This window comes from Scyliorhinus canicula, chromosome 18 (assembly GCF_902713615.1).
Source record: "Scyliorhinus canicula chromosome 18, sScyCan1.1, whole genome shotgun sequence".
NCBI classification, from domain to species: Eukaryota; Metazoa; Chordata; class Chondrichthyes; order Carcharhiniformes; family Scyliorhinidae; genus Scyliorhinus; species Scyliorhinus canicula.
Genome location: NC_052163.1, coordinates 64,947,387 through 65,091,565, shown reverse-complemented (window position 1 = coordinate 65,091,565; position 144,179 = coordinate 64,947,387).

Here is a 144,179-nt window from a genome sequence, read left to right as displayed (position 1 = left end):
GCTGATTTTGTCTGATTACACAACTGATTTCCAAATGCTGTGCTATTAAATCCTTGATAATGGACTTCTATACTGAGGTAGGGCTCACTGATCTATAGTTTTCTGTTTTCTCTCTACCTTCCTTTTTGAATAGCGGGGTTACATTCACCACTCTCCAATCTGTCGGAACCATTCCAGGGTCCAAAGAATTTTGGAAAATGACCACCAATGGATCTGCTATTTCTAGGGTCATTTTCTTCAGTATGAAGATTATCATCCCTCTAGTATGAAGATTATCATCCCTCTAGTATGAAGATTATCATCCCTCTAGTATGAAGATTATCATCCCTCTAGTATGAAGATTATCATCCCTCTAGTATGAAGATTATCATCCCTCTAGTATGAAGATTATCATCCCTCTAGTATGAAGATTATCATCCCTCTAGTATGAAGATTATCATCCCTCTAGTATGAAGATTATCATCCCTCTAGTATGAAGATTATCATGCCCTGGATATTTTTCCACCTTCAATCCCATTAATTTCCCCCAAACCGTTTCTATACGAATACTAATTTCCTTCAGCTCCTCACTAAAACTTGTGTTTCTCAGAACTTCCAATACATTATTCATGTCTGTCTTCCTTTGTGAAGACAGAAGCAAAGTATGAATTTAGTTCCTCGGCCATTTCTTTGTTCCCTGTTATGAATTCTCCCGTTTCTGACTGTAAGGGGCCTACATTAATTGTTTAATTTTTTTTCTCATTACATACATATGGAAACTTTTACAGTCAGTTTTTCTGTTCCCTGCTAGTTTCCTTTCAAATTTTATTTTCCCCTTTTTAATCAATCCCTTGATCTGCCTTTGCTGAATTTTAAACTGTTCCCAATCTATTGCTTTTCTTACTAATTTGTATGCCTCTTCTTTGAATCTAATACTATTTCTGTTGTGACCTGAAGCATCATTTGTTTGCTCCAGGCCCTTCTGTCCACTTTAAATATCATTGTTTCACTAATAATAATCTTTAGTAGTCCCACAAATAGGTTTACATTAACACTGCAATTAAGTTACTGTGAAAGCCCCGAGTCGCCACACTACGGCACCTGTTCTGGTACACCGAGGGAGAATTCAGAATGTCCAATTCACCTGACAAGCACGTCTTTCGGGACTTGTGGGAGGAAACTGGAGTATCCAGAGGAAACCCACGCTGACACGGGGAGAATGTGCAGACTCAGTACAGACCGTGACCCAGCCGGGAATCGAACCTGGGACCCTGCAGCCGTGAAGCAACAGTGCTAACCACTATGCTGCTGTGCCGCCCACTAGTTAATGCTGATCCAGAGCCAGTCTGCACATATGAGGTGAAGCACCATCCAGCTCGAGAAATGTGCTTAAGCATGTCTTCCTGTGGAAAGCAGGCACAGGGAGCCATCCCTAAATCCAAGGACAAAGACCTCCTCTCATACACGCACACCCACCCCCTCTGTCACGCACGCAATCACCAACCCTCACACACACTCACCCTCACTTGTCCTCACCCCCTCACTTGTCCTCACCCACCCTCACACTTTGCAGCCGCGCCACAGCACAGTAGTGACAGGACAGCATGGTGAACGTGAGCTCCAGAGTGACTCCATCTTCAAATAATCGCAGTAGCCGGTCTTCGCTACTCCTCCAATCACAGCCACTTTCTTTCCCATGTTTAATGCTAATAGGCTCACGACTGAAAAGCAGAGCTGCTGTGATGGGAGGAGCAGGCCACTGAAGAAAACTCACCCAGCCATCTTACCGACATTTTCAACAACCCTTCCGGGGGAGGGCCACCTTAAGGGACTTGCGGGTTGGTGTTTAAGCAATCTCTGGCAATTTAACAGTGGAAGCCATCGCAGTTGGAAGGCAACTCTACAACCTCAAGAGCTTCACGTCAGACAATGCAACCCTTCGACTTCAAAACATATCAGGCCTGTACCAAATGGGGATAAACCTTGACTTACATTGATAAGTATTATATCTTAATTTTATCTTCATATATAACTAATCTTTGTGCATATATATGTTTTTAATAACTTATTTCCAGAGCAACAGAGAAAAAGAAACTAACCTTTTTTTCAGAAAAAGGGTTCTGTTGGTGAGTTATTTTAAATTGAATTTCTCATCCGCAGATACACGAATGGGCAGGGAGCAGAGAGATACAGATCCTTAGAAAATAGATTTAGAGAGAGGATCTGGACCGGCGCAGGCTTGGAGGGCTGAAGGCCCAGTTCCTGTGCTGTAATTTTTCTTTGTTCTCTTTGTTCTTCATAAGGTAATGCACATACACATATCAATAGATTGCTTGCGGAAGTCATTGGAGAAACACCTGTAAAACCGTGGCAGTCAAGAATCATCCATTCGATGAAGATTAGTGCATTGGCTGGCCAAAGGTGGGGGTTTGTGAGTGACCTATTTGGAAAAAGATCTTGTGATAAAACCTCTAAGAGTACGTCTGACCACAGTTGGTAACCCAACTCAGATGGGATCATCATCATTCCCATGTGTGGGCCTGAGATGAAGCCTCCATATAGAGGGCTCCATATAGAGGCTGCAGCTTATAGTCTGCATCTATGTCACTCAGCACCTATTTATGTCCTTCATTTGACGCGGTCGCTAATCTAAACCCAGAAGGAGAAATCATTGTTCTCTATTAGTGCTATTGTCTGGCACACTGGTGGGTTTGATTGTGGATGATTTTTTGATCGTTAAGTCCCCAAAGCAAGAGTCAGGCCACAGGTTACCATGCACAATGTGAAGTCAAACACAACAACCAGGTACTTGCATCGATCAGACTCCTGGGGGGAAATGTTTGAAGAACAGACTCCATGTGGAGCAGCAACAGCACCAATCCAGACGCATCGTACATCCTGCTGACTATAATAGAGATACACAAATCATCCTGACTGATATGCACACAGGCACAGACAAACAAACTGTCAAATACGGAGGGAAATGATCACATCATTCAATAAGAACTTGAACTAGCTTAGTGCTCTTGACACCATGGAGATTAACACTGTCGTGCTGAATCATAGTAATCTATCCACTTGTATGTCTATCTTTCTATCTATTAACAATTTCAGCAACGACATGTGCTTCTATAGCTCTCTTAACATAGTAAAATATCTTAATCCATTTTGCCGGAGCATTACAAAACAAAGTGACATTAAGCCACAAAGATGTATTGGGGCGGATGGCCAAAAGCGTGGTCAAAGAGGTACGTTTTAAGGAGCATCTTAAAGGAGGAAACCAGAGGAAGAGGCGGAGAGTTATAAGGAAGAATTTCAAGATCATAGGGCCCAGGTAACTGACAGTGTGGACCACCAATGGTGCAGTAATTAAAACTGGGGATGCCTGTTAGTTTGACATTAGTAATCTGAAAAATGTTAGAATCTATTATAAAGGTTGTGGAAAATAATGATATGATTGGGCATGGATTTATGAAAGGGAAGTAATGCTTGACTGTCTGAAGCATAGATAAAGGAGAACCAGTGGATGTGGTGTATTTAAATTTTCAGAAGGCTTTTGATAATGCTCAACACAGGGGAGGTTAGGAAACAAAAATTAGAGAACTTGGGATTGGGGTACTGCACTGGTATGGATTGAAAACTGGTTAACATACAGAAAACGAGAAAGTAGAAATAAAAGGGTCATTCTCAGATGTTATGAGTGGGGTACAAAGAACAAAGAACAATACAGCACAGGAGCATCCCTTCGGCCCTCCAAGCCAGCTTATAATCTTCTATCAGGTCGCCCCTCAGCCTTCGTCTCTCTAGGGAGAAAAATCCCAGTTCATCCAACCTCGCCTCATAGCTAATACCCTCCATACCAGGCAACATTCTGGTAAACCTTTTCTGTACTCTCTCCAAAGCCTCCACGTCCTCCTGGTAGTGTGGTGACCAGAATTGGACACAGTATTTCAAATGTAGCCTAACCAACGTTCTATATGATTGAAACATAATGTTCGAGCTATTTATACATCACAAGGGTCAGGCAGGAGCCACAGTTGTTCACATTCTATACAAATGATTTGGATGCGGAGATTGAATTTAATATTTCCAATTTGCTGACGAGACAGAACTAGGTGGGAATGTAAGTTGTGGAGAGAATGCAAGGAGGCTTTAAGGGGACATGGACAGGCTAAGTGAATGGACAACAATGTGGCAGATGGACGAATGAAGTTATCCACTTGGTAGAAAGGAGTGGAAAGGCAGAGTGTTCCTTGAATGGTGAGATGCTGGGAAGTCGTGCTGCCAAAAAGGACCTGCGTGCCCTTGTTCATAGTCAGGAAAAGCTAGCATGCAGTGCAGCAAGTGGCCTGATAGCACAGTGGTCAGCACGGTTGCCTCAGAGCACCAGGGACCTGGGTTCGATTCCTGGCTTGGATTACTTTCTGTGCTGAGTGTGAATGTTCTCCCCATGTCTGCGTGGGTTTCCTCGGGTGCTCCGGTTTCCTGCCACAAGTCCTGAAAGACGTGCGTGTTAGGTGAATTGGACATTCTGAATTCTCCCTTAGTGTACCCAAACAGGCACTGGAATGTGGTGTCTGGGGGATTTTCACAGTAACTTCATTGCAGTATTAATGTAAGCCTGCTCGTGACACTAATAATGGATATTATTAAAAAAAAGCAATTTGTAAGGCAACTGGAATGTTGACATCATCACAAGAGGATTTGAGTACAGGAGTAAAGATTAAAAAAATTTAAAGTACCTGATGCACGATCAATAACTCTCGAAGCGAGATTGGAGTACAATTGAAGGCTTTATTGGACTAGGTGTTTCCCCAAGCAGTGCAGGTACAGAATGCAGCAGCTGGGGGACACAGACTCTTATACTCCACCTTACTGGGCGGAACCAGCAGGCAGGCTTCGCCAATGGTCTTACAGTATCAGGTACCTCCAACACCAATGGTCTTACAGCATCGGGTACCTCCAACCTAGGTACCGTAATACCCTTAATACCGACTACCACAGTACCCAATGATTTTTTTTCCAATTAAGGGACATTTTAGCGTGGCCAATACATCTAACCAGCACTTCTTTGGGTTGTGTGGTGAAACCCACGCAGACACGGGGAGAATGTGCAAACTCCACACGGACAGTGACCCAGGACCGGGATCGAACCTGGGTCCTCAGTGCCATGGGGCTGCAGTGCTAACCACTGCGTCACCATGCTGCTCATACAGGAGTAAAGATATCTTCTGGGGGCTCAGTGAGACTGGAAGTGGAATACTGTGCACAGTTTTGCGGCGTGATTCAACGGTCTTGTCGTGTCTGACGTGGTGACGGGATGAGGCCGTAGAATCTTGAGAGAAGTCTCCCACGAGATTTGCGATGCCTGAGGCACCTCTCGAGATTTAATGAAATCTCACGAGACGTCGCCATCAGTGAGGGTGAGATCCAGATCTGCATATTTAAATGATCCATTAGTCTCTGTTCCTGGGAGATCACGGTACTGTTTAGTACTTGATCCACAAATGTGGCCCAGTCATAATGGCACCTGGGGGGGGGGGGGGGGGGGTCTCCCAGGCCATTAGAGACTCCCGGGTGATCGGGGGCAGGGACCCTGACACTTGTCACCTGGGCACCTTGGTACTGCCAGCGGGGCACCTGGGCAGTGCCTTCCTGGCATTTCCAGGGTGGCACTGTAAGCCTGGCAGGAGCTCTGCCGGGTGGCAGTTCCTGGGTGCCGAGGTGCCAGTTTGGCACTGCCAGGGATCGGCCCGTAGGGGCCTTACCATACCAGGTGGAGGAGGGAGTGAGGGAGTGTTCCTGGGGGCCTCCCTGAGGTTCAGGAGAGAGAAGGGGGGGGGGTTGAAAATGGTGTGACGGTGTGATAGGGGCAGCCTTTCAAAATTCTGCCCCATCTGCGAGGAGCCTTTCCTGCTGGACTCACCTCTAGGAAATGACACAAGTGCAGCCTCCCAAAAAAAGGCAAAGTGCCGTTGAATAGCGGGGCATTTCCCAGCGCTGCAGCTGCCGAGAAACACCTCGCTAAAATGTGCCCAAAACCGGACATAGGTTTTTTCCCATTTGATCACGCCCTTGGTGTTTTATCTAAGGAAGGATATACTGCCCTAGGAGGGAGTGTAATGGAGGTTCACCTGACTAATCCCTGGTTGGCAGGATTGTCTTATGAGGAAAGATTGAGGAAACTGGGTCTGTATTCCCAGGAGTTTGAAGAATCAGAGGTGATCTCATTGAAACTTACAAAATTTTTATGCGGCCATGACAGGATAAATATCGGGCCTCAAGTGGCAGGTATTCACCCCTTCCCAGGAGGCTAGTATGGCGCCAGAGTGGTGTCCGCAGTTCCGGCGCCCGAAAGCCGGCGCGCCATGGCCGGCACGTGTCCACGCATGCACATGGGTTCCCATCTCCGCGCCGGCCCCCGGGGCAATATGGCGGAACCTACCTGGGGCCCGGCTTGGAGGAGGATAGGCCCCCCACAGGACTAGCCCGGCTGCCGATCAGTAGGCCCCGACCGCGGGCCAGGCCACCGTGGAGGCCTCCCCCCCACCCCCGGGGTAGGATCCCCCCCTGCTTCCCCACCAGGATGGCCCCCGCAGCCAGAACTCTGAGGTCCCGACGGGTGGGGCCATACATAACCCACACCTGCGGGACTCGGCCTAACTCGGCAGGCACTCGAGGCCTGGAGAATCGTCGGGGGGGCGCTTTCATTGGCCCCCGACCGGCGCTGCGGCGATCAAATGGGCGCCTGAGAATCCGACCTGCCACGAGGTCGGAGAATCCCTGCTTCCTTTGGCTGGTGAGTCTAGAACCAATGGGCACAATCTCAGAATAGGGCGGGGCAATTAAGACTGAATTGAGGAAGAACTTCCACACTCAAGAGGTGAAACTTTGGCATTCGCTATCGCAGAAGGCTATGGAAACTTCTTTGACCATTCTCAAGCCAAATCGATTGATTACTGGACACTGATGTCAACAAATCATGTTGGAATAATGCAGGAAAGTGACACTGAGGTATATGACCAGCCATCAGGGGAGGCAGTGATGCAGTGATATTGTCACTGGACCAGTAATCCTGTGATCCAGGGTAATTTTCTCGTTACCTGGTTCCAATCCCACCATGGCATTCAATAAAAATCTGGAATTAAAAGTCTGGAACCATTGCCGATTGTTGTAAAAACCATCTAGTTCATTAATGCCCTTCAGGGAACGAAATCTGTCGTCATTATATGGTCTGGGATACATGTGACTCCAGACCCACGGCAATGTGGTTGACTGAACTGCCCTTTGAAATGGCCTTACTCAGTTCCAGGGCACTCAGGGATGGGCAATAAATGCTGGCGCAGCCAGTGACACCCACATCCCGTGACTGAATAGAGAATGGCCAAGCAGGCTTGTCAGGCTGAATGGCCTACTCCTGCTCCTAACAACTTGGCTCATGATACATAAAGTTCTGGGGCGCACAACTTCAACTATTGCCGAATGTTGCCAGGACCCATAGTGTTAGCAGTGTCAAGTGCCTTTAGCTGTTTCTTGATATAATGGGGTGTGAATCCTATTGGCTGAAGACAGGCACTTGTAATTCTGGGGACCTCGGGAGGAGGCCAAGATAAATCATCCCCTTGGCAATTTTGGCTGAAGGTAGTTGCTAATGCTTCAGCCTAGCCTTTTGTGCTAATGTGCTGGGCACTTGAAGGATGGGGTATTCGTGGAACTTTCTCTTCCAGTCAGTTGTTTGATTGTCCACCGATCGTTTATGACTAGATGTGGGAGGACTGTAGAGTTTAGATCTGACCCATTGGTTATGGGATCACTTAAGTCTATAGCATGCTGGTCCTGTTGTTTGCCATGCAAGTAGTCCTGTGTTGCAGCTTCACCAGGTTGACACCTCTTTATTTTTAAAGTATGCCTAGTGCAGAACCTGGCATGTCCTTGTGCACTCTTCATTGATTCCTGGCTTGATGGTAATTGTTGATGGTGGCATAAGCCAGGCATGAAGTTGCAGATTGTGATTAAATACAATTCTGCAATTGTAGGATGATCTACAATGCCACATCAGTGCTCAGTTTGAGTTACAAAATCTGTTCAAAATTTATCCCATTTAGCTTGGTGGTCTTGCCACACAACACAATGCAGGGTATCCTCAGTGTGAAGACAGGGCTTTGTCTCCACAAGGATTGTGTGGTAGTCACTACTGCCATTAATGACATGGGCAGATGCATCTGCAATAGGCACATTGGTGAGAAAGAGATCAAATAGGGTTTCCCTCTTGCTCGTATCACTCAATACTTGCTGCTGACCCAGTCGAGCAGCTATGTCTTTTAGGACATAGAACATAGAACATAGAACAGTACAGCACAGAACAGGCCCTTCGGCCCTCGATGTTGTGCCGAGCAATGATCACCCTACTTAAACCCACGTAATCCGTATACCCGTAACCCAACAATCCCCCCATTAACCGTACACTACGGGCAATTTAGCATGGCCAATCCACCTAACCCGCACATCTTTGGACTGTGGGAGGAAACCGGAGCACCCGGAGGAAACCCACGCACACACGGGGAGGACGTGCAGACTCCACACAGACAGTGACCCAGCCGGGAATCAAACCTGGGACCCTGGAACTGTGAAGCATTGATGCTAACCACCATGCTACCGTGAGGCCCCCATGACATGACCAGCTTAGTTTTTAAAAATAAATTTAGAGTACCCAATTCATTTTTTTTTCAATTAAAGAGCAATTTAGCGTGGCCAATCCACCTAACCTGTGGGGGCGAAACCCACGCAAACACGGGGAGAATGTGCAAACTCCACACGGACAGTGACCCAGGGCCGGGATCAAACCTTGGACCTCGGTGCCGTGAGGCAGCAGGGCTAACCCACTGTGCCACCGTGCTGCCCTATGACCAGCTTAGTTAATAGTGGTGCTACTGAGTACTCTTAGTAATGGATATTGAAGTTCTCCATCCAGAATGCATTTTTTCCCCTTTTCACCCTTGGTGATACTTCCAAACACTGTTCAACATGGAACAATGTGTCAAATGGCCACTTTCTGTTCTGTGTGATTGTATAAAACCCTGAGTATGGCTTTCATCAAATGTCTTCCAAGTGTACAGCTAGCAGTCTGCAATCTTCATCATAGCACCTACTCTAACATTGATGATTAGTGCAATGTTTCAGCCAACCCTGTCTTTTGCAAACACTATTCTGTTTATCACACTGAGTCTCTGTGCAGGCTCTTTATAAACTGGTAATTGAAGGTAATATCCCAATTATTTGTGAATGTAAAGGATAAAGCGTTGCATTAGCTCTCATTCACCCACTCATAGGATTGGCCATTATAGCAGGAACGCAGTCATGACCTAACTGAAAATCTTCTCACTCCTCAGGAATAAAATGCAGATGATAATTTGGTCATTCTGTGCAAAACCTGCTGTCAAATCAGCTAGTCAGGGTGTTTGGAATCATCTTCCTATATGGAATTGCCATGGAATATTCCTTGTTTTTACCATCAAGTAATGAATGTGTAAGGAGTCATTTTGGATAACGTCGCTCACAGTTGTATTTTGTTCGAGTTACCCCAAGGTGTCATCTGGTTGGATACTGTCACAACTATTTCAAAAACCAAGAATGTTGTGTTGTTCACAACTCTCTGCAAACCTAAAGGTGGAGGGGGGTGGTTTTTTTTGCATGGCATGAGTCATCACCTGTCTTCAGAATGAACGGAGATATGATTGGATTGAAGAATCCTGCGTTCCTCACCTTGCAAGATGATCAGATTGAAGAATCCCGGGTGGAATTCTCCGCCCCCCTCAGGGGGTCGGAGAGTCGCCTTGGGCCGGCGTCAATCCCGCCCCCGCCGTGCCCCGAATTCTCCGCCCTCCTGAGATTTGGCAAGGGCGGGAACTGCACCGCGGCGGTCGGCGGGCCCCCCTCACCCGTCGGCGGCCCCCCCGCGGCGATTCTCCGGCCCGCAATGGGCTGAAGTCCCGCCGCTAACAGACCTCTCCCGCCGGCGTGGTTTAAACCACCTACCTGACTGGTGGGATTGGCAGTGTGGGCGGGCTCCGGTGTCCTGGGGGAAGTGCTGAAGGTTTTTGGCAAAGGTTGGTATCATGACAGGAAAGGCTTGGAGGGCCGAAGGGCCTGTACCTGTGCTATATTGTTCTTTAAACTTTATTTTTTGTTGATTGAGATATATAAAATTATGAGGGGCATAGATAGAGTAGACAGGAAGAAACTTTTCCTCTTGCTGGATGGATCAATAATCCCAGGGAATCCCGCTGTTAGTCCGACATTTTGAGCGGGTGGCCCTGTGGGCGGCCAACCACCCCCCCACCGTAACCCTGAACCACCCCAAACCGCAAATCGGCTCCGGCCCCTCACCGCAAATCATCCCCGACCCCCACCACCTCATGTAACAATATGTACATTGTAAGGAATACAAAGGGTTGACAATTTGATATTAATACTTCTCACCACCAGATGGGAGATAAGGAGCAGTCATATAAATATTATGTGACTCCTGGGATTCTGGGAGAAGGTGTTTAGGTGTATGATAGATTAGTTGCATAATGTAGAGTTCAGTAGTTAGAGATATCGTATAGTTTAATTTAATAATTTATACCTTGTGACTTGTTTGAATCATATTTAAGCAGTGTAAATAAATCAGCTTTGTTCATTTACTTAGCTTAACGTTCTTTGTTCAACACTGTGTTCTCAAGACATTCTGATAGACTCAACAGAAAGCATCGCACCCCGCACTGCAAATCCACCACAACCCCCAACCCGCACCGCAACGCCGACCCACCCCGCACCACAAATCGGCCTTGTCCCCCTTCTCCGCACAGCAAATTGGCCATGAACCCCACCCACCACAAATCGTCCCCAGCCCCGACACCCCCCCCCCCACTGAACCTGGATTTCCTGGGTGCCCCCCCATCACCACCTTTCCTCCCCAGGGACAGTCTCCCTATCATAGGTGCCCCTGTGGGTGGTCTTCCTATCACAGGGGTCCCTATGGAGAGTCTTCCAGTCATTACAACGCATTTGCATTGTTTCATGCTACTGCTAGCTTTCGAAGTTCACGCCACCAGTCCGGGGGGTGGGGGAGGGGGGGGGGGGGGGGGTGGGGGTCAGAGCATGGCGTTCAGGTTAGTGCCTGGTGCGATCCCGATTTTACCCAACGCCTGATTTGCCGACCCATTGGGGAACGCATTCCAGGAGACCCGGGACGGAGAATCCAGCCCTCTCCTAGACCCCTCATGGTTTTGAACAACTCTGCTTTCAACGTTCTCTTCTCCAATCGACCCATGTAACTGAAGCCCCCCATCCCTAGAACCATTCATCTAAATCTTTATTGCATCTCTCTAAATCATTCATATCTTTTCTAAAGTGCGGAATCCGGGTTGGACACAATACTCCAATTGAGGGTGAACCAGAATTTTATGAAAGTTCATCATAACCTCCTTGCTTTTAAACCTTATGCCTCTATCTGTGACGTCCAGGATTGTGAATGCTTTATTAACTGCTTTCGCAACCTGCCCAGGCACTCCATAGATTACATAGATAGAACATAGAACAGTACAGCACAGAACAGGCCCTTCGGCCCTCAATGTTGTGCCGAGCCATGATCACCCTACTCAAACCCACGTATCCACCCTATACCCGTAACCCAACAACCCCCTCTTAACCTTACTTTAATTAGGACACTACGGGCAATTTAGCATGGCCAATCCACCTAACCCGCACATCTTTGGACTGTGGGAGGAAACCGGAGCACCCGGAGGAAACCCACGCACACAGGGGGAGGACGTGCAGGCTCCACACAGACAGTGACCCAGCCGGGAATCGAACCTGGGACCCTGGAGCTGTGAAGCATTTATGCTAACCACCATGCTACCCTGCTACCCAATCTGGTAGCATCTGGTGATGTTAGTGTTCAAATCTTTGTTGATTTGATTCCTTTTTTAAAAAATTTCAAGTAGCCAATTCTTTTTTTTTCCAATGAAGGGGCAATTTAGTGTGGCCAATCAATCTACCCTGCATATCCTTGGGTTGTAGGGGTGGGGGTGAGATCCATGCAGACACGGGGAGAATGTGCAAACTCCACATGGACAGTGACCTGGGGCCGGGATTGAACCCAGGTCAGCAGCTGTGCTCACCATTGTGCCACCGTACCGCCACGTTGATTTGATTCCAGAACAGAGGGGATCTACCACCAATGCTTGTAGGATCTCAGTGATGTGCGTGCTTCCTGTCTGCCTAAATTACAAAACCCATCTGCTTGCTCGCAGAGGGAAAATAGTCTTGCATTTATATGTGTTTTTCATGAGCATCAGAAATCCCAAAGCACTTCACAGCCAATTAAGTACTTTTTGAAGTGTAGTTACTATTGTAATGTAGAAAATGCAGCAAATAATCTGTGCACTGCAACCTTCCACAAACAGCAATGTGATAATGACCAGATAATCTGCTTGGGCGACTTTTACATCGGGTCCAACGTGGGCCAGGGGTAACTTTCCTGTCCTTCTCCAAAATAGTACTGTGGAATCTTTTACACCTACTTGAGAAGACAGACAGAGCTTTGGTTTATAATCAATAATATTTATTATTGCCACAAGTAGGCTTACATTAACATTGCAATGAAGTTACTGTGAAAATCCCCTAGTCGCCACATTCCGCCGCCTGTTCGGGTACACTGAGGGAGAATTCAGAATGTCCAATTCACCTAACAAGCACATCTTTCAGGACTTGTGGGAGGAAACTGGAGCACCCGGAGGAAACCCACGCAGGCACGGGGAGAAGGTGCAGACTCCGGACAGACAGTGACCCAAGCGGGAATCAAACCTGGGATCAAGGCACTATGAAACTATGAAGGAGCAGCAGGGTAGCATGGTGGTTAGCATCAATGCTTCACAGCTCCAGGGTCCCAGGTTCGATTCCCGGCTGGGTCACTGTCTGTGTGGAGTCTGCACGTCCTCCCCCTGTGTGCGTGGGTTTCCTCCGGGTGCTCCGGTTTCCTCCCATAGTCCAAAGATGTGTGGGTTAGGTGGATTGGCCATGCTAAATTGCCCGTAGTGTCCTAATAAAAAGTAAGGTTAAGGGGGGAGTTGTTGGGTTACGGGTATAGGGTGGATACGTGGGTTTGAGTAGGGTGAACATGGCTCGGCACAACATTGAGGGCCAAAGGGCCTGTTCTGTGCTGTAAAAAAAAAGAAACAACAGTGCTAATCACTGTGCTACTGTGCCGCCCATTTAATATTGCAATCAAGGCAGCGGGGTGAATTCTCTGCCAGTGGGATTCTCCATTCCTCGCCCACGGGTTTCCCAGTGGCGTGGGGTGGCCACAATTGGAAAACCCATTGGGTGGCAGCGGGAAAGGAGAATCTCGCTGCCGGCGGCAGCACTCTGCCGAGGAACATGTGGCAGGGGAGATGGGGAATTCACCCCGGCATCTTCACCTGTATAGCATACTCTCAGTACTACATTGGCGCATCAGCATCAACATTTGTGTTCAAAGTGGAGCCGAACCTACAATCTTGTACCTCAGAGTTGAGATCCACCCACTGAGCAATGGGTGTGCCACACATCCCGGAACATGGGAAGATTTGTGCAGAAGAAAAGATTCTGAAGTTCCTTGGGCCAGTTCTAATAACAAACTGCTGTTCAATCACCAACTCCCTCAAATATCTGGACAATCTTCCCTGACATTTCCCCCTCTATCTGGTTCCCTTGACAGTTCTCTCACTGTGTGAACCACCCTCTATTTTGTGAAGTTGGGATTGATTTCCTCCAGATTACCCACTATCATTTTGTTTATACTGCTTCTGACGTTTTGGCCTCAGGGAATTAAGGGATATGGGGCACAGCGTAAGTTGAAGGTGCACCTGCATCAGTGACCCAAGGAGTTCGACGGAAGTCAAGCATCCAGCAGGGGGCAGCAGAGCAGAGCTTCTGATTGGCTGTTCCGGGGAGATTTGCATACGTGCAGTGCGGTCAGCGTAAGTTGAAGGTGCACCTGCATCAGTGACCCAAGGAGTTTGACGGAAGTCAAGCATCCAGCAGGGGGCAGCAGAGCAGAGTTTCTGATTGGCTGTTCCGGGGAGATGAGTTTGACGGAAGTCAAGCATCCAGCAGGGGGCAGCAGAGCAGAGCTTCTGATTGGCTGTTCCGGGGAGATTTGCATACGTGCAGTGCGGTCAGCGTAAGTTGAAGGTGCACCTGCATCAGTGACCCAAGGAGTTTGACGGAAGTCAAGCATCCAGCATGGGGCAGCAGAGCAGAGCTTCTGATTGGCTGTTCCGGGGAGATTTGCATACGTGCAGTGCGGTCAGCGTAAGTTGAAGGTGCATCTGCATCAGTGACCCAAGGAGTTTGACGGAACCCGCCTCCTCCTCTAACCTAATAATAAGACCCATTGGGGTGAGTAGGTGAGTGCCTTATTACATTATTATTTTTCTTTTTCTTATTTGTTAACCAGAACTAGGTTGAAAAAGACTATAGCAGAGGTATCCATGTTTGTTTTTTTTTTAAACTGAAATTTATACAAAGTAATAAATTAATTAACTAATCAGAGATGGCTGGGCAGGTGATGTGCTGTAGCTGTATGATGTGGGAGCTGGCTGTTCCCCTTGTGAATGGCAATGACCACATCTGCAGCAAGTGTTGGTTGCTGGAAGAACTCCGGCTCAGAGTTGATGATCTGGAATCTGAGCTTCAAACACTGCGGCACATCCGGGAGGGGGAGAGTTACCTGGACACTTTGTTTCAGGAGGCAGTCACACCTGGGAGATTAAGTAATTCACATTCAGTAAGTGATCAGGGATTTCAGAGTGTGACTGTTAGTGAGGCAGGCAGGGGGAACCTGAGTTCAGGAGTGCAAGAGCCTCAGCCCTTGACCTTGTCCAACAGGTATGAGACTCTTGCTCCCTGTATGGATGAGGAAAAGGGCTCTGGACAGGATGAACCAGCTGACCACGGTACCATGGTGCAGAAGGCCATTCAAGAGGGGGGAGTAAAAAGACAAGTAGTTGTTATAGGGGATTCTATAATTAGGGGGACAGACAGTATCCTATGCAAGCCGGATCGGGAGTCTCGCATGGTGTGTTGCCTGCCCGGTGCCAGGGTGCGGGACATCTCTGACCGGCTTGAAAGGATATTGGAGCGGGAGGGGGAGGATCCAGTTGTTGTGGTCCACGTTGGGACTAACAACATAGGTAAAGCTAGGGTGGAGGACCTGTTCGGGGACTATCAAGCACTAGGAAGAAAATTGAAATACAGGTCCTCAAGGGTCATAATCTCCGGATTACTGCCCGAGCCACGTGCCAATTGGCATAGGGACAAGAAAATTAGGGAAGTAAACACGTGGCTAAGGGATTGGTGTGGGAAAGAGGGATTCCACTTCATGGGACATTGGCATCAGTTTTGGAACTGGGGGGATCTGTACCGTTGGGACGGTCTCCACCTGAACCGATCTGGAACCAGTGTTCTAGCAAAGAGGATAAATAGGGTGGTCAGTAGGACTTTAAACTTCTGAGTTGGGGGAAGGGAAAGTGAAAGCGACAGGGAGCATGGAGTTAAATGGCAAGATACGCAGGAGGATAACATGTAGGCAGGTGGATTTAAGCTTGATGCAGACTAGGAATTCAACAAAAAGGAAGGATAACTTTGGATATCATAGGACTTCCAATATCTGCAATGATAAGAAAGTTAGCATTAAGGTACTTTACCTGAATGCTCGTAGCATTTGTAACAAAGGAGACGAACTAATGGCACAGATCATCGTGAATGATTATGATGTGGTAGGCATCACAGAGACATGGCTGCAGGGGGTTCAGGACTGGCAGTTAAACATCCAAGGATATACAACCTATCGAAAAGACAGGGAGGTGGGCCGAGGGGGTGGGGTTGCCTTGTTAGTTAAGAACAAAATTAAATCTATGGCACTAAACGACATAGGGTCGGATGATGTGGAGTCTGTGTGGGTAGAATTGAGGAACCACAAAGGCAAAAAAAACCATAATGGGAGTTATGTACAGACCTCCTAACAGTGGTCAGGACCAGGGGCGCAACATGTACCGGGAAATAGAAAAGGCATGTCAGAAAGGCAAGGTCACGGTGATCATGGGGGACTTCAATATGCAGGTGGATTGGGTAAATAACGTAGCCAGTGGATCCAAAGAAAAGGAATTCATGGAATGCTTACAAGATGGCTTTTTGGAACAGCTTGTCATGGAGCCCACAAGGGAGCAGGCTATTCTGGACCTAGTGCTATGTAATGAACCAGACTTTATAAAAGATCTTAAAGTAAGGGAACACTTAGGAAGCAGCGATCATAATATGGTTGAGTTCAGTCTGCAATTTGAAAGAGAGAAGGCAAAATCGGATGTAATGGTGTTACAGTTAAATAAAGGTAATTACGAGGGCATGAGAGAGGAACTGGCGAAAATCGACTGGAAGCAGATCCTAGTGGGGAAGACAGCAGAGCAAAAATGGCAGGAGTTTGTATGCATAATTGAGGACACTGTACAGAGGTTCATCCCCAAGAAAAGAAAGATTATCCGGGGAGGGATTAGACAGCCATGGCTGACAAAGGAGGTCAGGAAATGTATCAAAGAAAAAGAGAGATCCTATAAAGTGGCCAAAAGCACTGGGAAATCAGAAGATTGGGAAGGCTACAAAAACAAACAGAGGTTAACAAAAAGACAAATAAGGAAGGAGAGGATCAAATATGAAGGCACGCTAGTCAGTAATATAAGAAATGATAGTAAAAGTTTCTTTCAATACATAAGAAACAAACGACAGGCCAAAGTAGACATTGGGCCAATTCAAACTGATTCCGGAAGGCTAGTGATGGGAGACGAGGAAATGGCTGGAGAACTTAATAAGTACTTTGCGTCTGTCTTCACAGTGGAAGACATGAGTTATATCCCAAAAATTATAGAGGGTCAGGGGGCTGAGTTGAGTATGGTTGCCATTACAAAAGAGATGGTGCTAAAAAAGCTAAAAGGTCTTAAAATTGACAAATCTCCTGGCCCCGATGGGCTACACCCTAGAGTTCTGAGAGAGGTGGCTGAAGAAATAGCGGAAGTGTTGGTTGAGATCTTTCAAAAATCACTGGAGTCAGGGAAAGTCCCGGACGATTGGAAGATCGCTGTTGTAACCCCCTTGTTCAAGAAAGGATCAAGACAAAAGATGGAAAATTATAGGCCAATTAGCCTAACCTCGGTTAGAATTTAGAATTTAGAACAGTACAGCACAGAACAGGCCCTTCAGCCCTCGATGTTGTGCCGAGCAATGATCACCCTACTTAAACCCACATACCCGTAACCCAACAATCCCCCCCATTAACCTTACACTACGGGCAATTTAGCATGGCCAATCCACCTAACCCGCACATCTTTGGACTGTGGGAGGAAACCGGAGCACCCGGAGGAAACCCACGCACACACGGGGAGGACGTGCAGACTCCACACAGACAGTGACCCAGCCGGGAATCGAACCTGGGACCCTGGAGCTGTGAAGCATTGATGCTAACCACCATGCTACCGTGAGGCCCCACCGTGTTGGTAAAATTCTAGAATCGATCGTTGAGGATGAGATTTCTAAATTCTTGGAAGAGCAGGGTCGGATTAGAACAAGTCAACATGGATTTAGTAAGGGGAGGTCGTGCCTGACGAACCTGTTAGAATTCTTTGAGGAGGTGACAAGTAGGTTAGACCAGGGAATCCCAGTGGATGTGGTCTATCTGGATTTCCAAAAGGCCTTTGATAAGGTGCCACACACGAGGCTGCTGAGTAAGGTGAGGGCCCATGGTGTTCGAGGTGAGCTACTGGCATGGGTTGAGGATTGGCTGTCTGACAGAAGGCAGAGAGTTGGGATAAAAGCTTCTTTTTCGGAATGGCAGCCGGTGACCAGCGGTGTCCCACAGGGTTCAGTGTTGGGGCCGCAGCTGTTCACCATATATATTAATGATCTGGATGAAGGGACTGGGGGCATTCTAGCAAAGTTTGCCGATGATACGAAGTTAGGTGGTCAGGCAGGTAGTGCTGAGGAAGTGGGGAGGCTGCAGAAGGATCTAGACAGTTTGGGAGAGTGGTGCAGGAAATGGCTGATGCAATTCAACGTGAGAAAATGTGAGGTCTTGCACTTTGGAAAAAAGAATCCAAGCATAGACTACTTTCTAAACGGTGAGAAAATTCATAATGCCAAAGTACAAAGGGATCTGGGAGTGCTAGTCGAGGATTCCCTAAAGGTAAACATGCAGGTTGAATCTGTGATTAAGAAAGCGAATGCAATGTTGTCATTTATCTCAAGAGGGTTGGAATATAAAAGCAGCGATGTGCTACTGAGCCTTTATAAGGCTCTGGTTAGGCCCCATTTGGAGTACTGTGTCCAGTTTTGGGCCCCACATCTCAGGAAGGACATACTGGCACTGGAGCGTGTCCAGCGGAGATTCACACGGATGATCCCTGGAATGGCGGGTCTAACATATGATGAACGGCTGAGGATCCTGGGATTGTATTCATTGGAGTTTAGAAGGTTAAGGGGAGATCTAATAGAAACTTACAAGATAATACATGGCTTAGAAAGGGTGGACGCAAAGAAACTGTTTCCGTTAGGCGAGGAGACGAGGACCCGTGGGCACAGCCTTAGAATTAGAGGGGGTAAATTCAGAACAGAAATGCGGAGACATTTCTTCAGCCAGAGAGTGGTGGGCCTGTGGAATTCATTGCCGCGGAGTGCAGTGGAGGCCGGGACGCTAAATGGCTTCAAGGCAGAGATAGATAAATTCTTGATGTCGCGAGGAATTAAGGGCTACGGGGAGAATGCTGGTAGGTGGAGTTGAAATGCCCATCAGCCATGATTGAATGGCGGAGTGGACTCGATGGGCCGAATGGCCTTACTTCCACTCCTATGTCTTATGGTCTTATGGTCTTAGGTGGAAAATTGGAGTTGAGGCTCAATATCAACCAAGATCGCACGGAATGACTGAGCAGGCTCAATGAGCCATGTGGTTTACTCCTGTCCCATTTCTTCTGTTATTGTGACTCTGCACATCGAATATTATGGCAGAGGTTCAGCCATGCTGAATCTAAAATAAAGACAGAAAATGCTGGAAAGACTCAGCAAGTCTGGCAGCATCTATGGAGAGAGAAACAGAGGTAATGTTTTGAGAATGATGATTCATATAAAGTCTCAATCGCTTATGCATCTTCCCTCGTCTAACCTGGAATCCTATCCAATGGTGGATTTTGGGGTAGAGAAATGCTGGGGTGGATATTCACGGAATATCAATTTAGTGTCAGCAGTGGCATTCTTACCTGAGTTAAAAGGGTGAGAGTTCAAGTCTCGCTCCAGAGACAAACCTTGTAAGGCACTACAACAATGCAATTATTTACAATCAGACATAGGAGCAGGAGTTGGCCTTTCACCTTATTGAGTGTGCTCCGCCATTCAATGGGATAATAAAAAATCTAACATGATAATCCTCAATTCCACTTTCCTGTCTTATCCCCATAACCCTTGATTCCTTTACTGATTAAAAATCGGTCTATCTCAGCCTTGATTGTCCCAGCCTCTACGGCCCTCTAAGGGAAGAGTGTCTCGCAGACAGCATTGCGGTGAAGCAGTTTGGAAAGGGTGTCCTTCAGTCAGCATCACGATGAAGATGTCTGGGTCAGCATCACAAAGAAGCAGTCTTTGATTGGTCACCTTCTGATTGGTCAGTATCTATTTTATTGTTTGATTAGTACAGTAAGAATACAGGTAAGGTCTATTGTTACAGAGTCAGTAAGGGGAGTGATCTAAGGGCAAGTCAGGGCAGGACAGCTTAGCCTGTGAAATGCTCCTCCTGTGCTGTGTGGGAAGCCAGGCACTTCCAGTGTCCAGGATGAACATGTGTGCAGGAAGTGTATCCAACTGCAGCTACTGGCAATCCGAATATCGAAGCTGGAGCGATGGTGGAGTCAATCCGGAACATCCGTGAGTGTGACAGTTTTGTGGATTTTAGGGAGGTGGTCACACCTTACGCTAGGCCTGCGCAGGCAGGAAGGGAATGGGTGACTGTCAGGCAGTGTCGAAATAGGAAGATAGTACAGGAATCCCCTGGGACCATGCCACTCTCAAACAGATACGCAGCTTTGGACACTGTTGGAGACAATGACATCTCAGAGGAATGCAGTGAAAGCCAAGCCTATGACTTGGGGAGCACGGTAGCATTGTGGATAGCACAATTGCTTCACAGCTCCAGGATCCCAGGTTCGCTTCCCGCTTGGGTCACTGTCTGTGCGGAGTCTGCACATCCTCCCCATGTGTGCGTGGGTTTCCTCCGGGTGCTCCGGTTTCCTCCCACAGTCCAAAGATGTGCAGGTTAGGTGGATTGGCCATGATAAATTATCCTTAGTGTCCTGGATTGCCCTTGGTGTTGGGTGGGGTTGCTGGGTTATGGGGATAGGGTGTTGACCTCAGGTAGGGTGCTCTTTCCAAGAGCCGGTGCAGACTCGATGGGCCGAGTGGCCTCCTTCTGCACTGTAAATTCTATGATAATCTATGATGACATCATGAGTGGCTTAACTGCACAGACGGGGTGGAAAAAGAGGGGTAAGTCTATGGTGATATGATCTTCTTTTTTGCTTTTAATCTTTTTTTTCCAATTAAGGGGCAATTTAGTGTAATCAATCCACCTACCCTGCACATCTTTAGGATGTGGGGTTGAGACTCACGCAGACATGGGGGGGAATGTGCAAGTGATAGGGGGTTTAATTGTCTTGGGAACAGATAGGTGTTACTGTGGCCACAGTAGTTTAAAAAAAAAATCTTTTTATTGGCATTTTCAACATTATATACATTGACGTTCGTGTTTATTTCTTGTACACTGTAACCCAAAAAGGGCTTTTATCCTACTTACTTTATTTACAGATTGCTGCTGTCTAGTTCGGCGTGATCTCCCCCGACCCCCAGGCCCTGTTTGAGACATAAAGGAGCAGGTCATCTGCATAGAGCAAAACTCTGTGCTCTCTGTCTCCTCTTTGGATGCCCTTCCAGTTCTTCGCACCCCATAGGGCTGTCGCCAGGGGTTTAATTGCTAATGCAAACAGGAGCAGGGACAGTGGGCATCCTTGTCTTGTGCCTCTTTGTAGCTGGAAGCATTCAGAGCTGGTGGCGTTTGTTCGAACGCACGCCTTGGGAACGTTGTACAGGAGTCTCACCCAGATGGTGAATCCTGCTTCTAGCCCAAACCATTCCAGTACCTCGAGGAGGTACTTCCATTCGACTCTGTCAAAGCCCTTTTCTGCGTCCAGGTAGTCGATCACCTTTGGTGTTCTCTCCCCGGCGGGGGTCATTATTACGTTCAACAGCCACCTGATGTTTGCAATGAGTTGCCTACCCTTGACAGAGTTTTCAGTGAATACGTCCGGTACAGCGTTCTCCAGCCTTTCGGCCAGGACTTTTGCGAGTATTCTCCCATCCACATTCAGCAGCGAAATGGGTCTATATGATGCGCATTTTATCAAGTCTTTGCTTTTTTGGGGTGAGATTGTGGCCTGCACTTGTGTCGGAGGCAAAGTGCCCCTAGCCTGCGAGTCTTTGAACATGTTCCTTAGATTTGGGGCCAGGGCCCGTTCAAATCTTTTGCAGATGTCGGCCGGGAATCTATCAGGAGCCGGTGCTCTCCATGATTTCTCCCAGATCTATTGGTCTCCGTCTGTCCTCCCCCACAACAGATTAGAGAGTTGGGCAGAGAAATGGCAGATGGAGTTCAATCCAGGCAAATGCGAGGTGATGCATTTTGGAAGATCTAACTCAAGAGCAGACTATATGGTCAATGGAAGAGTCCTGGGGAAAATTGATGTACAGAGAGATCTGGGAGTTCAGGTCCATTGTACCCTGAAGGTGGCAACGCAGGTTGATAAAGTGGTCAAGAAGGCATACAGCATGCTTGCCTTCATCGGACGGGGTATTGAGTACAAGAGTCGGCAGGTCATGTTACAGTTAGGTTACATGTGGTTAGGGCACATTTGGAATACTGCGTGCAGTTCTGGTCACCACTTACCAGAAGGATGTGGATGTTTTAGAGAGGGTGCAGAGGAGGTTCACCAGGATGTTGCCTGGTATGGAGGGTGCTAGCTATGAAGAAAGGTTGACTAGATTAGGATTGTTTTCATTTGGAAAGACGGAGGTTGAGGGGAGACCTGATTGAGGTCTACAAAATTATGAGAGGTATGGACAGGGTGGATAGCAACAAGCTTTTTCCAAGAGAGGGGGTGTCAATTACAAGGGGTCACGATTTCAAGGTGAGGGGGAAAGTTTAAGGGAGATGTGCGTGGAAAGTTTTTTACGCAGAGGGTCGTGGGTGCCTGGATTGCTTTGCCAGTGGAGATGGTAGAGGCGGGTACGATAGCATCATTTAAGGTGCATCTGGACAGATATATGAACGGGTGGGGAACAGAGAGAAGTAGACCTTGGAAAATAGGCAACAGGTTTAGATAAAGAATCTGGATCGGCGCAGGCTGGGAGGCTGTTCTAATACAGGGGGGAGGAAAGGGAGAGGGGATAGGGAGGGGAAGGGGGGAACGTTGGGGGGGACTCACAAATCAGAAAAAGGGCAGAAGGACAGGAAAGGGTTGGCAGCAAGACAGACACAGGCCTCAGCAGGCATTGTGCAGACCGAGGAATCAAGATGGCTCTGCAAGCAGCCACTTTGGAGGGTCCCTAAACAAAGGGAGACCCTTCGTGGCGTACACAGTTAGCAGCCATGTTGGGTGCCCCTGGACAAAGGGAAACCCCGGAGCGCAGGGGCCTGAACTCATGGGGAGAGCGGTAACGCTGGCCATTTTGGACAGCCCTCAAACAAAGGGTAAGTATGGCTGATCCCGCAGGACCGGGTGTCAGAGACCCCGCACCAGGATAGTTACCCTGAACGTAAGGGGACTTAACGGCCCAGTAAAAAGATCCTAAGTTTTCTCCCACCTGAGAAGCCTGAAGGCTGACATAATCTACCTACAGGAGACACACCTGAGGGAGAAGGACAGACTGCTGGTAAGGAAGGGCTGGGTGGGACAGACGTACCATTCATGCTACGGGACGAGAGCTAGGGGAGCAGCCATACTGATCGTTATCAAACGCTTTACTAAAGTCCATGTATATGACATCTACAGCCCTTCCCTCAAAGAATTCTATTAGGTTTGTAAGACATAACCTTCCCTGCACAAAACCATGCTGCCTATCACTGATAAGTCTATTTTCTTCCAAATGTGAATAGATCCTATCCCTCAGTATCTTCTCCAACAGTTTGCCTACCACTGACGTCAAGCTCACAGGTCTATAATTCCCTGGATTATCCCTGCTACCCTTCTTAAACAAAGGGACAACATTAGCAATTCTCCAGTCCTCCGGGACCTCACCCGTGCTCAAGGATGCTGCAAAGATATCTGTTAAGGCCCCAACTATTTTGTCCCTCGCTTCCCTCAGTAACCTGGAATAGATCCCATCCGGTCCTGGGGACTTGTCCACCTTAATGCCTTTTAGAATACCCAAAACCTCCCCCTTCCTTATGCCGACATGACCTAGAGTATTTAAACATCCATCCCTAGCCTCAACATCCATCATGTCCTTCTCCTTGGTGAATGCCGATGCAAAGTACTCATTAAGAAGCTCACTCATTTCCTCTGACTCCATCCATAAATTCCCTCTTTTGTCTTTGAGTGGGCCAATCCTTTCTCTCGTTACCCTCTTGCTCCTTATATACGAATAAAAGGCTTCGGGATTTTCCTTAAATCTGTTAGCCAAAGATATTTCATGACCCCTTTTAGCCCTCTTTATTGCGCGTTTGAGATTTGTCCTACTTTCCCCATATTCCTCCAAAGCTTCATCAGTTTTGAGTCGCCTCGATCTTATGTATGCTTCCTTTTTCATCTTAGCTCGTCTCACAATTCCATCCGTCATCCATGTTCCCTAATCTTGCCATATCTAACTCTCATTTTCACAGGAACATGTCTGTCCTGCACTCTAATCAACCTTTCCTTAAAAGACTCCCACATTTCAAATGTGGATTTATCCTTAAACAGCTGCTCCTAATCCACATTCCCGAGCTCCTGCTGAATTTTGTTATCGTTGGCCTTTCCCCAATTTAGCACTCTTCCTTTAGGACCACTCTCGTCTTTGTCCATGAGTATTCTAAAACTTACGGAATTGTGATCGCTATTCCCAAAGTAATCGCCGACTGAAACACCAACCACCTGGCCGGGATTATTCCCCAATACCAGGTCCAGTATGGCCCCTTCCCGAGTTGGACCATTTACATACTGCTCTAAAAAACTCTCCTGGATGGTCCTTACAAATTCTGCTCCATCTACGCCTCCAACACTACATGAGTCCCATTCAATGTTGGGGAAGTTAAAATCTCCCATCACAACCACCCTATTGCTCCTACATTGTTCTATAATCTGTCTACATATTTGGACCTCTACTTCACGCTCGCTTTTGGGAGGCCTATAGTAAAGTCCCAACAATGTTACTGCACCCTTCCTATTTCTTAGCTCTATCCATATTGCCTCAGTGCTCGAATCCTCCATCGTGCCCTCCGTAATCACAACTGTGATATCATCTCTGACCTGTGATATCATCTCCACCCCTTTAACCTCCCTCTCTATCCCTCCTGAAGCATCTATACCCTGGGATATTTAGTTGCCAGTCTTGCCCATCCCTCAACCAAGTCTCAGTAATACCAATAACATCATATTCCCAGGTACTAATCCAAGCCCTAAATTCATCTGCCTTACCTGCTACACTTCTCGCATTAAAAAAAATGCACTTCAGACCAGCTGTCCCTTTGCGATCATCATCTCTTCCATGTCTACTCTTCCCCTTAGTCACATTGAGTTTATTATCCAGTACCTTAGTGGCTTTAGTTGCTGCCTCTTTACTGACCTCTAACTTCCTAATCTGGTTCCCATTCCCCTGCCACATTAGTTTAAAACCTCCCCAACAGTGTTAGCAAAAGCACCCCCCGAGGACATTGGTTCCAGTCCTGCCCAGGTGTAGACCATCCGATTTGTAATGGTCCCACCGCCCCCAGAACCAGTTCCAATGTCCCAAAAATCTGAACCCCTCCCTCCTGCACCATCTCTCAAGCCACGTATTCATTCTGACTATTCTTAAATTTCTTCTCTGACTGTTTTGTGGCACTGGTAGAAATCCTGAGATTACTACCTTTGAGGTCCTACTTTTTAACGTATCTCCTAACACCCTAAATTCTGATTGTAAGACCTCATCCCGTTTTTTACCTATATCATTGGTGCCTATATGCACCACGACAATTGGCTATTCACCCTCCCCCTTCAGTATGCCCTGCAGCCGATCGGAGACATCTCTGACCCGAGCACCCGGGAGGCAACATACCATTCAGGAGTCTCGTTTTCGACCACAGAAACGCCCCCTTTCTGCTCTGCCCCCCCCCCCCCCCCCACCCCAACTTGGCCAGATGCTCCCTCTCCCCTGAGAGGTGCACCCCTTAACTGCTTGTCTTTCCCTGCTAGCCGTTCCTTCTAGTACGGTGTCTCTCGTCCCTGGGCTGGTATAGCCCTGTCTGCCCATCTCCGTTCCCTTCCTCGCCCCCTCACCTGTTTCCTCTATCTTTGTTTCCCACTCTCTGTCCTCTTATTTTAGTCCGAGAACGAGGCAGCACAGTCCCGCGCAATCACAGAGTCCATACAACAGGTCTTGGTCCCGTTTCGTCCTTCAATTTTCGTCATTTAACCTGCTGCCATCACAGTTGCTGCGTCTGTTCCCTCTCTCGACAGTTGGTTTTCACAAACTCCTCGGCCTACGCCGGGGTGCCGAAGTAATATTCTTTTCCTTTGTAGGCTACCCAGAGTCTGGCCGGGAACAACATACCGGATCTCACCCCGCTCTTGTGGAGCGCCGATTTCGCTTTATTGACTTCGACCATTTCTTTCGCGAGGTCAGCCCCAATGTTCTGAATCACCCTTATTCTGTGTCCTTCCCATGAGCACGACTTTGTCTCTTGTGGTGAATGTATTGCTGTAACAATTCATCATATGATTATCTGTATTACGTGTTGCCCATGTGGGCTCCACCTATGGACCATTGTATGGTACTGCCAAGAATGTAGCATGCTGGGGCCTGTGTGGGCTCCGCCCCTGACTCCACCCCTTGAGGGGAGGTATAAAGAGCAGTCGCCCTGTAGGCGGCTCCCACTAGTAGACCAGTCGCAGGCAGGCACTGTTCTAGTTGATGAAAGCCACAGTTTACTTCTACTCCTGGTTTCATGTGAATTGATGGTCGCATCAATTTAATCAACTACAACACCACTATGGAATCGGCCCTCAAACCTGACCGACTGGAACTCTATCCGTAGGCCGCAGAGGCGAAAGAGATTTTTTTCGCACTGACTCCGCTGTTTCAAGGCCTACCTCACCACCTCCTCCTCACCTTTCACCTCCGACGAACAGAAGCTGAGTCTCCCCCACGCACGGCTGAGCCATCGAATCTCTGCGCGGCTCCTCCTCACCACTCGCCGCCAGAGTCCCGGGGAATCGCTGGAAGAGTACCTACGCAACCTCAAAGTCCTTGCACGAAGCTGCAGTTACCAGGGCATTATGTCCACTCAACATATGGACCTCACCATCCGGGACACCACATGGCTGGAGTCAGGTCCAGCTACGTGAGACAGCGCCTCTTCAAAAAAGGTGCCCTAGACCTGGAAGAGACGGTAAAATTAGCCTCCTCTCTGGAAGTAGCGTTCCAAAGCCTTAACGCGTTTCCATCCGATCACGCGACCCCCTCGTGGACCCCCGACCAAAGAATACCCCAGGCCTGTGCCGTGCGGCAGCCCGCTCACCATGGGTGCTACTCTGTTATTTCTGCGGCCAGCCTCAACACCCCAGACAGCGCTGCCTGGCCCGGAACGCGAACTGCGGGAGAAAAGGACGTTTTGCTAAAGTTTGCTTAGCCAGGTCCAAAAACTCTCAATCGCAGGCCCGACCCTCGGACTCACAGACCCGCAGATCCCGCAGTGTGGCAACGTGTCTGCCGGCTTCGCACCCCCGGATGCATCATTGGCCTCGTGTTGTCCGTGGGGGCAGCCATCTCCAAGCCCGCACAACACGTGCGACTCATGGGGGCTGCCATCTTGGCCGCCATCTGCAACGCCGCCCGACATGTGCGAACCAAGGGGGAGCCATCTTGGGACGGCCCCGACATCTTCAACCACGCCGGCTACCTGCAACTCAGCGCGGTCACCCTTGGCTAGTCATGACCCAAACACCTCCAGAGCTCCATGATGACCTTCCGGGTAAACGGACACGAAACGCCCTGCCTCTTTGACTCCAGGAACACAGAGAGCTTCATTCATCCGGACATGGTAAGACGCTGCTCGTTCCCAATCTTCCCGGCGCATCAAACCATTTCCCTCGCCTCCGGGTCGCACTCGGTGCAGGTCCGAGGGTGCACTACTGTCTTGTTATGCTCTTGACGTAGCATAAGCTGCTTCCTTGATGTGCACTCTGACAAAGGAAGGTTCAGACGTGGAGATAACTTCAACATGTTTATTAAACTATTTACAATTCTCCTACTTGGATTCGCCTCGACTGTTAATCCTTCGCTAGCTACTCAGACTGACGAACTAGTCTGCTACAATCCAGGTGGTAGGTATGATGTGTTGAATCAACCCTGTGTCTGTACTCACTGAGTGTCGCCACTGGAAAGAGGAAGATCATGTGTGCTGTGGCCTTTATATATGGGTTGGTGTAGTGCCCCCCTGTGGTAGTGTCACCTCTGTGTGTATCGTGAATGCCCATTGGTCATGTCCTATCTTACTGACCTATTGATTGAGTGTCTGTGTGTCATGTCTCTGGTGCTCCCTCTAGTGTCTAGCTAGTCTACGTGTATTTACATGAACCCCTTGTGTATCTACAGTGATGCATATCACCACAACTACCGCAACCCTTGCAATACAGGGCGGCGAGTACACCAATTTTAAACTATATGTGCTTCCCGACCTCTGCACTCCTCTTCCTTTGGGACTGGAGTTTAAATGTAACCTCAGGAGCCTCACCCTGAAGGTCGGCGGGCCCCTACCCCCACTCACCGTATGTAGCCTCGCGACCCGAAAGGATGACCCTCCCCCGCTCTTTGCAAACCTCCCCGCCGACTGCAAACCAGTCACCACGAGAAGCAGGCGGTACAGTATCCAGGACAGGATTTTTATCAGGTCCGAGGTCCAGCGACTCTTGCGGGAGGGAGTCATCGAGGCCAGTAATAGCCCCTGGAGAGCCCAGGTGGTGGTCGTCAGGAACGGGGAAAAGAACCGGATGGTTGTAGATTACAGCCAAACCCATAAACCGGTACACGCACGTCGTTGGGTACCCCCTTCCCCAGATAAAATTTTTAAAAAAAAATAATTTTTTCAAAAAAATATGTATGTTATTAACTGGATTATTTTGAAAAAATATATATTGGGAACATCTATAGAGAGGGTTTCTCATCGTGATACAGCTGAAATTTAGGCCACTGATCCATTCCAAATTTCTTCAGGATAATACCTCAGGTAGTATTTTACAAAATTCAAAATAATTTTTAAATATTTAAAAAAAAAGTCTAACATGAATTGATTTCTTCTGTTAGAGAGTTAGGCGTGGTTAACCAGATCGCACACGACCGGGTGTTTTCCACGGTGGATCTGATGTCTGTGTACCACCAGCTCCCAATCCGCCCGGAGGACCGCCACTTCATGGCTTTTGAGGCAGACGGCCGCCTCTTCCACTTCCTCCGGGTCCCCTTTGGTGTCACGAACGGGGTCTCGGTTTTCCAAAGAACGATGGACCAAATGGTGGACCAGTACGGGCTGCGGGCCACATTTCTGTACTTGGACAATGTCACCATCTGCGGCCATGATCAGCAGGACCACGATACCAACCTCCAGAGATTTCTCCAAACTGCCCGAACCCTTAACCTCACTTACAACAAGGAGAAATGCGTTTTCCGCACGACCAGACTAGCCATCCTCGGCTATGTCGTGGAAAATGGGGTCCTAGGACCCGACCCTGACCGTATGCACCCCCTCCTGCAGCTACCCCTTCCCCACTGCCCCAAGGCCCTAAAAAGGTGCCTCGGGTTAGAACATAGAACATAGAACAGTACAGCACAGAACAGGCCCTTCGGCCCTCAATGTTGTGCCGAGCAATGATCACCCTACTCAAACCCACGTATCCACCCTATACCTGTAACCCAACAACCCCCCCCCTTACCTTACTTTTATTAGGACACTACGGGCAATTTAGCATGGCCAATCCACCTAACCCGCACATCTTTGGACTGTGGGAGGAAACCGGAGCACCCGGAGGAAACCCACGCACACAGGGGGAGGACGTGCAGACTCCACACAGACAGTGACCCAGCCGGGAATCGAACCTGGGACCCTGGAGCTGTGAAGCATTTATGCTAATCACCATGCTACCCTCCTGCCTTTTCATATTACGCCCAGTGGGTCCCCAAATACGCGGACAAAGCCCGCCCACTAATCAAGGCCACCACCTTCCCACTGGCGGCTGAGGCCCACCAGGCCTTCAGCTGCATCAAGGAAGATATTGCCAAAGCTGTGATGCACACAGTGGACAAGTCCGCCCCTTCCAGGTGGAGAGCCACGCATCAGAGGTCACCTTTGCTGCTGTCCTCAATCAGGCAGGCCTGGAGGAAGTGGAAGAGGCGGCCGTCTGCCTCAAAAGCCGTGTAGTGGCGGTCCCCCGGGTGGATTGGGAGCTGGTGGTAGGCAGACTTCAGATCCACCACCTCCGAAATACAACATTCCTCAGTCGAAAAGGAGGCCCAAGCCATCGTGGAAGCCGTGCGGCACTGGAGGCACTACCTCGCGGTAGGAGGTTTACCCTAGTTACCGACCAACGATCGGTAGCCTTCATGTTCGATAGTACCCAGCGGGGCAAAATCAAGAACGATAAGATCTTGAGGTCGAGGATCGAACTCTCCACCTATAATTCCGATATCATATATCGCTCTGGAAAGCTCAACGAGCCCCCAGATGCCCTATCCTGTGGCACATGTGCCAGCGCGTAAGACGACTGACTCTGGGCTATCCACGATGACCTCCGCCACCCGGGGGTCACCCGGCTTCTCCACTACATCAAGGCCCGCAACATGCCCTATTCCACTGAGGAGGTCAGAGCCATGACCAGGGACTGCCCAATCTGCGCGGAGTGCAAGCCGCACTTAAATCGACTGGATAAGGCCCACCTGGTCAAGGCATCCCGGCCCTTTGAGCGCCTTAGTATCGATTTCAAAGGGCCCCTCTCCTCTACCAACCGCAACACATATTTCCTCAACGCCATCGACGAGTTCTCCAGCTTCCACTTTGCAATCCCCTGCCCCGACATGACCGCGGCCACCGTCATTAAAGCCCTACATAGTGTCTTCACCCTGTTTAGTTTCCCCACATACGTCCACAGTGACCAGGGCTCATCGTTCATGAGCGATGAACTGCGTCAGTACCTGCTCAGCAAAGGCATCACCTCGAGCAGGACTACCAGTTATAACCCCAGGGGAAATGGGCAGGTGGAGAGGGAGAACACGACGGTCTGGAAGACCGTCCTCCTGGCCCTACGGTCTAGGAATCTCCCGGTCTCCCAATGGCAGGAGGTCCTCCCCGACGCACTTCACTCTATTAGGTCCCTACTTTGTACGGTCACAAACGAGACCCCTCATGACCGCCTATTTGTTTTCCCCAGGAAATCTACCTCAGGGGCCTCGCTTCCGCCCTGGCTGAAGACACCGGAGCCCGTCTTACTCCGCAAGCACGTGAGGAGCCATAAGTCCAACCCCCTGGTCGAGAGGGTTCAGCTCCTGCACTCCAACCCCCAGTAAGCGTACATTGAACACCCCAACGGCCGACAGGATACGGTCTCCCTCCGGGACCTAGTGCCCGCAGGTTCCACTACCACCGCCACCCCATCTTTCCCTGCCCAACCTACGCTGACCAGCGCCCCCGCACCTACATGGCACCCGCACCCCCTCCTGCCCGCCATTCCCCCTTCACCGACCCACAGGAATGAAGCTCCAGAAGACACGCTCCCGGAGTCCACGTCTGTCCCCGCATTTGTGACTCCACTACCGATGCCAGCACTGACGAGTTTGACGCCCGGGCCAGCGGCGACACCAGAGCTTTGGCGTTCATAGCGCACAATCTGTGCGCCAGACAGGCTGAACTTATGAACCTGTCACCCCAGCCAGACTTCATTTTTTTTAACAGGGGGTGAATGTGGTGAATGTATTGCTGTAACAATTCACCATATGATTATCTATTACGCTGTTGCCCATGTGGGCTCCACCTATGGACCATTGTATGGTACTGCCTATAATGTAGCATGCTGGGGCCTGTGTGGGCTCCGCCCCTGACTCCACCCCTTGAGAGGAGGAGTCGCCCTGTAGGCGGCTCCCACTAGCAGACCAGTCACAGGAAGGCACTGTTCTAGTTGATTAAAGCCACAGTTTACTTCTACTCCTGGTTTCATGTGAATTGATGGTCACATAATCTCTCGGGCCCACCTCAGGATCTTTTCTCTCAGGCTTACTCTCAGCGGCATGATCAAGTGATAGAGCAGAAAGAGGACAGGTAGCATTAATGTGTGGCTGGTGGGGGGGTTGGAGGCGGATGGGCTTCAGACTCCTAAGGCAGGTTCTGGGGATGGTCCGGCCTGTACATACTGGATGGATTACAACAGTAATTTTCAAAGTCGGGGTCGTGACCTGCGGGTGGGTCGTGGGTGGGTGTCGTGAGAGAGACGCGGCCATCCATCGCGGTGTTCCCAATTGTGGGAATTCACGCGCAATGGCTGAAGCAACTGGCTTTTAAGAATTCCTGTCGAGACAGGCTGTCAGAATGCGGGCACGCTGCGCACGTGTTCATGCTCATCACTGCACATGCCCAGAGTCCAGCAAGAAACACTGCCTTCCCCTGACGTCAGCGCGCTGACCCAGGAGAAGATTTAAAAACATTCAATACAGTCTTCCAGCTTGAAGCGACGGCAGAGAACAGGCCACACCATGCCCCGAACACTGAGGTCACATGCTCTGGGCGCGAATGCAATTTCTCCATTTTGTCAGCAGCAAATAAGCAACAGAACTGATGAATTTAAAATGGATCGTTTTGTTATAAGGAAGAGAGGACCAGAGACACAAACAGACCAGGATCTCACAACTAAACCTGCTGGAGAGAGTGGCTCAGGAGAATCCACAGCAGGATAAGGCAGTGCTGGTGTGAGCAGTCTGGAGAGTCCTCAGCAGAACAAAGCAGTATTGATGTGAGTTTCAGATCCTCTGATGAACAACCCATACGGAAGTGTAACATTGAATGACAAAGCAAGTGAGATCGTGAGGACCAAGCAGGTCACCTGTCGCATTAAAGGGAAGCTAAATTGGTAGGTCATGAATGGTACATCACTGATGTGCCATAGGTGCAGTGGGCCATCAAAGGCACTCTTGTGATTCTATGTATCCTGTGGCAGCAAGGAGTCCAGTATATAAACAGAAAGGGCATCCACCCCCTTAATGTGCATCTGGTGTATAGCCACCAGATTAAGATCATGCATGTGGTTTCCAGGAAGCGTGCATGATAGAATCATAGAATTTACAGTGCAGAAGGAGGCTATTCGGCCTATTGAGTCTGCACCGCTCTTGGAAAGCTCACACCTATCCACGTAATCCAGTAATCCCACCTAACCTTTTTGGACTCTAAGGGCAATTTAGCATGGCCAATCCATCTAACCTGCACATCTTTGGATTGCGGGAGGAAACTGGAGCATCCGGAAGAAACCCACGCAGATACGGGGAGAACGTGCAGCCTCAGCACAGACAGTAACCCAAGCCCGGAATCGAACCTGGGACCCTGGAGCTGTGAATAGCATGTTTAGCGAGTTGGTCACACAGCAGGTGAAATTTACTGAGGGAGATAGAAAATGGGTGACCAAAAGACAGAGCAAGAGTAGTAAGGCAGTGCAGGTGTCCCCTGCGGTCATCTCCCTGCAAAACAGATATACCACTTTGGATACTGTTGAGGGAGATGGCTCACCAGGGGAAGGTAGCAGCAGCCAGGTTCATGGCACCGTGGCTGGCTCTGCTGCACAGCAGGGCAGGAAGAAAAATGGCAGGGCTATAGTGATAGGGGACTCGATCGTAAAGGGAATAGACAGGCGGTTCTGTGGATGCAATCGAGACTCCAGGATGGTATGTTGCCTCCCTGGTGCAAGGGTCAAGGATGTCTCGGAGCGGCTGCAGGACATTCTGGGGGGGGGGGGGGGGGGGGGGGGTGGAGAGAGTGAACAGCCAGCTGTCCTGGTGCACATAGGCACCAACGATATAGGTAAAAGATGGGACGAGGTCCTACAAACTGAATTCAGGGAATTAGGAGTTAAACTAAAAAGTAGGACCTCAAAGGTAGTAATCTCAGGATTGCTACCAGTGCCATGAGCTAGTCAGAGTAGGAATGTTAGGATAGATAGGGTGAATGCGTGGCTGAAGAGATGATGCAAGAGCGAGGGATTCAAATACCTGGGGCATTGGAACCGGTTCTGGGGGAGGTGCGACCAGTACAAACCGGACGGTCTGTATCTGGGCAGGACTGGAACCGATGTCCGTGGGGGGGGGGGGGGGGCGGTGTTTGCTCAAGCTGTTGGGGAGGGTTTAAACTAATGTGGCAGGGGAATGGCAACCAATGCAGGAAGTCGGAAGGTAGTAAAACAAGGATAGAAACAAAAGGAAGTAAGGGGGAAAGTGTAAGGCAGAGAAGCCAAAGTCAAAAATCAAAAAGGGTGACAGTACAAGGTACAGTGATTGAGGGGAGCTCTGTGAATAGGCCCAGTAATACTAAAAGGAATAAAACAGGAAGTAAAAACATAAATGGTAAGCGACGTGGCAGGTTGTTACATGAAGATATGGGTTTAACGACAAGGAAAATTAGGAGAAAAGTTAAGAGGAAATATAACTTAGGAGAGGTTACTGATCGAGGTGTTAAGATTCAAAACAGAGGTATAAAAGCCAACATCAGTGTACTTTACCTGAATGATCGTAGTATTCGGGATAAGGTAAATGAGTTGATGGCGCAAATCATCGTGAATGACTATGATTTAGTGGCCATTGCCGAAACATGGCTACAGGATGGTCAAGACTGGGAGTTAAATATCTGAGGGTATCAAACTATTCGGAAGGACAGAGTGGATGGTAAGGGAGGTGGTGTAGCTCTGTTATTTAAGGATGACATCCGGGCAATAGTAAGGGATGACATCGGTGCTATGGAGGATAAGGTTGAATCCATTTGGGTGGAAATCAGGAATAGTAAGGCAAAAAAGTCACTGATAGGAGTAGTCTATAGGCCACCAAATAGTAACATTATGGTGGGGCAGGCAATAAATAAAGAAATAACTGATGCATGTAGAAATGGTACAGCAGTTATCGTGGGGGATTTTAATCTACATGTCAATTGGTTTAACCAGGTCGGTCAAGGCAACCTTGAGGAGGAGTTTATAGAATGTATCCGCGATAGTTTCCTAGAACAGTATGTAATGGAACCTATGAGGGAACAAGCTGTCCTAGATCTGGTCCTGTGTAATGAGACAGGATTGATTAATAATCTCATAGTTAGGGATCCTCTTGGAAGGAGCAATCCCAATATGGTGGAATTTTAAAATACAGATGGAGGGTGAGAAGGTAAAGTCAAACACTAGTGTTTTGTGCTTAAGCAAAGGAAATTACAGTGGGATGAGAGAAGAGCTCGCTAAGGGAGACTGGGAGCAAAGACTTAATGGTGAAACAGTTGAGGAACAGTGGAGAACCTTCCAAGTGATTTTTCACAGTGCTCAGCAAAGGTTTATACCAACAAAAAGGAAGGACGGTAGAAAGAGGGAAAATCGACCGTGGATATCTAAGGAAATAAGGGAGAATATCAAATTGAAGGAAAAAGCATACAAAGTGGCAAAGCTAAGTGGGAGACTAGAGGACTGGGAAATCTCTAGGGGGCAAGAGAAAAGCTACTAAAAAAGCTATAAAGAAGAGTAAAATAGATTATGAGAGATAGATTATGAGAGTAAACTTGCTCAGAATATAAACACAGATAGTAAAAGTTTCTACAAATATATAAAACAAAAAAGAGTGGCTAAGGTAAATATTGGTCCTTTAGAAGATGAGAAGGGAGGTTTAATAATGGGAGATGAGGAAATGGCTGAGGAACTGAACAGGATTTTTGGGGCGGTCTTCACAGTGGAAGACACAAATAACATGCCAGTGACTGATAGAAATGAGGCTATGACAGGTGAGGACCTTGAGATGATTGTTATCACTAAGGAAGGAGTGATGGGCAAGTTAATGGGGCTAAAGGTAGACAAGTCTCCTGGCCCTGATGGAATGTATCCCAGAGTGCTAAAAGAGATGGCTAGGGAAATTGCAAATGCACTGGTGATAATTTACCAAAATTCACTAGACGCTGGGGTGGTCCCGGCGGATTGGAAATTAGCAAACGTGACACCACTGTTTAAAAAAGGAGGTAGGCTGAAAGCGGGTAATTCTTGGCCAGAGAGCTTGACTTCGGTAGTAGGGAAGATGCTGGAATCTATCATCAAGGAAGAAATAGCGAGGCATCTGGATGGAAATTGTCCCATTTGGCAGGTACAGCATGGATTCATAAAGGGCGGGTCGTGCCTAACTAATTTAGTGGAATTTGTTGAGAACATTACCAGTGCGGTAGATAATGGGGAGCCAATGGATGTGGTATATCTGGATTTCCAGAAAGCCTTTGACAACGTGCCACACAAAAGGTTGCTGCATCAGATAAAGATGCATGGCATTAAGGGTAAAGTATGGATAGAGGATTGGTTAATTAATAGAAAGCAAAGAGTGGATATTAATGGGTGCTTCTCTGGTTGGCAATCAGTAGCTAGTGGTGTCCCTCAGGGATCAGTGTTGGGCCCACAATTGTTCACAATTTACATAGATGATTTGGAGTTGGGGACCAAGGGCAATGTGTCCAGGTTTGCAGACGACACTAAGATGAGTTGTAAAGCAAAAAGTGCAGAGGATACGGGAAGTCTGCAGAGGGATTTGGATAGGTTAGGTGAATGGGCTCGGGTCTGGCAGATGGAATACAATGTTGACAAATGTGAGGTTATCCATTTTGGTATGAATAACAGCAAAAGGGATTATTATTTAAATGATAAAATATTACAACATGCTGCTGTGCAGAGAGACCTGTGACCTGGGTGTGCTAATGCATGAGTCGCAAAAAGTTGGTTTACAGGTGCAACAGGTGATTAAGAAGGCTAATGGAAATTTGTCCTTCATTGCTAGAGGGATGGAGTTTAAGACGAGGGAGGTTATGCTGCAATTGTATAAGTTGTTAGTGAGGCCGCAGCTGGAGTATTGTGTTCAGTTTTGGTCTTCTTACTTGAGAAAGGACGTACTGGCGCTGGAGGGTGTGCAGAGGAGATTCACTAGGTTAATCCCAGAGCTGAAGGGGTTGGATTACGAGGAGAGGTTGAGCAGACTGGGACTGTACTCATTGGAATTCGGAAGGATGAGGGGGATCTTATAGAAACATTTAAAATTATGAAGGGAATAGATAGGATAGATGTGGGCAGGTTGTTTCCACTGACGGGTGAAAGCAGAACTAGGGGCATAGCCTTAAAATAAGGGGAAGTAGATTTAGGACTGAGTTTAGGAGGAACGTCTTCACCCAAAGGGTTATGAATCTATGGAATTCCTTCCCAGTGAAGCAGTTGAGGCTCCTTCATTAAATGTTTATGATAAAGATAGATAGTTTTTTGAAGAATAAAGGGATTAAGGGTTATGGTGTTCAGGCCAGAAAGTGGAGCTGAGTCCACAAAAGATCAGCCATGATCTAATTGAATGGCGGAGCAGGCTCGAGGGGCTGAGATGGCCTACTCCTGCTCCTAGTTCTTATGTTCTGATAAGCAACTGTGCTAACCACTGTGCTACCGTGATGGACACGAGAGCTTCGTCCTTGGACAGTCTCAAATTCCTGGGATTTTTGAGCGTCACCCCAGGTTTCAGGGATGGCTCATTGGAGACACGTATTACGCACTGAACTCTTGGCTGATGCTGCCCGTGTGGCGGCCTGAGACCGAAGCAGACTCCGGGACAATGAGGCTCACAGTGCCACCCGCGATAGAATGGTGCATCAGGCTGCTGAAGATGTGTTTCTGCTACCTTGACAGGTCCGGTGGAGCCCTTCAGTATGATCCACCAAGGGTCTCCATAACTTTCCGTTCCTGTTGTGCTCTCCATAACTTTGCATAGCAGTGGGTCGATGTTCGCGATGAAGAAGACCAGGTGGAGTGGAACTTCTCCTTCGATGAGAAGAAGGTCCAGGAGGGAGTGGAGAGAGGCCGAAATGAGAAGGGGGATGGGGGCCAGGCAGGGGCTCGGGTTGGCATGAGCAGAAGGACGGGGATGCCCTCATCGCACCATCAAGTTGACTGACAGCTCTAAAAACTCCCATACCCCTGCCAACGTCTCCCAGGCGGGTCTGTTGACCTCGCTGGAGATCCTCCTGCCACCATGCAGGTAAATTGTTGCCCGCCGCTCCTCCACAGCATCCAGCAATCAAGTCAGCGATTGACCTCCACCCCTCTGAGAATCTGGCAGCTGGGTTTCTCGCTGCCATCCTCCTGGCTTGAATGAGTTCTTTGCAACCTTTTGAATACAGTACCACCTTGATTGAAGTGCTCAGATGATGCCTGGGACGGACAAATCAGTCACTTAGTGCCTCAGGCACAGCGTTTTTCACGTGGGGAAAAGAACATTTCACCAAGTGTCCAAAGATTGTGCTCTGGATTGCACCATCAGGGCCAGTGGGATTCGCCCTGATTTTCATGTGTTTGTTTTTGATAATTGTGCCCTGATGTATTGGGTATGCTGGGTCTGCGAGGACTGCGTTTACCATAGCAGTGAGAGAGGCAGGCTTCCAACACTTGGAGAAATGCAACTCTATTTTATTGAACTACCAACTGTTAAACAAACTTAGATTGTGGGTTGACACTATGCTGAGTTGACTGGAGACCTGAGGCTAACCTGACCAGACTATCTTACTGCCACATGGTGGATGTTCGTGTTGTTGCTCACGAGCTCCGACTGTCTCAGAGGCTGGATCCCAAGAGAGCGGGAAAACTAGTGCCCTCTGGCTTTATACTGGCCGTGTCCTGTCTGGTGATTGGCTGCTGTGTTCTGTGTATTCATTGGTCATCCCGTGTGTCAATCAATGTCTGTCTGTGCACCATCTTATACTCGTGTGTCTATTATGACATGCCCTTTGTGTCATCCTCAGCTCTTGTCTTGCCAACTAAAAGAACAAAGAACTCAGGAACAGGCCCTTCAGCCCTCCAAGCCTGCACCTGTCGTGAAATCATCCTTAGCCAAAACCCTCAGCACTTCCCAAAAGAACATTTTTGTGTCACCCGCAAACTTAGCGATAGTTCATTCACTTCCCTTGTCTTTTGCGGGCTTTTGCATCTGTCGGGACCATGTTTTAATGTCTTATCTGAATGACAGATCCTGAACTGTAAGCCTACGTTATTAAAGTTTATCGTGCAGCACTTGAACCCTTCTGACTTTGGGTTGAAGGTGCTACCACTGAGCTAAGAATATGATTAACACAGAAACAGTGATAATGCCATATATTAAGACCATAAGACGTAGGAGCAGAATTAGACCACTCGGTCCATCGAGTCTGCTCTATCATTCAATCATGGCTGAAAACATCCACATTCTCCTTGCCTTCTCCCCATAACCACTGATCCCCTTATTACTCAAGAAGCTATCTATCACTGTCTTAAAGACACTCCGTGATTTGGCCTCCACAGACTTCTGCGGCAAAGAGTTCCACAGATTCAGCGTCCTCTGGCTGAAGAAATTCCTCCTCATCTCCGTTTTAAAGGATCGTCCCTTTAGTCTGAGATTGCGTCCTCTGCTTCTAGTTTTTCCTACAAGTGGGAACATCCTCGCCACGTCCACTCTATCCAGGCCTCGCAGTATCCTGTAAGTTTCATCCTCATCCTTCTAAACTCCAACGAGTACAGACCCAGAGTCCTCAACCGTTCCTCATACGACCAGTTCTTCATTCCAGGGATCATTCTTGTGAACCTCCTCTGGACCCTTTCCAAGGCCAGCACATCCTTCATTAGATACGGGGCCCAAAACTGCTCACTATACTCTAAATGGGATCTGACCAGAGCCTTATACAGCCTCAGAAGTACATCCCTGGTCTTGTATTCTAGCCCTCTCGACATGAATGCTAACATTGCATTTGCTATTCCCAACTGCCGACTGAACCTGCACGTTAACCTTAAGAGAATCTTGAACGAGGACTCCGAAGTCGCATTGTGCTTCTGATTTCCGAAGCATTTCCCCATGAAAAAAAATAGTCTATGCCTCCATTTCTCCTTCCAAAGTGCATAACCTCACACTTTTCCACATTGTATTCCATCTGCCACTTCTTTGCCCACTCTCCTAGCTTGTCCAAGTCCTTCTGCAGCCTCCCTGCTTCCTCAATACTACCTGTCCCGCTACATATCTTTGCATCATTTCTTTCCTGAAGATATGGGAGGGTTCTAGGGCCTCCTCTTCCCATACTCAACAAGAAAACATGTCATCAAGGGAAGAAATATTAGGAAATAAAGTGAATAATTCGAATGGACTATAAGCATCTCATAGTCAGCAGCAATGAGTGACATTTCAGTTACAGCTCCAGATGAGGTACACTTCAAAATTAGTGAGCTCGCTTCAGTTACCCTTTTTTTTTCAATGCTTCTCACCCAGCCATTTATTCCAGATGCACCCCTGTGTTGTGGATCTTCTGCAGCTGCCCAGGGCTGTTTTGCCTGACGAGAACTCTCTCTTTTATCTCTTTCACTGTATTTCAGCAAAGCCTCTGCACCCCAGGGATTGCCATCATTACTGATTTTAGCTGCTGTCAGTTTCCATAAGATCAAATCATGAAGTAACTTTCAGATTCATCTGCTGTGATGCGATGAATTCTGACAGCCAGGACATCTGGAAGTCTATTTCTGTCCAGACAGTACAGGTTTGTACACATTCATGTGCTTTTTCGATTAGAAGGTAGTAAAGAAAGACTTGCATTTCTGTAATACCTTTCATGTCAAGGGATCCCAAAACACCTTACTGCTAATGGAGTACTTCTAATGTAGTTATTATTGTAATGTAGGAAACCAATTTGTGCACATCAAGTTCTCACAAACATCAAACGGTTTTAGCAAAGGCTAAGTATTGACCAGGACACACGGACAAACTTACCTTCTCGTTCTTCTTTAACCAGTGCCTTTTACAACCATCTGAATGAGTAGACAAAACCTCAGTTTAAGACCTTATCCTTAAGACAGTGTACTTTTCTTAGGATCTACATCCAGTTCTTTAACAAGTTCTTCTAAATCTTGGGGCAAAATTCTCCCATCTGGGGACTAAGCTCCTATGGTGGGGCGAGAACGTGGATTGTGTTGGGCTGCGGACGCCGACAGGAAAACATGCCAAATCTTCCGGCTGTGACCTCATTAATTATGCAAGCGGGTGCTTGCCGCCATATTCCATGGCAAGGCAGGCCTGCTACCATGTAGTCTGCCATCCTATCTGGGCACCAGATTGAAAAGTCACCCAACATCACTGATCCATGTTTGAAGCAAGAAGGTGGACCTCCTGAAAATAACGATGAATCACCAAGAGGGTTGTGAGGCTGGAAGATGGACCCCCTCCAGGACGCCACATCTGGAAGGTCCTCTGTTGATGCCCATCCCACCCACTGCTATGGGTCGTCCTCCGAAGACAACCCCAGGCATTGTTTCAGTGAGTTCCGACATCTGCACGTCATGTTGTTTCACAATTATTTCACACCAGCATATTTTCCTGCTGACACTGTGGCGAATCGGTTGTGGGTGGTTGGACTTTTGTCTGCATTCCATTAATCCATGGACTCCCTACAGTGCAGAAGGAGGCCATTCAGCCATTGAGTTTGCACTGACCCTCTGAAAGAGTACTTATCTAGGCCCACTCCCCTGCCATATCCCTGCAATCCCACCTAGCCTGCACATCTTTGGAGAGATGGGTTTCAAATGAGTTTCACGTTGGCCTCCAGTGGGTTTTGTGAGCCACAGTGGCGGGCAACCATGGAAGATGGGGCCAGTACGGTAGCATAGTGGTTAGCACAGTTGCTTCACAGCCCAGGGTGCCAGGTTCGATTCCCAGATTGGGTCACTGTCTGTGCAGAGTCTGCACATTCTCCATGTTTGTGCGTGGGTTTCCTCCGCGTGCTCCGGTTTCCTCCCACAGTACAAAAATGTGCGGGTTAGGTGGATTGGCCATGCTAAATTGCCCTTAGTGTTCAAAAAGGTTGGATGGGGTTACTGGGTTACGTGGATGGGGTGGAAGCGTCGGCTTGGGTGGGGTGCTCTTTCCAAGGGCTGGTGCAGATTCGATGGGCCGAATGGCCCCCTTCAGCACTGTAAATTCTATGATTCAGTGATGTCACTGTAAAATCACACTGGCGTTGAACTGACTTTTGGTACTCCAGACAAATTATCATTAGTTAGTTAAACAAACATCGCCTGTCTGCTTCAAAACACTGTAATTACTCCTTTTATGATGTTCTTTGTGGTATCTACCCCAACAATTCTCAATAGTTTGGGTATCTTTTTATCAGAATAAGTGCTCGCAAGTCTCAAAACCATGTATTGCGAGCCAGAAATAACAGGTTTACTGATCAGAAATATCTTTCGATGGGCAAACATCCAATGATCCAATGGACTGATCACCTGGTTGATTGACTTCTTGTGTCCACATTGTGCAGATTGCCACAGAATCTACTTGCGTCTGATGTCAGGCCTCATTGCAAGGACTGCTGGATGTTTTGCTCAAATCTTTCTAGGTTTTGATTGGTCAGGCAGCACTCGCAAACATTGACCAACTCAATTTGATTCCAGCTGCATCTTTACACCTCCGACAATCGGCACTTGGTCAGCGCTGCACTTGGATGCCAGCCGATATTTGTACTCACGTCTCTGGAGTTGGGTTTAAACCAACTACTTTCTAACTCAGGCAGAAGTGCTATCACTGAGCCATGCTTGTCGTTGCTAAATGCTAGTACATACCCGACAGACGGCGGTCTCCCTCTTGCTGTGCATTTCTGCCCTCCCACTGTGCATGCTAAACCAGGCAGAAAATTCACTCGCACCTTCAAACATGAGTAGCAGCTTTCAGTATATAGTTACACTGAAAGCACAGCAGGATGTTTCAAGTTAGGAATCCTGCAGAATTCCAATGCTTGTATTGCAGGAGATTGCGCCAAAAATGTCCAAATTTTCCATAATTTGGTTTTGGACAAATAGGTCTAGGTATTTTGTGCCATGACTGTTTACAAGTTCAAAGTAAGTGCTTAAAGATCCAAAATGGTTGCATGCAGAGGAAACACCACTGCCGTATTGATAATGGCTGACAAGAGACAGCCAAGGTCAATGCTTCAAATAGATGTTGAGTTTTTTGTTTTGAAGCAAATAAAATGCTAGCACCTATTTGAGGGCCCCTTTGTAAAATTCAGGAAGATGAGGTCTACCTGAGTCGTGGCCCTTACCATTCTACGCTGCCACCAAAAAGAAAATATATATCTGAACACGGATGAAGAATGTCAGGCAACAACTTAAAACATATAAATGGGTTTTGACTGAAATAGCTGGTGGGAATTCGCAGATAATGAAAACAGACATTTGCCACATCGGCAATTGCTTTTGGATGTCCTGAGATTGTGAAATGAGCTATGAAATGCGTTTTTTTTCTTTACCTAGTTTGAAGGGTTATTTAAACAGACAGGTGTAAATTACAACAATGCTATTGGGTGGCTTGGGCACAGGACACACAGGAGATTTGATGGGGTGGGAGTGTGGTGAATATAAGAAATTGTTATATTTTATATTTGTTGCAGTAATGTTATTCAAAAATAGAATAAAGATGCATACAGCCAACATGTCTGCTAAAGCTATGATTAAGAGGTTGTAAACATGATGTTATCCTTGATTTTGCCAGGGAGCGTGTTCTGCTGATAGATTTGAGAAGCATTTATTTGTTGACAGATAGGTGGCTAATGGAATATTGTTTTGGTTTGGCAATCCCTTGTGGGTGTTGATAATTTATGAGATATATCATCTTTGGCCTGGCTAACCAGATCATGGGACATCTTGTGGGAGGAGACAGAAGAATGCCATATGCTTTGGGTGCAGATAATATAACTAAATGGAGGTGACATGCCTACCTGTAATTTCAGTTTTCCATAGGATTTTAATCTGCCAAGAAGTGTCTTTCAGTTTGCTCCTGAAATATTCTCTCCAAGAGCTCTGCCTAGAGAAAAGCAAGCAAACCTGACTGTTAACTTTATTTATAACTGTATTTGAATTTTATTGGTTTGCTTAATTGGAATATATAGTGCCAGGTGTAGGGAGTAAGTTAAAGTTTTTTCTTTTACTTAAGAACTGTTGTAACTGTTATCTGTAAAGCTATTTCTTTGTTGCCAATGTTGTTAATTCAGTTTGTTTCAACATACAATATGGGCTGGATTGTCTGTGTTAGAGACTACTTCCCCACGCCGGCGTGAAAAAGGTGGTCTTTTTCAAGGAAAACTGGTGCAAAATGACCATCGATTCCCCGTTTTGTTGGGGGCGAGCAGGGATGGAGTGTAGAGCTCGCAGCTCTACCTGTCGATACGGCCCTCTGCACTTCTGGTTCCGAGGCCGCGCATGCGTACAGTAGCGGCCTGCAGCACCTGCACCGTGCTCAATGGCAGATTCAGCCCACGGACCTAGACCACTAATACACAGGGTAAAATAACTAAGTAATTTAAACAAAAGAAAGATGGTGATTTGCAAAAGCAAGCAAAGGAAATAGGTTTCAGAAATATAGATGGGGTGATCCTGTAATGAGTTTTTCCATCCCGGTAAGTGATTCTAAACAAGATTATTACCTGAAGGTCTAGCCTTCTTTTTACTTCTGATTGGCTTTAACTAATTTAGAATTTACTCAATTCAGCCAAAATGTCTGTCCATCAATTTAAGAGATATATGAATTTGAATGTATTGGTGCAAATTTCCCATTCCATCGCTTGCCAATTTTCCAAATTATCCACACCTGCATCTAACATTAATGAGAAAAACACAGTTTCCGTTAAGACATTATCATCCCAGACTGACTGTTACCATAGAAATGGGACTACCTGTTCTAAGGACAGCAGCACCAGTTCTTTCCATACAATGGGGCCTTTTAGCTAGTTGACGTCACGGATCTTGCAGCCTGAAGCAATTTGCAAATGTGAAACCTAAGAAATTACAGAAATTAAAGTGTATGATCTGGATTAACCTTTAGTAGATTCCCAGCTATTGTTGCACTCACGTAATGCTTTGTATGATTATAGTTAATTATTCTTAATGAGTTCTCATTTAACACCTTTCCCTCTATCATCTCCCCTTACTCTCATGATTATAGCTGACTAGAAAAGTCAATTTCTATCAGAGGCAGTGGCAGAAGAAAAGGAAAAAAAGAGAGCAGAGAGTGGAAAACAAGGGGAGTTATTTTGAACTTAGGAAAATGGAATTGAAGGATCGGTAGTCGGAAAGGCAGAGAGTTTATCAACTTCAGAGGTTGCAGTTAAAGGCAGGCATTGAGGAAGTTCGGGAGGAAGAAGTTGCCCCTCCTAGTCAAAGGTCCAGTGGGAATATATATGTTCAAATACTGCCAAGGCTTGACGAGAAAGTCATGGAAGCCTTTTTAAAATTCTCATTTGAGAAATTAGCTAAACAATTGAATTGGCCAAAAGCCAGGCCTGTATTATTGGTTAAATCAAAATTGGTAGGTGGAGCTAGTGAAGTGTTTGAATCATTATCAGGAGGTATCTAGGGATTATGAAGAGGTGAGGAAAGCCATTTTAAGTCATATGAACTTGTACTGGAAGTCTATAGACAACATTTAGACATTTAAGGACCAGGTCAGAAGCATATATGGGCAGCACGGTAGCATGGTGGTTAGCATAAATGCTTCACAGCTCCAGGGTCCCAGGTTCAGTTCCCGTCTGGGTCACTGTCTGTGCGGAGTCTGCACGTCCTCCCCGTGTGTGCGTGGGTTTCCTCCGGGTGCTCCGGTTTCCTCCCACAGTCCAAAGATGTGCGGGTTAGGTGGATTGGCCATGCTAAATTGCCCCTAGTGTCCTAAAAAAAATAAGGTTAATTTGGTGGGGGGGGTGGTTACTGGTATAGGGTGGATACGTTGGCTTCAGTAGGGTGATCATTGCTCGGCACAACATCGAGGGTCGAAGGGCCTGTTCTGTGCTGTACTGTTCTATGTTCATATATCATTTGAAAGAATCAAACACATTAATTTTGCTAGGTGGATAAGAGTATTGAAAATAGACCGAACATATGAAGTTCTTACGGAGATGATTATTCTAGAGGAATTTAATTTCACATCCTGCGGTAGTGAGAGCTCATGTGGAAGAGCAAAGGGTTAATTAAAACTGCTAGACTGGCAGCTGAAATGACAGATTATTTTGAATTGGTTCATAAATCAAGACTTGGTTTTCAAAATTATTTTCAGTCTGTGAAGGACAGAAATTGGGGAAATGAGAAATCCAAAGGTGGTCAAGGCAAAGGAGGCCATGTTGGAGATATTAAAGAGATGTTGCCTCAGGTTCAAATTGAAACTTTGGGTGAGAAATACGAAAATTTGAATGATTTCATTACAATAAAGTTGGGCACACAAAGTCAGTGTTGGGAGCTTAAGAAAAGCATTGGGAAGACCGACTCTTTAAAATAGGGTAACCCAGTGGGGTTCATTAAAATGGCAAAACAAACCATGGTTGCAGCTGATGAGGTGCAAAAGAGTGTGCAGCCTGTGCAGAGGTTGGTTGATCAGCAGGTGTCAGATCTGTTTCAAGGTTTTATGTGTGAGAGTGCAGTTTACTCATGTATACAAGGTGGAGTAAGTAAGGATGTTCAGATCTTAAGGGATACAGGAGAAAGTCTTTTATCATTTATGGTGAGAGATAAGGAGATGTGTAGTTCACAAGGAGTATTGTGAGAAAAGGTGGTAATATGTGGGATTAATGGTGAATTGAGGAGTATTCCATTATCTAAGGTAAGGTTAGAGAGTCTGGAGAAAAGTGGTGATAGGAGTAATAGAGAAATTACCTTTTTCAGGGGTGCAATTTACCCAGGGCAATGATATAGGTGGATCATAGGTGGGAGCAATGCCTGCTGTGATTGAAAAGCTGGTGGAAAGTCAAACAATTGAGGTGTTGAAAGAAGCATATTCTGGGGTCTGTCCAGATTGTGTGGTAACAAGATCACAAAGCTGCAGGTTGAGACAGGAGGAGGTGAAATCAAAGAGTAAATGTCGGGAGGCTGAGATTCAGTTATCAGAAACAGTCTTTGATCAAATAGTTGATAAAGAACAAGAGCAGTTGGAAGATGATGCTGATATCCTTAGTTAATAAAAAATGGTCAAATTACAAAGGAAGGATTCAGAGATAAAGCAGTTGTATCAGAAAGCATACACAGAAAGGCAGAATCTGAGTTTATACCGGAGTGTTATAACATTAGAAATAATGTATGAATGAGGAAGTGGAGACGTTTATATATTCAGGCAGGTGAGAAATGGGCAGAAGTTTCATCAAGTTGAATGACTGGTGGGCTATGAAAACAAGGTTTTGCGTGGGACCCTTTCCTTAGAGGAAAAGTGGGAATCAAACTTGTTGACGATAATGGATGTGTCTACTAGATTTCCGGAGGCCATTTTATCATGAAATATTACAGCTCAGGGGGTTGTAGAGTAGTTAACTTAATTGTTTTTTCCCCAAATATGAACTACCAAAATAAATCAAGGATCCAGTCTTATGTTGACGTTATTCAGGAAGTCATGGAAAGCTTAGAGAAAGCAATTTAAGTCAAGCCCGATGGAAAGCAGAAGGATGTGTTAGTCATTGTAATTCTGAGAGAAGAGATAAATCCAGATGATTCTGAATTTGATATTCCTCAAATTAGACTGGACAATGTTTTTTTTTAATTCATTCATGGGACGTGGGCGTTGCAGACTGAGCCAGCATTTATTGCCCATCCCTAATTGCCCTTGAGGGGGATCTGGCATCACATGTCGGCAAGACCAGGAAAGGATGTCAGATTTCCTTCCCTAAAGGTTATTAGTGATGGGACTTTATGACATGGTCATCATTAGACTTTTAATTCCAGATTTGTTTTTACTTCAAAGTTTATCACCTGCAGTGGTGGGATTTGAACCTGGGTCCACAGAGTATTATGCTGGGGGTCTGGTTTACTAGTCCAGTGACAATACCACTATGCCACCTCCCCCTCATGTGGAAGAAATAGTAAATTTAGATAAATTACTGAGTTACCTTCCGCAGGAAAATCAGGGTGATCCGAAAGTGTTATTGAAGTGACATATGTGGGAACAAACTAGTGAGTACAAAGATGGAGGAAGTTGTCCCAATTAAGCACCATCTGTGTAGACTCAATACACTCAAGTCGGCACAGGTACAAAAGACGATTGAAACCATGCTTAAGAATGATATCATTGAAGTGAGTTGCAGTGATTGGCGCTCATCTATTGTGATGGTGCCAAAACCAGATGGAACGCAACAATTGTGTGTAGACTATAGGGAAGTCAATGTAGTAACAAAAGTCAGATTTGTATCCTATTTCTTGTTTGGAAGGCTGCATTGGAATGGGGAACAAGCAAATTTCATCATCAAAATTTATTTATTTTATAGATTCTGGTAAGTACCTTTATTGGAAAGGGCGAAAGAAGTTTTGGCTTTTGTAGCATCAATGTTCTGTACCAGTTTAATGGAATGAAGGGTGAGCCAGCGAAATGCCAAAAGCGAACCTTCTTGGACACAGATAGGAAAGGCCTTTTTCTCTAAAACTAAATTATGGAAAATTTGCCCAATTGTTGATACAATCTCCTGCAATACAAGTGATGAAATTCTGCAGGATTCCTAACTTGGAACAGACCCACATCCTGCTGTTCTTTCAGTGTAGCTATATGTTGAAAGGTAATTTCTGGACTAAAGAATTGTGCAGTCAACATAGAAGATGCTTTTGGGACATTTGAAGGAATTATTCGATCAGCTACAAGAGAATGACTTGGTAGTAAAATTGGCATAAAGTGAGTTTGCAAAAGCCCAAGTCCTGTTCTCAGGCCATACTTTGGACATGGTCAATTGGTCCATGGAACACAAAATTGAAAGCTATCGGGGAGTTTCCAGTACAATCAACAAAATGAGAAGTTGATCTCCGATGGCGGCCATGGTGTGAGTGGTCGCACATAGGGCAGATCCTGCTTGAAGGTGTAGAACCGTGCTCTTTTTACCCGAAAACAGGAGAAATTTAGATGGGAAAGTGCAGTTCAAGGTGTGAAGGAGAGGTTCCCCCATGGGTGTGGCATGTCTGCTGGTTACCAAATGCGGCAGGAAAAGATGAAACACTTGGCCAAGGAACTGGAAGTGACCTGTGGCGCAGCAGTTATTGGAAAGATGGTGGAGGGGGAAGGGCTGGTGCAGGTTGGAAACTCCCAGATGGAACAGATGAAGGCTTTCACCAGGGAAGAGTTCTGCCAACAAAGAAAGGAGCTGCAGGAGGACTGATCAAAGGTCATCGAAGGGGCTTTGGCACCCCTGAAGGGCTCGATGGAAAGGGTGGGGAAATGCTTGGACGCACAGGAATCACAGATTCAGGAGATGGAGAGGGCGCTGTCAGACCACAGTGACCAGGTGGTGGCATTGGAGGCGGAGTAAGACTCTTGGGAGACCTTTGCAAGATGTTAAGAGCAAAGGTGGAAGAGCGGGAAAACAGGTCGAGAAGACAGGACCTGCATATCGTCGGCCTGTCTGAAGGAGTGGAAGATACGAGTGCCTCAAGGTACGTCTCGAGGATTCTGACAGAGCTGGTGGCAGAGGGGAGGCTGGACAAGGCCCCCGAGGTGGACAGAGCGCACACGTCTCTGAGGCAGAAGCCGAGAGCTGGGGAGCCGCCACGGGAGGTGATCGTAAGATTCTACAAGTTTGTGGAAAAGGAAAAGATCCTGCAGTGGGCCAGGGAGAAACGGAACTGTGAATGGGAAGTGAACAAGGTCCAAATATACGAGGGCATTGGAGTTGAACTGGCAAAACAGCATGCCACATATAACGGGGCCAAAACGGTGCTTTATCGACGACAGATCAGGTTCAGTTAGGGTACTCTGACCGGCGACCTATGAAGACCAGGAATATTTCTCTCAAACCCCAGAGGTGGCCAATAACTTAATTAAAGAGCGCAAACTGGGGGAGAACTGAACTCTTTGTGAGACAGAGGAGCTGTCATTGTGGAGTTCGAAGGATATGGATAGAATGGGGGATGGAGGCTGGGGGAGTTTTTTCTTCTTCCTAGGTGTACGGGTCTTATTGTATCGACTATTTATTGCAGGGGTAATAGGTTTGTAAGGTAACAGTTGCCCCACCCCTCCCCCGTCCCACCCTCCGTCCTTCCTGCTGCCTGTGATTTTTTTTTTCCGGAGGAGGTGACCTGTGGTTTTGAATGTGTCTTTGTTTGGGTGGAGGTGGGTGAGATCGGTGAGGAGCCTACTACGGTGATCAAAGAGGAGAGGATGGGAGGGGGGGTTCAGGCAGGAATTACCACTCTGGCAGGTAATGCTGGTGAATGGAAGTGAGGTGGAGGAGATGGCCGTGAGGAATGGCCAAGGGGGGAGGGGAAGGGGGGGCAGGAGGGAGATGCAATGTGGCAGGGTTGGAGAAGAAGCGTGGTCAGGGGCGGAGAAGGGGTTCATTTTGGGTGGGCCCAGTACAGAGTGAAATTAGAAGGGACAGAGCCGAAAGGGGAGGATGGCATACGGCAGAGAGGAATGGAGGCTAAATGCCCCAGTGAGACTTATAACATGGAATGCACGAGGGCTCAATGGACCTGTGAAAAGATCCTTCTCTTTGGGCCCCTGAGGAATTTGAAGGAGATGCACCTCCGCGTGAAAGACCAGGTCAGGCTGAGAAAGGGATGGGTGGGTCAGGTACTCCACTCGGTATTTGACTCAAAGGCCGGGATTCTACCCTACCCGGCAGGGCGGGGGGTCCCGGCGTAGCAGAGTGGCGCCAACCACTCCGGCGTCGGGCCTCCCCAAAGGTGCAGAATTCTCCGCACCTTTAGGGGCTAGGCCCGCGCCGGAGTAGTTTCTGCTCCGCACGCCTGCGCCAAAACCGGCGGCAACAGCCTTTGGCGCCCGCCGCCCGCCACCGGGGCTGGCCGAAAGACCTTCGCCGGTCCGCGCATGCGCCGGTGCATCAGTGGCTGCTGACGTCACCACCGGCGCATGCGCGGTTGGGGGGGTCTCTTCCGCCTCCACCATGGTGGAGGCCGCGGCAGTGGCGGAGGAAGAAGAGTGCCCCCATGGCACTGGCCCGCCCGCCGATTGGTGGGCCCCGATCGCAGGCCAGGCCACCATGGGGGCACCAGTTCCGCCGGCACCAGAGGTGCTCCAATTCCCGCTGGCGGGATTGGCCTGTCAGCGGCGGGACTTCGGCCCATCGTGGGCTGGATAATCGCCGCGGGGGGCACGGCGATCGGCGGGGCGTTATTCCTGCTCCCGCCGATTCCCGGATGGCAGAGAATTCCGGTCACGGCGGGGGAGGGATTTACGCCGGCCCCGAGCGATTCCCCGACCCTGCGGGGGGGTTGGAGAATTCCGCTCAAAGTCAGAGGGGGTGGCCATTTTGTTGAGTAAAAGGTTGGGGTTTGTGACTGCAAAGGAAGTGAGGGACCCGGGTGAGAGATATGTGATGATCCCAGCCACCCTTCCCCAGCTGCCCTCCCCCTCCCCCGGCAACCCCCTCCCCAACCACTCATCCCCCGCCCCCCTGCCAGGCATACTACGTGCCGTTGATGGGTGCGAGTGCTCTGTCAGCAGACAGGCAGGGGTCAGTCTATGGCACAGATTGAGGAGCACCAGAGATCAGCTCACAGAGGGTTATCTTCCTTCTCCTGCTTTGCATGTTGATCCGCTGACAGCGCTGACACAGATCCATCACTCTGGAGCGATGTAACACAGACCCTGGCAGGATGGAATCGGGTAATTGGGATTGCGTGGCAGCTGGAAGGGGTGGGGAATGGTTTGGGGGGGGGGAGGATGATGCAGATTGGGTGGGGGGGAATGGACGGTTTGGAGCGCAGGGTGGGAAGGGGAAAGGGGCTGAGATGATGGTTGAAGCCACACCCAATGAAAATCAGGCAAAGATGATGGTCTCCCTGGCCCTCTGGATCCTCGCTGCCGCGGCCTGTCATCCACCCTCCGGCTGCTCCTGAGGGTCCTCCCCGGGCCTGTCCAACAAACTATCCTGTCCGGCTCCTCCTTGTCCTCCTCCTTTGACGAGCCTCCATGTTCCTCCTTCTCCACTTCCATTATGTCAGCTTGTGGAGGGCACAGCAGTCCCCCACAAAGTGGGCAACCCTCCAGGGGCACCATCAGGGCAATTGGGGTATTAGAACCCTATTTTAAGCAGTCCGATGCACCCTTGGGCCTCATTAAATTGGGTCACCGCATCGGTCTCTGGCCTTTGCACTGGCATCATTAGCCAGGACGTCAGTAGGTACGTCTTATCTCCCAAGAGCCAACAAGTCCTCCTAGAGTGTCACTCGAAGATGCCGGCCATTTCCGACTGCCCCAGGGAAGCGTGCACACACATGCATGATCTTGAGGTGATGGCCGCACGTGAGTGTATGTTCAGGAAGTAGAAGCCCTTTCTATTAATGAAGGCGGGGCTGGTCTTTCTGCAGGAGACGCACCTCCGCGTGAAAGACCAGGTCAGGTCATCTTACGTACTTTCTATTTAAGGTCTATTTAATATAAACATGGCTGTTTACTTCAAGCTGTTATTTCAGACTATAGAAATATGCTTCCTTCAATCGAATATCAGTGTGCGGTAGACTGGCTATGCAGCCAGAACACTCTCTCTCCGCAAATATATTTAGAACATAGAACATAGAACAGTACAGCACAGAACAGGCCCTTCGGCCCTCAATGTTGTGCCGAGCAATGATCACCCTACTTAAACCCACGTAACCCGTATACCCATAACCCAACAATCAACCCATTAACCTTACACTATGGGCAATTTAGCATGGCCAATCCACCTAACCCGCACATCTTTGGACTGTGGGAGGAAACCGGAGCACCCGGAGGAAACCCACGCACACACGGGGAGGACGTGCAGACTCCACACAGACAGTGACCCAGCCGGGAATCGAACCTGGGACGCTGGAGCTGTGAAGCATTGATGCTAACCACCATGCTACCGTGAGGCCCTTATTTGTATAAATAAATTTCCATGAATTGAACCTTGAGGAATTTGTCTTCATTAGAATGTCCACAACAAATTGGCGTAGTCGGCAGGATCGTTAGGACAGAGGATTGTGTTCTGGATTATAATCACCATTGTAATTTTGATTGTCGTATGGTTACTGTTGTAATGTTGCGCAAGATATTTGTATTGTACGAACACGGGAACAGCCCTGGCAGCCTTGCCTCCTTGCTACCAGGCTCAATACGTCTGTTCCCCATACATCATAAACCACCCTCCTTTACGGAGGACACGATAATGTACTAAAAGGTGTTGATCAAAAGATCAACAAGAAGGGAATTGTGGAAGGGAAATTAATGAGTTGCCAACTTAGAAACGTGCTGGGAAATACTTGACTATAGTTCAACACTGCTTTTGAATGAAAATAAGTAGGTCAGGTAACGTAAACAAAATACTGCTTAATATTTTGGTCTCGGTCTTATTATGAAAACGCATTGTCCTCCGAAAGATAACAAAATGTGTACTTGAGTTGTTTTTAGCCAAGGGCAAGAACATATGTACTACGTATTTTATCTTACGTACTTTCCAAGGTCTATTTAATATAAACATAGCTGTTTACTTCAAGCTGTTATTTCAGACTAAGCTGTAGGTTGAGATATGCCGCACAATTCCCTCCTCAAGCCCTGGAATGATCCTGAAGTGTTCAGTTTCAGGGCTGCGGTGACCTTGATGGGCACTGGGAGTGGGTATCCTCTTCCTCCACAAGGTGCCAAGTCCATAAGGACATGGCACAGGTGTCACATCATCCCCTTGTTGAGACAGAGCCTCCTGCACACACGCTGCCCGACATCTCTTCAAATGACCAGGAACCACTCCCCCTCTGGGTCCCTCCCTGGCCTGATGGGTGGCCAGGTCCTCAGGGTTTGTGGTGGGCCCCTGCACATGGGCTAGCGCCTCGAGCATGTATCAATGCTGCTGCCCACTTCTCCGGTGTCTGGCCACCTGGACTGCCATCTTGAGAGCAGCTGCTGTGGGGTCCACAATATTATCCATACTGTGACATCTATAAGGAATTAGAGAGGGTGAGAGACTAACAATCAGCAATGACTTCCACCCAGGGACCCTCAAATCCCCCAAGAACATCCACCCAAAGGGAGAATTCAGAATGTCCAAATTACCTAGCAGCATGTCTTTCGGGACTTGTGGGAGGAAACCGGAGCAGCCGGAGGAAACCCATGTGGGAGAATGTGCAGGCTCAGCACAGACAGTGACCCAGTGAGGCATTGACCTGGGACCCTGGCACTGTGAAGAAACAATGCTACCACTATGCTACAGTGCTGCCCTGCCTGATAGTCAATCAAGGAGGCACAGGGATGGCTTGTGTGTGAAAGGCAAATAGGAAATGGTGTGTGAAACATCCTCTCAAAGGTTGTGACATTATCGAGCAAGCAGATGGGTCTGACAATTGAAGCAGACAGGAAGCTTTCATCGGTCATGATACGCCTTCAGCTCTCCTTCCCAATCAGTTTCATTTTCAGGGCCCACAGGTAATCAGTGATGTATGGTCTGTTCAAACACAACATAATGACGGAGCAAATTCAACCCCCTGTGCCTTCAACATTCAATCAGTAATGGTTAGAATACAAGGGCAAGAACATATGTACTACGTATTTTATCTTACGTACTTTCCAAGGTCTATTTAATATAAACATAGCTGTTTACTTCAAGCTGTTATTTCAGACTAAGCTGTAGGTTGAGATATGCCACACAATTCCCTCCTCGAGCCCTGGAATGATCCTGAAGTGTTCAGTTTCAGGGCTGCGGTGACCTTGGTAGGCACTGGGAGTGGGTAGAGGCAGGCTAATGTCTGAAAAGTCATTTGCAAGAGGATTTTTCCCCATTCTGATTCAGCTCAGTTGCTCAGTGATTAAGAGTGAAGCAACAGGAGTAGGTCACTCAGCCTCTTGAGCCACCATTCATTTAGATATTTCCTGAGTGGCACTTCAACCCCATTGATCTGTTTTTGTTCCATATCTTTTTTGCTCCATACCCCAAGAAAACTCTTTCAGTCTTGAAAGCTCCAATTGACTCTCAGTATCCACAATCTTTTGCGAGAAGGGATTTTGCGATACTGGGGCAGCTGCTGGAACAATGCAGAGGGAGGTGCTGGGCCAAAGCACAAGTTGGGAGTGTGATGGAAAACCGTCCATTTGCCTGGATGAGTGCAGATCCAACACCAATGGAGCCATCCAGGACAAAGTAACCCGCTTGACTGGATCCCCATCCAACACCTCACACATCCACTCCCTCCACCACCCGATATGATGCATTGCAGCAACGTTAAAAACCTGCAACTTCCACCACCTCGAAGGACAAAGGCAGCAGCCATATGGGAACACCAGCACCTGCAAGGTTCCTCCAAACCATACACCACCCTGGCTTGGAAATATATCACCATTCTTACACTGATGGGTAATAAATGTTGGCCATGTTAGCAATGCTCACATCCCAAGAATGAATCATAGAATTTACAGTGCAGAAGGAGGCCATTCGCCCCGTGGAGTCTGCACCAGCCCTCGGAAAAAGCTCCCTACTTAAGCCCCTATCTGGACCCTATCCCCGTAACCCCACCTAACCTTTTTTGGACACTAAGAGCAATTTAGCATAGTCAATCCACCTAACCTGCACATCTTTGGACTGTGGGAGGAAACCGGAACACCCGGAGGAAACCCACCCAAACACGGGAGCACGTGCAGACTCTACACAGACAGTGGCCCAAGCCGGGAATCGAACCTGGGACCCTGGAGCTGTGAAGCGACGATGCTAACCACTGTGCTACCACAGAAATGGGGATGCTGCTGCTCAATTGGTGCAACATAAAACCAAGCCTTTCAATCCTACAGAACTGAAAACTCCATTAAATATGAGGGGATGTTTTGTTGGCAAAACACTGACTGTCAGCGTGTTAGTTTAAATATTTACAACGTGTAAGATTATTAATAAATGTGTGTTGTCTTTCTGCCTGGATCCCAGGTAACATGAGAGCTAAAGACTGCTGTTATTTTTGGATGAAGATAAAAGTAGTCTCTGGCCAATTGACTGTTCAATTATTCCTCGCCTCAAACCAAACTCAAAAAAGGAACCATTCAAGAAAAACAAATATATACAAAGTGTAGAAACAATCTGGTAATTTGTTGGCTGTATCACATTAAACACAATGTGAAATTAAACACCCAGAAATCAAACTAATCTCAGCAGAAATGATCTTCTACATTGGCTTTAAGATGCACTCTCCCAACAGGACATAGTCCCCAGGTTAGCGCAGTGTGTTTCTGATGATTGCGTCTGCTTAGGGGTGTCCATCACCTTATGCTCTGATACTTGGCCGCACAGATACCCTGCCTGACTACAAGAATCCAGTATTGATCTCCTGTAACTGCAGTGATGAGCAGTCCACTGCAGCCTGATTCAGGCTTGTTCAATCTGTTCCTGGAACTATTATATTAAACTTAGTTTTATTTCATCTAAATTTGGTCTATCTGAGCAATGTAGGGCACACATTGATTAGCAGAGTAAGGCTTCAGTTGACTGTTGGTCGCAGGTCTCATATACCAAGGACAGATTGGAACAGTCAATTAAAATCTCAGACCAAGAACATAGAACATAGAACATACAGTGCAGAAGGAGGCCATTTGGCCCATCGAGTCTGCACCAACCCACTTAAGCCCTCACTTCCACCCTATCCTCGTAACCCAATAACCTCTCCTAACCTTTTTGTTCACTAAGGGCAATTTATCATGGCCAATCGACCTAACGTGCATGTCTTGGACTGTGGGAGGAAACCTGAGCACCCGGAGGAAACCCACACAGACACGGGGAGAACATGCAGACTCCGCACAGACAGTGACCCAGCATTAAATTGATCAGTTAAAGAATGAATTCCCTGTCAATCCCATACCTCTTTATGATGCTGGCAAATAATCTGTCGAGTTTTGAGTTAATTACTGTTGACCATGCTGCTGGAGTGTCCTGAATCAAAGGATAATTTAAGTTTGGGAGTTTCAGTAGAAACTAGAGCATAACTTATATGCTTATATAACTTATATAACATGTAGGATATTAATCTTTCATTTCACTGGCTGATCAAACGTATATTGAACTGCTTAAAAAGCAAGCAAAGACATTGAATTAAGATGGCCACTACAGGTCACCTGACACCTAGCGTTACGAGTTGTCCAGTTTCTGGAAGGTTCCGATGTGGATCACAATTAAGACATCCTTCTACAGTAATTCACACCTGCTGATGTCAAGAATTGCTTCAAACGGTTTCCTGAAACTGTACTGTATAAGGACCCTTCTGTTTAAACTTGGTTTCTCTTGTGTATTTCCTTTATTGTCTGTTATCCTTTGCCTTTATAGCAGGGGCTGGATTAGCACTGTGGGCTAAACAGCTGGCTTGTAATGCAGAACAATGCCAGCAGCATGGGTTCAATTCCTGTACTGGCCTCCCTGAACACGTGTTGGAATGTGGCAACTAGAGGCTTTTCACAGTAACTCCATTGAAGCCTACTTGTGACAATAAGTTATTATTATTACTGGTGTGCCTGGACAGTTGCTGAAGGAATTACACAGTAAATGGTAGAACTCGTGTGTATTGGCAGGCTTGCATGTCCACCGATCACTGAAAGTGGCAATGCATGTGGATAAGGTGGTCAAGAAGGCATGCAGCATGCTGGCCTTCATCGGTCGGGGCATTGAATAGAAAAATTGGCAAGTCATGTTGCAGCTGTACAGGACCTTAGTCAGGCATCATTTGGAATTTTGTGTACAATTCCGGTTGCCACACTATCAGAAGGATATGGATGCTTTGGAGAGGGTACAGAAGCGGTTTACTAGGATGTTGTCTGGTATGGAGGGCATTAGCTATGAGGAGAGGTTAGATAAACTCGATCTGTTCCTACTGGAATGCCAGACATTGAGAGGCGGCTTGATAGAGGTCTACAAGATTATGAGTGGCATGGACAGAATGGATAGTCAGATTGATGAGACCATCAATTCACGCGACATGTGGTTAGAAGTGAACAGTGGTTTTAATCGTCTTACAACAGAGCCTGCCTGTGACGAGGTGAACTTGAGATGAACTGGCAGCAGGCTCACAGCACTGATCTTTATACTTCCGGTTGGGGGAGGAGCCATGGGCGGAGCCATGGGCGGAGCCAAGGGTGGAGCCCAGTACAAACTCCTCATCTCCCCCTATGGGCAGGGCCGCGCGATTACACACAATCTGGTACAGAGTACAGGCTCAATACATGTGGTACAATACAGTGTGAATTACTGAGGTTTATAATTCACCACACAGATGCTCTTTCCTAGGGTAGGAGAATCAAGTACTAGGAGACATAGGTTTAAAGTGCGTGGGCACAAATTTAGAACAGATGTGCGAGGCACGTTTTTTACACAGAGGGTGGTAAATACATAGAACGCGTTGCCTGGGGAGGTGGTGGGAGCAGGTACGATAGCGGAATTTAAGGGACATCTAGACAAATATATGAATAGGTTGGGACTGGAAGTATACGAACTCCGTAAGTGCAGACGGTTTTAGTTTAGGCAGGTACCATGGTCGGCATAGGCCTGGAGGGCTGAAGGGCCTGTTCCTGTGCTGTTTTGTTCTTTGATGGCGCCCGTCTGCTTCGAACGCAGTGTATGGGCGGTCCGCCTTACGGATGGGGAGCTGGTGGTAGGCAGATTTCAGGACCACTGTCGAGAAGACCCGGTATTGTGCAATCTGATTGACCATATCAGATATGCGTGGGAGGGGGTACGCGTCGAGCTGCATGTACCGGTTGATGGTCTGACTGTAGTCAACGACCATCCTGTTTTTCTCCCTGGTTTTCACCACTACCACTTGGGCTCTCCAGGGGCTGTTGATGGCCTCGATAATGCCTTCCCGAAGCAGCCGCTGGACCTCAGACCTGGTGAAGGTCTTGTCCTGGGCACTGTACCATCTGCTCCTGGTGGTGAAGAGTTTTCAATCCGGGATTAGGTTTGCAAAAAGGGAAGGCGGGTTGATCTTAAGCGATGCAAGGCTGCAAACAGAAAGGGGTGGTAAGGGCCCGCCAAATTTCAGGGTTAGGCTCTGGAGGTTGCACTCCAGGCCGAGTAGCAAGGCAGTGCAGAGGTTGAGGAGGACGTAGAGCCGGAAGCCGCTGAACTCTATGCCCTGGACTGTGAGGGTGGCGATGCAGTACCCCCAGATCTCCATGGAGTGGGATCCGGAGGCCAGGGAGATCCTTTGGTTCGCGGGGCGTACCGCGAGGGAGCAGCGCCTCACAGTATCGGGGTGGATGAAGCTCTCAGTGCTCCCGGAGTCCAGATGGCAGGATATCTCATGCCCGTCGGTCTTCACCTTTGTCGAAGCGTTCGCGAGGTTGTGCGGTCGAGACTGGTCAATCGTGACTGAGGCAAGATGCAGCTGGTCGTCGGCAGTTTCAGGCGATGAGCGGACTGATGAGTTGCCCGACGGGCAGGGGTCCTGAGGCGGGTAAGATGGCGGCGCCCACGGGCCGCACGTGACCTGGGGCAGGCAAGGTGGCGGCGCCCATTGGTTCTGAGGCAGGCAAGATGGCGGCGCCCACTGGCCGCACGTGGGGTGTGCCGGGACAATAGTGGCGACTGAGCGGGCCTGGCACACTGCAGCGAAATGTCCCTTCTTCCCACAGGCCTTGCAGAGAGCACTCCGTGCCAGGCAGCGCTGCCGGGGGTGCTTTGTCTGTCTACAGAAGTAGCATTTGGGTCCCCCTGGGTTGGTTGGCTGCCAAGCGGCGCAGGCGTGGGGTTGGCTGGGGGCTGTTGCTGATGGGGTCCACGATGGAGTGGCCGCCGGCGGGGTCCACGATGCACAAGGTGGGTGGGCCGTGCGGTCGGGGGCATAAGCCTGTACATTGTGTGAGGCGACTGTAAGCGAGAGCGCTAGTTTTTTGGTCACCGTGAGGTCAAACGTGGCCCCTTCTAAGAGGCGCTGGCGAATGTAGTCAGACCCTATGCTCGTAACAAACGCGTCTCTCATCAGCTGGTTCGAATGTCCAGTGGCCAAAACGGCCTGGCAGTCACAGCCTCTCACCAGGGCGAGCAGGGCAGGCCAGAAATCTTCCACAGACTCACCGGTAAGTTGGTGCCGCATGGACAAGAGGTGCCTGGCGTAGATCTTGTTGGTCCACTGAGCGTAATTCTCCTTCAGTAGCACCATGGCCTCTGCGTACGTAGGCGCGTCCTGGACGAGGGGAAAAACTTTGGAGCTGTAGCCATCTGGGATGGCCACTTCCAGAACACAAAATGGATGTTTGCAAAGACTATAGGGAAACATGGACAGTGCTAAGAAAGCAAGCAGGCACAGAGCCTATATGCGTATTGAGAAGGCAACCCCCAGACGAGACTGAAACTGTAGGTCAATTAGCATATTGATGACCCATCTCCAGGATCAAAGGGATGACATTCAAGTAACCGATGCTATTGCAGACATCCCGGCGCCAGAAAGACACAAACAAAGCAAGGCCAACGGCCACCGAGGACACGCCCAGCCATCAGGGCACCCACCCCTTTATTGGTCAAGATCAATACCAGTGATCACGATGCGGTCCAATTAATTGGGGCCAAGTTCCAGGCCCGCCCAAAAGCGCGCAAAGCCCCCTTCAGGTATAAGAAGAAGCCTCCGAGAGAAAATCGCTCTCTTAGACTCGGCTCTCGAAGTGGAGAGACCCATCCACCAGCTGCACCAGAAGCAAGTAAGTCCAAGGTCAACGCTCGTTATCAGACGGACGACCTTAGCTGTTCTCCTGTAGACCTTCGCACCCAACAGCCTCAGATCCGAACAATTGTTCCTCTGATTGAGTGGGCACCCGAAGTTAAGTATAGGCGTTAGCGTTAGAGATAGTTTAGTTTGTGGTATTTGTGCCTGAGTGTATATTACTGTGTGTGTAAATAAATAGTATTGACTTTAAACTAACTAACTGGTGCATTGTTTCTTTGATCAGTATTCTGGTTTGAACCTTGTGGCGGTATCGAAAGGTACTTGCCAACTCCAGAGCAAAGCATCATCAGGATTAAGGAAGGCGACCATATTGACCACCATATTTAGAACCAGATAAACGGAGCTACAGAGCTCAGCCGTGTGTACAGAATCTGGAGCTTCTGTGCTTCTGGGATTGGGTCTGCCGCAGACCCGATGTATGCTTCAAAGCAGGCTAGCCAATGTTCAAAGTCTTTTTTGGTGTTGTCTGCTTGAGGATGCAGCTGCAGGCGATCCGACTTGATGCGGAGGTCCATCTCTGAAAAATCTCTGCGTAATAAATTGATGCACTATCAATTACGACGAGACGAGAGTAGAATGTGATCGAGGCTTCATTACACAGAGATGTGTGGCCTCCTACAACAGCTGATGAAATGTACGGAGAGCACACATACTCCACCTACTGGGCCGAGCCAGCAGGCAGGGATCTACCCCCATACCTGTAGTACAGGGGCCTTACCGTAAAACCCATATATATATGTAGATACAGTATAATACATCAGTGGTGACTACCACATCCAGGACCTTGATCGTGTTTCCCTGGGCTTCCAATCTCCTTTCTGAGGGCCATCTACATGGTGGCCACCTTAACTGCTGCTTTGATCTCGATCTTGAATTCACCTTGGGCAGCACAGTAGCACAGTGGTTAGCACAATTGCTTCATAGCACCAGGGTCCCAGGTACGATTCCCGGCTTGGGTCACTGTCTGTGCGGACTCTGCACATCCTCCCTGTGTGTGCGTGGGTTTCCTCCTTTAGTTCTCTCATGAGGAACTTCTTCCATCCACCTTTTGGGGGGGGGGGTTCATTTTGTGGCTTGCTGGTCTCCCTCTCTTGGGTTGGGGACCTACTGTGGGCCTTGTGAGCCCACTGATCCATTTGCTCGCACCTCCTGTCCTTTGCCGCTGCTTTTAGCCTCTTTGTGGCTCCTGGAACTACTGCTACCCGGCATCCGTCCTTGTCCGAGTATTGTAGAGGGTGAGGGGATGTTTTTGTCCAATTTTTGCGGCGCAATTTTCGGTTAAAAATGCCTTTTTTCTAGTTCTTTGGAGGAGAGCCACCTTGTGTGCGTTCGCACAGCCCACCTCCGTTATTGGAAATCCTTCCATTGGCTTATACCAAAAAGATGGTACACCCATGCCACATTTAATGCTCAGATCAAAGTTGGTACACGTACATCATCAAATAAGAACATAAGAACATAAGAACTAGGAGCAGGAGTAGGCCATCTGGCCCCTCGAGCCTGCTCCGCCATTCAATTAGATCATGGCTGATCTTTTGTGGACTCAGATCCACTTTCCGGCCCGAACACCATAACCCTTAATCCCTTTATTCTTCAAAAAACTATCTATCTTTACCTTAAAAACATGTAATGAAGGTGCCTCAACTGCTTCACTGGGCAAGGAATTCCATAGATTCACAACCTTTGGGTGAAGAAGTTCCTCCTAAACTCAGTCCTAAATCTACTTCCCCTTATTTTGAGGCTATGCCCCCTAGTTCTGCTGTCACCCGCCAGTGGAAACAACCTGCCCGCATCTATCCTATCTATTCCCTTCATAATTTTAAATGTTTCTATAAGATCCCCCCCTCATCCTTCTAAATTCCAACGAGTACAGTCCCAGTCTACTCAACCTCTCCTCATAATCCAACCCCTTCAGCTCTGGGATTAACCTAGTGAATCTCCTCTGCACACCCTCCAGCGCCAGTACGTCCTTTCTCAAGTAAGGAGACCAAAACTGAACACAATACTCCAGGTGTGGCCTCACTAACACCTTATACAATTGCAACATAACCTCCCTAGTCTTAAACTCCATCCCTCTAGCAATGAAGGACAAAATTCCATTTGCCTTCTTAATCACCTGTTGCACTTGTAAACCAACCTTCTGTGACTCATGCACTAGCACACCCAAGTCTCTCTGAACAGCGGCATGCTTTAATATTTTATCGTTTAAATAATAATCCCGTTTGCTGTTATTCCTACCAAAATGGATAACCTCACATTTGTCAACATTGTATTCCAATGCTGCATGTATGTACAAGCTGATATTGTCCATACCCATTGCATTACTCAAAATCTGCCCATGTTAAAGTGACTTGGCAAGGTATAATAATAATGATCTTTATTGTCACAAGTAAGCTTACATTAACACTGCAATGAAGTTACTGTTACCACATACGTGGCAGCACGGTAGCATAGTGGTTAGCACAATTGCTTCACAGCTCCAGGGTCCCAGGTTCGATTCCCGGCTTGGGTCACTGTCTGTGCAGAGTTTGCACGTTCTCCCCGTGTGTGCGTGGTTTCCTCCGGGTGCTCCGTTTTCCTCCCACAGTCCAAAGATGTGCAGGTTAGGTAGATTGGCCATGATAAATTGCCCTTAGTGTCCAAAAATTGCCCTTAGTGTTGGGTGGGATTACTGGATTATGGGGATAGGATGGAGGTGTTGGCTTGGCTTGAGTGGGGTGCTCTTTCAAAAAGAGCCAGTGAAGACTCGATGGGTCGAATGGCCTCCTTCTCCACTGCAAATTCTGTGACATTCTGGCGCCTGTTCGGGTACACAGAAGGAGAATTCAGAATGTCCAAATTACCGAACTGCACATTTTGAGGGACTGGTGGGAAGAAACCAGAGCACCCGGAGGAAACCCATGCAGACACATGGAGAATGCGCAGACTCCACACAGACAGTGACCCAAGCTGGGAATCGAACCTGGGACCCTGGCGCTGTGGAGCCACAATGCTAACCATTATGCTACTGTGCCGCCTGGGTATTGATGTGGATACGCATTCATTGTAACCCACAGCTACACTGCTGTCAGATTGGTGTCCAAACGCTTTCATTCAGAGCGGTCAGTGCTGTCTGGTACATAACTTTGTTTTGATTTCTTGCACAACCTCTAAAGAACGTCACACATTGTTCTGAAAACTCATGGCTTGTCACTGGACTGAACCGTGCCTTGTTTTCTAGCTCATGAATAGATTCTCTGTGATTTTATCATGTGAATGCTCGTGGAGCTTAGTTCAATTCTCTCTGACGCATTTGCTCAGCCTGAGTCCTGCGAGGTTTAATCGCTTTCCACTTGGAATGTGGAGAATGTGGAGAGAGAAAAGAGCATTTATTAGACCTTTCTAAATTAAACTTTTTATGCAATGCTTACAATGTAAAATTAACCATCAACAGACCTCTTTTAATGTTCACAATAAAAATTTGATACCTGATTTAATTTCTGCAAACTGGGGGTAAGCAAACGTGTATTTACACAGCTGCTGATTTTGTAGCAGAAATGTCCCGAAATATTCCACAGATTGGACTCCAAACTCCATCATGAAAAGGTAAGGGATGCATCAGTTGAAAACACCTGACACGGCACTGGTCAACATTCAGGGGTCAGCAGGATAAGCAAGTCCTGTATTATAAGGGCACTTGTTGGGCACGTGTGCTGCTCACTGGCAGCTGGCCACATTTTTAGAAAGGGAAGCTGGGGTTAAAGCAAGTCATTGTGTTGGCACCAGGCTAAGACTCTCACTGCAGTAATGGGGAGTGCTACATTGTCGGAGGTGCTGATTTTAGATAAGATCTTAAACTGAGGCCCTACCTGCTCTCTCAGGGCTGTATGAAATCCCATGACACTGTTTGAAGGAGACCAGCAGATATTTTCTGGCCAATATGTAACCCTCAAGCACTAAAAGAGAACTGAGAGTTTCTGTCCACAGTTTAGGTGCCACAATTCCTGCATTTCAACAGTGATGACATTAAAAAAATAACTTCATCAGCTGGACAGTGCTTTGAGATTTACTGAGCTTGTGAAATGTGCTAAATGAATGCAAGTTTTTATTCATTTACTAGGTGATCTAAAAAAGTGCCTTGCTGCCTTCATGACTTGATGCACTGATGTTAACCTGCCTTGTTTTACAATTGTACAATTCCTCTCTCATGATCTAAAAGTGAGTGGTGTGGTAGCACAGTGGTTAGCACTATTGCTTCACAGCATCAGGGTCCCAGGTTTGATTCCCACGTCAGTCACTATGTGTGCGGAGAATCATAGAACTTACATTACCGAAACGAGAGTCAGTATCTGAATCATCACCATCTCCCAGTTGCCAGACTCGTGTCTACCGTTTCTGCGCCTTGGCCACGTGGGCTGTCAGATAATCTGAATTGTCGTGCCTTACTAGTCTGCAAGAATTGTCGTGTTGCCAAAGAGGGGCTTGTTTGTTGTGAGGCATAGGGGCAGTGGGAATGGAGGGCAAGTTACTGTGGTCGGGCGATGGCTGTGCTGTGGCGGTGGCTGGGGGAGGGCATATAGGTAGTCAAAGATATCTAAGTCGTGGTTCCGGGGGCTGGAGTGATTGGGGGCAGAGAGATCACGCCAGTGTTCAGGGATAGTAATCAACTCCGAGAGGCTCTCGCTGTCGTCGGAGTCAAGTGCAAGGTGAAAGTGTGTACCTGTGGGTGAAGACAAATTTGGGTCTGTGGGCGTAGACAAGGAATAAATGCCGGCATGGCTGGGGGAGGGTTGGCATGGAGGTTGAACGAGGTTTTCGATGGGCGGGGTGTAATCATCTCCTATTGCCAGACAGATGTGGTGGGAGTGGCTACATTGGGATCCGTAGACTTTGAGTTGATTGATGTGGAACCAACTAGTTTTACCATGGGGTACGTTATCTTGTAAACGGAGGGGCTCACTTTGTCTGAAATGGAGTAGGGTCCTGCAAATTTGGGGGAGAGGAAAGAACTGGAGTTGTAAAGTGAAACCATTACTTGCTGACCGACTGGGTACTCTACGGGGTGGACGGTTTTGTCAAAGTAGTAGATACCATATGTGCAATCGGAGGCTGTCTTGAGAATGTGCTTTAACAATGGGGCAGAGGGTAGGGGTTTTCCATCGGCTGAAACAAAACCTCGAGATTCCCAGAAAGGCAGGAATTCTGTTAAACTGTTGCACACATACAGGCTGTCCGAGTGTATGTCTGTGGGGGTTGGAAAAGAGTCGGGGTGCTGAATTACATAGGCTATGGCTGCGGGTTCTGCTGCTTGTGAACCGTGGTGGCCGGGCAATTTTAAAGAGATCTCTTCTAGTGGGCGTCCCTGCGCATCTTCCACGTAAATTCAACACACCAGTAATTCTAACTCCATTTTCGATTGTGGAGGAACCATCTACATAAATCTTTAAGGCATCCCTGTGGTTTGGGAATTCTGCGTCTTACTGCCTGCTCATGAGTGTAGTGACTTTGGGATAAAGGGTCCTGTGTGGTGTTGGGCTGCTATGACCTGGCACTTATGTGGGGTCCTTGTATATTGGAGATTATCGGCCAGAAATGTGTGGGTTCTGGTGAGTTTTACCGTAATGTCCCTGCCATGTAACAGTAGTGTCCAGCGAGCTGCTATGATTTGTCTGACTGAACCGTCCTTTAATCTACCGTCTAGTAATAGTTGTGCGGGGGTGTGCTCGGTCAAGATCGTGACTGGGTTGAGGCCTGTGATGTACCCAAAGTACTGTCCTGCCCAAAAGACTGCAAGCAAGTGCCGTTCGCAGGCTGAGAATCCTTGCTCTACGGGATCTAATATGCTTGAGGCATAGGCTACGGGTCCTAAGTGATCGTATCGTTCTTGCAGGAGTAATGCTGATAGGGTTCGGTCGGTGGTTACTACTCAATGGCATAGGGCAAGACTGGGTCTGGAACATGTAAAGCAGGGGCTGTGCCTCGGGCGCGTTTTAAATCATCAATGGTGTCTGTGTGCTGCGGAAGCCATTCCCATAGGGCGCTCTTTTTAAGGAGCTCTGAGAGTGGGGCTGCTTTAGTGGCGAAACCATCTATATGATTTCTGCAATATCCTACCAAACCTCGGAATGATCGGAATGCAGTGACATTTTGGGGCAGGGTAATTTGACGATGGATTTGATTAATTTTTGCTCAAGTTCTCTCTTCCTGTGGGCGATGATGGTGCCGAAATAAAGAACCTTTTCCTTTAAAATCTGGGCATTTTTGGGGTTGACCTTACATCTGATGGATTGCAGTAGGCCTAGTAATTCTGATACGGGTTCCTCTTTTGTGTCCGTTTGCAAGAACACATCGTCTACATATTGTATGAGGCATTCGGGTCGGGAAAATTTAGAAAGTCCGTTGGCCAATTGTCGGTGGAAAATGGAGGGGGAGTTATGGAATCCTTGTGAGAGGCATGTCCACGTGTACTGCTGCCCTTGAAATGTAAATGCAAATTTATACTGAGAGGCTCTGTCTAACGGGATGGACCAAAAGCCATTGCTGATGTCCAGCACTGTGAAGTATTTTGCCTGTACTCCCTGTTTGAGAATGGTCTTGAGACTCGTTGAAACAGTGGGCTGCTAAAGGGGTTACCTTGTTATGTTCTCGATAGCCGATCATTAGTGGCCATGAACCATCAGGCTTTTTTACGGGCCAAACTGGGGCATTGTTTGTGGACGCTAAGGGTTGAATAACTCCTTGGTCTAACAGACTGTTAATAACCTTTGAAATCTCACCATCGGCTTGCTGTGGGAAACCGTATCGTTTTTGCGGCTTTGGACCGGGACCTGAAATCTTGACTGTACCTGGGACCTTCCCACAGTCGTGTTTGTGTTGTGAGAACGACACTTTGTGTTTTATGAGGACCTCTATAATCGTCTGGTCTGCACTAATTGTTTGTGGATTAAATCAATATTCCACGACTGAGCAAATCCTGTTTTCAGAATCCCCTACTGAGAGCGCAGTGGGAGTCCTAGCTATTTTGGCCATTCGCCAGACATATTTGTTTACTGGGTCAAACGAAAGGTTATGGGAGCTCATAAAATCAATGCCTAAAATGTGCTCTGCGGTTTGCGGTAAGTCAACTAAAACAACGGGGTGTTTGGTGCTCATGTTCCCGATCTGGATGGGTACGGGAGCTGTGATATATTCTTGTTGTATGTGGCTGGTGAATCCACTCAGGGTGATGGTGTGTGTGGTCGGTCATTTGTCACGTTGAAACATAGTGAAGGAGTTTAAGGTGGTGCGGGATCCTCCTGTGTCCCAAAGAAGGAGGCCTATGTGAAGATGAGGCGTGAAGTTTCAGTTGGGGCGCTTGATAGTTACAAGGAAGCGAGGAAGGATCTAAAGAGAGAGCTGAGACGAGCAAGGAGGGGACATGAGAAGTCTTTGGCAGGTAGGATCAAGGAAAACCCAAAAGCTTTCTATAGGTATGTCAGGAATAAAAGAATGACTAGGGTAAGAGTAGGGCCAGTCAAGGACAGTGGTGGGAAGTTGTGTGTGGAGGCTGAGGAGATAAGCGAGATACTAAATGAATACTTTTCGTCAGTATTCACTCAAGAAAAAGATAATATTGTGGAGGAGAATGCTGAGACCCAGGCTATTAGAATAGATGGCATTGAGGTGCGTAGGGAAGAAGTGTTGGCAATTCTGGACAAGGTGAAAATAGATAAGTCCCCGGGGCCGGATGGGATTTATCCTAGGATTCTCTGGGAAGCCAGGGAAGAGATTGCTGAGCCTTTGGCTTTGATTTTTAGGTCATCATTGGCTACAGGAATAGTGCCAGAGGACTGGAGGATAGCAAATGTGGTCCCTTTGTTCAAGAAGGGGAGTAGAGATAACCCCGGTAACTATAGGCCGGTGAGCCTAACGTCTGTGGTGGGTAAAGTCTTGGAGAGGATTATAAAAGATACGATTTATAATCATCTAGATAGGAATAATATGATTAGGGATAGTCAGCATGGTTTTGTGAAGGGTAGGTCATGCCTCACAAACCTTATCGAGTTCTTTGAGAAGGTGACTGAACAGGTAGACGAGGGTAGAGCAGTTGATGTGGTGTATATGGATTTCAGTAAAGCGTTTGATAAGGTTCCCCACGGTCGGCTATTGCAGAAAATACGGAGGCTGGGGATTGAGGGTGATTTAGAGATGTGGATCAGAAATTGGCTAGTTGAAAGAAGACAGAGAGTGGTAGTTGATGGGAAATGTTCAGAATGGAGTTCAGTTACAAGTGGCGTACCACAAGGATCTGTTCTGGGGCCGTTGCTGTCTGTCATTTTTATAAATGACCTAGAGGAGGGCGCAGAAGGATGGGTGAGTAAATTTGCAGACGACACAAAAGTCGGTGGAGTTGTAGACAGTGCGGAAGGATGTTGCAGGTTACAGAGGGACATAGATAAGCTGCAGAGCTGGGCTGAGAGGTGGCAAATGGAGTTTAATGTGGAGAAGTGTGAGGTGATTCACTTTGGAAAGAATAACAGGAATGCGGAATATTTGGCTAATGGTAAAATTCTTGGTAGTGTGGATGAGCAGAGGGATCTCGGTGTCCATGTACATAGATCCCTGAAAGTTGCCACCCAGGTTGATAGGGTTGTGAAGAAGGCCTATGGTGTGTTGGCCTTTATTGGTAGAGGGATTGAGTTCCGGAGCCATGAGGTCATGATGCAGCTGTACCAAACTCTGGTACGGCCGCATTTGGAGTATTGCGTACAGTTCTGGTCGCCTCATTATAGGAAGGACGTGGAAGCTTTGGAACGGGTGCAGAGGAGATTTACCAGGATGTTGCCTGGTATGGAGGGAAAATCTTATGAGGAAAGGCTGATGGACTTGAGGTTGTTTTCGTTAGAGAGAAGAAGGTTAAGAGGTGACTTAATAGAGGCATACAAAATGATCAGAGGGTTAGATAGGGTGAACAGCGAGAGCCTTCTCCCGCGGATGGAGGTGGCTAGCACGAGGGGACATAGCCTTAAATTGAGGGGTAATAGATATAGGACAGAGGTCAGAGGTGGGTTTTTTACGCAAAGAGTGGTGAGGCCGTGGAATGCCCTACCTGCAACAGTAGTGAACACGCCAACATTGAGGGCATTTAAAAATTTATTGGATAAGCATATGGATGATAAGGGGATAGTGTAGGTTAGATGGCCTTTAGTTTTTTTTTCCATGTCGGTGCAACATCGAGGGCCGAAGGGCCTGTACTGCGCTGTATCGTTCTATGTTCTATGACTGTAAGTGCCTGTAACTACTGGTCTGCCTGATTTGTCCCAGCGTGTGTCACAGACCCAAGGTGGGGAGTCCGAACACTCAATCTGTGGAGTTAAACACCGAGTCATCTGAACTGACGCTAACATTATGCATGGGGCTAACATTGTTCCTCGGTGGGGCATTTGGTTGTTGGTATCATTGATGGTTCGGGGGGTTTTGTCGGCAATCGCGGGCGTAATGTCCCATTTGGCCACAATTGTAACACCCTTGTGGTAGCTGTGCTCTGGGGTGCTGTTCCTCGTGTCTACCCTCGCTTATCCATGCTGAGTCCTGGGTCGTCCTAATGGGGTGCATGTTTGCTATTATATATATTCTCTCCAGTAATTTCCCTACCACTGACGTAAGGCTCACCAGACTGTAGTTCCCTGGATTATCCTTGCTACCCTTCTTAAACAAAGGAACACTGGCTATTCTCCAGACCTCTGGGGCATAACCTGAGGTTAGTGGGGCATAACTGGTCGCTGCCGTCGTGAAATAGCCGTGAGATGCCCGTTTTGGGGCTTGTAGGGGGCCTGGTGGGGAATGAGCACCACGACTGTGCTCGGGAGGGGACAGGCCCGCGATCGGTGCCCACCGATCGTCGGGCCGGCGTCTCAATTGGACGCACTATTTCCCCTCCGCCGCCCCGCAAGATCAAGCCGCCACGTCTTGAGGGGTGGCTGAGGGGAAAGACGGCCACCGCGCATGCGCGGGTTCGAGCTGTCAGCCGTCGTGACGTCAGCCTCGCATGCCTAGGTTGGAGCCGGCCAACCTGCGCATGCGCGGCTGATGTCACATAGGCGCCGCCGTCGCGCCGCTCCTAGCCCCCCGGGTGGGGGTGAATTCGGTGAGAGGAGTGGGCTCCGAGGCCATTGTGAAACTTGGCCGAGTTCACGATGGCCTTCACGATTTTTCCCAGAAGCGGAGAATCGCGCCCGCCATCATGTAGTCTCTTTCACATCCACAGAAGCGCCTATTTGTGCCCCTGACTATAGAGTCCCCCATGACTACTGCTCTTCTGACCCTCCCTCCTGAACATCAGAGCCAGCCGTGGTTCTGCTGTTTTCCCCTGATAGGCTATCCCTCCCCTGACAGTATCCAAAGGGGTATACCTGTTCGAGAGGGGGACAACCAGAGGTGATTCCTGCACTGGTTGCCTGCCTCTGCTGGTGGTCACCCATTTCTCTGCCTGAACCTTGGGTGTGACCACATTTATATAACTGCTATCTATGACGCTCTCCGCCACCTGCATGCTCCTAAGTGCATCCAACTGCTGTTCCAGCTGAACCATGCGGTCTGTGAGGAGCTCCAGTTGAGGTGCACTTTCTGCAGATGTTGCCATCCGGGAGGCTTCCAGCCTCCCGGACCTGCCACATCTCACAGTCAGAGCACTGAACCCCTCTAATTGACATTGCGTTAATTAATTAGTAAATTTTGTCCTGCGTCTGTGGCATGCAAGACTAAGGTGCGGAATCATTTAGTGGTGCCCTCCTCATTTAAGTGTGTGCAGTTCAATTGTCCGTAGACTGCCATGAAATGAATCCATAGGTGACCAGCAAATGCAGTTGGATGTTCTCCCTTCTTTTGCCTACAGTGATTTAAACCCTCGACTGGATCTCCTTTGTTATACCCGATGGCATCTAATATGGCTGTTTCATTTTCTGTAGGGTTCCTCCTGTTACATTTTGGGTTTCGGGCAAAGCTGACCTTATGGACTGGCTAAGGCTCATAACTATTAGCTTTACTTCCTCTCTCTCATCCAGGCCGTACATAACGTTTTATTGGCGCACCTCCTCAAAGAAGCCGTGCGGGTCTGCGGTGGGCTGGAATGGGCTAATTTTCGTGTCAGCTTCTCTTAATTGGGTTATGGATAGTGGGGTGGTGTAAATGGTATCAGGCTCATCCTGATCCGATGACTTACGTTGTGTGGTAACCGGATTCATGGGGATCGAATTGTGAGTGGGGGGTGTGTGCTGCCTGTGCAGTCGGTGCTGCGGGTGCTTTTCTTTTGGCGGCATGGGGGGTTCGATTTTGATTTCCCGTGTCCTCTACGTATCTTTGGGCGCTTTTGTTTAACTCTTGCCAATCGGGAGCATCTTCCACATCTAAATCCTGCCCGAAAGTGTACCTGAAGCCATTCTGTACTGAGAGTAGCGACTGTAACTTTTCTATCTTCTGTCGGCATTTGGCATGGTCAACGGTACTCTTTCACTGTTCCTTAATGGAGTTGTGGAGCACTCTCAAATCTGCTTTTAAATCTGTGCATTTGCTCGTTAGCTGGTCGACCTGTTGTTCTGTTTCCTCTCTTACCAGGACTGCGTGCTGTGTATCTTGGTAGGCTTTATCGTACTGGGTCTGGAAGCTACTAAGGTGAACTTGAAAGATTGACGTGCACATTTTACATCGGCCATTTCCTTGTTCTTAGCTGCTAACTGTTCCTGGATTTGCTCAATTATCTTCTCGCTTTCATTACTGTTTCCCTCGTCCTTTCCTTCCTTCTCAATTAACTACCTACGGAGCGTCTTCACGACCTCCTCTGTGCCTCGCAACTGTGCCAAACAGCACACTATTGCCGTTGGCTTTCTGACTTTCCCTACATTTTTCTTGTGGGCCTCACTTAGGTTCTCCCACCAGGTCTGTCCTATCATTCCTGGACCTGACTCATCATTAGCACAAAAATTCGACCTTCCCTTTAACATCCTTTCCCTTTAAGTATTTCCTTAACTCTTCCCCCCATATGGGGCATTGCTCTGCTCTGTTGGTCGCAGCGACCTCGGGTTCCTGTGGATTCATCAATCTTTCCATCGCTTTAGTGGCCATTACTTCTCTTATCTCTTTCTCTACTTTTAATTTGGGACAGGGGAATAAGGCGGTGATTTGAACAGCGGGTATGGCCTAAGCTATTTTCCAGCTCACAATCCCTCGATAGCTGTACACAATTGTACCGAGTTTACCTTACTCTTCCTGTTAGGTACGCATGCGGGTCAGTACACACTTCCGAAATTCAGTTATTTGGCCGATCTGGGACTTGCACTTGTGATTCTTTCTCTTTCTTGCAATTGGATTCAAAGTTTATGGGTTCTCTCAGAGAAGTCTCTTCTAATCGAGTCCCGGCGGAGTCGCCAATAATGTTGCTAATATTAATAATGTTGGTGAACCACAAGCCTTCCCTTATATCGATCTAATGACCACACAACCAGTTAGTTATTAATGTCATAGGGCTAGATTCACCGCACCTTGATGCCGAAATCACGGCCGCGCCGGGGCAGAGAATCAAAAGATGGTTTATTTACACACACAAGAGTTATGTCGACATGCAAACACAATATCTACTACGAGTTAAACTACACCTATCAGTTACAATAACCTATACTTAACTTCAGGGCGACCGGCACTGTGCAGATGGATAAGGCCTTTATCTGGATTTCACTTGGCTGGTTCGAAGAAAGCAGCTCTGTCTCTGCTGGGTTCATCCGTCAGGTAGTGATCATTGGTCTTGAACTTATCTGGCAGTTCCTGCTACAATTGGGTTGGCACAGGCCAGGTCCAAAAGAGACAGAACACATGGCTGTGTCCTCCTTTATCCCTCTGGGATTTCACACTCTTTGGTGCAGTCCTTAACTTTGGATCCAATAGTTCGACAGATCACTCTCTTCGATTTCGGCCAATAAAGGGGCGGGTGCCTTGCTGGCTGGGCGGGTCCTTAGCGGTCATTGACCTTGGCAGTTGTGCTTTCTGAGTAAAGGGAGTGGCACCGATCAGTCTGTGGCTATACCGGTTGCTTGATTGGAGTTCTATTGTCCTGGGAAAATGGGCCATTAAAATGCAAATGAGCGGGAGTTTCGATCAGGTCTGGTTACCTGTGTTTCAGATACACATTGGCTCTGTATCTGTCTGAGTTTTGGGTTGGCCGTAATTCCCATGGTCCTTTGCAGGTGGCAATCTTAGATGGCTACAGAATGACCAGAGGGTTAGGGTTAGGGTTACCGGTTCCCCAGAGGGGAAGTGAAAAAAGCAAAAAGAATATGAAGAGACTGGCAGCTATCATAACAGGGAAGCCAAGGTTTTCTATCAGCATATAAATAATAAAAGGGTGGTCAAATAAAGAGTATGGCTGATTAGGGATAATAAAATGGGACATGCACTTGGAGGCAGGAGAAATAGCGGAGGTGTTAAATGAGTGCTTTGCACTTAACTTTACAAAGGAAGCATATGCTACCCGATTGAGCTGATAGAGGAAGTGACTGGTATACTAGAATAATTTATAATTGAGAATGAGGATGTGTTAGAAAGGCTATCCTTACTTAAAATTGATAATGTAGCAGGACGGGTGAGACATTCCAAAGGGAGTGAAGTGAGAATGGAAATCACAGAGGGACTAATGATAATCTTCCAGTCTTCCTTTATGGACAAAATCAATAGTTATTTAGACAAGTATAGGATAATTAAGGAAAGTCAGCATAGATTCATTAATCATGTTTAACTAACTTGCTACAGCTTTTTGAGGTGGGAACAGAAGGCCGATAAGGGCAACACTGTTGATGTGGTGTATATAGATTTTTAAAAGCTATTTGATACAGTGCCACACAACCATCTTGTGAGAAAAATTCTAGCTCATGGAATAAAAGGGAAAGGAAGCACTTGGGTAAGAAATTGACTGAGTGACAATAAACCAAGCGTAGTGATAAATGGTTGTTTTTCAGAGTGGATTAAGATTTGTAGTGGAGTTTCCCAGGATTCATTGCTCGGTCATTGTTCCCATTAATGTCATAGGGCTAGATTCACTGCACCTTGATGCCGAATTCGCGGCCGCGCCGAGGCAGAGAATCGTGTTTGACGCGGAAATCGGGACCGGAGCCGATTCGCCGGTTCACCGATTCTCCAGGCACCAAAAAGCAACGTCATCAGGGAGTACGCTGCGCCGCCGGGGGCCAGTGCCAGAGGCCCGGCGGTCTCGACGGTGTGGAACTAACCTACTCCAGCCGGTCGGGATACTCGCTAGTTGGGGGCGGGCGGATCGGAGGCCTTATAGGCGGCTGAGGAATTATTATGCGGTATTTGAGGGTCGGGCACGCTGCAGATCGGGGGATCACCTTTGTGGGTCTACCTCCGCGGTCCGAGTCCGCCATGGAGCACGGCGCGGCCGCTGGAGGCCGCCGCCATGCACATGCGTGGCCTCTGACCCGGAGGTGCGGGGTCCCATATCTGCAGAAAAAGCTGCGTCATTTACTCGGGTCCCTGCTAGCCCCCTGCAGGGCTGTGAATTCAGAATTTTCAGGAGTTAAACCCCACCGTTTTGACACCAGCGTGGGGACATAGTCCCAAAAACGGAGAATCCAGCCCACAGGCTGTGGTATTCAAGGCATGATATCAAATTTGCAGATGATACAAAGATTGGGAGCACTCTCAACTGTGACAAGGTCTTGAACTTCAAAATGACATAGACATGTTGGTGGATTGGGCAGACAAGTGGCAGATGAAGTTCAATCCAGGGAGAAATTCTAAAGGAGATGCAGCAACCAAGAGACCTCAGTGTACATGTATATATGTCATTGAAGATGGCAGGGCATGTTGAGAGCACAGTTAAGAAAGCATATAGTATCTTAGGCTTTATTAATCGGGCCATTGAGTACAAGAATGTACAGGTCATGTTGAACTTGTAGAAGGCACTAGTTAGGCCTAATCCTGAGCCCAACATCCAGATCTGGGTGCCATACTTGAGAAAGGATGTGAAGGCATTGGAGAGGGTACAGAGGGGATTCAGAAAAATAATTCCTAGGATGAAAAATTGTTGCTATGAGAATAGATTTGAGAGGTTGGGACTGGTTTCCTTGGAGAACAGAAGGTGGAGAGGAGATTTGACAGAGGTATTCATGATCTTGAGGGGTATGGACAGGCCAATTAAGATCCTGAGTGTTATGGACAGGGTAAGTAGTGAGAAAATGTTCCCAATCAAGACAGTACCAAGAACTAGAGGGAACAGATTCAAAACCACCCAGAGAAATGAACGTCCTGAGGGTGTGGTGGAGAAATGTTCGATCGACGTATTCAGAATGGAATTGGATTGTTTCTAGCACATGTGTCATAACCCAATAGTTATGTTTAAAAAGGAGCCAATTTAACCAGGCTTTGTGTTAAGAAAGAGTAAGTTTATTAGCTACTAAAAAGGTCAGTTAACTAGTTTGAACTGGTCGCTGTTGTTTGTTCTGAATGCATGTATTCAGACACACTGTGCAAACAGCACTATGTGCAGCTTCAGGCAAAGTCAAAGTTTGATGAGAAGTTCGGTGAGGAGGGGAGGGCGGTTCTCCTTTGTTTTTCGAACTTTTTCACCCTGTAGGAATTGGTTTCGGCTATTTTACAGCAGAGAAGGTGAGCTGTTGGCGAGTATTGGGTGAATATCCGGTAAGTGGTCACGGTCAATTTTTCGCAGGTTTAAAATAATACCGTAGTTTGTGACAGGGTTAATAAATACTGAAAATAAAGTGAATAATTGAATTAAATAATTAAGTAAAGGGGCGGTACAGTGGTTATCACTGCTACCTCAGCGCCAAGGACCAGGGTTCGATCCCGGCCCCGGGTCACTGTCAGTGTGGAGTTTGCACATTCTCCCTATGTCTGCGTGGGTCTCACCCCCACAACCCAAAGATGTGCAGGGTAGGTGGATTGGCCATGCTAAATTACCCCTGAATTGGAAAAAAATTAATTGGGTACTTTAAATTTAAAATAAGTTAAGTAATAGGTTAAAGCTCATAAGTATAGCACGGCAGGTGATGTGTGGAAGGTCATGGATACTGGTGTTATCCAGGGTAAGCACATCTGCAGTAAGTGTCTGAGGCTTGAGGAGTTTCAGCTCAGAGTCATCAAGCTGGAGGCTGAGCAGCAGACACTGCAACACATCAGGGAAGTTGAGACTTACCTGGACACTTTTTTTCAGGAGGTAGTCACACACCTTAGGATACAATCTTCCAGTATGAAAAGTGGTCATGAACAGGAGTGTGCGACCACAGATGAGGCAAGTAAGGGGACCCAGAGGGCAGGAGTGTCTGCCTCTGCAATTGTCCAACAGGTTTGAGGTTCTTTTAGCTTCTTTTGATGAGAGTGGGAGCTGCAGAGTTGAAGACCTGACTGACCATGGCACTGTAGTACAGGATGTCATTCAATTAGGGGGAGTAGTGAACAGTATAGTGAGGGAAATTGACTCTGTTCTCTGTAGCAAGAAACAATAGTTCAGATGGCTGTATTTCCTGCCCAGTGCAGGGGTTCAGGATATCTCCACTGGAGAGGAACTTGCACAGGGAGCGGGAGGACCCTGTTGGCACGATCCATGCAGGTACCAACAACATAGGTGGAGGTTCTGCATTGAGAGCTCAGTATAAAATTAGATAATAGAACCTCCAAGGTTATAATCTCTGGATTATTTCCTGAGCCCCATGCAAATTTGCATAAACTGCATAAAATGGAGAGATGAATACGTGGCTCAAAGATCGGTGTGGCAGAAGTGGGTTTTGGTTCGTGGGGCACTGGCATCAGCACATAGAACAGAACAGCACAGAACAGGCCCTTCGGCCCTCGATGTTGTGCCGAGCATTGTCCAAAACCAAGATCAAGCTATCCCACTCCCTGTCATTCTGGTGTGCTCCATGTGCCTATCCAATAACCGCTTGAAAGTTCCTAAAGTGTCCGATTCCACTATCACAGCAGGTAGTCCATTCCACATTCTGAGTAAAGAACTGACCTCGGACATCCCTACTATATCTCCCACCTTGAACCTTATAGTTATGCCCCCTTGTAACAGCTACATCCACCTGAGGAAATAATCTTTGAACGTCCACTCTATCTATCCCCCTCATCATCTTATAAACCTCTATTAAGTTGCCTCTCATCCTCCTCCGCTCCAAAGAGAAAAGCCCTAGCTCCCTCAACCTTTCCTCATAAGACCTATCCTGCAAACCAGGCAGCATTCTAGTAAATCTCCTTTGCACCCTTTCCAATGCTTCCACATCCTTCCTATAGTGAGGTGAACAGAACTGTACACAATACTCCAAATGTGGTCTCACCAGGGTCATGTACAGTTGCAGCATAACCCTGCAGCTCCCACTCTCATCAAAAGAAGCTAAAAGAACCTCAAACCTGTTGGACAATTGCAGCTCTTAAGCTCAAGCACCCTGTTAATAAATGCTGACACACTATAGGCCTTCTTCATGGCTCTATCCACTTGAGTGGCAACCTTCAGAGATCTATGGACATAGAATCATAGAATCATAGAATTTACAGTGCAGAATGAGGCCATTCAGCCCATCGAGTCTGCACTGGCTCTTTGAAAGAGCACCCTACCCAAGGTCAACAACTCCACCCTATCCTCATAACCCAGTAACCCCACCCAACACTAAGGGCAATTATGGACACTAAAGGCAATTTATCATGGCTAATCCACCTAACCTGCACATCTTTGGACTGTGGGAGGAAACCGGAGCACCCGGAGGAAACCCACACACACACGGGGAGGATGTGCAGACTCCGCACAGACAGTGACCCAAGCCGGGAATCGAACCTGGGACCCAGGAGCTGTGAAGCGATTGTGCTATCCACAATGCTACCGTGCTGCCCCTACATGAACCCCAAGATCTCTCTGTTCCTCCACATTCCTCAGAATCCTGCCGTTGACCCTGTAATCCGCATTCAAATTTTTTCTACTAAAATGAATCACCTTGCACTTTTTTAGAATTAGAACAGTACAGCACAGAACAGGCCCTTCGGCCCTCGATGTTGTGCCGAGCAATGATCACCCTACTCAAGCGCACGTATCCACCCTATACCAGTAACCCAACAACCCCCATTAACCTTATTTTTTAGGACACTATGGGCAATTTAGCCTGGCCAATCCACCTAACCCGCACATCTTTGGACTGTGGGAGGAAACCGGAGCACCCGGAGGAAACCCACGCACACACGGGGAGGACGTGCAGACTCCACACAGACAGTGACCCAAGCCGGGAATCGAACCTGGGACCCTGGAGCTGTGAAGCATTGATGCTAACCACCATGCTACCGTGCTGCCCCTTTATCAGGGTAAAACTCCACCTGCCATTTTTCGGCCCAGCTCTGCATCCTATCAATGTGTCTTTGCAGCCTACAACAGCCCTCCACCTCATCCACTACTCCACCAATCTTGATGTCATCAGCAAATTTATTGACCCACCCTTCAGCCCCTCCTCCAAGTCATTGATAACATTGATAGCTATATTGTAGAACAGAGAATAAATCAGGAGATAATGAGGGCATGTTACAGAGGCACTGCTTAATCATGGGTAACTTTAATCTTTATGCGGAAAATCACGTACTGGGGAAGCTATGGGCTGTACCATTGGAATGGCCTACAACTGAACCATGTTGGAACCAATGTTCTTGCAAACTGACTAATTAATGGAGTAGAGAGGGCTTTAAACTAATGGGGGTTCTGGAGAAGGGATCAGGTAGGCTTATGAAGCAAAATGATTGGGCAGCATTGCAAGACAGCTATTTAGATAATTATACCAAGAGAGTGACAGAAAGGGACAGAGTGTACATACATTAACAGCAGCAAATAGGGTTAAAGGGGGAAGAAATAGGGGAAAAGTTAAAATTAATGGCTCGTTACTTAAATACGTGTAGTATTTGGCACAAAATAAATGAATTAACGGCACAAATTGAAGTTAATGGGTCTCTGTAATGGTCTTATGGCCATTACAGAGACGTGGTTACAAGGAGATCAAAACTGGGAACTGAATATTCAGGGGTTCGTGACTTTTCATAAGGACAGGCAGGAAGGAAAGGGTGGGTGGGGCAGCTTTGTTAGTATGAGATGGAATAAGTACAATAGCAAGAAATGATCTTGGATCAGAAGATGTAGAATCCATATCGGTGGAGGTAAGAAATAATAAAGAGAAGAAGATGTGAGTAGTCTATAGACCCCCTAACAGTAGCTATATTGTAGAACAGAGAATAAATCAGGAGATAATGAGGGCATGTAACAGAGGCACTGCTTAATCGTGGGTAATTTTAATCTTTATGTGGAAAATCAAATTGGCAAGAGAAAGACCATACCCATGAGAAAGAATTCATAGAGTGTATTCAGGACAGCTTCCTGGAACAATATGTTGTGGATCCAACCAGGGATCAGGCTATTTTGGATCTGGTAATGTATAATGAGGCAGGTGAAATAAACAATCTCAGAGTAAAATATCTGCTCGGAAACAGTGATCATAATATGGTAGAAGTTAGCATCAAGTTTGAGAGTGAGAAACTTGCGTCAGAAACAAGTTTGCTAAACTTAAATAAGGGTAATTACATAGAATTACATAGAATTTACAGTGCAGAAGGAGGCCATTCGGCCCATCGAGTCTGCACTGGCTCCTGGAAAGAGCACCCCACCCAAGGTTAACACCTCCACCCTATCCCCATAACCCAGTAACCCCACCCAACACTAAGGGCAATTTTGAACACTAAGGGCAATTTAGAATGGCCAATCCACTTAACCTGCACATCTTTGGACTGTGGGAGGAGACCGGAGCACCCGGAGGAAACCCACGCACACACGGGGAGGATGTGCAGACTCCGCACAGACAGTGACCCAATCCGGAATAGAAACCTGGGACCCTGGAGCTGTGAAGCGATTGTGCTATCCACAATGCTACCGTTGAGGGCAGAGTTGGCTGAGGTGGGCTGGGAAAGCAGCTCAGTAGACATAGAACATAGAACATAGAACATAGAACAGTACAGCACAGAACAGGCCCTTCGGCCCTCGATGTTGTGCCGAGCAATGATCACCCTACTCAAACCCACGTATCCACCCTATACCCGTAACCCAACAATCCCCCCATTAACCTTACACTATGGGCAATTTAGCATGGCCAATCCACCTAACCCGCACATCTTTGGACTGTGGGAGGAAACCGGAGCACCCGGAGGAAACCCACGCACACACGGGGAGGACGTGCAGACTCCACACTGACAGTGACCCAGCCGGGAATCGAACCTGGGACCCTGGAGCTGTGAAGCATTTATGCTAACCACCATGCTACCGTGCTGCCCACGAAGACAAGACAGTTGATCAACAATGGTAGACATTTATGAAAATAGCTCATGACTCACAACAAAGATATATCTCAGTGAGGAAGAACAATTCCAGGAAGGGGATAAATCGGCCATGGTTAACCCAAGGAAGTGAAGGATAGTATTAAGCTGAAAGAGAAAAACATACAATGTGGCAAAGATTAGTGGTACATCAGAGGATTGGGAACATTTTCAAAACAAACAAAAGATGGCAAGGCAGATGAACTCAGGGCATGGATAGGTACATGGGACTGGGGTATTATAGCTAATACTGAAACATGGCTAAAGGAGGGGCAGGACTGGCAGCTCAATGTTCCGTGGTACAGATAGTATAGGAAAGATAGACCAGGAGATAGGAGAGGAGGGGGAATTGTGTTTTTGATTAAGGACAACATCACGGCAGTACAGAGACAGGATATATCCGAAGGTTCGCTCACTGAATCTATATGGGTAGAACTAAAAAATAAGAAGGGTGCGATCACTTTGATAGGACTGTACTTGTGGCCCCCAAATAGTCAGCGGTAAATCGAGAAGCAAATATGAAAGGAGATTACAGATAGCTGCCGGAAAAATAAGATGGTAATAGTTGGGGACTTGAACCTTCCCAACATTAACTGGGACAGCCTCAGCACTAGGGGTTTGGATGGAGAGAAATCTGTCGAGTGTGTTCAGGAAGAATTCCTCATTCAATATGTGGATGGCCCGGCCAGAGAGGGGGCAAAACTTGACCTCCTCTTGGGGAATAAGGAAGGGCAATTGACGGAAGTATTAGTGAGGGATCATTTTGGGCCCAGTGACCATAAGCACACTGGGCTAAATTGCTGGCTTTGAAAGCAGACCAAGGCAGGCCAGCAGCAAGGTTCAATTCCCATAACAGCCTTCCCGAACAGGCGGCAGAATGTGGCGACTAGGGGCTTTTCACAGTAACTTAATTGAAGCTTACTCGTGACAATAAGCGATTTTCATTTTCATTTCATTTCATAATTCCATTAGTTTTACGATAGCTATGGAGAATGATAGTTCTGGCCCAAAAGTTAAAATTCTAAACTGGGGCAAGGCCAATTTCAATGGTATTAGGCGGGAACTTTCAAACGTCGATTGGGGGAATCTGTTTATCATAGAATTTACATAGAATTTACAGTGCAGAAGGAGGCCATTTGGCCCATCGAGTCTGCACCGGCCCTTGCTCACACCTCCACCCTATCCCTGTAACCTAATAACCTCATCTAACTTTTTGGACACTAAGGGGCATGGCCATTCCACCTAACCTGCACATCTTTGGAATGTGGGAGGAAACCGGAGCACCTGGAGGAAACCCATGCAGACACGGGGAGAAATTGCAGACTCCACACAGACAGTGACCCAGCGGGGAATTGAACCTGGGACCCTGGAGCTGTGGAGCAACCATGCTAACCACTGTGCTATCGTGCCCCAAGCAAGGGGACAGCTGGTAAGTGGAAGTCTTTCAAAAGTGCGTAACGCGGGTTCAGGATGAGCACATTCTTCTTAGAGTGAAGGGTAAGGCTGGTAGAAGGAGGGAACCCTGGATCATTCAGGATATTGAGACCATGGTCGAAAGAAAGAAGCAGGAAGATGAAACGCATAGGCAGCTGGGATCAAGTGGATCCCTCAAAGAGTATAGGGCTTTTCAGAGTAGAGAAGAGAGAAGTCAGGAGGGCAAAAAGTGGACATGCGATTGTCTTGGCAAATAAGGCAAAGGAAACTGCAAAGAGCTTTTACAGGTACATAAAGAGCAAAAGAATCACTAGGGAGACGGTAGGGCCTCTTAAGGATAAACAGGGTCATCTATGTGTGGTTCCACAAGTGATTGGAGAGGTCCTCAATGAATATTTCTCATCAGTATTTACTGTTGAGAAAGGCACGAATATTAGGGAAATTGGGGAAATAAAAAGTGATGTCTTGAGGAGTCTACATATTACAGAGAAGGAGGTGCTGGAGGTATTAAAGTGCATCAAGATAGACAAATCCCCGGGACCTGATGAAATGTATCCCTGGTCGTTGTGTAAGGCGAAAGAGGAAATTGCCGGCTCCTAGCTGAGATATTTAAATCATCGACAGCCACAGGAGAGGTGCCTGAAGATTGGAGGGTAGCAAATGTTGTGCCCTTGTTTAGAAAGGGCTGTAGGGATAAGCCTGGGAACTACCGACAGCTGAGTCTTACTTCTGTAGTGGGTAAGTTGTTGACAGGTATGCTGAGCGACAGGATGAATAAGCATTTAGACAGGCAAAGGTTAATTAGGGAAAGTCTGCTGACTTTGTAAGGGGAAAGTCATGGCTCGTGAATTTGATTGAGATTTTTGAAGGGGTGGCCAAGAAGGTAGATGAGGGCAGTGCAGTTTACGTTGTCTATATGGGCTTTAGCAAGGCCTTTGACAAAGTACCGCATGGTCGATTGTTGCAAAAGGTTAAATCTCACGGAATCCAGGGTGAGGTAGCCAATTGGTTATAAAATTGGCTTGGCGACCGAAGCCAAAGGGTGGTTGTGGAGGGTTGTTTTTCAAACTGGAGGCCTGTGACCAGTGGTGTGCCTCAGGGATCGGTGCTGGGTCCACTGTTATTTGTTGGATATATTAATGACTTGGATGAGAATGTAGGAGGCATGGTTAGTTAGTTTGCAGATGACACCAATATTGGTGGCATAGTGGATAGTGAAGAAGGTAATATAAGATTGCAACAGGATCTTGACCAATTGGGCCAGTGGGCTGATGAATGGCAGATGGAGTTTAATTTGGATAAATGTGAGGTGATTCATTTTGGCAGATCAAATCAGGGCAGGAACTACTCAGTTAATGGTAGGGAGTTGGGGAGAGTTCCAGAACAAAGAGATCTAGGGGTACAGGTTCATAGCTCCTTGAAGATGGATCACAGGTGGTCAGGGTGGTGAAGAAGGCATTCAGCATGCTAGGCTTCATTGGTCAGAATATTGAATACAGGTGTTGGGACGTCTTGTTGAAGTTGTATAAGACATTAGTAAGACCACACATGGACTATGTTCAGTTCTGGTCACCCTATTATAGGAAGGATATAGGAAGAAAGAGTGCAGAAGAGATTTACGAGGATGCGACCAGGACTTGATGGTCTGAGTTATAAGGAGAGGCTGGATAGGCTGGGACTGTTTTCCCTGGAGCGTACGAGACTTATGTGTGATCTTATTGAGGTCTATAAAATAATGAGGAACTTCTATAGGGTAGATAGTCAACATCTTTTCCCAAAGGTAGAGGAGTCTAGAACTCAAGGTCATTGGTTCAAGGTGAGAGGGGAGAGATACAAAAGAGACCAGTGGGGAAATTTCTTCACACAGAGGGTGGTGAGCATCTGGAATGGGAGGCGGGTACAATTTTGTCCTTTAAAAAGCAGTTAGACAGTTACATGGGTAAGATGGGTATAGAGGGATATGGGCCAAATGTTGGCAAGTGGGACTAGCTTAGTGATAGAAACTGGGCAGCATGGACAAGCTGGGCCGATGGGCCAGTTTCCATGCTGTCAACATGTATGACTCTATGATGATAAAAATAATAAAGAGGAAGAAGATAAACTATTAGGCTAAATTAGCAAGTAATAGAAAAATGAACATCAAGAGCTTTGTTAAATATGTAAAAAGGAAGATGCAGGCCCCTTCGCGAATGAGACTGAGGAAATAATAATAATAATAATGGAAGCCAGGAAATGGCAGAGGAGTTAAATAAATACTCTCAGCGGGATTCTCCAAAGCTGGCGCAATGACCCGACGCCGGCGTCAAAAATGGCGACAAGCACTCCGGCGTCAGGCCGACCAGAAGTAGCAAAATCATCTGCCCGGAAGAACATAAGAACATAAGAACTAGGAGCAGGAGTAGGCCATCTGGCCCCTCGAGCCTGCTCCGCCATTCAATGAGATCATGGCTGATCTTTTGTGGACTCAGCTCCACTTTCCGGCCCGAACACCATAACCCTTAATCCCTTTATTCTTCAAAAAACTATCTATCTTTACCTTAAAAACATGTAATGAAGGAGCCTCAACTGCTTCACTGGGTAAGGAATTCCATAGATTCACAACCCTTTGGGTGAAGAAGTTCCTCCTAAACTCAGTCCTAAATCTACTTCCCCTTATTTTGAGGCAATGTCCCCTAGTTCTGCTTTCACCCGCCAGTGGAAACAATCTGCCCGCATCTATCCTATCTATTCCCTTCATAATTTTAAATGTTTCTAGCACCAGTGTGACGCCAAGCACGAAGGCGGGTAGCTCCTCAAAAGACGCCACCTTGGAGAGACGGCAACGCTGGAACATGGCCACCTGCCGCGCAGCGCCGAGGTACCAGGAGGGGGACATGGAGGTGCTGCTGGATGCAGTGGAGGAGAGGAGGGAGGCCCTGTACCCCGGACACGGCCGCAGGGTCACACCAAACATCAGCCGGTGCCTGTCGAGGGAGGTGGCAGAGGCCGTCAGCGCCGTGGCCATAACAGGCAGCCAGTGCCACAAGAAGGTCAATGACCAATTCAGGGCAACCAGGGTGAGTCGGCCCGCCCCATTCCCTGCCCCCTGCTCCCCCCCCTCCCCAGGATGGGCGGTACAGCCCGAGCTGAAACCGACATGGCTGCACCCACTCACCAACATTGGCAGGATGGGCTGTGAACCTGTGCCAACTTACACACAACCGCTGGTCTGCAATGTCCGCCTAACTGGGTGTCCTTGTGCACCATTCGCTGAAAGTAAGCATGCTGCTGCACCTGCAGGCGGTAAAGAAGGCTAATGGTATGTTGCCTTCTGATGCACGATCAATTGCACAAAGACTAGAGTTGGATACAACTGAGGCTTTATTGCTCTAAAATGTGTGGCCTCCCACAGCAGCTGGCGAAATTGCTGCTGCACAGAGGACACTGGGCGGAGCCAGCAGGCAGGGACTATCGTCGTACCTGTAGTACAGGTCCTACCATACATCACCTAATATAGGTGCAACAGTGGTTTACCACATTCACCTCCTGTTAAAATTGAGTCCGGCGGGGGTGGTGGAGAATTATATACAACAACTGAATTTTACATACTCAATTTCTTTGAGAGAAAAAATGTCTTTTGAAGTCCAGTGGACCAGTTAGAGGTTTAACCGGTCCGGGGCCTTGATATGCAGCTGGGAGCGGCGCAGTGGTGGCGGCGATGCCGATGCTGGTCTGGTCTTCGGTGACTCCGGGAGCATGCCAAAATCCTCTTCATCCTCGGGCGTGGGCAGGGGGAGGACAGATGGTCCTGGGGGGGTTGCTGCTGGGAGCGCCGGGGGTGGGGAGGGTGGCGCCGGGCTGGAGCGGTGTGTGTGTGGGGAACCTGCTGGTGCCAGGTCCCTGAGGGAGACAGTATCCTGGTGGCCTTCGGGGTACGCCACGTAGGCATACTGGGGGTTCGCATGGAGCAACTGTACCCTCTCCACCAACGGGTCCGCCTTGTGGAGTCAGGCGTGCCTACGGAGTAGGACGGGTCCTGGAGCTGCGAGCCAAGTCGGGAGCGACACCCCGGATGTTGACTTCCTGGGGAAGGCAAAGAGACGTTCATGGGGTGTGCTGTTAGTGGCGGTGCACAGTAGTGACCGAATGGAATGTAGTGCATCAGGGAGGACCTCCTGCCAGCGGGAGGCCGGGAGGTTCCTGGCCCGTAGTGCCAGTTGCCCTCCATACCGTCCCATTCTCCCTCTTTACCTGAACGTTTCCCCGGGGGTTGTAGCTTGTCGTCCTGCTGGAGGAGATACCCCTGCTGAGCAGGAACTGACACAGCTCTTCACTCATAAATCACTGTGGATGTAGGCAGCGAAACCGAACAGAACGAAGATTGTTTTGAGGGCTTTGATGATGGTGGCAGACATCATGTCGGCGCATGGGATGGCGAAGGGGAATCTGGAGTACTCATTGACCACACTGAGAAAATACATGTCACGGTCGGTGGAGGGAAGGGGCCCTTTGAAATCCACGTTGAGGCGCTCAAAGGGGCGGGAGGCCTTCACCAGGCGCGCACGATCCGGCCGATAGAAGTGCGGCTTGCACTCTGCACGGACCTGGCAGTCCCTGGTGATTGTCCGTACTTCCTCGACGGAGTAGGACGGATTGCGGGCCTTTATAAAATGGTCTAACCGTGTGACTCCTGGGTGACAAAGGCTGTCGTGGAGGGCCCGGAGCCGGTCTACTTGTGCGCTGGCACATGTACCTCGGGATAGGGCATCTGGGGGCTCGTTGAGCTTGCCGGACGATAAAAAAGCTCGTAATTGTAGGTGGAGAGCTCGATCCTCCACCTCAAGATCTTATCATTCTTGATCTTGCCCCGCTGTGTGTTATTGAACATGAAGGCTACCGACCGTTGGTCAGTGAGGAGAGTGAATCTCCTGCCGGCCAAGTAATGCCTCTAAAGCCGCACAGCTTCAACGATAGCTTGGGCCTCTTTTTCGACAGATGAGTGCCGAATTTCTGAGGCATGAAGGGTGCGGGAAAAGATTGCCACTGGTCTGCCTGCCTGATTGAGGGTGGCGGCTAGTGCGACGTCTAATGCGTCGCTTTCCACTTGAAAGGGCAGCGCCTCATATACTGCGTGCATCCGGGCCTTGGCGATATCGGCTCTGATACGGGCGAAGGCCTGTTGAGCCTCGGCTGTCAGGTGAAAATGGGTGGACTGTATGAGTGGGCGGGCCTTGTCCGCACAGTTTGGGACTCACTGGGCGTAGTATGAAAAGAACCCGAGGCAGCGTTTGAGGGCCTTGGGGCAGTGGCTCCATAAGGGGGCGCATGCGGTCGGGATCAGGCCCCAGAACTCTGTTCTGGACCACATAGCCGAGGATGGCTAAGCGGGTTGTGCTGAACACACACTTCTCCTTGTTGTAGGTGAGGCTTTGGAGTGTGGCGGTGTGGAGGAATTTGGCGAGCTTCACATCATGGTCCTGCTGGTCATGGCCGCAGATGGTGACGTTGTCTAGGTACGGAAAGGTGGCCCGCAAACCGTACTGGTCAACCATTCGGTCCATCTCCCTTTGGAAGATCGAGACCCCATTGGTGACGCCGAAGGAAACCTTGAGGAAGTGAGGGAGGCGACTGTCTGCCTCGAAGGCCGTGTATGGACGTTCCACTTTACGGATGGGGAGCTGGTGGTAGGCGGATTTGAAGTCTACCGTTGAGAAGACCCGGTACTGTGCAATCTGATTGACCATATCAGATATGCGTGGGAGGGGGTACGCGTTGAGCTGCGTGTACCGATTGATGATCTGGCTGTAGTCCACGACCATTCTGTGTTTCTCCCCAGTTTTAACTACTACCACTTGGGCTCTCTAAGGGCTGTTGCTGGCCTCGATGATGCCTTCCCGAAGCAGCCGCTGGACCTTGGACCTGTCCTGGGTGCTGTACCGTCTGCTCCTGGTGACGACAGGTTTGTAATCCGGGGTTAGATTTGCGAAGAGGGAAGGTGGATCGACCTTTAGGGTTGCGAGGCCGCACACAGAAAGCCTCAGTTGTATTCAACTATCGTCTTTGTGCAATTGATCGTGCATCAATTTATTGCTCTAAGATGTGTAGCCTCCCACAGCAGCTGGCGAAATGGCTGCTGCACGGAGGACACACATATTTATACTCCGCCTACTGGGCGGAGCCAGCAGGCAGGAACTACTGTCGTACAGGTCTGTAGTACAGGTCCGACCATACATCACCTAATTTAGGTGCAACAGTGGTTTACCACACCTTCACTGCGAGAGATTTTGAGTATAGAAGCAGGGATGTGTTGCTGCAATTGTACAGGGCCTTGGTAAGGCCACACTTGGGGTATTGTGTGCAGTTTTGGTCTCCTTCTCTGAGGAAGGATGTTCTTGCTCTCGAGGGAGTGCAGCGAAGGTTTACCAGACTGATTCCAGGGATGGCAGGACTGTCATACGAGGAGACATTGACTAGGTTGGGATTGTTCTTGCTGGAGTTCAGAAGAATGATGGGGATCTCACAGAGACTTATAAAATTCTAACAGGACTAGACAGGGTAGATGCAGGGAAGATGTTACCAGTGATGGATGGTGTCCAGAACCAGTGGTCACAGTCTGAGGATTCAGGGTAAACCATTTCAGCCAGGGATAAGGGAACATTTCTTCACACAAAGAGTGGTGAGCCTGTGGAAATCATTACCACAGGAAGTAGTTGATGCTAAAACTTTGAATATATTCAAGAGGCGGCTGAATATAGCACTTGGGGCAAATGGAATCAAAGGCTATGGGGAGAAAGCAGGATTAGGCTATTGAGTTGGATGATCAGCCATGGTCGTGATGAATGGTGGAGCAGGCTTGAAGGGCCAAAAGACCTCCTTCTGCTCCTGTCTTCGATGTACCTATGTATGTGTCTACACCCTCCATCATCGCAGAGGCACTCACCTCGGTTGGTCACGTTAGTGATGAGGCTTCTGGTACACTCACTGGTGGGCACAACACAGCCGTCCCGGTACAGCAGTAGAGGTAGCAGCAGCTGAGGGGCCAGACGGTCAGGGGCAGCCCAGCCCAAGCAACCAGCTGCCGCCCAGATGGGTCCTGGGTTCCTGGAGTTGCCACACCCACCCATAGACCGGATGCAGCCACAGACCCATGGACAATCGAAGGGGGTGACGGCCGGTTTGCAGCACCTGCTGAGGCAGGTGGAGAAGTCCACCCCCGTGCAGGAGCAGGGAGTGGTGCCGGTCAGGCTGAAACCGCAAGGGCCGCGTCCGGGTGGAGGCAATGGGGTGACGGTGTCAGATATGGGGAGCAGTATGCAAGGCCTAGGGCTTTCCGTGCAGGCGGCGTCCGTGGCCCAGGGCATGGCTGCCCTCTCACAGGAAGCCATGAGCCAAAGCCAGCTGCAGATTGCAGAAGCGCTCAACGACATGGCCCAGTCTCAGCAGGCCATGGCCCAGTCTCAGCAGGCCATAGCCCAGTCTCTGCAGGCCAGGGCCCAGTCTCAGCAGGCCATGGCCCAGTCTCAGCAGGCCATGGCCCAGTCTCAGCAAGCCATGGCCCAGTCTCAGCAAGCCATGGCCCAGTCTCAGCAGGCCATAGCCCAGTCTCTGCAGGCCAGGGCCCAGTCTCAGCAGGCCATGGCCCAGTCTCAGCAGGCCATGGCCCAGTCTCAGCAAGCCTTGGCCCAGTCTCAGCAGGCCGTGGCCCAGTCTCAGCAAGCCATGGCCCAGTTTCAGCAGGCCATGGCCCAGTCTCTGCTGGCCATGGCCCAGTCTCAGCAGGCCATGGCCCAGTCTCAGCAGGCCATGGCCCAGTCTCAGCAGGCCGTGGCCCAGTCTCAGCAAGCCTTGGCCCAGTCTCAGCAGGCCATGGCCCAGTCCCTGCAGGCCATGGCCCAGTCTCAGCAAGCCATAGCCCAGTCTCAGCAGGCCATGGCCCAGTCCCTGCAGGCCGTGGTCCAGTCTCAGCAAGCCATGGCCCAGTCTCAGCAGGCCATGGCCCAGTCCCTGCAGGCCATCGCCCAGTCTCAGCAAGCCATGGCCGAGTCTCAGCAGGCCATGGCCCAGTCTCTGCAGGCCATGGCCCAGTCCCTGCAGGCCATGGCCCAGTCTCAGCAAGCCATGGCCCAGTCTCAGCAGGCCATGGCCCAGTCTCAGCAAGCCTTGGCCCAGTCTCAGCAAGCCATAGCCCAGTCTCAGCAGGCCATGGCCCAGTCTCAGCAGGCCATGGCCCAGTCTCAGCAAGCCATGGCCCAGTCTCAGCAGGCCATGGCCCAGTCTCTGCAGGCCATGGCCCAGTCTCTGCAGGCCATGGCCAAGTCTCAGTAGGCCATGGCCCAGTCTCAGCAGGCCATGGCCCACTCTCTGCAGGCCATGGCCCAGTCTCAGCAAGCCATGGCCCAATCTCAGCAGGCCATGGCCCAGTCCCTGCAGGCCATGGCCCAGCCTCAGCAAGCCATGGCCCAGTCTCAGCAGGCTATGGCCCAGTCTCTGCAGGCCATGGCCCAGTCTCAGCAGGCCATCGCTGATGGCATTGGCGCCATTGCCCAGGTGCTGGCCGGCGTCGCCCAGACACAGACAGGGATGGCCAACTCCCTGAGCTCCATGGCTGCAAACATGCAGACTCTTGTTGATAACAGGGCGAGCCTCCAGGCCTGGCAGCGCCAGGTGCCGGGGGTGCCTCGGCTGCTGGATCCGTTCGCATCTCTGACTCATGGAGAGCCCCGGGGGCCGCCGGGCACCCCAAGCGAGGAGGGGGTGCTGAGGCCCATTCCGGGTGCCCCGGCGGGGGAGGTCCCGGAACACCTCAACACTTCGGACTCCCATCCTTCCGTCCCAGGTGCATCTGGTGGGCAACGGGCAGAACAGGCAGGCAGCACGCCATCGTGCTTGCCCGAGGCACAGTCTGGCCCATCCAGGCCGGGCCGCCCAGGAAACGGCCGACAAAGGGGACCCTTTTCATAGGGCAGGAATTACAGGAGTCCACCTTCAGGTCTGCTGTACCATCTGGGGAACCACCTAGACATAGTCATAGGGTGCGTAAGGCCAGAACGTTAGACACCAAGTAAGTTGGCACGGGTGCAGGGCACAGATTCGTCTTAGGTGCTAGGGCACATGTATGAACTGTTATTAAAATCACTTTCACACCTACAGAAGCTGCCTCTGTGCTCTGTCCAATGCGTGCAGGAGTGGAGTGTGAGGTGAGTGCCAGTGTGTGTGAGGGTGACAGAACGTCGAGCTCAGGTGATTATGCCCCCCCCCCCCCCCCCCCCCCCCCCCCACCCCCCTGCCCGGGTCGCCTTTGCCATTCTGCCCCCGGGCAGACAACACTGCAATGTCAAGGCTGCATGCAGGGATGGTCCAGGTGGGACCATCATCGTGTTGCTCCTCCTCCTCCCCCTCTGCTGGGCTATGTTGTGCAGGACGCAGCAGACCACAACTCCACCACACCCCTGGTCGCTGCATGGGCCTCATTGTAGCGGTTCTCCATGTTGGTTCGTGGCTTCCGTATAGGCGTCATCAGCCACGGTCACAACAGTTAACCCTTGTCGCCCAGCAACCAGCCCCGCAGGCAGGGTGGGATGTCCTTCGAACATGCAGGAGATGAACGATTGTGCCAATATGAACGAGTCATGCGCACTGCCTGGGTACTGGCCGCAGATGTGCAGGATCTTCATGCAGTGGTCACAGACCACCTGAATGTTCATGTAGCAGTACCCCTTCCCATTCATGAACACGGCCCAGTTATCCACTAATGGCCGCATGGAGATGTGCATCCCATCGATCACCCCCCGGACCATGGGTATCCCAGCCACGGCAGCAAAGCCCGTTGCCTGGGCATCCTGATGGGTGCAGTCCACAGGCAACTGGATGTAGTGGGCCATGATGTCATACAGGGCGTCGGTCACTGCACGGATGCACCAATGCCTGCGAGATGCCGGACAGGTCACCACTTGCCGACTGGAATGACCCTGTGGTTTAAAGGTTCAGGGACACCGTTGATGTGTTGGGCAGGTTTGTTCGATGTGGACTGCACTCGATGCAGGGAAATTAGAAACATACGTCTCACACTGGAGAAGATCCAACACCGTTTTATTCAACTATAGAACTGCTATACATATTAAGCTGTGGGTCGACACTATACTGATCTGACTGGTGACCTTGTAGTAGCCTGACCAGACATACTAGCTACCGCATGGTGTTTGCACTTGCTAGCTCGTGGACTCTGACTGTCTCTGTGGCTCGGTCCCGAGAGAGCGGGAAACCTAGTGCCTTCTAGCTTTATAGTGGTAGTATCCTGTCTGCTGATTGGCTGTACTGTGTTGTATGCTTACTGGTCATCCTATGTGTCAATCACTGCCTGTCTGCATCTCATTATATACATGAGTGGATATTATGACAACCGTCACCTTGACATCCAACAGGAGAGGGTATCCACCCAGTCCCACACGGTGCCACGTGTACCATCAGGTGGCAGATATGGGTGACGATTTCCTGGCTCATCCTGAATCTCCTCCTGTATGCCCTCTCCGTGAGATCCTGGTACGATGAATGGCGCTGGTACACACGGGGCCTCCGCCGCCATGGCACCACCACCACCACCTCCTTATCGTCCTGTCGGGGGGGCGGCCCTCCAGCCTGGGCGGCTGCCCCCTGCCCCTCTGCCGCACGCTCCTCTGCGGCAGCCTCTGCTGCCTCCCTGGCACGCTCCTGCTCCAGCTCCCATAGGGCTACATGTGGAAGGGCGGCTCTCGCTACGGCGGCCAACATCGCTGGGTGGTGTCCAAACATAACGGTCTGCATGGGGATCCGCTCCCCGATCCCCTCCCCGATCCCCTCCCCGATTCCCTCCCCGACAGTCCCCGATCCCCTCCCCGATCCCCTCCCCGATATTCTCTCCGATCCCCTCCCCGATCCCCTCTCCGATCCCCTCCCCGACACTCCCCGATCCCCTCCCCGGCACTCCCGGTCTCGTTCCCCCACCCCCACCCCTGGCACCGACCCCGACACTGCAACCCCCCCCCCACCCCCCGCCAGCCACAGCCATGCTGTCTCTTCTCTGACACCACCCCCCCCCCCCCCCCCCCCCCCACGCCGACCCCTACTGTGAAAACCTTGGCTTCCCTGTTATGATAGCTGCCAGTCTCTTCATATTCTTTTTGCTTTTTTCACTTCCCCTCTGGTCATTCTGTAGCCATCTAAGATTGCCACGTGCAAAGGACCATGGGTGTTATGGCCAACCCAGGACTCAGACAGATACAGAGCTTATGTGTATCTGAAACACAAATAACCAGGCCTGATCGAAACTCCCGCTCGTTTGCATTTTAATGGCCAATTTTCCCAGGACAATAGAACTCCAATCAAGCAACCGGTACAGCCACAGACTGATCGGTGCCACTCCCTTTACTCAGAAAGCACAACTACCAAGGTCAATGACCGCTAAGGACCCGCCCAGCTACCAAGGCACCCGCCCCTTTATTGGCCGAAATCGAAGAGAGTGATCTGTCGAACTATTGGATCCAAAGTTAAGGACTGCACCAAAGAGCGTGAAATCCCAGAGGGATAAAGAGGGCACAGCCATGTGTTCTGTCTCTTTTGGATCAGGCCTGTGCAAACCCATTTGCAGCAGGAACAGCCAGCCAAGTTCAAGACCAACGATCGCTACCTGACGGATGAGCCCAGCAGAGACAGAGCCACTTTCTTCGAACCAGCCAAGTGAAATCCAGATAAAGGCCTTATCCATTTGCACAGTGCCGGTCGCCCTGAAGTTAAGTATAGGTTATTGTAGCTGACGGGTGTAGTTTAACTCGTAGTAGATATTGTGTTTGCATGTTGAGATAACTCTTGTGTATGTAAATAAACCATATTTTGAACAAAGTAACTGGCTGTGTGGTTATTTGAGCGATATAAGGGGAGGCTTGTGGTTCACAAAGATAAATAGAAATACCCACAGTATTGGCAACGCTGCTGGTTGACGGTATTTAAAACCTACTTTGATTTACCCCGGCGTGACCGGGACTTTGGCCCATCCGAGCTTGAGATATGCAACAGGCGCAGGGACCATCACGTCACGCCGATTCTCACCATTCTGCGAGGCGCGCGGCGCAATTCCCGTCGGCGGGCTTGTTCACAGGCCGGAGAATAGGAAGCCGACGCCGGAGAGACGGGGGGGGGTTCACGCTGCCCCCCGGGGATTCTCCTACCTGGCCGGGGGTGGGGGGGGGGGGGAGGGGGTCAGAGAATCCAGCCCTCTTTGTCTGTCTTCACGGTGAAAGGCACTAATAACATTCCAAACTCACTAATTAATCAAGGGGCAAAAGGGGGGAGGAAATAAATACAATTCTCACGAGAGAAAATGGAAAACTAATGGAACAATTGGGCAATAAGCCCCTGGCCCTGATGGGTTGCATCCTAGGATATTAAAGGAAGTAAATACAGAGGTAGTGTATGCTCTGGTAATAATCTTCCAAGAATCCTTAATTCCTGGGAAAATCCCAGAGTATTGGAAAACTGCCAATGCAACACCGTTATTCAAAAGGGACAGGGAGACTATGGGCCAGTTAGCTGAGCAGCTGTCATTGAGAAAATGTTTAAAGTTCATTATAAAGGATGTAATAGCAGAACAGTTAGAAATGAAGGAATATAATAAAGCAGAGTCAACATGGCTTTATGAAGGGGAAATCATGCCTGGAAAATATACTGGAATTCTTTGAGTTGTACAGAGCTGGAAAGCTAAAGGGAACCAGTAGATGTAATGTACTTAGATATCCAAAAAGTGTTTGAAAAGGTACCTCACAAAAGGCAACGTAATAAGATACGAGCACATGGTGTTGGGGGTAGTATATTAGCGTGGATAGAGGATTGGCTAACTGATAGAAGACAGAGATTTGGGACAAGAGGAGCATTTTCATGATAGCAATCTCTAATTAGTTGAGTGCCATAGGGATCAGTATTATTTGCAATATATATTAATGACATGGAAGAGGGAAATGAATGTGCTATTGCCAAGTGTGCAGTTGACACATAGGTGGGAAGGCAAGTGGTGAGGATGAGACAAAGAATCTGCAGAGGGATATAGACAGGTTCAGTGAGTGGGCAAAACATGACAGATGGAATATAATGGATAATATGAAATTGTGCGCATTGGTTAGAAGAATAAAGGAGCTGAACATTATTTAAAAAGAGGAAGACTGCAGAAAACTGCAACACAGAGGGATTTGGGGCTCCTCGTGCACAAATCACAAAAAGCTAGCATGCAAGTTCAGCAGGTAATACGGAAGACGAATGGAACTTTGGCCTTTATTTCAAAGGGAATGGAGTATAAAAATAAGGGAGTCTTGCTAAAACTATAAAAGGCACTAATCAGACGGCAATATTTCAGCAAAATACTGTGCAAGTTGGAATCTGAAAGAAGCACAGAGGATACTGGAAAAACGCAGCAGGCCTGGCAGCAACTATTAGGAGATAAAGCAGTTAGGGCGAGATTCTCCTCACTCCCGACGGTGCGGAGAATAGCGTGGCTCGTAAAATTTTACGGCCACGCTGTTCCAACGCCCTCCCGCTATTCTCCCCCCCCCCCCACGCCCGACTCCCGATACGAATCGCTGCCGCCGTTTTTTACGGCCGGCAGCGATTCTCAGCTGATCGATGGGCCGAGTTCCCAGCCCTTTACGGCTGTTTTTACGAACGGCAAACACACCTGGTCTGGCCGTTTGTAAAAACGGCCGTAAACTCTCGATTTTTAAAACCATGGCACCGATTGGCACGGCCGTACCACGGCCGTGCCAAGGGTGCCATGGGCCCGCGATCGGTGGGCACCGATCGCGGGCAGCGGGCCCGATGCCCGTGCACTCTTTGTCCCTCCGCCGCCCCGCTGTATCACTTCGCGGGTCGGCTGAGGGGCATCCCGGCTCGCGCATGCGTGGGTTTCGCGCAAATGCGCGATGACGTCATCCACGTATGCGCGGGTTGGAGTCTTCCAATCCGCGCATGCGCGGCTGACGTCATATGATGCGTCACCCGGCACTAACTCTGGCAAGCGGGCTTAACGAAATTCGGTAAGCCCGTGATGCCGGAGCTTACGGCGTCGGGCTGCTAGCCCCGACCGGGGACCAGAATCGGTTTCCGGTCGGGAAGGGGGGGGGGGGCTGGCGTCAAACCCGCCCGGATTTGACGACAGCCTTACGATTTCTCCCCATATGGGAGAATCGCGCCCTTAGTTTTTGAGTCCGTTGACTGTTCATCAGAACTAAAAGGAGGGAGAAAGTGTTAGAGCTGCAAGAGATTGCAACAAAAAGTAGCAGCTTTAAAACAAAAGACAGATGACCTTGCGTGAGAGGGAAAAGGGGGTGGGGGGGGGGGGGTGGAGTTGCATTGAGACGGTACATGCTTGGGATTCTTTTTCAAGAGGGCTTAAGATGGAGGACAAATGTTACAATCTAATCATAGAATCACAGAATTTACAGTGCAGAAGGAGGCCATTCGGCCCATCGAGTCTGCACCGGCTCCTGGAAAGAGCACCCTACCCAAGGTTAACACCTCCACCCTATCCCCATAACCCAGTCACCCCACCCAACACTAAGAGGACTTTTGGACACTAAGGGCAATTTATCATGTCCAATCCACCTAACCTGCACATCTTTGGACTGTGGGAGGAAACCGGAGCACCCGGAGGAAACCCACGCACACACGGGGAGGATGTGCAGACTCCGCACAGACAGTGACCCAAGCCGGAATCGAACCTGGGACCCTGGAGCTGTGAAGCGATTGTGCTATCCACAATGCTACCGTGCTGCCAAACTCAATGTTGAGTCCTGGGGGCTGCAAAGTGCTCAACCGAAAGATGAGATGCTGCTACACCAGCTTGCGTCGGGCTTCACTGCAGCATTCCACAGGCCAAGAACGGACATGTGGGCAATGAGAGCAAGGTACTGAGTTAAAATGGCAAAGAGTAGCAAGGTTGGGGTCATACATGCAGACTTAGTCAAGGCGTTCTGCAAAGAGGTCACACAGTCTGCATTTAGTCTCCCCAATACTGTATAGAGTGGAGCGCATTGGAAGCAGGGAATAAAATATTGAATTGAATTCAATTTGATTTATTGTCAGGTGTACCGAGGTACAATGAAAAATATTGTTCTGCGTACAGTCCTGACAGATCGCTCCATTGGTGAAAAAACCTAGGACATACATAAATACACAATGTAAATACATAGGGCAGGTTTCTCCCCTACCCGGCGCAGCAGGGGGTCCCGGCACCGAGGAGTGGCGTGAACGACTCCGGCGTCGGGCTGCCCCAAAGGTGCGGATTCCTCCGCACCTTCAAGGGCTAGGCCCACCCCGGAGTGGTTTGTGCCCCGCCAGCCAACGGGAAAGGAACTTGGCGCCATGCCAGCCGGCGCCAAAAGGCCTCCGCTGGCCGGCACGAGTTGGCGCATGCGGTGGAGCGCCAGCGGGTGCTGACACCATCCCCGTGGATGCGCAGAGGGCTTTGTTTCTGTACAGGCAATGGCGGACCGCTACAGCCGCCGGTGCGGAAGAATAGAGTGCCCCCACATCACAGGCCCACCCACGAATCGGTGGGCCCCGATCACGGGCCAGGCCACTGTGGAGGCACCTCCTGGGGCCATATCCCCCCGCCAAGAACCCCGGAGGCCGCCCGCACCGCCAGGTCCCGCCGGTAAGGACCTACTCCAAATTACGCCGGTGGGACTGGCAAAAAATGGGCGGGACTTCGGCCCAACGCGGACCAGAGAATTCAGGCGGCCCCGGGTCCCATTGAGCGCACTGGTGTGCGGCGTGATTCACGCCGGGGCAATTTTTGGGGGGCCAGAGAATTCGGAGGTTGGCGGGGGCGGGATTCAAGCCAACCCCCGGCATGCTCCGACTCGGCGGGGGGTCGGAGAATCCTGCCCATAGACACAGGCATTGGGTGAACATACAGAGTGTAGTACTACTCAGCAGAGAAGATGTGTGAAGAAATCATTCAGTCCATAAAGGGTCATTCAGGAGTCTGGTAACAGCAGGCAAGAAGCTGTTTTTGAACCTGTTAGTGCGTGTTCTCAGACTTTTGTATCTCCTGCCCAATGGAAGAAGGTGGAAGAGAGTATAACCTGGGTGAGAGGTTCTTTGATTATGTTGCTCACTTTCCCAAGACAGCGGGAGGTGTAGATAGAGTCAATAGATGGGAGGCAGGTTCGTGTGATGGTCAGGTCTGTGTTCTCAACTCTTTGTGGTTTCTTACTGTTGCCATACCAGGCTGGGATGCAGCAGATAGGATTCTTTCTTTGGTGCATCTGTAAATATTGGTAAGACGGAATGCCAAATTTCCTTAGTTTCCTGTGGAAGTATAGATGCTGTTGTGCTTTCTTGGTCATAGCATCGGCATGGCTGGAACAGGACAGATTGTTGGCGATGTGCACACCTAGGAATTTGAAGCTGTCAACCATCTCCATCTCTGCACCATTGATGCAGAAAGGGATGTGTACAATACTTTGCTTCCCAAAGTCAATGATCAGCTTTTTAGTTTTGCTGACATTGAGGGAGAGATTGTTGTCATTACACAACATCTCTAGGTTTTCTGCCTCCCTCCTATACTCTGACTCGTTGTTGTCCGAGATCCGACCCACTACGGTTGTGTCATCAGCAAATTGATAGATGGAGTTGGAGCCACATTATGACACACAGTCGTGTGTACAGGGAGTATAGTAGGGGTCTAAGTATGCAGCCTTGCTGGCCCTGGTATTGAGGACTATTGTGGAGGAGGTGCTGTTGTTTATCCTAACTGATTGTGGTCCAAGGGTCAGGAAGTCAAGGCTCCAGTTGCAGATGGAAGAGCCAAGTCCTAGGTTTTGGAGTTTGGATATGAACTTGGCTGTGATTATGGTGTTGAAGGTGGATGGAGTGGTGGTGGCATAGTAGGATTGTGGCTGGACTAGTAAACCAGAGACCCAGGACAATAGTCTGGTGACAAATTACTGTGGATACTGGAATCTGAAACAAAAACAGAAAATACTGGACAATCTCAGCAGGTCTGACAGCATCTGTGGAAAGAAAAGGGAGTTAACGTTTCGAGTCTGGATGATTCTTTGGCAAAGCTGGACCTGGGGACCCGGGTTCGGATCCCACCATGGCAGCTGATGGAACTTAAACTCAATAAAATATCATAGATTATCATAGATTACCATAGAATTTACAGTGCAGAAGGAGGCCATTCGGCCCATCGAGTCTGCACCAGCTCTTCGAAGAGCACCCTATCCAAGGTCAACACCTCCACCCGATCCCCATAACCCCTGTGGTGAATGTGATTCACACCGGATTATAAACTGTATATACATGTGTCTATATTGTAAGTGCAGTTGCACTACCTGACCTCCGGGGGAGTAGCTCTGGGAATGCTCGAGAGTTGTATAGGTTCCTCCCTTGGCTCCGCCCAGGACTCCTCCCCCGGGAGCTGCTGTATAAAGACCAGTGCCACAGGGTCAGCCGGCCAGTTCACAGAAAGTTCAACGGCTAACAGGCTGGCTCTGTTGTAAGTATATTAAAACCGCTATTCTAATCCTACAAGCACGTGTCCGTAGAATTGTTGATTCCAACAATTTAATATACTTAGGAAACAGTCGAAGAAATCATGGAAGCAGCCCTCAAGCCCGGACGCCTAGAACTCGACCCACAGGATGCAGAGGCTAAGGAAATTTTTTCCCACTGGCTGAGATGTTTTAAAGCCTACCTGGCAGAAGCTAGCACCGCCGGAACAACGGAGGAACAAAAACTCAGCCTACTGCACGCGAGGGTAAGCCACAGAATCTCCACACAGCTGAATCCGGCCGGTTCTTACACCGCAGCGCTGGCAATAGAACATAGAACATAGAACAGTACAGCACAGAACAGGCCCTTCGGCCCTCAATGTTGTGCCAAGCCATGATCACCCTACTCAAACCCACGTATCCACCCTATACCCGTAACCCAACAACCCCCCCCTTAACCTTACTTTTATTAGGACACTACGGGCAATTTAGCATGGCCAATCCACCTAACCGCACATCTTTGGACATTTGTCCAATATTGGACAAAATGTACGTTAGGCCCATTAATGAGGTTTATGCACGCCACGCGTTTACGACTTGCCGTCAACGGCCTACAGAAACCCTTGCCGAGTTTGTAAGGGGATTGAACGATCTTTCCAATGACTGTATTTATCAAGCCGTTACGCGGCTGAACATAGGGAGCTTGCTGTGCGGGACGTTTTCGTAGCGGGCCTCAGGTCTAATTATGTGCGCCAAAGACTGCTAGAAAAGGGGGCCCAGGACTTAGACACTACTGTAGAGGCTGCTACCACTATGGAAGTTTCCTTCCGCAGCCTCACATCATTTCCCGCGGAACCCGCGACCTCATCGTGGACCCCCGACCAACAGTCCCCCCAGGCCTGTGCCGCACGGCCCCCCAGCTACCGCACTGCCAAAGCCAGTTACTCTGCTGCCCCAGCCAGCTACTCAGCTGCTCCAGCCAGCTATTCAGCTGCCCCAGCCTGCCATTTCTGTGGCCAAAGCCAGCACCCGCGGCAGCACTGCCCAGCCCGATCCGCGACCTGCAGCAGCTGCGGGAAGAAAGGGCACTATGCCAGAGTGTGCCTCGCAAAAAGGGCCCCAGTTTTTAACTCCCCTGCAGAGAGAACAAATCGCTCTCAACACCAGCGGGCCCGCGGGGCCCGAAACGCTGCGGCCTACTCTGCTCCCTCCCGCCACGTGCGATCCATGGGGGCTGCCATCTTGGCAAACCCCCACCATGCGGCCGGCCACGTGCGACTCATGGGGGCCGCCATCTTCCTCGCCGCTCACCACGTGCGATCCACGGGCCCCATCTGCATCGGCATGCTCAGAAAGCTCATCAGAAGAATACGACTTCCCCGGGCACTCACCACGCGGCCCGCAACTGAACGCAGTCACCCTGGATCAATCCCGCCCCAAGCACCTACGAAGTTCGATGGCGGAGGTCTAGATCAACGGGTACAGCACGCCATGCCTCTTTGACTCCGGGAGCACCGAGAGCTTTATACACCCAGAGCTGGTAAGACGTTGTTCGCTTTCTATTTTTTCGGTGAGCCAAACTATCGCTCTCGCTTCGGGCTCCCACTCAGTCCAAATCCAAGGACGCACCGTCGCTATGCTCACAATTCAAGGCGCTAGCTATTCTAAATTTAAACTTTATGTCCTGCCCGACCTCTGCGCGCCACTCTTATTAGGCCTGGATTTCCAGTGCAACCTCAAGAGCCTCACCCTCAGCTTCGGCGGGCCCCTGCCCCCACTCACTATCTGCAGCCTAGCCACGCTACGCATCTCCCCCCCTCCTCTCTTCGCCAATCTTACTCCAGATTGCAAATCAGTAGCTACTCGCAGCAGGCGATACAGCCTACAGGATAGGGTCTTTATCCGATCGGAGGTCCGACGGCTGCTCAGTGAGGGGATCATAGAGGCCAGTAATAGTCCCTGGAGAGCTCCCTGGTGGTCATCAAGACCGGGGAAAAATTTTGCATGGTCGTCGACTATAGCCATGCCATAAATCGCTTTACGCTCCTAGACGCGTATCCCCTCCCCAGAATTGCAGACATGGTTAATCAGATCGCCCAATATCGGCTATTTTCCACGGTGGATCTGAAGTCTGCATACCACCAGCTCCCAATCCGCCCGGAGGACCGCCACCACACGGCGTTCGAGGCCGATAGCCGCCTCTTCCACTTCCTCCGGGTTCCCTTCGGCGTCACCAACAGGGTTTTGGTGTTCCAACGAGCAATGGACCGAATGGTAGACCAGTACGGGCTGCGGGCCACGTTTCCGTATCTGGATAATGTTACCATCTGCGGCTATGACCAGCAGGACCACGACGCCAACCTCCACCGTTTTCTCCAAACAGCACAGAAATTAAATCTCACTTATAACAAGGAGAAATGCGTTTTTCGCACAAGCAGACTGGCCATCCTCGGCTACGTCGTGGAGAACGGAGTCCTGGGCCCAGACTCCCCCTCCCTCATTGCCCTAAGGCCCTCAAACGGTGCTTGGGGTTCTTTTCATACTACGCCCAGTGGGTCCCTCAATATGCGGACAAAGCCCACCCACTCTTTAAGGCCACACGATTTCCCCTGTCAGCTGAGGCACGCCAGGTCTTCAGCTGCATCAAGGAGGACATCGCCAAAGAAGCCAAGCGGGCGGTGGATGAATCCACTCCCTTTCAGGTTGAGAGCGACGCAGAGGTAGCTCTAGCAGCCACTTTAAATCAGGCAGGGAGGCCTGTTGCATTTTTCTCCTGTACCCTATCCGCTTCAGAACTCCGACACTCCTCAGTCGAGAAGGAAGCGCAAGCCATCGTGGAGGCTGTTCGTCACTGGAGGCACTACCTCGCAGGCAGGAGGTTCACCCTCATCACCGACCAACGATCGGTTGCCTTTATGTTTGACAACTCGCAAAGGGGAAAAATAAAAAATGATAAAATTCTTCGGTGGAGGATCGAACTCTCCACCTATAGTTACGATATTAAATATCGACCGGGGAAGCTCAATGAGCACTCGGATGCCCTATCCCGCGGGACATTCACCAGCGCGCAGATCAGCCGTCTGAAAGCCATCCACGTGGACCTCTGCCATCCAGGGGTCATCCGGCTCGCCCACTACATCAGAGCCCGAAACCTGCCCTTCTCCAACGAGGAGGTAAAAGCGGTCACCAGGGACTGCCCGATCTGTGCAGAGTGCAAACCACACTTCTATAGACCAGATAGGGCCCATCTGGTCAAGGCTTCTAGGCCCTTTGAACGCCTTGCGATCGATTTCAAAGGGCCACTCCCCTCCACCAACAAGAACATTTATTTCCTCAACATCATCGACGAGTTCTCCCGATTCCCTTTTGCCATTCCATGCCCTGATATGACCTCCCACACAGTCATTAGGGCCCTGCATAGTGTCTTCACCCTGTTCGGTTTTCCCAGCTACGTGCACAGCGACCGGGGTTCGTCCTTTATGAGCGACGAGCTGTGTCAGTACCTGCTCGACAAGGGCATCGCCTCGAGCAGGACTACCAGCTACAACCCCAGGGGGAACGGACAGGTGGAGAGGGAGAACGCGACGGTCTGGAAGACCGTCCTGCTGACCCTCCAGTCTAGAAACCTCCAAGTCTCCCAATGGCAAGAAGTCCTCCCAGACGCGCTCCACGCAATCAGATCCCTCCTCTGTACAGCGACAACTCAAACCCCTCACGAGCGACTCTTCATTTTCTCTAGGGGCACTATCACGGGAGTCTCAATTCCGGCGTGGCTGAGGACACCAGGCCCGGTCCTCCTGAGGAAGCACGTCTGGGGGCACAAAACTGACCCCTTGTTGAAAAGGTGCGCCTCCTCCATTCCAACCCCCAGCACGCGTTCGTGGAGTTCCCGGACGGTCGCCAGGACACGGTATCCCTTCGGGACCTGGCACCCGCTAGATCCAGACCCCACCCTACCCCCACTGAGGAACCCCTTACCCCGTTCCCTATGCTGCCACCCCCTCGCGCCCCCGATTCCGCAAGCTCACCCCACCGGTTCCACGCGCCAGTACGAGCCCGCCCCCAGCGCCCCCAGTCTCCAGTCGAGCCAGAGGTGTATAAAGTTCGGTCGAAACCCACCCCGGAGTCTGCCATCGTACCCCAGCTCTCAACACCCATCCAGCCACTGCAAAAGGCGGCAACCCCGGTGCTCCGCAGATCGAAAAGAACAATTCGTCCACCGGACAGACTAACTCTGTGAGCCGCCACCCCCGCTGGACTCGATTTTTTTCACAGGGGGTGAATGTGGTGAATGTGATTCACATCGGATTATAAACTGTATATACATGTGTCTATATTGTAAGTGCAGTTGCACTACATGACCTCCAGGGGGAGTAGCTCTGGGAATGCTCCTCCCTTGGCTCCGCCCAGGACTCCTCCCCCGGGAGCTGCTGTATAAAGATCAGTGCCACAGGGTCAGCTGCTCAGTTCACCGAAAGTTCAACGGCTAACAGGCTGGCTCTGTTGTAAGTATATTAAAACCGCTATTCCAGTCCTACAAGCACGTGTCCGTAGAATTGTTGGTTCCAACAACCCCATAACCCAGTAACCCTACCCAACACTAAGAGCAATTTTGGACACTAAGGGCAATTTATCATGGCCAATCCACCTAACCTGCACATCTTTGGACTGTGGGAGGAAACTGGAGCACCCGAAGGAAACCCACGCACACACAGGGAGGATGTGCAGACTCCGCACAGGCAGTGACCCAAGCCGGAATCGAACTTGGGACCCTGGAGCTGTGAAGCAATTGTGCTAACCACAATGCTACCATGCTGCCCATTTGGAATTAAAAGTCAAATGATGACCATGAAACCCTGGTTGATTGTCATAAACACCCACCTGGTTCATTAATGTTCTTTAGGAAGGAAATTTGCCATCCTTACCTGGTCTGGCCAAATGTGACTCCAGACTCACAGTTATGTGGTTGACTCTGAAATACTCTCTGCCCTCTAAATTGGGCTAGCAAGCCACTCAGTTGTATTCAACAGCTATGAAAGCACAAAAAAGGAATGAAGCCAGTGCACCACCCGACATCGAACCTGGCACCAGAAACGGTAACGGCAAACTCAGCCCTGCCGACCCTGCAAAGTCCTCCTTACCAACACCTGGGGGCTTGTGCTAAAGTTAGGAGAGTTGTCTCACAGACTAGTTAAGCAACAGCCTGACATAGTCATACTCACAGAATCATACCTTACAGACAATGTCCCAGACACCACGATCATAATTCCTGGGTATGTCCTGTCTCACCGGCAGGATTGACCCAGCAGAGACGGCTGCACAGTGTTATACAGTCAGGAAGGAGTTACCCTGGGAGTCCTCAACATCAACTCTGAACCCCATGAAGTCTGCCAATAAACTCTAGGTTAACCTGGTTGAAGTCCCCGGCAAGGATGAACCAGGCCACCGGGTGTTCTGTTTCACTTTTATTTATAGTGGTGTACAAGTCATCAAGCACCTTCTTCACTTCCAGCTGAGGTGGGATGGAGACCACTGTGAAATGGCTGAAGTGAACTCTCGTGGGTGGTAATATGGGTACACTTCACAGTCAGGTATTCCAGGTCCGGGGAGCAGTAGTTCGCCAGGGTCACCATGTCTGAGCACCAGGAGGAGTTGATGAGGAGGGAAACCCCTCCACCCTTCGTTTTGTCTGCTGGCATGGTGCAGTCCATCCGGTGTATTGAGAAGCCGTCAGGTTGTATGGCACAGTTCAGTGAGGTGGGGGTGAGCCATGTCTCTGTGAAACAGAGCACACAGCAGTCTCATACTCCCCTATGAGAGGTAGGTCTAGCATTAAGCTTATCAAGCTTGTTTTCGATCGCTTGGACATTTGCCAAGAATATGCTGGGGAGAGGAGACTTAAAACGATATTATTTTAGTCTCACCAGCAGACCACCACGTTTCTCTCACTTCCTTGGGCGGTGTGGCATTATTATAAATGTTAGAACTGCAAGAGTTAATGAAATGCATAACTCAACCACTAGAGGGAGCTAGATGTACAAATATATAAGACAATGGTGCTAAGCCTTGTGGGTGAGGTATTGTTTGGTGGGGATCCAGGCACTGGTTTCGATTTTGGGGTTACATCGGTGGATCCTGGACATTGGTTGCAATTTCGGGGTCACGGGCGGGCATGTTCCGATCCAGTCGGGTCTCAGGGTTCCGTGTGGACGGGTCTCGCTTTTGACACGTTCAGGTCCCCGCGTGGGGTCTCCAACATTTTGGGAGTTTTTAGTCTGGGTTCAGGTCACAGGCAGGGTCTTCCTGGTCAGGTTGCGCCGGGTCCCATGTTCGCTCCCCACATTGGTGATCTGGTCTGGTGCTCCTGGAATCGGGCCTTGGAGTAGCCCTGGTCGGGCCTCCACATGGATTTTCCTCCTTTCCACTATCTGTGGTAGGTCGGGGCACTGGGCGGGTCTTTCACTGGGTTCAGGTCTGGCCAAGTCTCATGATTGCTGGATTGCACAGTCCAGGGGCTGGCGCCGCTTCCCAGACCTGGCGCTCCGAAGGGCGGGCCGGGTCCTACGCGAGGTTGGGGTCAGACTTCTGGGCCGATCTCATCTGCTTTCCAGGTCGAGGCTTGGGTCGAGTCTTTGGAGGAGTCCTGCCAGGTCAGGTTGGGTCATGTGGGTTGGCCCATGGACGTCGGAGGATCGTCTGACCTACAAGGGAATATAAAAAAGAAAGGTTAGAGATAGTGTTAGTGTTAGAATTACATTTTAAAAGGTTAGTACGGTTATAAGAGATGTAGGAAGAGGATCTGTGTGAGAGAGCTTGCAGAGAGTCGCCAAGCGCCGGCAACATCTTGAGATCAATAAACTAAATTGAGGAGGTGCAAGTGAAACGCTGCTTAACCTGAAAGGAGCATTTGGGGCCTTTATTAGTGAGGAGGGAGAAGGTAAAATGGCAGGTGTTACACCTACTGCGATTGTAAGGGAAGGTGCTTTGGAAGGGGCTGGGGAGTTAGGCGTGATGGAGGAGTGGACCAGGGTGTCACGGAGGAAACGTTCCATGCAGAATGCTGATGGGGACGGTGCGGGGAAGATGTGTTTCATGGTAGCATCAGACTGGGGTTGGCAGAAATAGCGGAGGATGATCCTTTGACTGTGGAGGCTAGTGGGGTGGGGAAGGAGTGAGGGCAGAGATGTGGAAAATGTATTGAACCCTGTTGAAGAGCCATGGTAACTACAGTGGAGGGGGAACCTCGGTTAAGGGGAAAAAGCAGACATGTCAGAAACACCATTTTTAAAGCTGACATCATCAGAACAGATGCAACGGAGAAACTGGGAGAATGGGATAGAGTTCTTACAGGGATTTGGGTGTGAGCAGCTGTAGGCAAGGTAGCTATGGGAGGCAGTGCATTTGTTATGAGATATTTGTAATGGAGACAGAGAGGTCAAGGAAGGCAAGTGAAGTGTTGGATATGGACCATGGGAAGGTGAGAGGGGGGTGGAAATTGGAAGCACAATTGATTAATTTTTTCAGGACCAGACAACAACATGAAACGGTACCGATACAGTTATTGATGTAACGGAAGATGGGTTTGTGGGTGTGGGTCTGAATAGGACTGGAACAAGGAGCGTTCCGCATAACCCTTCTGTGACACCCTGGTCCACTCTCCCATCACGCCTAACTCTGCATAACTCACAAAAGATATGCATAACTGCCCTTGCAGGTACCCACAGCCACACCTTCTATTTGCAGGAAGTTAGACAAGTTAATGGAGAAGTTATTTAGTGACAGAACAAAGTCTATCAAGCGGAGGAGACCACACCTGAAATATTGCGAGCCGTTTTGGTTCCCTTATTGAAGGAAAGATAAACTCAGTAAGAAGTCTTACAACACCAGGTTAAAGTCCAACAGGTTTGTTTCAAACACTAGCTTTCGGAGCACTGCTCCTTCCTCAGGTGAATGAAGAGGTATGTTCCAGAAACATATATATAGACAAAGTCAAAGATATAGACTTTGTCTATATATATGTTTCTGGAACGTACCTCTTCATTCACCTGAGGAAGGAGCTGCGCTCCGAAAGCTAATGTTTGAAATAACCTGTTGGAATTTAACTTGGTGTTGTCAGACTTCTTACTGTTCTCACCCCAGTCCAACACCGGCATCTCCACATCATGAAAAATAAACTGGCATTGGAGGCAATCCAGAGAAGGTTCACTAGGTAGATCCCAGGTATGGAGGGATTTTCTTATGAGGAGGGGTTGAATAGTTTGGGCTTGTACTCATTGTAGTTTAGAAGAACGCGAGGCGATCTTATTGAGATATATGTGATTCTCAGGGGGCTTACAGGATAAATGCAGAGAGGTTGTTTCCTCTTTTGGGAGATCCACTTAAGACAGAGATGAGGAGGAATTTCTGCTCGAAGAGGGTATTGAATCTATGGAATTCTTTACCACAGGGAACTGCAGAGGCTGAATCATTAAGTATGTTTAAGACTAAGGTAGACAGATTTTTAATCAGTAAAGGAATTAAGAGTTGTAGGCATAAGATCAGAAAGTGGATTATGATATCAGATCAGTCATGATCTCATTGAATGACAGCAGTCTCGATTGGCCGAATGGTCTACTTCTGTTCATACATCTTATGGTCATCTGGAGAAATGGTAAAATACACACATCTACATTCATATGGATTAGAGGTAAGAATTGGGTCCAATAGTACATAAATATAAATAAAAAGTTATGCGGAACCGTCCTTGAGATGAAAAGAGTAGATGATGATGTGTTGTGATCAATACTGGTTGATTCCAGAAGTTGATTCTTTGGTTCGGGTGTTCTGCAGTTCAGTAAAGAGATTTCAGTTATTTTTCCAGCTGCAATCCTTCTGCTGACTGGTCAACTTCCACAATCAGAGAGAGAGTTTCAGATGTCCCTGCAAAGTTGGCAATTTTTTAGCAAGGGCCCGTCCTCGGTTACTATATCCTCTTCTTTGGATTGGATTTGTTTTGGATTGGATTGGATTTGTTTATTGTCACATGTACCAAGGTGCAGTGAAAGGTATTTTTCTGCTAGCAGCTCAAACAGATCATTTAGTACATGGAAAGAAAGGAAAATACATGATAGGGCAATACAAGGTACACAATGTAAATTCAAAGACACTGGCATCGGGTGAAACATACAGGAGTGTAATAGCTGTTTTTCTAACAGCGCGCACACATAGACCGACATACGGGCGACACTGGACAGCTCTTTCAGCTCCCTTTGTGTATTTGGACTGGAGTCCACGAGTTGGTCTCAGCCATTATACCCAGGGTCATTGGATGAGATGGTCATTACGTTCCTTTGTCTTCACCAGAGTTGATAATCAGTCTTTGGAATCTTTTAGAATTATCTTGGCGGGAACCACAGGGAGGGGGTCCATTATTCTTTAGAGAAACACCCAGCAGCATTCCTGTCAATGGTTAACTGCGCATTCTCAGCCATCTCTGGGATATGTGTCCATTTTTTAAATATAAAACTCTGGTCTTTTTTCAAAGTTCAATATTCCCAGGAAAAATTCCAAAGTTTTATCTCCATCATCATAACAATTGGTCACTCTGGCAACAGCTATTGATGCCAGCTTTGGCTCAGTTAGTAAAACTCTTGCCTCTGAGTCAGAAGGTCATGGGCCTACTCCAGCGATTTGAGCACAATGGTTAGGCTGGCAGTACTGAGGGAAGTTCTCCCAGTGTCCTGGCCATTATTTATCCCACACCCAAACGGTAGCAGATCGTTATCCATTACTGTTTGTGGGAACTTGTGCGCAAATCTGGCTGCGGTTTTTCTTGTATTACAGCAGTGACTCTACTTCAAAAGCACTTTGGGATGTCGTGAAGCCGTGGTAAGATTTATATAAATGGACATTTTAACATTTTTTTTTGGATCATAAATAATTAATGTTTTTCAAACTGTGTCTGTTACACTGGGTCCTGGCTGTCATATCTAAACTGCAAGATAGAGGCCAGAACCCATTCCCCTCATTTGGCAAATCCGTTAATTCAGAACCAATATGAGTGACAGAGATCAAGGTTTTTCACAGTATGGGTTACCCGGCAGAAAAATTGGTCATGATGTTCTCATGGTAGTGCCGATCGTGGGGAAGCGCCTAATGGCCGCTGTCAGCTTTTAAAGTGGGAATGGTGCCCGCTGCCAGTTGAGGTCCATGCAGGCCCACCTTTCACATTAAAGGTAAGAAAAAGAGAAGGTCGGCCTGTTGGCAAAATTCGGTCCAAGGAAAAACAGTTTGATAAACACTGCTCTAGATGACACTTCACAACTTTCACATTTTGACACATGCCTATCACTTGCTTTAACGTCAGTTCCTCATCTTTCAGTTGACTTGCTCCTACTGCAGGGCGTTGCACAAACCAAGACTAATCTATCTTTAATCAGATCATCTTTGTCCAAATTTACATAATTCTGCCAGATGCGTCACCTACCATTCAGTGGCCTTATTTTCACTCTGAACTTGAATATTGAATACATATTATTCATATGTAATATTCACTCAGGGTTCAAAATATGCTTTCAAAATCTCTGCCGCCTGTTTTCTTTTGCTTGTCAATTACATTTAAGGTGGTATATACTTTGTAGCAGCCCCTCCACAGCAGCATTAGTAGTGTGGCTACTCGTATCGGTTCAGGCTTGTAAATCGAAGTCTGTTGCAATCTCATAGCTTGGCCATTGTAAGTGGAAAAACTGTCAGTTTTGACATGTATCATCATCCAATTTCATGAAAATGAGGTGGGAAAATTTATTGCAGCCATTTTTACTCACTCAAAATTGACTTGCAGCCTCTGTCTGTTTTCTTTCGTCCTTTTCAGCAGCTTTTTAAAAAAAGATTTAAACTTGTGTTCCTGGGTTCTCAGTGTTTTCTCTGCCTCATTTCCATTGATCAATTTGTTCTCCACTTCTGTAGGCCACGTTCCACGTATAGGGCAGCCGTCTTCATCAGCATCTTGTCTCAGTATTAAACTTTATTAAACTAAATATCAGTGGCACACTACAGTTCCTGCTTCATGGCAGAGTCCCATGACTGCAGCAAGCCAGGTCGTATACTTAGTGTGATCGCATTTTCAAAACTCAAACAGTGAGAGACAATGCAGATTAGAAGCAGAACCTTGACTTAAAAACCCTTCCTACACTGTTTCTGTTCTTGGGAGAATAAATTCACTTCCTCTGTCACCTTACCCACCTCTAGTTAATCTCATGGGGCTTGCTATCCCAGTTCCCAGGCTTGCTCCCTTCTTGCCATGATTCCAGCTAGGAGGACCTCCACATATATGTATCAAAATGTCAGTGTCATGCTATTGTGGCTGTCATGCCCAAGACTGCTGCTCCCTTAGTTTCTTCATACTTTCCATGGCTGTTAATATGAGGTCCCACTTTAATGTCAGTGCTATTCACATGTGCTTGGATATCCCAAAATAAAACAGGGCACCCAGGAGTGAGCTGATCTGATGTACAGTCAATTAATATTCCATTTAAACTGGCATTATCAACTCTTTGTAGCCAGAGGCAAAAATGTATGAAGCCTCCTGTGCATCTGCTCTGAAGGGCCTCCAGCCAGAGATCCAACAGCTTGAGAAAAGCTGATGGGTCACATTTTCTTTTCTCTATTTATTGTCTCTTTCCACCTTCTGTCTCCATATTATAGATTTCTTGTTTATTTTGTGTTGCCTCCTCGGATTTCCCTGTTCTCAATTTTGCTTTTGTTACGGGCCAGGGTTTAGAGAATCCCAAAGTGTATCATGGAGTTCACCTAACCCATAACTTTTAATAAATTATGGTAAGGGGAGCACACGGCCCACTCTACAGGTATGGAACAGCAGAAATGGATAAGTATTTTTTCAAGCAAAACAATGTTTACACAATGAAGTTAACCTTTTTAAAACATACAGTGAACATCTTAGCAACCATCAATTCAAATATAACCCCCAAAGAATACGACACTAAGTAATCCTTAAGCTGTCCTTTTAACATCTATAAGACTTAAAAAAGACCTTTAAACAGAAGCACATCAGGTTAAAGTCACTACCAAGAGCAGTTATTAGTTTTAAATCACCAAAGGAGCGATTTACAGTTTTTAGATTACAGAGAGAGACTCATACACCTTCTGGCTGTGACTGTAGCTATCCAGCTCTGAAAACGAAACTAAAAACACCCTGCAGCAAACAGCCTAAAACAAAAGTAAAAAGCTGACAGACAGCCCAGCTCCACCCACACTCTGACATAACTGATAAACACCCATTTCTTAAAGGTACATTTCTTAAACACTCATTTCTTAAAGGTACTCTCTCATGATACTTTCTTCTTTCTTACTTTCTCAGTTCCACATGTTGGGCTTGGTCATTTCCCCTTTATCATTTTCCCCACCCTTTTTCCATCAAACTCTCCTTTCTCTCTCTTCCTTTCCCACCCAATGTCTCTCTCGTTCTTTAATTCTTGCTCCTTGTCTCACTCTCTCTTTTACCTCATGCGGCTTTCAACAGATTTTTAAAATCATCTTGCCTGTGAAAGCTAAAGCAGAGGCAATAAATATGCAAATAAGGCAATGACGCAAAAACCTCCAACTTGTGAGTCAATTTGTTCCAATTCAGCAGCTTAATAACCAAATCATTTTTTAAAGGACGATCATTTGCCTGCTTTCCCTCACCCACATTTCACAATCATTGGGACTGTGTTCACACAGAACAGGAGACAGTCCAATAAAACAACTCAATGTGGTTGAAGGACAATCACAACTGTTCCACTGAGTTTAACTTTTTTTTAAGTGAGAAGGATTTCTGTTGGGAAAAGTGTCAGGGACATGGTGAGGACTTAAGCTGAGGTACCACTGTCAGAACAGTACAGTAACGTTTAATAGTTCACATATTATTCTGGAGGTTTGCCTTTGAACAGTGTAACTCCTGAATCTATTTCCAATCCATTGTTCAGCCTCTTCTTTAGCTGCTGACACTAGTTGAGCAATGAATCCATTCCCAAGTCCTCAGGTTATGTGTTAATGACTGTTTTCTGTGTTTGCTGAGGCAGTGACACGCAGCAGGCTATTCTCTCATGGAAGGTGTCACACCCAAGCCAATCCGGCGCAGCTGTGGACTTCTGCCTGTTCCCACAGAGTTCAGTGGAGAGTTGGCAGGAACAGGAATCCTGGCTGACGAAGATTATTTTCTCTCTATATATACTGATCATAATCCTTTGACATTTTTGGAGTGATTCCGGAATAACAATGCAAGGCTGTTTCGCTGGAGTTTATTGTTACAGCCATTTCATTTAAAAATAGTACATGTGGCAGGACAGGAAAATGTGATAGCCGATGCTTTGTCACGAATGTGATGAATGGAAGGATTTTGTTTGGAGGAAGAAGAACGGGAAAGATGGACTTTATTATTATGCCTGTTTGCGTGTGTTGTTTTTTAAAAACGAAAACCCAGGGTCAGCTAGATCAATGAATGCTGCTGTCATTGCTCAGAACATGTACTTGAGTAAATGATCAGAGTGTCATCAGGTATTAAATAATTGCTACAGATATTTAAATCACAAGTTAGCATTTTCAGATGAAAGCCTGTTCAAACTAAAGACATAACAAGTAGAAGAAGAGTCCATTACCATGATAACAGGCTTGGTTGGTCAGGTAAACTCTTGGTTTGCCCAAGGAGGCGGGGTGCAACCAAGGAGGCGGGGAGAGCAGCCGTCGACCCAGGAAGAGGGGAAAACGCACCGGCCTGACGGTGAAACTTAAATTAAGCGGCTTCAAGACTCCTCTCCCCAGCGTACTCCTGGTGAACGTCCAAGCGATTGAGAACAAGCTGGACGACTTCAACGCTAGACTTACCTCCCAGAGTCAAGTGAGAAAATGCTGTGTGCTCTGCTTCACCGAGACATAGCTCACTCCAGCCACACCAGATTGTGCCATCCAACCCGAAGGTTTTTCACTCCACCGAATGGATCGCACGAAGGCCTCAGGCAAGATGAAAGGCGGGGGTACTTGCCTCCTGATCAACAACTCCTAGTGCTCGGTTGTGGTATCCCTAGTGTGCCATTGCTCCCCAGGCCTAGTATACCTAACCGTGAAGTGTCCCCCTTCTACCTCCCACGTGAATTCACCTCTGTACTCATCACAGCAGTCTACATCCCACCCCAGGCGGAAGTTAAGAAAGCACTTGACGGACAACATTCCACCATCAACAATCAAGAAACAAATCACCCCGAAGCCCTGACAATCATGGCTGGAGACTTCAACCAGGCCAACCTCAGGAAGGTCCTACCCAAACTCCATCAACATATCTCCTGCTCCACCAGAGGTGCAAACACCCTGGACCACTGCTACACGAGTATCAAAGGTGCCTACCGCTCCATTCCCCGACCACACTTTGGCAAATCCGACCACAGGTCAGTATGCCTACTTCTGGCTTACAAACAGCAACTCAAGTGTGCTGAACCAGTCAAGAAAACCACGCAGTGCTGATCCGAGGAATCGGAGGACATCCTCTGCGACTGCTTGGAGACTGTGGACTGGTCCGTATTAAAGGCCGCGGCAGCTAACATGGACGAGTACGCAACCACCGTCACAGACTTCATCAGTAAGTATGTCGAGGACTGTGTACCAAAGAAGACAATACCGGTATTCCCCAATCGGAAACCTTGGCTCAACCAAAGGGTTCACTCCCTACTGAAGTCCCGGACAGAGGCGTTCAAGTCTGACGACCCTGACCTATATAAGAAATGCAGGTACGACGTACGGAAAGCCATCAGGGATGCAAAATGACAATACCACATCAAACTAGAGTCCGAGGCCAACGACACTAACCCACGATGACTATGGCAGGCCCTACATAAGATCACAGGCTATAAAGCAAAGCCAGGCGGAATATCCAGGGCTGGAGCATCCCTACCCGATGATCTGAACAAGTTCTACGCCCGCTTTGAGCAGTCAGCCAATGTATCAGTGCCACCCGCCCCAACAGCCCTGGACACACCCATACCCACTATTACAGCCTCAAAGGTAAGAGCTGCCTTCTTGAAAGTGAATCCGCGAAAATCGAGGGGCCCCGACGGAGTCCCTGGGCAAGCACTCAGAGCCTGCGCAGACCAGCTGGCCAGTGTATTTGCTGATATCTTCATCACCTCACTCCGCTCTGAGGTCCCCACCTCCTTCAAGAAGGCCACCATAATACCAGTACCAAAGAAGAACAAGGTAGCCTGCCTCAACGACTACTGACCGTCTGTTATCATGAAATGCTTTGAGCGGTTAGTCATGAGACGGATCACAGCCAGCCTCCCAGATGGTCTCGATCGACTGCAGTTTGCCTATCACCGCAACCGGTCTACAGCAGACACTATCTCCCTGGCTCAGCAATCAACACTCGAACACTTCGACAACAAGGACACCTATGTAAGATTGCTGTTCATAGACTACAGCTTTGCCATCAACACCATTATCCCAACAAGACTAATAACTGATGCGACCATCAATTCACACGAGACGATTAGTAGAAGTGAACAGTGGTTTTAATAAGCTAGATCTGTGCCTGCCTGCGACTGCTCTGTACTGAGGCTGCAGATTTATATACCATCCCCCAGGGGGCAGAGCCACCGGCAGAGTCCACAAGGGCATCAACATAATACAAAAAATACAGTGGTGAATTATAGTAGCAATACGTTCACCACACCCAGACGGTCTCGATCCTGCAGGAACTGCAGTTTGCCTATTGTCATGTGAGAGTGACTTTAAGAAAAGGATGTATAAGCACTGTATCTTTAAGAAAATAGTGATGTCAGAGAGTGGGTGGAGCTGAGCTCAGTTCGGGCATTTTGAGGTTAGTTCTGAGTTTTAGGTTCAGTTTGAAGAAAGCTTGGGTGTGGCTGTGAGCTGCATTGCTGGTGATCTCTGCCATGAAGGACTATCTCTTAACCCTTTGGTGAAATTGTAATTGTAAAAAGGTCTCAGTATTGAATATAAATCTAATGTGCTTCTGTTTGAAGGATTTGTTAAGTCTTTTGGATGTGTAAAGGAACAGTTTGCAGGATTGGGTCGTGTTGTATTATTTTCAAGGTTATCTTTGAAGTAAAGGGTGTTAAGAGATCCAATGTTTATTTAAAAGGTTAATTTGAGTTCATGGAATAAACATTGTTTTGTTTTAAAAACCACGTGTCCATAATTGTCATACTACACCTGGGGAACAAGCCGTGTGCTTCAAAAGCAACAATCCATTAAAGGTGGAGGTTGGTTGAACTCCATGATACATTTTGGGGTTCTGAAAACACCTCTCCCGTAACAATTGGGGGCTCGTCCGGGATAAAAGTCTATCTTTTAAGTTCACAAAAGGCTTTTGTGAACTTAAAGACAGTGAAGGATTGTTGCTTTTCCGGTGTGGTATTTTAGTTTAAGTGGGGAGAGTGTTGTGGACAATGGCTCTTTCAGAGGCTCAGAAGTTTTTGGGGGTGGAGAATGTCACACACAGTACCTTACGGACAGAGACGAAAAGCAGACTGTTAGATTTGGCAAAAAATTGCAGCTAACATTACCTGACAAAATGCGAAAAGATGAGGTAATTATGGCAGTGGCTAAACATTTAAAGTTGCCTGAGATACAGTTTGACTCATTGGAAATGGCAAAAATTCAGTTGCAAATTAAACAAATGGAACGTCGGAAAGAATTAAAGTGGCTTGAATACGAAAGAGAGAGAGAGAGGAAAAAGAAAAGGAGAGAGAGGAAAGGAGAAAAGAAAGAATAGCCCTAGCAAAAGAAAAAGAAAGGGAGATACAGATCAGGGAAAAAGATAAAGAGGGAGAGTTTGAACTTCAGAAAATGGCCATGAAACAAGGCAGTCGGTTAAAATTGGCAGATGTAAAGGGAAACATACCGTTGGATGATAGTGATGAGGATAGTGAGAAAGAGCGTCAGAGTCGAAGGCGTGGCGGGGATCTATTTAAATATGTCCAAGCATTGCCACGGTTTGACGAGAAGGAAGTGGAAGCCTTTTTCATTTCATTTGAGAAGGTAGCTAAATAAATGAAATGGCAACAGGACATGTGGGTGTTACTGATTCAAACAAAGCTGGTAGGTAGAGCTTGTGAAGTGTTTGCATCACTACCGGAGAAGGTATCTGGAACGTGAAGAAATCCATCTCAGGTGCATATGAATTAGTGCCTGAAGCCTACAGACAAAGGTTTAGAAATTTAAGGAAAGAATTTGGTCAAACATACATGGAGCTTGAAAGGCTCAAACAGAATAATTTTGACAGGTGGATAAGGGCTTTGAAAATAGACCAAACGTATGAAGCTCTCAGAGAAATTATACTTTTGGAGGAGTTTAAAAATTCAATTCCTGATGTAGTGAGAACTCATGTGGAAGAACAGAGGGTTAAAACTGTGAGATTAGCAGCAGAAATGGCAGAGGATTATGAATTATATCATAAATCAAAGATTGGTTTCCAACATCAGTTTCAGCCGGTGAGGGATAGAAACTGGGGACATGAGAAATACTCAAGTGATAACGGTAAAGGTGATCTAATGGGAGACAATAAAGAGAGTGTACCTCAGATTTAAAAAGAAATCCAGGAGGGTAGAAAAGAAATGAAAAGTTTCAAATGTTTTCCCTGTAATAAACTAGGCCATGTAAAGTCACAGTGTTGGTGGTTGAAGAAAAGCACTGGAAAGGCTGATTTGGTAAAACAGAATAAGACAGTGGAATTTGTTAGAGTGGTAAAGGAAATCCCAAGGGAAGCAAAGGAGGTGCAAACAATTGTACAGCCTGTTCAAGAAGTAATTGTTAAGAAGGTACCAGATGTCTTTAAAGAATTTACTTGTGTGGGTAAAGTTTACTCATGTGTATCAGGGGGAGCAGGTAAAGAAGTCACAATTTTAAGAGATACAGGGGCTAGTCAATCTTTCATGGTAAGAGATGAGGAATTATGTAGTTTGGGAAGAATGTTGCCAGAAAAGGTGGTAATATGTGGAATTCAGGGTGAGAGGAGTAGTGTTCCATTATATAAGGTAAGGTTGGAAAGTCCAGTGAAGAGTGGTGAAATGGTAGTAGGAGTAATAGATAACCTATCTTGTCCAGGAATACAGTTTATCTTGGGTAATGATACAGCTGGATCGCAGGTGGGAGTGATGCCTACTGTGGTTGATAAGACAGTGGAAAATCAGACAACTGAAGGGTTGAAGGATGAATATCCTGGGATTTTTCTGGATTGTGTAGTGACAAGGTCGCAAAGTCACGGGTTAAGACAAGAGGAGAAATCAAAGAGTGAAGATGAAGTTGAAGTGCAATTATCAGAAACGATTTTTGATCAGATGGTTGAAAAAGAACAAGAACAGGTGGAGGATGAGGCGGATATTTTTAGTTCAGGAAAATTGGCGGAGTTACAACAGAAAGATGTAGAAATAAAACAGATGTATCAGAAAGCATATAAGAAAGAGGAATCTGAGAGTATACCAGAGTGTTATTACCATAAAAGTGATGTCTTGATGAGAAAATGGAGACCTGTACATATGCAGGCGGATGAAAAGTGGGCAGAAGTTCATCAAGTAGTATTGCCGGTAGGGTATAGAAAGGAGGTGTTGCGAGTTGCACATGAGATACCTGCGGGAGGTCATTTGGGAATAAGGAAAGCTAAAATCCAGAAACATTTTTATTGGCCTGGACTACATAAAGATGTCGTTAAATTTTGTCAATCATGTCACACATGTCAAGTGATAGGGAAACCTCAAGCAGTGATAAAACCAACGCCCTTAATACCCATTCCAGCATTTGAGGAATCTTTTACGAGGGTCCTAATTGATTGTGTAGGACTGCTTCCTAAAACCAAAAGTGGGAATCAAAATCTTTTGACTATAATGGATGTGTCTACTGGGTTTCCAGAGGCCATTCCAGTGCATAACATTACGGCTAAAAAGATTGTGGAGGAGTCACTTAAATTCTTTACTGGATATGGACTACCCATAGAAATACAATCGGATCAAGGATCGAATTTTACCTCGAGGTTATTCAAAGAAGTTACGGATAGCTTAGGAATAAAACAATTTAAATCAACTGCGTACCATCCAGAATCGCAGGGCGCACTAGAAAGGTGGCATCAGACATTAAAGACAATGTTGAGGGTTGATTGTCAAGATTATCCAGAGGATTGGGATAAAGGAATTCCATTCGTACTGTTTGCAATTAGGGATGCACCTAATGAGTCAACCAAATTCAGTCCTTTTAAACTAATTTTTTGTCATGAGGTAAGAGGACCAGTTAAATTGATCAAAGAAAAATTGGTGGGTGAGAAATCGGAAATTACACTATTGGATTACGTGTCAAATTTTAGGGAACGATTAAATAAAGCAGGTGAATTGGCTAGACAACATTTGAAAGTTTCACAAAATGTGATGAAACGAGTGGCGGACAAGAAATCCACACTTTGTAGTTTTGCAAGTGGAGATAAAGTTTTAGTGTTGTTACCAGTGATAGGGGAGCCGTTAAAAGTTAGGTTTTGTGGACCGTATCAGATTGAAAGGAAATTAAGTGAGGTGAATTATGTGGTAAAAACACCAGATAGAAGGAAGACTCACCAAGTGTGTCATGTGAATATGCTTAAAAGGTACTTTGAAGGGAAGGAGAGAAACACGAAGAGATGAACCAAATCCAGATGACTGTGAATTTGACATACTTCAAATTGAATTGGAAAATGAGGATGTTCTTAAAAATTGGGATGAATTGTTAAATTACCTTCCAGAGGAAAAACAAACTGACCTGAAAGAGTTATTGATATCACATGGACAAGTTTGTAGAGATAAATTGGGAAGTACTAAAATGGCTATACATGATGTAGATGTGGGAAATGCTGTTCCGATCAAACAACATCCATTTGGACTTAACCCTTTAAAATTGGCACAGGTTAACAAAGAGATTGAGAGTATGCTTAAAAATGGCATAATTGAAGTGGGTGGCAGCCAATGGAGCTCACTCCATTGAGCTCACTCATAGTGATGGTACCTAAACCATTGGGTACCGTCTGGTTTAGAACATAGAACATAGAACATAGAACAGTACAGCACAGAACAGGCCCTTCGGCCCTCGATGTTATGCCGAGCAATGATCACCCTACTTAAACCCACGTAACCTGTATACCCGTAACCCAACAATCCCCCCATTAACCTTACACTACGGGCAATTTAGCATGGCCAATCCACCTAACCCGCACATCTTTGGACTGCACAATCTTTGGATTGAGCCACTATGAGTGGGCCTCATGGTAGCATGGTGGTTAGCATCAATGCTTCACAGCTCCAGGGTCCCAGGTTCGATTCCCGGCTGGGTCACTGTCTGTGTGGAGTCTGCACGCCTCCCTGTGTGTGCGTGGGTTTCCTCCGGGTGCTCTGGTTTCCTCCCACAGTCCAAAGATGTGCGGGTTAGGTGGATTGGCCATGCTAAATTGCCCGTAGTGTAAGGTTAATGGGGGGGGTTGTTGGGTTACGGGTATACAGGTTACGTGGGTTTAAGTAGGGTGATCATTGCTCGGCACAACATTGAGGGCCGAAGGGCCTGTTCTGTGCTGTACTGTTCTATGTTCTATGTTCTAAACCAGACGGTACCCAACGGTTGTGTGTGTACTAACAAAAGATGAATGCAGTTAAAAGAAAGGACTCTTACCCTATCCCACGTTTGAAGGATTGCATTGAGAAAGTGGGACAATCTGCTTTTATTTCCAACTTTCTGAAATGAAAAGAACATTTAAAACATCATATGGAGTTCTTCGATCGACTTCAGGAGGCGGGTTTGGTGATCAACATAGCCGAAAGTGAATTTGGTGCAGCCAGAATCAATTTCCTTGAAGAGTTTCCCATACCCTCGACACAATGGGAAATAATGCGGTTTCTTGGTATGAGTGGACTTTACCAGAAATTTGTACCAAAATTTAGCAGTGTGGTCACTCCACTGACGGATTTGCTCAAGAAGCGTAACAAATCCCAGTGGACAGCGGAGTGTCAACAGGCATTTGACAGTCTGAAGGCTGCGTTAACCACTGCTCCTGTGTTAGTCATCCCAAATTATACCAAACCATTCAAAGTGGCTGTTGATGCGAGTGATGTGGACGTAGGTGCGGTGCTTCTACAAGAAGACGACGAAGGGCTAGAGCGGCATGTTGGTTATTTTTCAAAGAAATTGAATTCTCACCAGAAAAAGCATTCGACGATTGAGAAGGAGACTTTGAGTTTGGTGCTGGCTTTGCAACATTTTCAGATTTAGGTGACCAGCAATCCATCTGACACCATTATATATACTGATCAGAATCCATTGACGATTTTGGAGCGATTCCGGAATAACAATGCAAGACTGTTTCGATGGAGTATATTGTTACAGCCATTTCATTTAAAAATAGTACATGTGGCAGGACGTGAAAACGTGATCGCAGATGCTTTGTCACGAATGTGATGAACAGAAGCAGGTTTCGGTGGAGGAAGAAGAACTAAAATGGACTATATTATTATAAATGTTTGCGTGTTTTGTTTCATTATAAAAAATGGGTATTCATTGTCCATATTTCTTAAAGGAAAGTGAAAAGGTGAAAAATGAAACCATCTTGAAGTTGATGGGTTTTTTTTCTTGGGGGGAGGTGTCATGTGAGAGTATCTTTAAGAAATGGGTGTTTATAAAAATAGCTGTAGTGGATGTACCTTTAAGAAATGGGTGTTTATCAGTGATGTCAGAGTGTTGTTGGAGCTGGGCTGTCTGTTTTTACTTTTGCTTTGGACTGTTTACTTCACGGCGTGCTTAGTTTTGTTTTAGTTCTGGAGAAACTGCAATCACAGCAGGATGTGTGTGAATCTCTGCAGGCTGGGGAATGTTCATTTGGTCATTTCAAAGTGGTAACTGCTCTCAGTAGAGAAGTTAAACCTATGTCTTTCTGCAAAAAGGGTCTTTTTGTGCCTTATGGATGTTGCAAGGAAAGATTAAGAGTTACTTATAGCGTACTGTATTCTTTGGGGATTTATTGGTGTTGATAGTTGTTAAGAAGTTTACTGTGGGTTTATAAAGTGTTAACTGGTTTCAAAAATAAACATTGTTTTAATTTAAAAGTACTGTAGATTTCTGTTGCATCACACCTGCAGAGTAAGCCCGTGTGTTCCCCATAACCACAATCTATTAAAAGCTGTGGGTCAGGTGAACTCCATGATACACTTTGGGGTTCTCTAAACCCTGGCCCATAACACCACCCCTCCCCGCCACGCGTCTCCAATCACCCCCACACCTAAATCCCCACCATTATACAGGGACGAGCTGTGCTGGATCTCGCCCAGCCTGATTCGGGAAGTTGGGCCTGACAGGATCAGAAAAAATCTCTGCTAAATACGTGGGCATGGAGTGACAATCTGACACTGATTACACTCTGGAGAGACTACGACCTGATCAAATGTTGTCAGTGTTGGAATTAGTAAGGCTGTGAGTGCTCCCAATTGATAAGAAAGTATGAGCACAGTATTTGCACCATGACGACTCTACCTAGATGGTCCTGCATTGCAGCTCTGATTTTTGGGCCGTACTATGGAGATTACTCTCCCTGCTGCTCCCGGACTCTATACCTAGAAGGTTCCTGTTCATTGGGGGGAATCTTGGTGTTTGTTTACTTCCTCCTCAAACCCTATCGCAAACAAATTGTTCCAGTCATCACACCGTAGATGCATCTTATTAACAAGAGTGATGGCTGCCTTTAAGTTACTCTTCATATTGGCTGAACACCTGATCAGCAATAAATAGAGCAGGTATATTAATGAACAGATTATTCACAAGCCATTGCAATTGTTATTTTAAGATATTACAATATATATATTACTCTTTTTGTCTAGCCGAGTTGTTTAAAATAGACATATGGGGCGGGATTCTGCTAGAATGGCGCTATGTCCCCACACCGGCGGTAAAACCGGTGCCAACCACTCCGGCATCAACAGCCCCCGAAAGTGAGGAATTCTCACCTTTCTCGGGAGCTAGACTGACGCCAGAGTGGTTCCCCAGATCCAGCCGGCGGATTTCCGCGCATGCGCAGTGGTTCTCTTTTCCGTGCCAGCCCCCGGGCAATATGGCGGAGACCTACAGGGGCCCGGCGCGCAGGAAAGAAGCACTGAACCAGCCCGTCCGCATGATCAGTAGGCCCCGGTCGCAGGCCAGACCACCGTGGGGGCCCAATCCGGGGTCAGATCCCCCTGCCCCCCCCCCCCTCAGCACCGCCCCCGCACACGTACCTGCCAGTGTGTGAGGTGACTAATTCACGCCGGCAGGACTGGGCAAAACTTGACGGCCACTCGACCCTTCGGGGCCGGAGAATCGTTGGGGTGGCCGCTGTCAACGGCCCCCGACCGGCTTGGCGGGAATCCCACCAGCCCCCGAAAAACAGCACCGGAGAATAGGGCAGCCGGCGTCGGGGCGACAGGGCGGGATTTGAGCCTCCCCCCTGGGATTCTCCCACCCGGCGCAGGGTCAGAGAATCCCAGCCATGGTCTTCCAGTGATGATAAAGTAATTTAATGAGTAATATAAAATAATCTTGTGAATTCTTTTTACTTAATACTAAACAAGTAAACAAACAAATAACTGTAGATTAAACTATTAAATAAGATAATGTTAAATACTGATATCTATTAACTTCTTCTCTCTAGCTCTGTACTCTCTGCACTCCAGACACACTCTCCACCAGGGAAAACCTTTATATAGGTCCTGATAGTGTGGCCATCTAGTGCTCAGTTGCCTGTACTAGCTCAACATAGTCTGATCATGTATTACTACATACAGAGATCACTACAGCAATCAGCAAGCAACATGGATATTGAATGCTACCTGCATTGGCTGGAGTAGGTATTTTGCATCAGGCTCCTCTCATGCACTTACATTATTCAACTTCCAGGTTGCGATATCTCTTTAATGGAGCAAACCAGAGTATCCAAACTGTGTCTGTTGTTCCACCGTGCAACCAAATGCCTGAAGCAGGGTTGCTGCTGAGCGATGCACTTCTGATAACATAGCAGGCTATTTATCTGGGATCTGCTCCCTGCAGTGACATGGTTTTATTACTCCATTACTGAGAATTAAATATCAGATCTATTGCTTGCCACGCAGAAGCAGGCATCGTTTCAGGGGCTGGTTTTATGTTTGAGTTATGACTCGATCAGCTCCCTGTTCTGTTAGGCTGATTTTCAAAGCCTCTCTTTTCAATTTCTCACTGGGGGGTGTTAATCTTCAGGGAGGCATGAAATTCATTTACCTCCAATATATTTACGTCCGAGTCCTTTTTGTTATGGCTTCAATAATTCATCAAGGGGCTGTCTGAACGATTCACCTGGGCTTGTGGTAAGGTGGCCTTCACTCAGGGTCAAGCTGTGACCATGAGAGTTACATTCCTTCAAGAGTGGCCTGCTTAAAAGAAAGAACTTGCATTTAAATAGCACCTTCCATGATATCTGAGAATGCTTTGGGGCCAATCAAGTACCCATAAATTTTAGTCAGTATTGTAAAGTAGGAAATATAGAAACATAGAAAACAGGAGCAGCAGGAGGCCATTCAGCCCATCAAGCCCGCTCCGCCATTCATTATGATCGTGGCTGGTCATCTAACTCAATAGACTAATCCTGCTTTCTCTCCATATCTTTTGTCCATATCTTCACTTAGGGTGAAGGACCCTAAGTGCTGTAGTAACTGCTTCTTGAAAAATGGTGGGATTCTCCAGCAGCTGATGCCAGAATCGGCAAAGGCGATTGGATGTAGAATCGGTTGTGAGGCCAAAATCGTGACTGGCGCCAGGTGCTCGATAGAATGCCATGCTCTGGTGCCTCGACACCGGTGTCAATACGTTCTACTCTGCATGTACAGTAAACGCCGTTGGCATATCATTAGTGGGCCTGTCCCGGTATTCTCTGGGGTTTCCGCCAGGAGAAATTACCGACGGCAAGTTTCACTTGTGGTTTTAAAAATCAGGAAACAGGCACCATGGCTGCTGAGGGAGAGAGAGGGGGTACGAAAGGTGTCTAACATCGCCATAATTTGCTGACAGTTGTGCCGCTGGCCAGGGGGCTTTGGTCAAGGACGGGGGAGTAGCAGGGGGTGGCCAGGAGTTGGGCTGTGGTGTCGGGGTGGATGGGCACAGAGCATTATTGCCACAGCCTGCAAGGCAGCAATGCAGCTGCGCACGCTGCTGACTGCCCACTGTGAACATAGTGCCACGGGTCGTATGGGTGTACCCCCAGGCCACCCGCCCTAGGTACCCTTTGGCCCCAGCTATCAACGGGATGGGCTCATTCCAGTACAACCAGTGCCATCTTGTTGGCTGGGATGAGTGTGTGTGGGAGTGGAGTACTAATATGCGGCTGCAGCTTGCCAGCCGATCCAGTGCCAATCCCGACCCCAGCGTATCTGACACCATTTTTCATTGGAATCGCTCGTGTTTCATGTGGCGCCAGTGCGAGCCCATTAATGGTTTCGGAATTGCTTCGGGACCATCGATAATTTTGCTGTTGTAGAAGTCCACTGATTCTGTCCCGGTGTCAATACTCAGGGCTGGATTCTCCACTCACCGATGCCGAAATCACATTCAGCGATCGGCCGGAGAATTAAAGTTCCTGACCAATTCGCGGGCTGCGCTGCTTTCGTGATGCTCCGCCCCCTCCAAAGCGGTGTATCGCGTGACATATCTATGGCCTCAGTACATTGCGTGAGAGCCCCCCCCCCATGCTCCGCCCCCGACCAGCCGAGTTCCCGACGGCGTGGGTGGCGTGTGGTCTCACGTGTCGGGAGCTCGGCGTGGCGCCTGCGGACTCAGTCCAGCACCGTCACAGTTGGGGGAGGGCCGATCTGCCGGCAGGCCGTGACTTCGTCAGGGGCTGCATGGCCACAGACCAATCAATTCTCCCGGCCATATCGGCAGCTAGAGCCGGGATCTCTATGCTGCCTTCCTGCTAGCCTCCAGCGAAATGGGGAATTGGTGGCCGTTTTACGCCATTTTCTATGGGGTAAAACACCACCATTCCCAGGCCAGCATGGGGGACACAGCCCCAGAATCGGAGAACCGAACCCTCAACTACTTCCTGTGGTAACAAATTTCACAGGCTCACACTCTCTGAGTGAAGACATTTCTCTTCATCTCTGTCCTAAATGGTCTATCCTGTATCCTCAAATCCTCTTGCAATGAAGGCCAGCGTATCATTTGCCTTCTTTACTGACTTCTGCACCGACACGCTTACCTTCAGTGACTGGTGTACGAGGACACCTAGGTCTCGTTGCACATTCCGGTCTCACAGCTGCCCTCCCACCCAACTTGGTGTCACAGCAACCATTTTGCACATGGCAAGGTTCCACAAACAACAATGCGATCAAGTCTTCCAATCATTTGGTTTAGGGATAAATATTGGCTGAGGACACCGGAGCCAACACTCCACTTCTTCCTCCTCTTCACTCAGAGGATTTTGAATCTTAGGGATTCTCTATTCTATACTAGAGAGCTATGGTGGTTGAGTCATTGGCGGAATTTTGAGCTTGCGTTAGTCATCAACATGGACTTCATGGGCCTAAAAATTTGAGTCGGGAAGCGCGATTCTCGCTGTCAAAACCGGCATAGCGGCGCAGTGGGGCGCAGTGGTTAGCACTGCTGCCATACAGCACCAGGGACCCGGGTTCGATTCTATCCTTGGATAACTGCCTGTGTGGGGTTTGTCGTGATATCCTGGTTGTGTTGTAATTCACCGACTGACCACTAGGTACATAATTCTTTACGAAATGTTCCGCATCTCAAGGTTTCTGGCAGCTAAAGCTAGAGGAACAAAGTACAAAGTACTGCACTTTTAATACGCCATTTGAACGATATTGCTTTCTGAGAATGCCGCTTGGCATAATTTCGGCATCAGAAAGTTTTCACCGTGTCATGGAGCACATAATCAAAGGTATCAAAGGTATATGTGTGTACGTGGATGATATCATCGTTTGGGGCTCAACCAAAGAAGAGCACAATACGAGGTTGCTTAAAGTTCTAATTAGTGTCAGGAGAAATGGGCTGAAGCTCAACAAGCGAAAGTGCCAATTTGGAGTAACTGAGGTCACATTCTTAAGCATGGCATTGAACTTGACAAGGAAAAAATCCAAGCAATTCTCAACATGCCAAAACCACACAACAAGAAAGCCATCTTAAGAGTAATGGGCATGATCAATTTTATCGGGAAATTCATTCCAAACTTGTCAACAAAAAAGAACACATCTATGTGATCTCCTGCACAAGACAACAGATTTCACTTGGACTGAGCAACATGAGCAAGAGTGAAAGAAGCTCAGGACTTCACTAACTACCACGCCAGTTCTCACATTTTTTTGACCCATCTAAGCAGATTAAAGTATCAACAGATGCGATGAAAGATGGTCCAGGAGCAGTCCAACTCGAGCATGACGATTGGAAAGCAGTATGCATCACGATCCATGATGGCAACAGAACAGAGTTGCGCTCAAATTAAAATAGAATGCCTACATTTAGTTGTAGGCTTGGAGAAATTCCACAGCTACATGTGTGGTCTTCCACCTTTCACAGTTGAGACATATCATTGTCCTTTGGTTATCATGAAGAAGAATCTCAACCTAATGTCTCCGCACATTCAGAGGTTGATGATGAAGTTACAACACTATGACTTCAATCTCATCTACATGCCAGGCAAATACTTAGTCTTAGCATTTGGATTATCGAGAGCGCTGATACAAAATATTAATAGTGAAATTGCTGAAGATGTAGATCTGCATGTCAATCTTATTTCCACACTGCTACCAGTATCGGATACGAAACTACGTGAGATCCAAGAAGAGACCAGGAAGGATCAAACTCTTCAAGAGGCGATGAGGAACATCACTCTGGCCCAGAGATCAATGTGTGGAGTTCTACAATATAGGATCTGAACTCAGTATCATTAATGGAGTGGTACTTCATTTGAACACAATAATTATACCTCAATCTCTTTACAAGGATGTACTTGAGAGGTTACATGAAGGACATTTTGGGATAGAGAAGTGTAAACGGAGAGTTCATGGCTCTGTTTACTGGCCAGGTATAAACCGGGATATTGACAGGATGGTCAGTGGCAGACGCATCGTTGCAAGCAAACAAAAGAACCGATGCAAATATCTGATTTATCTACGGCACCATGGCAGAAAGTAGCTATGGATCTTCTTCAACTACAAGGAAAAGATTATTTAATTATCACAGACTATTTTTCAAACTATCCCGAAATGGCTCACCTATCAAGCATAATGGCAAGCAGTGTAATCCTGCATAGCAAGTCAATTTTTGCTAGACACAGAATTCCTCAAGTCATCGTGAATGACAATAGTGCCCGTTTTAGCTGTAAAGTGTAGCAACACTTTGCAGTCGCGTATGATTTCAATCATGTCACGTCAAGTCCGTTGTACTCACAAGTCAACAGCAAAGCCAAAAAAGGTGTACATACTGTCAAGTTGAAGAAGATAATGGACAGTCAATCTGATACATATCTTGCTCTACTGAGTTACAGAGCGTCACCATTGTCAGATGGTAGACCGCCAGCAGTGTTACTCATGAATAGAAGGTTGCGTACCGCACTTCCATACTTGGAAAAGGAGGAGAATGCAGTGGTACTGCAGGAAGTGTAAAACATTAAAACAAAACAAAAGCAGTTCTATGATAGAGTGTCTAGAACTTTACCACCTCTGAGTAGTGATGACATTGTGATATTAAAAGATTCAGGCAATTGGTTGAGAAAAGCCATTGTACATGAAGACATAGCACCTCGTTCCTACACTGTACAGATTGAGGGTGGGTTGGTTTTAAGAAGAAATCATTGCGCACTCTTGTAAACAGAGAAGACTTTCACAACAATGTGATGGATGATGAATCTACGTCAGAATTCGCGTCAGCTAATGACAGATAGTTCAGGAGTTCTCCATGAGAATGTCATGGAGGACATTGCATCTACAAATTCTGCGCAGCAAGATCAAACTTTGAGAAGATCAACCAGAGTCAGAAGAAAATCTGACCGACTCAATTTGTAGATTTGGACTATTTCTCCATACTATGCTTGCTGTTCTTGTATATATATATATATGTATCTGTTAAACCAGTTTTAAAAACTTTAAAGAAAAAAATTAATACTGTTAGACTCACAGACTAATAATATCACATGTAAATGTACTGATAATAACGTATTAACTTATTCCTTAAAAGGAAAGGGGATGTGGTGATCTCATGGTTGTGTTGTAATTCACTGATTGACCACCAGGAGTCTCATTAGTATACTTGATGTGGAGATGCCGGCGTTGGACTCGGGTGGGCACAGTAAGACATCTTACAACTACAGCTCTTTCACCTGAGGAAGGAGTAGTCCTCAGAAAGCTAGTGATTCGAAACAAACCTGTTAAACTTTAACCTGGTGTTGTAAGACTTCTTACATTGGTATATAAATGAATGTTAGAGTCCAGTGACCTCCAACTGACTAGGGAGCTGGGAGAGCGAGATAGTGATTTTTTGCATGTTAATACTGTTACTCATTTGTTGTTTTGTACATATTTGACCCACAGTTAATGTTAATAAATCATTTGCAGCTTTAGTTACAAGTGTTCTTGTAATATAAATCAGGCCATTCGACAAGAATATTATACCCGCTCTCATTTCATTTTAGCATGCACTGCCAATCCCAACATTTATTTTAGTTTTGATGTTTGATTTGACTTATTGTCACATGTACCGGAGTACAGTGAAAAATATTTTTCTGCGGTCGAGGAATGTACACAGTACGTACATAGTAGGCACACGAATAATCAACAGGGAACACTGACAAATGGTACATCGACAAAATAGTGATTGGTTACAGTGTGGAACAAGGGGCCAAGCAAAGCAAACAAACAAATAAACAAGCAAGAGCAGCATAGGGCGTCGTGAATAGTGTTCTTACAGGGAACAGATCAGTCCGAGGAGGAGTCGTTGAGGAGTATTGTAGCTGCGGGGAAGAAGCTGTTCCTGTGTCTGGATGTGCGAGTCTTCAGACTTCTGTATCTTCTCGCTGATGGAAGGGGCTGGAATAAGGCAATGCCTGGGTGGGAGGGGTCTCTGATAATGCTGCCTGCCTTCCTGAGGCAGCGAGAGGTGTACACAGAATCAATGTGGGGATGGCAAGTTTGTGTGATGCTTTGGGCTGAGTTAACCACACTCTGCAGTTTCATGCGATCTTGGACTGAACAGTTGCCATACCAGGCTGTGATGCAGCCGGATAGGATGCTCTCCATTGCACATCTGGAGAAGTTTGTGAGAGTTGATGCAGACATGCCAAATTTCTTTAGCTTCCACAGGAAGTAGTGAAGTTGTTGGGCTTTTGGGCTTTCTTGACTGTTGCATCAACGTGAGTGGACCAGGACAGTGATGGTGACCCCCACGAACTTAAAGCTATCGACCATCTCCACTTCGGAGCCATTGATGCGGGAGTGTGTGTCATGCTGCACTTCCTGAAGTCGATGATCAGTCCCTTGGTCTTTCCAACATTTATGGAGAGGTTGTTTTCGGTGCACCATGCAACCAAGTGATTTATCTCCCTCCTGTAGTCTGATTCGTCATTGTTTGAGATGTGGCCCACCACAGTCGTATCAACCGCAAACTTACAGATTGAGTTGGAGTTAAATCTTGCCACACAGTCATGGTGTATAGGGAGTACAGTAAAGGACTGGGCACACATCTTTTCGGGCCTCCGGTGTTGAGGACTATTGTGGAGGAGGTGCTGTTGCCTATCCTGACAGACTGCGGTCTGTTGGTGAGGAAGTTGAGGATCCAGCTGCACAGGGAGGGGTCAAGTCCAAGATTGTGGAGTTTGGTTATTATCGGGATAATAGTGTTGAAGGCAGAACTTTAGTCTATGAACAGCAGTCTTACATAGGTGTCCTTGTTGTCGAGGTGTTCGAGTGTTGATTGCAGAGCCAGTGTCTGCTGTAGACCGGTTGCGGTGATAGGCAAACTGCAGTGGACGGAGACCGTCTGGGAGGCTGGCAGTGATCCGTCTCATGGCTAGCCACTCGAAGCATTTCATGAGAACAGATGTCAGGGTCACCGGTTTGCCTACTAACCAACCCTTCCACTTCATCCTCCAAGTCATTTATAAAAACTGCAAAGAGCAGAGGCCCCAGAACAGATCCCTGCGGGACACCACTAGTCAGCGACCGACAGACAAAATACTTTCCATCCACTCCCACTCGCTGACTTCATTTGTCCAGCCAATTCTGTATCCAGACAGCCAAATTTCCCTGTATCCCATGTCCCCTAACTTTCTGAATGAGCCTACCATGGGGAACCTTGTTAAATGCCTTACTGAAATCCATATACGCCACATCCATTGTCCGACCTTCATCAATGTGTCTCGTCACATCCTCAATTAATTCAATGAGGGTTGTGAGGCATGACCTGCCCCTCACACAGCCATGCTGACTATCTTTAATCAATCTATGTTTCTCTAAATAATCATAAAACCCGGGCGGGATTCTCTAATCCTAAGGCTAAGTCTTGACATCGTCGTAAACGCCGTCGCGTTTCTCAAAGGCGTCAACATGGCCTCAGGATCAGCAATTCTGGCCCCTACCAGGGGGCAGCATGGCACTGGAGCGGTTCACGCTGCTCCAGCTGCTGATCCCGGCATCAACTGAGCGCCGCGGCGTCCGCCCATGCGCAGTGGCTCCGGCGCTAACGCGCGCCTGTGCAGTGGCTCCCTTCTCTGCGCCAGCCCCGGTGCAACATGGTGTAGGGGTAAAAGGGCTGGCGTGCAAGAAAGGAGGCCCCCAGCCTGAGTAGCCGGCCCGCCAATTGGTGGGCCCCGATCGCGGGCCAGGCCACAGTAGAGGCCCCCCCACCCACAACGGTTGGGTACCCCTCCCCCCCACAGGCCGCCCCAACTCCTTCCGCACCGAGGTCCCACAGGCTAAAACCATGCGTGGACGGCGCCGGCGGGCCTCGGGATTTTTGTTACAGCCGCTCGGCCCATCTTGGGCCGAGAATCGGCGGGGGTGCCGTGCAGAGCGGCTCCTGACCTGGCTCAGGATCAGCAATTCTGGCCCAGATTCTCCCCAGAGCGTCGCACCGACCGCTCCGGCGCTAATGGCGCCGATTCTCTGCTCTGGGGAGAATTGCATCCGGCGTTGCGGCAGAGTGGCGCGATTCACGCCAGTTGCGGCGATTCTCCGGCCCAGCCCCGTGCTGAGAAAATCCCAGCCCCCATCTCTTTCAGAATCCTTTCCACTATTTTGCTCACCACAGACGTAAGACTAACTGGTCTGTAATTCCCAGGGATTTTCCTATTCCCTTTCTTGAAGAGGGGAACAACATTTGCCTTCCTCCAACCATCAGGTACTTCTCCAGTGGAGAGTGAGGACGCAAAGATCATCGCCCACAGCGTGGCAATCACTTTCCTCGCTTCCCAGAAGTGTGGTCAAGGACCAGCAAGCCACGCACGTATGTTCTAGGGTTTTGAGAGGTTGGAGAGATACTGAGTGAGAGAGTGGGTGCGCAAAGTGTCCAGCATCACCATAGTTTGCTGACAGTCATGCCACTGGCTGGGGGGCTTCAGCCTGGGCCTGGGGAGTAGCGGGGGTGGGGCCACGAGGTGGGCTGTGGAGTAAGGGTGGACGGTCATGGCATATCATTGCCGCGCACACTATGTGTCCACTATGAACTTAGGGCCACAGATTGTATAGGTGTTCCTGCCAGGGCACCTCCCAGGTGCCCTCTGGCCCTAGCCCACCCATCAGCCGCATGGGCACGCTCCAGTACAACCAGTGACATCTTGATGGTTGAGATGGGGTGTGTGGGGAGTGAAGTGTGCATATGTGGCTGCAGCTTGTCGGCCTCCTGAGTATCAATCGCAAGTGTTAATGCTCCCCACCCCCGCCTAACAACATGCCGGTGGGGGACATACAATTCTGGCTGATGTTTCTGAGATTGGAGAGGCCGATTGAGATCAGGCATGTGAGGGATAATGTAGAAGGGAGGTACATGCAAGATTTTGGAAGCATTGACTTTTCTGTTGATTAGGAGTGTTGGAGAAGCTGACAGAAGCACACATATAAAGAGAAGTTATGCGATTTGTAGCCAGCTGAAATACTTAAATAACAATTTTAATTTATCAGTCAGAACAAAGTGATATGTCTCCATTATAAAACATTTAGCATCAGCTGAATAGAATCTCAATATTTCATATGAAATCTATTCGAGACCTTACTGTGCCAAACGTTGGGTAATATATTCAGCTGGGAATTAATTGGCCTTCCAGCTCCCTGTTTTAAAAGACTATTTTCTTTCCAACATCAATTGATTTCCTGTGTATTTAAATCAGAACTGATAGATTCATAAAGAAAACAATTTCACGTTTGTGAGTATATGAGGCTTTTACCTGCACTTGGAGCCTGATTTGGTGGGTGAGGTTAATCCATTAAATAGCGCCTTCAACCATTTAGCACTTCACTGGAGCATCCAATATAATGCAAGCCCATTTGAATTGGTTTAGGACAAACTAAGGTGCAAAACTCTGCTTCACAAATATCATTTTTATTAATATGTCCTCATGGGTTTCTTTATGGGATGTGGGCGTTGCAGTCTGTGACAGAATTATTGCTCATTCCAAATTGCTCTTGAGGGGGCAGTTGAGAGTCAACTACATTGCCGTGGATCTGGCGTCACATGTAGGCCAGACCAGGTAAGGATGGCAGATTTCCTTCCCTAAAGGACATCATTGAACTAGATGGGTTTTTATGACAATCGACAATAGTTTCATGGTCATCATCAGACTTTTAATTCCAAATTTTTATTTAATTCAAATTTCACCACCTGCAGTGGAGGGATTTGAACCTGGAACCCAGAGCATTACTCTGGTTTACTAGCCCAGTGACAATACCATTACGCCACTGCCTCCCCTAACCAGGCCTCTGTCTACACAGAGAATGCCGATGCCCCCATGTTGCCAACACTTGTTGGCCAAATTCCAGGAGGTTTCTTCAATTGCAACATGTATTTACATAGCGACTTTAATGTCTTAAATGACCCTATCACATGACCTCCCTTGTGTATCAAAACCCATCCCAGTCAGAAAACGTTTTATTCTTAACCTGAAATACTTGCTTAACTGAGAAATGAAAATGTTCAAAGAAAATAACGAAAACACCAATTTAATATCCGTATGAATTTGCTCGCAGCAGTGTTTGGGAGATTAATCTTCAATTTCTGGAGGACTCAGGACAATCCTGCAGGGTTGCTAATCCTAAATGCTCCTTATAGATCTGAGTGACTTTTGCATTTTGGAAAGTCTCCAGCATCATTGCTTTTGCTTTGATCAATGTCATCGCATTACAATGAGAAGCACAGTTGCTGCAGACCATGGCAAACACTCTTCATTGCGATTTTGCTGTCAGGCACACGGAACTACTGCAGCAGAAGTAGCGATTAATCTCATCCTATAACTTCTGCCTCAGTCTCGGTGGCAGGGAATGGTTTTCATACCGACAATATTTCCTTTTAAGTTGTTCAGACAGACAGGTTTATGCACTGCCCCATCACTGTGCATGCACATGGTGTTCTAGTCTACAGTGACTCAGACCCAGCCCCTGCCCTGGACTGAATACGCAATTTGAGCCAAGATTATGAGTAGGGTCAACGTCACTGGACTGCAGTCGGGAGAGCCAGTGAGGGTTATTCATTTTATTTTCTACTGGAAGACAACAAATGCAAACAGAATGGAGGGATTAAAGGGACAAGTACTCACGGAATGGAGAGATTACAGGAGCAGGTACTAATGGAATGGGTCAGGGAAATACTGCAGGATTAATGAAAAGAAGCCCTTTGAAGCACTATCCAAAGGGGAACATTACTGCAAGCAATCAGATGCCAGTGATCGATGTACCATTGATTTGTTTGCAATATTACAATGTTTGCAGCTTGCTTCTTTCTCTGCCTTATTCACAGAACTGCAGAAATGTTGTCGAGCAGAAGGAGGACATTCTGCCTTGTGTCTGCGCCGGAGCACCTTATGAGTAATTCTCCGAATGCCAGTCCCCCACCTTCCCCTAATTCTGAACGTTCTTCCTTTTCAGAGAAGAATCCAATTCCCTCTTGAATGCCTCAATTGGTAATGTCTCCAGCACACCACGAGGCAGTACTTTCTACATCTTAACCACTCACTGGGTGAAAACTGCTATTCCTCATTTATCCGTGGCTTTTTTTGCCAAATCTGTGCCCTCTCATTCTCGATCCTTCCGCTAGTTGGAACCGTTTCTCTCCATCTGCTCTGTCTGGGCCCCTCAGAATATCTCTATTAAATCTCAGCCTTCTTCAAGAAAAACAGTCCCAGCTTCTCCACTATATCTATGTCACCAAGTTCCTCACTCCTGGAACCATTCTCGTGAACCTTTTCTGTGCTCTCCATAATGCCGTTGCATCTTTCCTAAAGTATGGTGTCTAGAGCTCGACTCCATATGGGGCCAAACGAGTTTAGTGTAGCCTCCTTGCTCTTGCACTCTATGTCCCTATTATAAAGCTGAGGATACTGTATGCTTTATTAACCGTGCTCTGATACTCCACCTTCAATGCACATATTAGAATTAGAATTAGAATTAGAACAGTACAGCACAGAACAGGCCCTTCGGCCCTCAATGTTGTGCCGAGCAATGATCACCCTACTCAAGCCCACGTATCCACCCTATACCAGTAACCCAACAACCCCCATTAACATTATTTTTTTAGGACACTAAGGGCAATTTAGCCTGGCCAATCCACCTAACCCGCACATCTTTGGACTGTGGGAGGAAACCGGAGCACCCGGAGGAAACCCACGCACATACGGGGAGGACGTGCAGACTCCGCACAGACAGTGACCCAGCCGGGAATCGAATCTGGGATCCTGGAGCTGTGAAGCATTGATGCTAACTACCATGCTACCGTGCTGCCCTAAATGAAAATCGCTTATTGTTACAAGTAGGCTTCAATGAAGTTACTGTGAAAAGCCCCTAGTCGTCACATTCCGGCGCCGCTGGTACGGGAATCGAACCGTGCTGCTGGCCTGCTTTAAAAGCCAGTGATTTAGCCGAGTGAGCTAAACCAGCCCCGCTAGATCCCTCTGCTCGTGCAACCCTTTTAGAATTATACTCTTTATTTTATATTACAAAAATACTAAAAGGACAAAACTAAAGGTGCTGCATCTCAATACATATAGCAATTGAAGGGTGGCACGGTAACATAGTGATTAGCACTGTCACTTCACAGCTCCAGGGTCCCAGGCTCTATTCCCAGCTTGGGTCACTGTCTGTGCAGAGTCTGAACGTTCTCCCCGTGTATGCATGGGTTTCCTCCGGGAGCTCTGGTTTCCTCCCACAGTCCAAACACGTGCAGGTTAGATGGATTGGCTTTGCTAAATTGAACTTGGTGGCCAAAGGGGTTGGGTGGGGTTGCTGGGTTATGGGTATGGGGTGGAGGTATGGGCTTAAGTAGGGTGCTCTTTCCAAGGGCTGGTGCAGACTCGATGGGCCAAATGGTTTCCCTCTGCACTGTAAAATCTACGTCTATGAATCAAAACAGATGACCTCATAGCGCAAATAGAAATGAATAAGTACGATCTGATAGCCATTCGAGAGACATGGCTGCAGGATGGCATAGATTGGGATTTGAATATTGAAGTTTATGTGACAATCAGGAAGAATAGGAAGCTAAGAAAAGGTGGAAGGGTGGCTCTGTTTATTAATGAAGGTTTTTAGCACATTAGAGAGGAAAGACCTATGTTCAGGAGACCAGAATGGAGTAAGTTTGGGTTGAGATTAGAAATGATAAAGGCAGCGAGTCACTTGTGGGAGTGGTGTACATGCCCTCTAATTGTAACTACACGGTTGGACAGAATATGAAAGAAGAGATAATGGGAGGTGGTCAGAAATGTACGGAAATAATTATGGGGGATTGTAGTCGACATGCAGATTAGAAAAATCAGATGGACAAAGGTCATAGAATTTACAGTGCAGAAGGAGGCCATACAGCCCATCGAGACTGCACCGGCCCTTGGAAAGAGCACCCTACCCAAGCCCACATCTCCACCCTATCTCTGTAACCGTAACCCACCTTTTTGGACACGAAGGGCAATTTAGCATGGCCAATCCGCCTAACCTGCACATCTTTGAACTGTAGGAGGAAACCGGAGCACCCGGAGGAAACCCATGCAGACACGGGGAGAATGTGCAGACTCCACAGACAGTGACCCAAGCCAGGAAACAAACCTGGAACCCTGGAGCTGTGAAGCAACTGTGCTTCACTATGCTAACCACTGTACTACAGTGCTGCCCATAAGATAGAATAGCTGAAAGAGTTAATAAAATATTTTTGGGATAGTTTCTTAGAACAGCAAGTTCTGGAGCCAACCAGAGGGCAGGTTATCCTAGACCTGGTATTGTGCAATGAGACAGAATTTTAAAAAAATTATTTCATGTGTTGCGTTGTCAGCATGTAATGCCCACCCCAAATGCCCTTGAGAAGGTGGTGGTGTGCTTCCTTCTTGGACCGCTGTAGTCCCTGAAGTGTAGATACACCCACTGTGCTGTTAAGGAGGGAATTCCAGGATTTCGATCCCAGCGACAATGAAAGAGCGGTGATATATTTCCAAGTTGGGGTGGTGAGTGATTTGGAGGGAAACCTCCTGGTGGTGGTGTTCCCAGGTATCTGCTGCTCTTGTCCTTCTAAATAGTAGAGGTTGTGGATTTGGAAGGTGCTGTCTAAGGAACCTTGGTGAGTTCCTGCAGTCCATCTTGTAGATGGCACACACGGCTGCCACTGATCGTCGGTGGTGGAGGGTTTGAATGTTTGTGGAAGGAGGAGCAATCTAGCGGGCTGCTTTGTCCTGGATGGTGTCGAGCTTCTTGAGTGTTGTTGGAGCTGCACTCATCCAGGCAAGTGGGGAATATTCTACCACAGTCTTTTTCTAAAATGTTTTTATTGGTTTTTACATCCTTATGTATCACAATACACAAGATACATATTACAAAACCGTGCAAAAAAGGAAAATTAAAAAGACAAACAGAAAGCAGCACATATATTTCCAGACAGTTGTCTTCCCTCGCGCTGTGGCCCTGACCCCCTATAATCGGCGTACATCTGTTACAATCCCAGGGTGGGCGAAGCACATATTTCCAGGTGTCTATTTACAGTTTAGTTGGGGCTTCAGCTTGCCCTCAGACCAGTCGCCTGCAACTTTGTCCCTTGTTTTCTTTGCATGCCTTCGCCTCCTCCCCCACATTCCTCCTTCCCCCCCTCCCTTTTTCCCCTTTATCCGAAAGCTCGTATGTGTCTCTCCCCCCCCCCCCCCCCCCCCCCACCACCCCCTTACTCTACTGGTTGCCGTCTCCAAACAGATCTTGGAACAAGTCCTGTGGAAGCACTCTTCCAACCCCGGATGCCAAATTTTATTTTCTCCAGCCTGAGAAATTCCACCAGGTCGGTTCTATCACAGTCCTGACTTGTGCTTTGTTGGTGGTGGACAGGATTTGGGGGTGGGGAAGGTGGGGTTGTCAGGAAGTGAGTTACTTGCTGCAGGATTCCTAATCTTTGACCTCAATTGAGAACCGCATAGTGAAAGCACCCCGAGGTAGCAGTGATCATAATATGATTGAATTTTACATATAGTTTGAGTGAGAGAAGAGTGTGTCCAAGCCTAGCATTTTAAAATTAAATAAGGGAACTATGAGCCATGAAAGGGAGGGAACTGGAGTAAACTGACAAATTAGAACAGTACAGCACAGAACAGGCCCTTCGGCCCTCGATGTTGTGCCGAGCAATGGTCACCCTACTCTAGCCCACGTATCCACCCTATACCAGTAACCCAACAACCCCCATTAACTTTATTTTTTAGGACACTAAGGGCAATTTAGCCTGGCCAATCCACCTAACCCGCACATCTTTGGACTGTGGGAGGAAACCGGAGCACCCGGAGGAAACCCACGCACACACGGGGAGGACGTGCAGACTCCGCACAGACAGTGACCCAGCCGGGAATCGAACCTGGGACCCTGGAGCTGTGAAGCATTGATGCTAACCACCATGCTACCATGCTGCCCGTGTGAGTAAGGAGTAGATCAATAGAGGCTCAGTGGCAGATATTTAAAGGGGTACACAGCAGAGACACATTCTAATGACAATGAAAAATTCCTAAAGGAGGGCTCACCACCAGTTGTTAAACAATATTAAACTTAACAAAGTCTGTAGATGTCTGGGCAGAATTCTCCGTCTTCTGCTGCGAAATCACAGAACACGATTGGGCAGAGAATAGGTTCCGACGGCAAAATCGCGGCGGGTGCTGAGTTGATGCCAAATCACAATTCTTCGTCACCCATTGCAGACAATGGATATTGGAATTTAACCAGCAATTGTTGCTTTCCTGCTAATCGCCGTAGCCCTGGGGGGATGTCCTGTGGCTCTACGCGCTGGAGCTCCTCGAGCAGGAGGAAGCTGCAGCAGCGGAACAGAAAGCAGGTGCTGTGGACGGAGAGCTGGCCGCCCAACAGGCCAAGGAGGTGGAGGTGCCACATGACGCTGTGTGTGTACCGGCAGCATCTGTCATTCGAGGACCTGCCGGACCGGGCATGCTGTTGAAGACTCCGGCTGAGCAGAGAGACAGTGCAACATATCTGTCAGATCATGGCACACCTGGCACTGTGGACATACGGGGGAGGACACCCGCACCCGGTGACCGACAAGGTGACGGTCGCCCTGAACCTTTACGCCACGGGGTCCTTTCAGGTGCCTATTGGGGACCTATCCGGAATCTCACAGACCTCAGTGCACAGGTCCAGCCACACTGTCATGGAGGACCTATATGCCCAGGCAGCTCAATACATCCACTTCAATGTAGACTGAACCCACCAGGATGCCTGGGCAATAGGGATCACCTCCATCGACGGGATGCACCGGATCTAGGGGATGATCAATGGGATGCATGTCCCCCTACAATCACCTCCAGATATCAGGCCACTCTACACAAACCGACAGGGGTTTCACACAATGAACGTGCAGCTGGTGTGTGACCATCAGCTGCGCATCATACAAGTCTGTGCCCGATACCCAGGCAGTGTGCACCATGACATCATCCATGTTGCTGCAATTGTACAGGGCCTTGGTGAGGCCACACTTGGAGTATTGTGTGCAGTTTTGGTGTCCTTCTCTGAGGAAGGATGTTCTTGCTCTCGAGGGAGTGCAGCAATGGTTTACCAGACTGATTCCAGGGATGGCGGGATTGTCATATGAGGAGAGATTGACTAGGTTGGGATTGTACTCGCTGGAGTTCAGAAGAATGATGGGGGATCTCATAGAGACTTATAAAATTCTAACAGGACGAGACAGGGTAGATGCAGGGAAGATGTTACCAATGATGGGTGTGCCCAGAACCAGAGGTCACAGTCTGAGGATTCAGGGTAAACCATTTTGGACAGGTATAAGGAGACATTTCTTCACACAAAGAGTGGTGAGCCTGTGGAATTCATTACCAAAGTAAGTAGTTGATGCTAAAACTTTGAATATATTCAAAAGGTGGCTGGATATGGCACTTGGAGAAAATGGGATCAAAGGCTATGAGGAGAAAGCAGAATTAGACTATTGAGTTGGATGATCAGCCATAATTGTGAAAAATGGCAGAGCAGGCTCGAAGGGCCAAAAGGCCTCCTCCTGCTCCTATCTTCTATGTATCTATATGTATCCTGGCACACTCGACGATTCCTATCATGTTTGACACACCCCTCCCCCAGAGGCCAATGACCAATGCGGAGGCCCACTACTATGACACCCATACAGCGACCAGGAGTGTGATCGAGCAGTGCTTCAGCCTCCAGAAGGTGCGGCTCAGGTGGCTGGGGCCTGGCTGAATGTCTGGAAGGGGCATTGTGCACCCACCTGAAAACAGGCTCAGGGAAATAGAGCACTCGCCACCTCATTACTGGCTGATTGTCGAAAGGACATTCCTTTGTATTGCAAAGCAGGTGGCCACCGAACGATTAGAAATGGAGTATGTCAGACAATGTATCCACATCATCTAATCAGGAGAATGATTGTAACCTAATCAAACTGCTGGTGTCAATAATTGGTTGTATTGTAGTACTTTGAATCACTTTGTAATCCTTTGAATCAGTCTGTACGATCCAAACAGTATAAGTTGTGTAAAACAGCTTTGTGGGGGCAGAGCAACTTGGACCAAGCTGCAGTTACAGTGGCCGAGTTTAGCTCGCCCACTTGCATGTGGCATTACTTTTTGTTAAAGTTTCATTCAGTCTGAAGAACTCGACTCATTTAACTCCGTTTACACATGCCTACCTCATTATGGGGTGGAGACCCTGGGTTGGCAGTACCAGCGGGTCTGGTTCATGGAGGATGATGACAACCCACTTTGCGATGAGCTCTTGTGCTCTGCACCATGTGACAAGGTCTGACCCCTGCACATAGTACAACTTTCCACCACCCACCTGAGTGATTCTTGCACGCGAGCTGGCCATTCCATCACACGGTCCCATCGGATCCCTGAGGTGATGGTGGTAGAGACAGTCGGGGGGCTGGGTAACACGAGCCACCCACAATGTCCACCCATTCCCCCGCCACACCCTCTCTCTGGTCAACCCAGACCAGCCCACCACTCACACCCATCTGACAGAACCGAGGCAGGTTCTAACAGTGGTAAAAGGTGTTTAATGTGCACATATATATATATACAGATACGTGTCCAAGCCCCTATGCCTAAACTATGCCCTGCACCCTTGCCAATGTAACTGGTGTCTAACTTTCTGGCCTTATGGGCCCTAACGCTACATCTTGGTGGTTTCCCCAGATGGTACAGCAGGAGTGGAGGCGGCCTGCTGTGATTCCCGCCCTGTGGCCTGGGTCCCCATTGGCGGGTGCCTTCTGGAGTGATCAGGTCTGAATTGGCCCGGCTGCTGCTCGGGTGTCCCAGTTGGTGTGGTGTCACCCTGTTCCGGCTGCTGCCCACCCAATGCACCAGGGACAGTAGGGGGCGAGTCCGAGGTTCTGTGGTGTTTCAGCACCTCCCCTGTGGGAGTCACCAGCACAGGCCCCATCACCTCATCCTCCCTTGGGATGCCGGATGGCCCTCGGGCTTCTCCATGGGATAGGGGTGTGAGCGGAGCAATCGTCTGAGGCTCCCCCACCATCTCCAGCAGCTCCTGCAAGACACAAGAGAAGACGCATGATTAGACCGTGGGCCGGAGGGTGGTGGGGGGAGGCTGGTGTGGGCCCCCCCGTGAGCTGAGCAGCTCGGATACCAGCTACAGCGGCAGTCCCAACAGGTCCTCAGCCCCCTCGCCCAGCCCTATCAGTGGGCCCTGTCTGCATGCATGCCACCAGGCATGGCGTCAATCAGTGGCACAAGGTGGCCCCACCTCCGCCCCTAGCCCACAACTAGGCACCACATTGCTGGGGGGGGGGGGTATCACATGGCCCACCCAAGGAGGCCACCCACATTGGATGGAGCAGGGCAAGGGCCGCAGAGTGTATCGCTGGCATGGGTAGAGCCCGCCACTGGTACCCTTGCCGGCAGGGATGGGTGGCTGGGGTTGGATGCCCCCTGGTGCCAGACACCGATGGGGCTAGGGGCCTGGCGCAGAAGGCAGAGTGTCAGTGGGAATGGCCGGGGGTGAGCTGGGATTGGGAAGAGGGCATGCGGGGCAGGGGCTCCACTGCGTAGCCCATTGGACCTGGATCGGCATGGTGGTGTCCATCATGCTAACATATCTGCCTGTTAGCCCCTGCAGATAATGGATTTCAGAGTCCAGCCAGGAATGGTTGGCATCTGCCTGGCTGCAGCGGCCCTTGAGGATGCACTGAGGCTGCACGGGCAGGATCACTGCAGTACAGGAGCCTGCCCCTGTGGCTAGAGCTTGAGAAGCAGGAGTCAGCCGTCCATCCAACAGGCTGAGGAGGAGGTGGGAAGGAAGTGCCGCATCAGGTCTCGGGTGTACCGGCCGTGCCTGTCCTTCGAGGACCTGAGATCTGAGTGTGCCGACCAGGAACATCATGCGACATCTTTGCCGGATGATGGTGCACCTGGAACTATGGGGTAGGGAGGAGGACACCCTCTCCCAGTAGTCTTCAAGGTGACGGTCGCCCAGAACTTACAATGCACGGGCAGCGAGTGGGAACTTGAGGCTCCCAGGCCTCAGGGCACAGGGGGCAGCTCAATACATCCACTTCAATGTGGACCGAGCCCACCAGATTGCCCAGGAAGCGCGATTCGCCGCCATTACAGGCATGCTCTAGGTCCAGGGAATGATCAACGGGACATATGGCCCCCTATGAGCACCAGGGCATGAGGATAAGCCATTCATCAACCACTTGAAGAATATGCAGTATTGTGTGACCCCTGGCTGCACATTGTGCACATCTGTGCCCGATACCCAGGCAGCGGACAAGACTCATTTGTCCTCCAGCACATGACGGTGCTCAACACCTTTGAGGCGCTCCCTTGGGTGAGCAGTTGGCTCTTGGACGACAGTGGCTATTTTCTGTAGTTGTGGTTAATAACGCCTATCTGGAAGCCCCTGACTGACACGGAAGGGAGGAAAGGGCCCTCAGAGCTTTCTCCAATCACTGCAGCATGAATAGCACGTTATGCTGACTGTGAACACTAGTAAGAGGAGAGCGTGTTTGGAATGTTAATGAGAAGTGGCTCCTTGTCATCTTGAGATATGAATTACATGAAGGAGGTGAGTGGAATATTGAAAGTTTCGGCAGCACGGTAGCATAGTGGTTAGCACTGTGGCTTCATAGCACCAGGGTCTCAGGTTCGATTCCCTGCTGGGTCATTCTCTGTGCGGAGTCGGCATGTTCTCCCCGTGTCTGCGTGGGTTTCCTCCGGGTGTTTCGGTTTCCTCCCACAGTCCAAAGACGTGCAGGTTAGGTGTATTGGTCATGATAAACTGCCCTTAGTGACCAAAAAGGTTAGGAGGGGTGATTGGGTTACGGGGATAGGGTGGAAGTGAGGACTGGAAGTGGGTTGGTGCAGACTCGATGGGCCGAATGGCTTCCTTCTGCACTGTATGTTCTATGTTCTGGATGTGTTTGGAGGCCAGCGGGTGGGGTATGAGAGGATTGTTGCCAGTTGGTCTTTAGAAGAAGAGCATACTTGATCCTTGTTGCTCTTGTGCATCTCTTCCAGGTCATTTGGGTGATGTAGCTGGCATTGACTGTTTCAGCCATCTCACTGTATTGCAGCTGGTTATTGGTCCGAACTGTCTTCCACAGGTAAGCCATAGAATGACAACAGTGCAGAAGGCAGCCACTTGGTTCATTGGGTCTGGACCGACCAGCGTAAGTCCTCCTTCCTAACAGACACCAGATAATATAAGCACAGACCATCCAAAACCAGCGCAGACCAAGTAAAACCGGCACACACCAGCCAAAACCAGCATACACCTGCCAAAATTAGCACACACCAGACAATATCAGCACACGCCAGCCAATACTAGCAGGCTCCAGCCAATGCCAGCGCACACCAATCAATACCAGCAGACACCAACCAGTACCAACAGACACCAGACAATATCAACACACATCAATCAATATCAGTGCACACCAGCCAATTCTAGCACATGCC